General features: G+C 37.3%; 1 long non-coding RNA gene across 1 annotated transcript; it reads left to right on the top strand.

Annotated features, from left to right (window-relative positions):
• The first annotated feature begins 27,189 nt into the window (after positions 1 to 27,189).
• On the top strand, positions 27,190 to 90,067 carry LOC306645079. Its single transcript, XR_013759535.1, has 4 exons — positions 27,190 to 27,271; positions 75,161 to 75,234; positions 89,575 to 89,707; positions 89,963 to 90,067. It is a non-coding gene; the product is annotated as an uncharacterized lncRNA (long non-coding RNA).
• Positions 90,068 to 144,179: the final 54,112 nt, after the last annotated feature.

Raw genomic sequence — 144,179 nt, 5'->3', positions numbered from 1 at the left:
CTCTGTCACAGAATAATGGAATGTAAACCTGGGGCACTGGAAAAGACTTTGGGGGTTGTTGAAGATTGGATTATTGAACCCAATTCTTCACTTCTCTTTGTGGTAGTGTATTTATACTATTTACTACATAAAATTACAATGCCTTTGCATTGTGGGTAAAATGTATATCCCACTGGAATTGAGCTTGTTCATGGGACTTGGTTTGGACATGGCATGCTAGTAGGTAAAACGTGAGCAGAGGACTTGTACGTGACTGCGTTTGACTTGATCGTAATGAAAAAGTCATCTGTGAGTAGCCACTTCTCCTTCAGACTGCGCTTCAGAATGAGCAAATTCAAAGCATAACTGAAGGATCCAAATGTGTGGATCCTAGTGAACGCCTTTTGAGAAAATGGACCATAGATCAAGTGTTCCAGCCTGTTCTCAGGCACCACTCAGAATATGTATAATTATTCTTCTGCTGGAAAGTTCTTCATATGTGTGAAGACTCGTTCTTATGTCTCCTTTTTTCAGATTAGGTATCATCAATTAGTACTTGAATTTTTTTCTCACTTTTCCCCAGGATAACTCTAATCTACTAGTATAGTTTTTAGATTTTCCTTTTCCATAGATTAATTTCTCTGGAAGCTACAATTACTTGGATTCACATAAGGATTGGGAGAATGTGTAAGATTGCATCACTTGGTAGTATGGACACAGTGGTCACTGTTGGCTTCCCAGAAATGGGAATGGACTTCTTTGTAACTGCTCTGAGAAGCAGGACCAGAAGGTAATTTGCTAGGAAACTGGGTCAGTCAAGGTCTAGTCAGGAGATGAACCGTTCCAAATATTTTAACAGAGATAATTTCATATAAACAACTGCTAGAGGGTATTGAAGAACGCATAAAGAGCAAGAACTTAAGTAGCACAGAAGGGAGAAATGGTGGAAATCAGCTACCAGCTCTTTGTAGAGAAAATAGTGGTTTCCAGAGTCCCAGCCTCAAAGTCACGAAGCTAACAGAGGGTAGATTTGAAGCTCAGATTCAACATCTCATATGTGACACCATGTCCCATCCGTTCTCGTGGTTATGTGACAATGTGTACGAATGTGGGGAAGGAATTGCTTTTCTATGCCAACCTTATGAACTCTGAGCTGCCCAGCTTTACACCTCTGGCACCTGATATACTCAGGCAAGTGTTTTTCTTCATAGAAACCTGTCTTTAATTTCGCATGTTTTACCCGCTTTCAGGAACAGAAACCGTCAACCAATCATCCAGCCACCAATGAGAAACAAGGGGAGCAAACACTACTGCTGTCTTTATTTTGCATACTGCATCATGGACTTCATTCCTCTGTTGCCTTCATTCCATTCTAGGAATCTGGCTTGTGTTGCTCTCACTCTCCAAAAGGCCTCCTGTATGGCACCGAGCACCTCTTGTTGTAGCTACTGGTCACTCTCAGGTTGTGTTCTTGTGTTGATTTCTCTGGGATATTGATATCATTGGGTGTTCTTTCCTTCTTGAAGCCTTTCTGGCCTTTAGTTTTATGGTTATGCAATATTATTTCCTTCCCATGTCTTTGTCCCTGAGCTTTCTTCTTTGTCTTTTCCTCTCTATTTCTATCTTTCATTTATTTCTTCCATCTTTTATCTGTTTTCACTAACATTTATTTCGTTTCATGAAACATTCTAGGCTTTGGAAAATTTACTTTCTCTAGGATCTCTTATAACCAAAGACATTACCTCCAGGGCTGAATCCTATATCATCCATTGTCTATTATCTATTTAAAAAATCTTTAACTATCATGGATAAACACCAATTCCTAAGTTTGCATACAAATTCTAATGCTCTTTGTCCAGTCATCTACTGAATAGTTGAACTTTCCATAGTTGCCCTGTATGTGATTCAACATATTAAAATTTTCTTTCTCCTCTCATTCTAAATTTTTATCTATAGGCTATTTCCTATGGTGAACAAAATTTATGTGAGGTTATTGTTTTGGACGAGACTTCTACACTTGGTCTTGGTAGACCAGACCAAAACAGAATGCAACCACTTGTGTGAAGTGCCACATGATCAAACTGAACTTTGAAGTAGTCTAGTTTTTGAAGGAACAGGAAATTGCAATCAATGTGATTCAGTCTAAGAAGGAAGTTATCCTTGGTTTAAGCCTTTAAAGAAATTAGCTTCAAAATAAATAGTCCACTGTTTGTTCTTTGTTTCTGTTTTCTTTAACCTATTTCTGCCTATAAAGGCAAACAGCTCTGTTCTGGAACACTTATTCTGTATTCTAGAATGAGATATTTCCTGATTATAGAATCGCAACAAAAAGGTAAGTAACTTTTAGTTTTTTTGTTACTTGTTATTTTTAGATATACATGACAGTAGAGTGTATTTTAACATGTTATGTATGCATGGAATATAACTTCCCATTCTTGTGGTTGTACATGATGTAGAGTTACACTGATTGTGTATTAGTATATGAACATAGGAATAGGAAAGTTATGTCCATTCATTCTACTGTCTTTCTTATTCCCATTCCTTCCCTTCATTCCCCTTTGTCTAATCCAATGAACTTCTGTTTTCCCTCCCCAACTTATTGTGTGTTAATATCTGAATGTCAGAGAGAACATTTGGTCTTTGGTTTTTGTGGATTGGCTTATTTCACTTAGCATGATAGTTTCTAGTTCCATTTACTTACTGGCAAATGCCATAATTTCACTTTTCTTTATGGATCAGTAATATTTCATTGTGTATATATGCCACATTTTCTTTATCCATTTATCTGTTAAAGGGCACCTAGGTTGGCTCCATAGTTTAGTTTTTGTGAATTGAGCTGCTGTACTCATTGATGTGACCACATCATGGTTGTATGCTGATTCTAAATCCTTTGGGTAAATACCAAAGAGTGGGATAACTGGGTCAAATGGTCCTGGTTCCTTTCAACTTTTCTGAGGAATTTTTATACTGCTTTCCAGAGTGGTTGCACAAATTTGCAGTCCTACCAGCAATATATGAGTGTAACTTTTCCCCCCATATCTTTGCCAACATTTATTGTTACTTGTATTGAAAGTAGGTCTTTAAAATAAGTTTGTTATATTGTTTGGTGCCTACTATTATTCTTTTCTAAAATTCCAATTATATTGTGTTCTGGAGGCACGTTTATCACCTTTCTTTCCTATCACCTTTCATCTACTTGAATCTCCTGGGGTAATAAGGAAAGTATAATATGTTCATTAAATAATCTTCCTATTCACAAATTGTCTAAGAAATACTTCATAAGTGGCTTTCATGGGCCTGATTGGCTCTACAGGTGCAGAGGTTTGCACACATCCCTGTCCTTTCTATCAATTAGAAAAAAAAATTCATTTTCCTTAGAAATACCTTTCTGTTCTCTTTCTGGGGACACCGAATTTCAAAATCCAAAACCAAAGTGAGTGTATGTGTGTTTGTTTAATGTGTGTTTCAGGTGGTGCAGGTTTGTTTTCTTTATTTTATGTAGCTTATTTTGTAACTTTGCCATTGGTTTGCAAAGCCAAAGTCAAACATTTTGTCTTAAAATGATTGGAAGGCATAACTCAACAAAAGGTAAACAACCAAATTAAATACTGGGCAAAGGATTTGGATAAACATTTCTGAAAAAAAGATACACTAATGGCTAATAAGTACATGAAAAAAATGACCAGCATCATTAGTCAGCAGGGAAATACAAATTAAAACCACAATGAGATACCACTGCATACCTACTAGAAGGGCTATGATTTAAAAAAAAAAAAAATGGAAAACAAGTGTTGGTGAGGACAGTGAGAAATCATGACCCTCTGCATCAATGGTGGGAATGTAGAATGGTGCAGTAGTTATAGAAAACAGTTCAGTTGTTCCTCAAAAATTAAAAACAGAATTTACATACCACTGAAGAATTCTACTTCTAAGTGTATATCCAAGAGAGTAAAACACAGGTCCAAACAGAAACATTTACATGACTGTTCATAGCAAAATTATTCACAACATTCAAAACTAACCTAATTCAGCAACAGATGAATGGATAAAAATATAATATATCCATACAATAGAATAGTGCTCAGTCATAAAGAGGTCCTATTACATGGCTGCACCTTGGAAAGATGCTAAGTAAGTGAAAACAGCCAGACACAAAATGTTACATATTGTAAAATTCCACTTGGAAGAAATGTCCAAAAAAGGAAAATCCACAGAAGCAGGAAGTAGACCAGAGGTTCTGAGGATTGAGAGGGAGGGATAATGGTTGTTTAACTCTTTAATTGATACAGGGTTTCTTTTTGGGGGAATAAAAATGTTTTGGAATTCATGGTGATGGTTATACCACCTAGTAAATGCATTAAATTCCATGGAACAGTACGTTTTAAAGTTTTTAATATTTTATTGTGTATATTTATGTATACAACATGAAGTTACAGTATACATACAGATAATAAAATGGATACTAAGGTGAAGCAAATTAACTTATCCATCATCTCACAAAATTATTTATTTTGTGTGGCAAGAGCAGCTAAAATCTATTCATTTAGCAAAAATCCAGAATGCAATAGAGTATTTTTGGCTATAATCCTCACCTTGTACATTAGACTTGTTCATCAACATATCTGCTAATTTGTATCATTTGACCTACATTCCATCTGCCAGGCCCCAACCACCATTTTGTCTATCTCTGTATACTTGACTTTTTTTTTGAAAGGTTCCCTAAAATGTACAATTTGATGAATTTGGCATGATGTGAATTTTAACTCAACAAAACAAAGATTGGAAAGGAACTAATTGAGATGGAGATAATTAGACATAGAAGGAGGGATAATATGAAGAACAGTAGAGTAAGTTGGGAATTTGACTCGCTGATAATAAGAACAGGGAGTAAAACTAAACTTCTGTAGCCATTCTGCTTTTGCAAAATCTTTTTGAAAAACTTTTATTAAAAATGAAAGTCCACAGGGAGGAAAAAGAATTTACTATGTATTGGAAAACATCAAACAGAAAGCTATTAAAAAGCTTTTTCTGACAATAATTAAATAAGCCACTATATCCTGATCACCATGATTGGTGTCACCAATGAGTCTTTCTTGTTAAGTGTTTTTCCCTCTTAATAATTTCATAATCTTATTCACAGATTCAAAAGTGAGAATTAAAGCAACACTGATTTATTTAAATAGGCAGCTCAAAGACATAGAACATATTCTAATCTAATTTTCCTGTCTAGAGGAGACCAAGGTATAAGTAGGGAAGGACATGATTAAAGTAAGAGTAAACATTTCAATGCTCTGGGCTGCCTTTCAAATCCTATTGCTTTCTATTTCTGTTCAGTCCATAGTGAATATAGGAATGTCCAAGAATAAATGGAAACTCCTGTCCCCACTGGATGTTTCAGTGTGACTATGGATCATGGTCTAAAGGATAGAGAACGTGTGTCTTCCTGTGTGCTCTCTCTAGGACTGAAAGGCCACTAGTAGAAAGTGGCAAGAGCTAAGTGACCCTCTGAATCTTAGATAATGTTGGGATGCAAGAGTGGAAACAAAATGACCATGGCCTGGCTTCAATAGTGCCAGGAAGGGTGAGACTGGAATTGACATGTAGCTGGTTTGCGTCAGGACTGCCACAAACAGCATGTAAATACAGGTTGGTAAGTATCTGAGGACTTGGGCCTCTACACAGTCCTGCCCTGTTCCTCACCAGCCAGAAACTAAAGAGTTAATGTGTGGCTTCTCAGGGTGCCTCCAGTTCCCTGAGCTAACACCTGGACAGAGCTATTTCTGATGGCCTTCTGCCTGTGCAGCACCATTTGCTAAGGATATTGAATATCACCTCAGAATAGAGCTCCCTAGGACTGCATCCTTAAGACCCTGATATTCCTTTCTAACCTCAGTTCCCGAATTAGGAAGCACATTTTCCTGGCATCCCAGCCAAGCCACCCTCATGTTTAGAGTTTCCAATTTAGATCTTTTATCTGATTAAAGGGTTTTTGTGATGTTTAAAATGGTTTTACAATTTTTACAGCAGCAAAACAAAATACAGAAATTTTATTGTTTCATGCTGAGTCACCAAAAATTTGTTTTTCCTCCTAAGGAGGCTGAGGAAGATTAGGAACTGGAGGGACATACTTTAAAATCTTTACTTTGCCTGTCTCCAGACAAAGATTCAGATAGTGTCTCTTACAGGCTTTTTTTTTTTTTTTTTTTTTTTTTAATTCTTTCACTTCTTTTTGATTCATGAATTCACATTTTGAATACCCCTCAGATATTAAAACTTTCAGATTGGAGGTATGACCTCAACGATGTCTCTTTGCAATTGTTTTATTTTTTAAAAATTACTGGGTTTGACACCATCAGCTAAAATACTGAGTGGAAAGATAAATAAACAGTAGTTAGAGTTTGTTATCATATTTCCTTTCTAGTTTGGTTTTGTTAATCACGATAAATTGTGGTTGGTCCATTTCTTGTCAAAAACACACATAGCTTCTGGGTGGTGGACGGAGTTAAGGGAAATTAAGCCCTTTGAAAGGGGCAGATGGTGGTGGTGGCTGGTTGAAAACTGGTAGGGACAGAATAGTTTAGTCCTGGCTTCCATCCAACTGATAGATCTTCAGATTGCTGGGAACCAAAACCTGGGGATGGCCTCCTCCCTGAGCCCAAATAGTCTTTGCTCAAGATTTTTTAAAACAGTGGAATAAAGGAAAGAAATATTCCTTTTATCTTTTCTTAGCTGAGAAGTATGTGGTAATTATTTTATGTTCTTAAAAATTTCAAGAGAATTAGCTTATTCTTCTAAAGAAGACTGAACAAAAGGGAAAATACTCTTAATGCCAAATGATTTCCATCTTCCTACAATCTAGAGAAGATTGACGTTGATACTCAGACTATGGCTGGAACTCCAAATGCTATCTTGGACTTTGAGAAAAAAGGGCTGGAGGGATAGTAGAGGTGTGTTGGTGTGGTCCCTGATCGCTTTATGGAGCTGCCAGTTCCAGCATTGCTTACCCTCTGGCTTTTAATGTGAATGAGAAGTAAATTATATTTTGCTTAACCACCTGTGTTTTAGATTCTTAGTTAAAAAAGCCAAACCAATTTTTTTCTTTCTTTGAAGAGATAGCTCTTCATTATGCTTTTCTGTTTCTCTATAGCATTACATCCTTTTCAATTCACTTAAAAAATACCACTGAATATCTACTGTATATCAGGTGTGGAACGAAGCACTGTCTATTCACTGGTTAACCAAAATTTCTACCATCCTAGGCATAGAATCTAGTGAAAAAGATAGATAGTAAAGTGTGAGAAATAATCATTTGTTTCCTGTTTTTACTACCTTTTTCCCTCTCTTGACTTCATTGAATTGCGACCTGTATATGTTCTTCATTTCATGTTTAAAGTCAGAGTAAGGGACCATATAACTTTATTATTTCCTGGAATGACTTTCAAAAGTCATTGGCACATATGACTTTCCAAAATGAGGACTCTTTGACTCTGTATATCTTTCTACATAAAATTTTAGAAAATCCTGTATGAAAAGCCAATTTTAACAACTAATATATTTTCAATTTGAGGATCGTCTTTCCAAGTGTAGTGAGGGGTGTATACATGTGTGTGTGCGCGGACATGTGTACACACATGCCTGAGTTCTGGTGATTGGGTTCCTTCTGTGATTTAACAGGTGCTGGGACTTGCTTTTGTCTTCACTCTGCCTCTGCTAAAAATCCATATTTGTTCCTTAATTGCTTTTTTTTATTGCCCTGAGCCATTTTATGGCTTTCCCAATTAGGTATTCTCTAACTTGCTTGTTGTGAGAAAGATAGTCCAAAGACTACTCTCTCACTCAAGGTGTCTGGGCCAGACTCTGGGGGAAACCGTGGGCCCTGTCCTCGTCATTGACTCTGTTAGCTGTGTGGGTCCTCAGATGTGGGAGACTCACAAAAGAGAGCTCAGCCTAACAAGTTGATTTCTTCCCTTGTGGGCTCTCATTGATGCTGTAACTGGGGTGGGTTTGGGTGCCTCTCCTATAACCTAACCCAGTCCTTTGTCTCACCTCTTTACAATAGCAGGATGCTGGAGGAAACAAACAGTATTTTGGCCATGAAAACAAAATGAGAAGAGTTTGGAGTTTATTTTAAAGACAGAAAATAATTTATTGATTTCAAAAAGTTTAGCCCCTGCTGAAACAATCTGAAAAGAACCAGTGGCACTGGGTCCATTAAATTCAAGAAATCATAAATTTCAGTTATTGGCACAAACATTAAGTATCTGATATGTAGAGCTACAGTCTGATAATATTGCTAAATTTGGGTTCATCACGACAAGATATTGAGAAATCCATGAATTTAGGACATAATAGGGCAATTGTGATATGTCACTTAATTGATGAAAAATCCATCCTCTTTGAATCATGTTATTAAAACAGCTAGCAAAGAAATAAGAGTCCAAAGTTTCAGGACAGATGAGTGGAAAGCTTGGGGACAAACACTGATTAGTCCTGTAGAATCCTTTTAAAAATGTCAACCTCTTCCCCTGGGGCCATGGGGGTTGTCAGTTCTTACAAACTGGAGTTGTGGGAGCAGCTTCAGGGGTGCAGGAGACTTGGCCATCCAAAATAGAAAATCTAGGTCTGCCTGCAACAAGCAGTTTTTTTTTTTTTTTTTTACACCCACCTTAATTCTCAGTCCTTAGAAGAGTCAATAAAAAAGAAACAATGGTTATGAAAAATACATTTTTTTGAGTCAGATTTATCTAGTAATGGTGGAGCTGGTTTGTAATGCCAAATGCTTGTTCTCTTTTATATTCCATACTTCTCATCTAATGTTAGGGTTAGATATTCTGCATGGATTTATTTTGCTTTCCATCATAGATACTCTCTCTCCCATTGTTCTTTCTCTTTATTATGGATCATATATGTTCCTGCTTCTTCACATGCCTATGCAGGCATGTCAGGTATTGTAAATTTACCTTGTTAGGTGATAAATATTTTTGGATTCCTGTACGTGTTATTGAATTTTGTTACAGTACACATAGCTATGCGAAAACAGTTTGCTCCTTTTGGGTATAGTGGGATCAGAACATCTTTTAGACTGGGGCTGTTTTTCCCCCACTATGGAGACACTATCCTGATTATGCTGCTTAATGCCTATCTATGATCAGGGTGAGGCTCTTTCACTCTGACCAGTGAGAATAAGTATGGTTTCCAGTCCTGTGTGAGTGCCATAGATTGTCTCATCTGTTCTGTTCTCGTCATTCTTTTCCTGGTTGCAGTTAGTTTATTTGGTATAGATTCAGCTGAACACTCGCAGAGGTCCCCCTGCAGATCTTCAGGCCTGTGTGTGCAGCTCTGCCTTCCCTGGTGCTCTATGAACACTGGCCATCTTAGCTTCCCTAGGCAACGAGTTCTATTGCCTCAACTCAGGGTCCTGCCTGGTGCCCAGGATCCCCCTGGAAAACTTTCCAGGCAATAAGGTATAATACAGGTGTGGCTCATCTTAATTTTTCCTTATCTTAGGGATCACTTTTCTGTACCACCTGATGTCTGATGACTAAAAGTCATATTTTGCCTATTTTTGTGGTAGTTGTTTCAAAGCTGTTTTAAAGTTGTTTCAAGTTTCCAGTTTCTTTACTCCACCTCGTCTAGAGTGGAGGTCCCATTGTTTCACGTATCATAGCAGGTAAAATCGCTCTGAATAGACATGCTATCCTCAACAGGGGCCTTGCCTCGGAGTCCTGGTATCTGGGAGAGATTAAAGAGGTAACACATTCTGGTGTAAACTCAGTTCTTGTTTAAATAGTGACACTGCTTCACTAGTTTCATCTTGTCATTGAGACACGGTCCCACACTGGATCCCTAAGTAGTTTTGTTCTCCGCTTCATTCGTTCATTTGTTTTCCCACTTACTACAAGTTAATTATCTTTCATGTGATCTTTTACACTACACTCAATTATTGGAGAATTGCAGGGAATAGGCGGACATAGTGACTTCCTTCTGGGAGCCTATGTTCCAGTTAGTGAGACCAGCACATGATCCACAGGGTTGATTGTGATGGGCACCAAGAAGGAAAGGCACAGGTGCCACCAGGAGAGCACGTAAGTGGGGGCCCAACCTCAACTGGAGAATCAGTCACCTCCCTGTGAAGGTGACCATAAATTGGCACTGACTAGGGATTTTAAGACAGGGTGTTTTTTTTTTGTTTTTTTTTTTTTTTTAACTAAAGGAGCTATTCTGTTCCAAATTTTTTTTTCTTGAGTATTTATCATAAAATCCAGTGTCTGAAAATAAAACACTTCTGACATATTACCCAAGACCTCAACTGCGGAGAAAGACAGTAAAATGGAACGTTTATCAGAACTTTACTGAATCATTAGGCATAGATGAGGAATTATTAACAGTATAACATTAATAGTTATTTATTTTAGATTGCGGAATTCTGGATGATGTTTCTTAAACTTCTCATTTTTCTCCGGATTTTAAGATGTGAATCTGCATTGTTTCTATGATCAGAAACAACAACAAAAACAACAAAAAATGAATGCAAGGGAGGAAGAGTAAAAGGAAAAAAAAATAATTTAGATGCTATTTAAAAAAAGTTAAATTTATTTTAATTAGTTATACATGAGAGTAGAATGCACTTTGATATATCATATATAATGGAGTATAATTTCTCATTCTTCTGGTTGTACATGATGTAGAATCTCACCAGTGGTATAGTTATATATGTACACAGGGTAATAATGTCTGATTTATTCTACTATCTTTCCTACCCCTTTAACCCCCCCCTCCCTTCACTCCCCGCTACCTGAAGTAACTCTATTCTTCTCTAGTGTCCCTGTCCTTCTTGTGAATTAGCATCCACATATCAGATAAAACATTCAGCATTTGTGTATATATTGCATTTTTAAAATCCATTCACTGTTGAAGGACATTTAGGTTGGTTCCATGGTTTAGTTATTGTGAGTTGAGCTGCTATAAACATTGATGTGGCTGTATCACTGTAATACACTGATTTTAAGTCCTTTGGGTATAAACTGGGAAGTGAGTGGGATAGCTGGGTCAAATGGTGGTTCCATTCCAAGTTTTCTGAGAAATCTCCACACTGCTTTCCATAGTGGTTGCACCAATTTGCAGTCCCACCAGCAATGCATGAGTGTACTTTTTTCCCACATCCTCACCAACACTTATCATTACAATCTTGATAATTGCCATTCTGACTGGGGTGAGATGAAATCTTAGAGTACTTTTGATTTGCATTTCTCTAATTACTAGAGATGTTGAACCTTTTCTCATATATTTATTGATTGCTTATATATCTTCTTCTGTGAAGTGTCTGCTCAATTCCTTAGCTTGTCTGGGCTATTTGTATTTCTGATATTAAGGTTTTTAAGTCTTTTTTCTAAATTCTGGAAATTAGTGCTGTTTTACTTAGCTTTTTTGCCACTGTGACTAAATGATCTGACCAGCACAATCATAGAGGAGGAAAGGTTTATTTGAAGGCTCATGGTTTCAGAGGTCTTAGTCCATAGAAGGCCAGCTCCATTCCTTGGGGCTTCAGGTGAAGCAGAACATCATGGTGGAAGAGCGTGGCAGAGGGAAGCAGCACATATCATCAGGAAGCAGAGAGACTCCACTCTCCAGATACAAAATATATACCCAAGAGTCACGCCCAAATTCCAATCTCCTCCAGTCACATCCTACCACTTAAGTTAATCCCACAGGGATTAATTCACTGATTGGGTTAAGACTCTTACAACCGAATTATTTCTCCTCTGAACTTTCCTGCATTGTCTCACGTGTGAGCTTTTGGGGGACACCTCACATCCAAACCATAACAAGTGCTCTATCTGAGGTGCATGTGGTAAAGATTTTCTCCCATTCTGTAGGCTGTCTCTTCATGTTATTGATTGTTTCTTTTGCTGAGAAGAAGCTTTTTATTTTCAATCCATCCCATTTATTGATTCGTGATTTTACTTCTTGTGCTTTAGGAGTCTTAAGGAAGTCAGATTCTAAGCCAACATGGTGAAGATTTGGGCCTACTTTTCCTTCTAGTAGTTGCAGGGTCTCTGGTCTAGTGCCATGCTTTTGATCCACTATGAGTTGAGTTTTGTGCAGGGTGAGAGATAGGGGTTTAATTTCATTTTGTTACATGTGGATTTCCAATTTTCCCAGCACCATTTTTTAATAGGATATCTTTTCTCCAGTGAATATTTTTGGTGACTTTGTCTAGTATGAGATAACTGTATTTATGTGGGTTTGTCTCTGTGTCTTCTCTTTTGTACCATTGGGCTACATGTTTGTTTTTGTAGCCCAATATATTGAGCTACAGGTATTGGTTTTCCAATACCATGCTGTTTTTGTTACTATGGCTCTGTATTATAGTTTAAGGTCTGCTATTGTGATGCCTCCTGTATTATTCTCCTTGCTAAGAATTGTTTTGACATTCTGAGTCTCTTATTTTTCCAAATGAATTTCACAATTGCTTTTTCTAGTTCTATGAAGAATGTCAGGATTTTAATTGGAATTGCATTAAATCTGTGTAATGCTTTTGGCGTGTGGCTATTTTGACAATATTAATTCTGCCTATCCAGGAGCATGGAAGGTCTTTCCATCTTCTAAGGTCTTCTTCAATTTCTTTCTTTAGTGTTCTGTAGTTTTCATTGTAGAGGTCTTTCACCTCTTTTGTTAGATTGATTCCCAAGTATTTTATTGTTTTTGGAGCTATTGTGAATGGGACATTTTCTTACTTTCTTTTTCAGTAGATTCATCACAGTTGCTCTTCTTTAATAAGTCCATCAGTGATGGTGTGTCATGTGGCAAAACATCAATGCTGTTTCCAAAGACACATTCTCAAGAATCGAATGGATCATTTTACCAAAGATTTGGGAAACAAATTCAAAACAGAATCTTGTCTTCAACTTCTGTAGAGTATAACACTTGTCCAGTGTTTTAAGACTGGTCTTGAAGAACATGGGCAGATGTGCATGGTAAGCTGTAGTGATCCTCTTGGAGGATACTTTTCTCTTCACAAGGGTGTAGTTTCTTGGCATGTGGAAATTGTGGCAGCTCTGGTCCTGGGAGAATTCTATGCCAATGTCAGAGGGAAGGCAAATGGGGAACATCTCTGTGTATGCTGCTATTTTTAAGCAAGACCATTTTCACGGAAACATGACTTTTCTAAATTTGGAGCTTTTAAACTATACACATTTCCTTAGTGCTCTGCATGCAGATGTCTCATGGGTCTAACTAGAGGATTAGGGAAACAATGTGAAGTTTGAACTATTTATTGTTTATGAAGGAAGTGATATCTTTCTTGGATCATTTTTACTTAGTTTTTCTTCACAGTTTTATGAAGATATAATTTATATATAAAAAGTATACATATTTAAGGCATAGATTGTGAGGAGCTTTGACACAAATGTATATCTATGAAACCTTTACTGTAATCAAGATAATAAGCACATCCATCACTTACAGAATTTGCATGCCTCTGTGTATGTGCGTGTGTGTGTGTGTGTGTGTGTGTGTGGGTGTGTGTGTTGGAGGTAAGAACACTAAGTATGAGATCTATTCTTAATGATTTTTTAAAATTTGCAATACAGTGTTAACTTTAGGCCCTATTTTGTACAGCAAATCTCTAGATATTATTCATTCATATAACCAAAGCTTTGTACTCCTCAAACAACAATTCCCAAATCACACCTTTCTGCCCCCATCCCTTGGTATCTCCATTCTCTTCTGTGCCTCTCAGAGTTTGGCCATTTTAAATACTTCATTAAGTGGAATCATGAAATATTTGTCTTTTTGTGGATGGTTTCTTATGAATGTCACTGTATTTCATAGAACCCAGCATTTGTAATTCATGGATGAGACTGGGCTAGAATCACTCAGCTTGGGAAGGGTTTTATAAGTTCACACTCATGAGTATGTGAGAGGAATTATTAGTAGTACATTGGGATAATTTTAGATTTTGGTGGCTGAAATGATATTTAGAGCCACATCCTGTAGCTCACCAGGATGCTGGAATGGGTAGAAATTTGGTCATCCCCCCCTAAGTCCTTAACAATTGTCATAGATTTAGAAAAGACTTTGATTCTCAAAGACAAGTTGAGAATCAAATCTATTATTTTAAGACATCTATTATTTTAAAACACATAATCCATATGATCTAAAATTGATGTAAATTTCACATACTACCCCAATTAATAATTTCAATAGTGTGCAATCCTATTCAACTTAGTACATTTACAATGTGTAAACCATTACCTCAACTCACTTTTAAACATTTCATCACCTCTGGGAGAAACCCTAATGTCCATTAAAACATTTACTCCTCATCCTGCCCTTTTCTTCCGCAAACTTCTTCTGGCAACCACTGAATTGATTTGTGTAATACAGATTTAGCTCTTTGGTAAACTTCATATATAAGTGAATATTTGGGTTATGGCTATTTTATTTAGCTACAAACCCCCTGCCAAAAAAATAATAACCCCCAAATTGTAAAGTTATAGAAGACAGTAGGGGGAAAAGCTCTGTGAAGTTTGGCTTGGGGAATGATCTTTTGGATTGACACCCAGCACAACAGGCAATAAAGGTAAGAACAGACAAATGGACAGCAAAGGAAATAAGTTAGAGTGAAGAGAAAACTTCAGAATGGGAGGAAATATTAGTAAGCTGTTACAATCAGACAAGGGGTTAAGTATTCGAATATGTGAAGAACTGAAAGAACTCAATGGCAAGAAAACAATTGATTCTGTTTAAAAAATAGGCAAATGACCTATGTAGTCATTTCTCCTAAAGAAGACACATGATTGTCCAACAGGTATATGGAAAATGCTTGGCATCACTAATCTTCAGGAACATGCAATTACAGCACAATGAGAGATCACCTTACACAGTTAGAATGACTAGGACACAGGAAGATAGTATCTGCCAAGAAGTAGAGAAAAAGGGAGCCTTTCACACTGTCAGTGAGAACATAAATTAGTATAGCTGTTATTGAAAATAGTACAGAGGATCTTCAAAAAACTTTAAAATAGAACTGCCATATATCCACCAATCAACTACTAAATATTGGCAAGAGAAAATGAAATTAGTATACAAAAGAGATATCCACACTTCCGTGCTCATTGCAGCATTATTCACAATAGCCAAGAATGGACAACCTAAGTGTCCATCAATGAGTGCATGAATAAAGAAAATGAGTACACACACACCAGTGGAATACTATAAAGCCATAAAAAGTACTGCCAACTATAACAACACAGATAAGCCAGGAGAGTATGGTGAATGTAATAACGCCAGGTACAAAAGACAAATCTGCATATACTCACTTGTGTTAGAATCTGTAAAGTTGATCTCATAGAAGTACAAAGTAGAGGGGTGGTTACCAGGGAACTGGAGTGGTGGGGGGTGTTCGTGTTGGAGAAGATCTTGGTCATAGAATAGAAATTTCAGAAGGAATGACTTCAAGATATCTACTTGTATAGCATGGGACTATAATTAATAATGATCTAGTGTGGGTTATTAAAATATAAGAATAGATGTTACATGTTCTCATCACAAAATGATAACTTTGTGAGGTGGCACATATGTGAATTAGCTACATTTAGCTATGCCAGAAGTATGTTTGAAAACATTGTTTTTAGTCACAGGTCTTTCCATTTGAGACCAAAAGACTTGACAAGAACAATGTAGAAGAGTTGTTCGTTCACGGAGTTGCTCATGGTTTCAGCAATTTAATCAATGGCTGACCAATTCCATTTGTGAGCAGAATATCATGGCAGAAGGGTGTGGTGGAGGGAAGCAGCTCAGGACATGGCAACCAGGAAGCAGAGAGAGAGAGAGAGAGAGAGTGGAGAGAGAGAGAGAGAGAGAGAGAGAGAGAGAGAGAGAGAGAGAGTGAGAGAGAGGGAGGAGAGAGAGAGCACTTTGCTCCCCAGGGATAAAATATAAACCACAAAGGCAAGCCCCCAGTGATCCTACTTCCTCCGCATCCATACCCTGCCTGCCTATGATTACCATCCAGTTAACCCATATCAGTGGGATCAGTCTTATTAGGTTAGAGCTCTCATAATCTAACCATCTCACCTTTAACATTCTTGCATTGTCTCACACATGAGCTTAAGGGGGACTCCTCATATCTAAACCATACATCATTTGTATAGATAAATACCTACAGTTTCATCTGTTGACTTAAAAAATAAACATTTGTGTCTTGTCAAAGTTTGTAGCATGTATTGGTATTTATTCATTTTTTTGATTGTATGGATACAATTCCATTTTGTTTGCACTCATCGTTTCTACTCACTGGCAATTTTGAACACTGCTACCATGAACACTGCTTTTGTTTGAATACTGCTTTCAGTTCCTCTGGGGTAAATAGCTAGGGATGGAATTGCTGGGTCACATGGTAATTCTTCACTCACCTTTTTGATGAAGGGCCAATGCTGTTATCTCCAGGAGTGGCTCCATTTACCTTCCCTACAGCAGAACCCACAGGACTTCAGCTATTGCTTTAGCCAGATGTTAGCATCTTCACTTATTAAATAGAGTGTTTGAACTTGAATCCCAAATAATTGTCACTGAACATATGGTAAACAAGAAGGTGAAAGAAAGACACAGTGTGAGGAAACCCTTTTGAACACGTTGACTTGACTGCATAGAACAGGGACACGTCCTTAGAGAATGTTCCCTCCTTCTGTACGTAAGGAAACAGGGCTGCTAGAGCAGGAATAAGTTAATGATAAAAAATAAAGTCACTTGCCCAGTTAGCTGGTTGGCAGAGTTAAGACTCAGTCTGATCTTGCAACTCTGAGCTAGTTGTTCTTTTCTTTATATTGTGCACTTAACTTCTCTTTGATGGGGCCCAATTCTCAGATGATGTTTTCCTTCTGCTCAGAAATCTTCTTAGGAAAGTGTTTGATATTATTGTGTGATTAAGTCATTCTTTATGCTTTTTTTTTCTGTGAACACTTAAGGAATGGAAATACTTTCCAGACAGTGTGTTGTGAAGGCACAAAGTCATGGAGCTGTCTTCCCAGCTACCAGTCTGGTACTAAAGATGGTCACGTTGACCAGTAGTTACATAAATAATAATTTTAGTGGACCAAGAGCTGTAAAGGAGGGGTAGTGGTGCTCTGATACTTTATAACAACATTTCAATGGTTAGGACATCAGAAAAAGACACTTAGACTTATAAAATCTAATGTGTTTTAATTCAAGAACCTGGAAGACTCTGTTATGCCTCAAAATTCTTTATGTATCTTTATGTCAGTATTTAAGGATTTGATGTGCCAGTTTCCATTTTTTTCTAACATACATCTGAATGAAAAATACCTGTTCTAAGTTTAAAAATTCACCTTGTGGAGATCCCTTAAAAGGATCTCGTCATGCCAGCCATTGTCCACTTACCCCACTGTGAACACAGAAGCTCTGGTGTTGATGACTTTTCTGTCATTTTGAATTCATGACACAGAGCTCAGAACATAGGTGTGGCATCCATACATGAGAAATGCAGGGGAAAGGGTAGTAATGGGACTGGAGAGAAGAAAGGGAAAAGATGCAGGTGATTGAGTAGAGGTGCTGTGACTGAGTAGGAGAGACCCAAGGAAAAAGGACGGGGAAAAAGTGAAAGGGGGGATACCTTTATTCCATGGTATGTCATTTCTTCCTTGATGTCCAAAAGGAGCATATGTTTTATTTTGAAGTTTTAAAAACCAATTCATCTTCTTTATGGGATGGAGAGTTGAGTTCCTCTTTGGGCATATGCATTCTTTGTGTGTCTTACATGTCCATAAAGGTACTTCATGGAAATAGTGAGGTATATTTTTCAACACTGTGAAAATTTGTGCCTTGTCTGAAAATATAAGCAGCTATTTTATTTGAGTCCACCAATGTATCTTGGAGACTTCACTGGCATTTATAGTCTTCAAGGAGGTGGGGGAAAGAGGTAAGAAAATGATTTTTGCATGCTAATTTTAGATTTAGAATACTTTGTGCCCATTAAGCGTTTTCATATGTGTGGAAAATTCCACTTTCCGTTAGTACCCACCAGTAAAGTTATGAGAACCTGAGACCCAAAGAGAAAAATGAGAACCTGAGACTCTCTTCCATCTACTGGAGAAGGGATCAGAAGAAAGAAAGTGGACTTGGCATGACACAATTCAAATTTAGTCTCTTTGTTTGTTTGCAAGGAGTGCTGTAGAAAGAACCACAGACCAGGTGGCTTACACATTGGAAATGAATTCTCTCACGGCTCTGGAGGCTGGAACTCTGAGATCAGGGTGTTGACAGAGCTGTATCCTTCTGAGGTCCTCAAGGAGGTGTTCCAGACCTTTCTCTTGGCTTGTAGATGGCTGTCTTCTCTCAGTGTCTTAAAATTGTTGTCTCCCATAAGCATCTACATCCAAGTCTTTCCTATAAGGACATTGGCCATACTGGACTAAGGCCCACCTTAATGTCCTCATTTTAACTTAATTACCTCTTTGATATTCCTATCTCCCAAAATATTCAAATTCTGAGGTACTTAGGGTTAGACTTCAACATACAAGTTTTGGGAGGACACACTTCATCTCATAACAATGTCCTACACATTGTTTCAGAAATGATAAGCTGGATTTTTTTTTTTTTTTTGAGGTTTTCAGAGTTGATCACTTGGCAATTATTCTGTTGAGGACATAGGGTAAACCTATGGTCAGGGTTTCTCATGTAGTGAATGCCATTATTCTGGAAAAGACTGATCCAGTGACAAGAAAAGAAAATCTAGGAGTCAGGTCAAGGATTAGAGAGAGAGAGAAAATCGTGGGCTTCAGGAAAGATGGGCCTGGACTTTGGGTTGTAGAGATGCCTAGCACATGTGGCAGGGGGACAAGGTGGAGATTGTGTTTTGGAGGCATGAGTTAGGCAAGGCGACACTCTACGAAACACCACTGAGGAAGACCTGGGGTCCGTGTCTCAGTGTATCACATACAGTATCAGGAATGAACAGGTGTAATGTAATTCCCTTTTCTTACACCTAAACTTTTAGTATTTTGTGAAAAAAATTTTAAGCTGAATCTCAGTGCTATTGTAAAGAATCAAAGGAGGATCTTTTCCATGCTGCAGCTTGGGTAACAGAGAGGCCAATACTTCTCCAATCCCAATACGCACAGTCCTGGTGTGGTCCTAGGGCTGTAGAAGCTTTAGGTTAGGGGTCACAGCTTGAAGGCTGATGAAGACCCAGAGCAGGAAGAGCAGAACAGACTCAGAAGCATTGAAGGGGGCGGGGATAGTATTTTGATCTGCAGTGTGAGGAACTAAGTAGTTGTAATTTTGGCATTAATACCAATGTGAACTCATCATATTGCCATTAGAAATAAACTTTTGTGTAATGTTCTCAGGAGCAATATTTTTTAAATCAGATAGGTTGGTTAATACTCCTTTATTTGCTTTTGTAAGTTTTGTGACTAGACTTTTGCAAGAGCTCAAAACAGTTGTCTTAAGTCATTTTAATTTCAAATCAAATCTCAGAGGCACTAAATAAAGTCAAACTTCCTTAATTCTTCCATAATTCTTATTCCTTTCTGGTCCAGGAACCCACCTAAGAACATGGGGGCATTTAGCTGTCAGGACTCATAAGTCTCCTTCAAATTGGAATAGTTCAACAGTCTTTTTGGTTCTCGCACATCCTGCATGCTTTTAAAGAACATAGATCTTTACTTTTAAAGGATGACTTCTAATTCAGGTCTGTCTGTGTTTCTCCATGACCGGACTCCAGAGTAGGATGGAATTTAGAAAAAGCAGCAAGGTGTTCTGTGTGATCACTGCCATCAGGCTGACTCTGCTTCTAGGCCTTCTCAGAGAAAGGGCCAATATGTGTGTGTGTGTGTGCATACACACATCCATACCAATGCCAATTTCCATTTTTATCGGAACATATTTGTTAAAAAGTCCACGAGATCCTAAAAGGCTTAAAACTCACTGTAACATTTGAAGGTTCCTTTTAGCCTCCTCTTCTCCATGATTGTCAAATCTCTTTCCATACAAGCTGGTTCCCATTATTCTCTGTTTTTTTTTTTTAACTTATCTGATATTCAATTAACTTAGTTACCCAATCTCCGTCATCTTTTCCCTCCATCCTTTCCATGTCCCACCATTTCACTGCTGCTTCTGCAGATGCCAACATCTTTGCCCCCACATGGGAACAAAGTTAATAAGAGAAGGGAAAGGACATAAAGAGCAAAAGGCCTGGTAAACTTCTTTATTTTTCAAGGCAGTTTGAGTTGGCTTTTCTGATACTTTGCAGCCTACAGCATGCTAACAGTTACAACCTGTAACATATTATTGCATTATTTGTTGGTAAATATGTCTGATTCACTGGTTATGAATGCCTGAAAAGATGGAAAATATTTGCATCATCTATCTCCAGCGATTGGTAACATGATAGGTGCTTGATAATTGCATTCGGTGTCAGTAACACAAAGATGGTTAATACATAATTGTCCTCCAGGAGCCAGTGTAAATAACACAACCAGATAATTTTTGCAATATATACAAATGGAGAGTGGTATGGGCACACAGGAAGAAAGGAGAAGTCTAAACGGACTTGCCAACATAAACAGAAATCAGAGGTATATTCAGGTAAATATGTATGCTATAAATGCATTTATTTTGTGTATAAAGTAATTAAGAGAAGCTTTTCTAATAGTCACATGTTCTGAGTGGTGGGTTGAATTGGAATCAGAAGCCGAGGGAATAGTTGCCAAAGTCCCTGAAAACGGTGATATTGGTCAAATGATGCACCTTCCAGTGGCAAAATCTGTTTTGGTGACATTTTTTCAAAAACTGCAGAAGAATACATTATTTTCCAGCCAGAAGAAGAACCAGGACTGATTCCATCTAAAAACCAAGCACAATAGTTATACGTACATCTCCATCGTCCTTTACAATAAAAAGTGGCTATAGCACCAAGAGCATAGGGGCTGGTGTCCACTTCACTCACCAGATGTCCTCAGTATTGAATGAAAACTCCTTCCCGGTTAAACTTCCATTCAGTCCTCTGCGCTCACTGAAGGGCAGACACTACATTCAGGATCCACATATATCTTTAGTATCTCTAAATGCCTCTGACCCTATGGTCACCTTGCCTGTTCCCATTTCAAGTTTTGAAATGTCCTTTCCCTGGATTTTCAAGATGCCCATCCTTGCCCTCTGTGCCTCTTTCTTTCTGATATTCACTTGATCCCCTACTTGTGGATTCATTTCTTAATTTGCCTGTCTAGGAAAATGACTAACTTCCCTTGAGGAAGCATTCTCTAGAAATCCTAAAACCAGGTATTAGACAGAAAGCAAGGAGGAGAAAAAGGCCCGATCCAGAGCCTATGGGCTATGGACCGAACTCTAGATTAGAGGTCTCTGATTTTTCAGCTCCAGGGTCTTTTGAGGAGAAAACAACCGAAAAGAAGCATGGAAGGGCAATGGTACATTTCTATAGAATTTTGAGATTCTGGGATGAAAGTTAGTAAAATTAGCTCACATTTATGTGCCTCTAGCAACAGCCTCACTTCACCTGGTCAAACTATGCAGCCAGACAAGAGAATCAGTTCACTCAAGTCACTCTTTCTGTCTTCATAACTTAAACAATATGGTACGAGGCAGTGATCAGGGCTAACAGCAACCATGAAAAGGATCACTTGAAATAAAATAGTAACTATGCAGATCTGCTGTGTAAGTGGCTTGATGCATGGTAAATTGCATTTGCAGTTGGCCAAATGGAAAGTGATATATGTTGGGCACAAGAATAATAAATACAGGGAGAGATCAATTGAACTGAACTAAAGTGGTACGGCTTTGAAAGACGACTTAGAGTTATGTCCTCCAAACTGGCTAAAAAAGGACTCAATTAAAAAGTAAATTGGAAAACTATAAAGTAATGACACAAATACAGGTTAAAGTTTATGGAAGTTATAAATGCTAAACAGTTTCCCTCTCCGATATCCTCAATTTCTGCCCACTCTGATTCTTCTCGTGCTTTCCATTTCTTTTATGAGTATTATTACTCAACGGGAGAACAATCAGTTTATATCAGAGCCATTCATTGTAAAATTTGTGTCAATAATTTTTATTGAAATAGGACAAAAAACAGAGGAGTTTGTGTCTACAAGCATGCATAATAGGAAAGAAAAGGCAAATTCATTATGCTATCAGGGTACGGGAGAAGTCTTGAACTAAAGGGGAAAAAAGAAAGAACTCTCCCTGTGGAAAGAAAGAATGTGCTTCATTTCACTATCTATTACGATTATGAAAGAACCAGAGCATTCCATGGCTTTGAACAGTCTTGTGAACAGAGCTTTGTGTCAGGGCCACGTTATGAGTTTCAGGCCCTGAGGCTGGGAATTCAGTAACTAACAGAAGTTGTGAGGGCTTTGGGGATGGAGCGTGGGGGTGAGGAGTGAGAACCTGGCTTGGCTTCTCTGGCCAGGGTGATGTAAGAAGCCCTTTAGGGGATTTTATTTTAAATGTAGGTTCTTCTTGTATCCTTATGGAATATGAACCTCCCAGACATGATAGGGAGTCAGATGCTAAATTAACTATCGTTTTGGTTTCAAGGCTTGAAAATTACAAACATGTAACTAACACCAGATCATAGAGTGGTCTGATTGGAGGAATGTTAAAAAGGGGTAAGAATGATGTGGAAGATGAAAAGGTCTCCATCTCTCTCTCCTCTTTCTTTCTTCTCCATTGCTCAAAAAGGATACCCTGCCAGCAGCTTGTAAGTTCTTCTAGAGAGGAATTGTTTCCTTGTTTTTCAGATCTCTAGCTTCCAGTATGCTGGGGGTACACTGTCATCTGGTAAGGGTGGATCATTCTTTATTGATTTGATTACCTCCAAAACTGATAATGATTAAATTCATAGCAATTGCGAGTTTGTTAAGCTGGTTAGAACCCATTTTAAATATCTATCGAAAGGGAATTAATAGGTAATAAATCAGAGTAATATTAAATAACAAATAATAATTGTGGCCAGAGATCATCACTGTGCATATATCCTTGAACGGAGCTGGAGGCAAAAGCAAAACAGAAGTCTTGGAGGATCAGTTCACGCTGTTCTGAAGTTTCCGGGTTGCTGCAGTGTTGCCGGGGCCCTGCCATCTATCCAAACAGCTTAGATGCAGGAGTTTTAGTTTTGGTGCACAAAGCTGGGGAGAGATAGAGCAATTCCATCAGAGGAGGCCTTTTGGTGAACTGTAGAGGAGATAACTGGCTCTCTTTTGTGAGACTTTTGGTCTTTTATGTCATGTGCAAATTAGCTAGCCCTGGCATGTTGATCTCAATAGAGGTAACCATTCACATAAAAATAAATGCCAATCTTACTTGGTCAGCAAAAACATGTTTACAAGTTAATTTCTTCATCTGTGCTGTACATTACTTGTTTACTACCAGACAATTTCTGTCACCTTTGTTTACTAGTGATCTGCTTTTGCTTTTCTGCTTGAAGTCCTCTTGGCTCTTACTAACAGCCTTGTCTTAACTTTTAACTTTTTAATTCTAATATCGAAAGTTAAACTGATGCCAACATTTTTTAATGGTAATTCTTTCCAACATCACAGGGATAAATGTATAACAGCAGCCATAGATTTATAGATCACTGGTTTGAAACTACTGACTACAGTGAAGCCCCACAATCTGCTTGTTCCTAGGTGTGCAAAGAATGGGTTTGCCCCAGATAAGAGCCAATAGCTGAGATCTGTTGATCTGTGTAGTAGCAGTATTATATTATTATTATTATTATTAGTAGTAGTAGTAGTAGTAGTAGTAGTAGTAGTGGTGTATGTGTATTTGGGCATTAGTTGATAACTTTAATAGAGAGCAATTTCACTACAATCTATATATTTGGTTTGCTCTGTATCTAACTTCTCTAGACTAACAAAAATAAATGATTACTAGGGAACTGGAAGATGGAGAAAAAGGAGAGATATTGGTGAAATGGTAAGAACTTTCTGGAGAGTCAGGTCTAGCCTGAACAATTATAGTTATAATAAAGCAATGTATACCTGAAATTTGTTAAGGAAACAGATCTCAAATGTTCTTACCACATACACATCAATGGTAATCTTGTGGATTGATGCATATGTTAAATTAGCTTGATTTTGGTAATAATTTTACAATGTGTGCATAGAGAAATCACTATGTATACCTAAGTACAGTTGGCCCCGCATATCTTCTGGGTTCTGTCGCATTCTTGATTCAATCAACTGTGGATAAAAATAACTGGAAAGAAATTGTATCTGTATGGAAATATAGCTAACAGTCTTGTCATTATTCCCCAAACAATGCAGCATAACACTCTTTTCAATTGTATTCAGCAAGATAAGTAATCTAGAGATGATTTAGAGAGGATGTGTGTATGTTAGATGCAAATACCTGCCATTTTTTCTATAAGGGATTGATCATCCAGATTTGGGTATCTGCTGGGAGTAGGGTGTTCCTGGAAACAATCTCCCACAGGTACTAAGAGCTTGACTAAATACAAACTTTTATTTGTCAATCATACACTACCTCATTTTTTTTTTTTTTTTTTTTTAGGAAAAGTATGATTCATGGAATTGAATTGCAGCAGCCTCATTTACAACACGTGGTATGTGCTGTCACATTCTCATGATTGGCCTACTTCTTTCATTTACTTTCCCACTGGCTCCTGTAGTCTTTTAAATTTGCTACCCCCTAATTCAAAATAGCATTCTGGTCTCTTGCCTGGATTTGAAGGACCCCCTCTGTGAGCTCTTTCCTGCAGCCCCCAGCCCTTTAGTAATGAGCATAACTTTTGATAGCGATGGGCCCTTGAAGGCAGTGCAGATTCAGATTCAGCAGCAATTACCACATGTGGTTCTATGAATCAGTCACTGCAGTTTCTCAAGAAGAACTAAATCTTACCTCATGTTCTTAAGACCCGATGTTTATTTTGAACTTCTGTGACTACTGCCAACATATGTTCAAGCCCCCAAAGTTCCCTTAAAGCTTGTTCTTATAGTGAAAATTTATGGCTAGAACTGGAAAAGAGCAGATCTTCAAAATCGTGAATCTAACTACTGAGGATGAATAAAGCTGATGAAGAGACTTTTCCATGGACACCACAGACGTCCTTCTCCAGGACTCCTGTTAGTAGGAATAGGCGAGAGCCACTTCTGCTGATGAAGAGAAGTAGGTACTGAGGCAGTCTGGGGCCAGGGAGCTACTCTGTGACATGAAAGATGGTTGCACAGAGATGGTCTTTAGGATAGGGAAGTGGCATACAGAATTCGAGGTGATAAAATGTGCTACATTGTACATCTGCTTTTGAGCATCCCCATGCTTCCTTTCTTCCCTGAAGGAATGAGATCTTACATTTTACAATTAAACAGCTCCCTCACCCCCACCAAATCCAAATGGCCTGTTAAGTATTAGGGCAAGAACTTTTTGTCCAAGGAAAATGTGACAGGAGGTGGGTGGAATGTTGCATGGGGAGGTTAGGAGGGCAGGGAGAAGGAAGCAATGATTGAGAACACAGCGTACACATAGATGGGAGATTGGGAGAGGAAATACTGAAGACAGAGAGATTTTCTAAAGATGCAAAATTAATAATGTCACTTCCTGGCTTGAAGATCTCATGTCTGTCCTGTCCAACAAAAATATTATCGTCAAATGCAAGTCACATATGTAATTTTGAATTTTGGGGTAGCCACATTAGAAAAGAAAAGTGAAATTAATTTAAGAATATGTTATATTTTTTCAAGTTTAGAGAAAATATTATTTCAATATAATCAATGTAAAATTGTTAATGTACAAGTTTGCATATTTTTTCACATGGAAATTTTAAATGAAATATTTTATATTTGGAGCCTTTCTCAATTTGTATTAACTACATTTAAAGTGCATGATGAGCGCATGGGGTTAGTGGCTACTCTATTGACTGAACAGACCCTTCAGAGTTGTCCTGAGGGGACGGGATCTTTAGAGCTCCTGGACAGTCTTTAGATGTGGCTGCCTACTGAGAATCAGTGGGACCCTGGGTGAGTTGGCTTTCTCCATCTGACAGCAGTTTTCTGGGCAGGGTAACTGAACTGTTCAATCCTGAAAGGGGCTCCTGGGAGTGCATTATAATACCTACTATACCCCCAATCATCTAGTGTATCTCCTTTTTCTCTGGTTGCTCAGTTTTTGCAGACTTTTTTCAGGTTTGTCTTCCTTCTCCAAAATTCCTAACATTCAAGTATGCCTGTTCAATCCTAGGGACTCTTATATTCTCCATGTTTCTACTTCTTTGGTCTGTATTTCCTGAAAGATGACATATATTCCCCTGGTGAAATTGAGGTTGACTTTAGATGGTACATAGGCAAACTTTTTTTTTCTTTCAATAGTTATATATTTATTTCATAGTATGTTAAGCTATAATATAAGAACATATTAAATAGGAAATTCACAGAAATGTAGTGCTTTGGAAGAGATTAAAGTTGGTAGGTAAGCTAAAATTTTAATTGATTTCTAGAAAAAAGTACTAAATTGTAGGTAGGTGTGCTTCAACAGATATGAACAAATACTGTGACTCAATTTGGAACCACGATCTTGGGTGACTGCATTCTTTCCCTGGCTTAAACCACTGACATACTGACAGCTCCATTTATATCTTCAGCTTAAACCTCTCCTTGGAGTTCAACTCTTATACCTGACTGACTCTTGACAGTTCCTCTTAGATTCCTCATGACCTTCCTAAATTTACTGTGCTCACAACTGAACTCAAGTTCCTTCCACCTAAGTCCTTCCTCGTGCATTCTTAGCTACTACCTGTGTTGCTCAAGCCAGAAACTGGGAAACCTTCCCTGACTTTCCCACTTCTTTAACCTTGTACATATCCTGCCTAAGAATTCCTTTTCATTCTATTTGCTGATATTTAATTGAGCCTTTCCTCTTCTATCTCCGTTGCTAGCACACCAGTTCAGGGCCATGAGACTTTCTCTCCTGTGCTATGTCAATACTGCCCCTAAATATCTCCCATCTTCTCTCTCCAGCCCATCATTTACCTGGCAACTGCTAGGGTTTGGTTATGGTTTCAATGTATCCCCCAGAGGTGATGATATCTTTAAAAGGTGGAATCTCATGAGAGGTGCTTCAGGAGGGAGCGCATAAGAGCAAATTGTTGTAAGAGTGATTCTGAGCCCTAAATCACCCTCTGGCTTCCTGTTTGTCAATATGATCTCTTGTTCCAGCACCTAGATCTGCTATGATGTCATCTACCAGAGGCCAAATTGATGCAGATGCCCAATCTTGGACTTTCATCCTCCAAACTGTGAGTTAAATAAATTTCTTTCTTTATAAAGTTAGCCTTCCTCAGGTATTTTGTTAGAGAAACAAAAACAGCCTAATACAATAGCCAAAGCATTTTTAAAAACTTCAAATCTGACAATATAGTTATTTTATTATTCATCAAGTGAACTTCCCATTCACCTCAACTAAAATCCAAGTTGTTTAATAGGATCTTCAAGTCCACATTCACTTACTCCAGTTTCATCTTTCTTTTTTTATCCTTTTTGACCACTGATCTCCAATGAAATTGTTCTCTTTTCTGTTTGAAACTATTCTAGCTCTTTTTGAACTCACCTCTGCACCTGTTATTTCTTTCTTTCAATACTGCTTTCCTGGCTCTTTGGATGACTGGCTCCTTCTCATACTTTAAGCATTGCTATAAATGTTACTCTTACTGTCTTTGAACAGCCTATTCTAGTTCTGGTACTTATAGATTTATTTATTTGCTTATTGTTTATAAATTGATCAATCAATCTATAATTATAACAATATTTTGGTGAATAAATGAGTAAATGGAATGATTATATTTATTTCAATATTCTTTAATGCTTCTCAGAAAACTTTCAGTTCTCTTTAATGGAGGTCTTGGAATTTATTTGTGAGGGGGGACAGGGTTTTGTATTCTGTGTGACCTTGGAGGCTATCTCCTTTCCCTTCCTGATGGCTGTGTTATGAGCTATCAGGAGGCCTGTGCTGCCTCAACAGAAGGACAGCAAAATCCCTGTCTGATACAGATGTTGATTTTCAAGATCTCCTGACTGAACGTTAGGTTAAATAGCTTTTTAGGTCATTTGCTTGGAATTTTTAGCTAAAAATACAAATCACATCATATACAAATAATAACTTTTTCTCAGCTTTGTAGTGATAATGCATCTTATTTTTATTGGTACTTTAAAATTTTTAGTATTTATAGTTAACAGTAACAATAAGCATTATCTCTTATTTGAATGGAAAAGCTTTTGTTTTATTGTTAAATGGGACATTGATTGATAGAGGTAGTCTTTGCTTCACCAGGAATGACTTCTTCTTTTCCTACTCTATTAAAAAAAATTTTCAGTAGGTTATCTTTCAGTGATAGAAAGCAGCCTTATTTTATTTTTTAAAATGCTTATTTTAGCTCATAAATCCAATGCATTTTTATACGTAAGTGATGAATCTTCAGAAAGAGAAATTAGGAAAACTACCCCATTCACAATAGCATAGAAAAAAAATAAAATACTCGGGAATCAACTCACAAAAGAGTGAAAGACCTCTACAATGAGAACTGCAGAACAACTAAAGAAAGAAATTAAAAGAAAACCTTGGAAAAATGGAAGAGATCTCCCATGTTCATGGATAGGAAGAATTAATATTGTCAAAATGGCCATACTACCAAAAGTGCTATACAGATTCAATGCCATTCCAATTAATATCCCAATGATGTACCTTACAGAAATAGAGCAAGCAATTATGAAATTCATCTGGAAGAATAAGAAACCCAGAATAGCTAAAGCAATCCTCAGTATAAAGAGCAAAAATGCTTATTTTAAAAAAATTTACAAATAAAATGATAAAAATTTATTGTGTGCATCATGATATTCTAAAGCATATATACATTGCCAAATGACTAAATCTATATAATTAAAATCTTTATTGCCCTCGCATAGATATCATGTTTTGTGCTGAGAAAATGTAAGATCTATGATTAGCATTTTTTCAAGAATATATTTCAATTAACTATAACTACCATGTTATACCTGCCATGTCTTCAGCTTAGTCCTCTTATCAAACCAGAATTTTCTTCCCTTTGACCAATATGTCCTCCAAACTCCCACCTACACACTAGCCATTATTAACCACCATTCTATTCTGATGAGATCAATGTTTTTGTATTCCTAACCTATAAATAAGGTACAGTATTTGTCTTTCCATGTCCTGATTATTTCACTAAACATAATGTCCTCCAGGCCCATCCATGTTGTTACTAACAAGGGAATTTCTTTCTTCTTTTTATCCCTAATAGTATTTTGTTGTGTACGTGCATTGCATTTTCTTTATCCATGCCTCTACTGGTAGACCCTTATGTGGATTTTATGTCTTGGTTATTGTGGATAACACTGCAAAGAACAGCATGTAGTTATCTCTTTGATATACTGATTTCATTGCTTTTGGATATTGTTAGGGTTTGAATCTGGCTCTTGAAGGCTCTATTCTCCTCAGTGGATTAATCCATTGATAGATTCATAATTTGATGGCATTATTGGGAGGTGGTGGAAACTGTAGGAGGTGGGACCTGGTTGAAAGAAGTGGGGTCACTAGGAGCATGCTCTGGAAGGGTATATTTTGCCTCTGGTCTCTTCCTTGCACACTCCCTGCTTCCTGGCTGCCCTAAGGCAAATAATTTTCCTCCATCAAACTCTTCTGCCAAGATGTACTGCCTTCCCCAAGGGCGAGAAACAATGGAGTCAGCTGATCATGGACTTAAACCTCTGAAACTGTGAGTCAAAATTAATCTTTTCTCCTTTAAGTTATTTTTTTCAGATATTTTGTCACAGTGATGGAAAGTTAAGATAGATATATACCATACCAATAATGTTCAAGTGTTCCCTTTTCTCCATATCCTTGCCGACACTTGTATCTTTCATCTTTTTGATAATATCCATTCTAACAGGTGGGAGGTTATACCTCATTGTGGTTTTAATTTGCATTTCCATAAAGATTGTTGATGTTGAACATTTTTGTATACCTGTTGTCCTTTTGTATATCTTTTTGATAAATATCTACTCAGTTTCTTTGCCCATTTTTCAGATAGGATCATTTGTTTTCTTGCTATTGATTTGTTTGAGTTACTTGTATATTTTGGATATTAATCTTTATCAAATTAATATTTTTCAATATTGTCTCCAATTCTGCAGGTTACCTTTTCACTCCATTTATTGTTTCCCTTGCTGTGTAGAAGTGTTTTGGTTTGATGCAATCCTGTTTGTCTGTTTCTGCTTTTGTTGCCTGTGCTTAGGGAGTCTTATCCAAAATATCATCCCGCAGACCAATGTAGAAATTCTCTGCTATGTTTTCTTCTAGTAGATTTATAGTTTGGGATCATTTTTAGTTCTTTAATAAATGTAAGTTGATTTTTGTATATGGTGTGAGATAAGGGTCTAATTTCATTCTTCGGCATATGGCTATTCAGTTTTCCCAACACCATTTATTGAAAAGATTGTTCTTCCCCATTATGTATTTTTGGTATCTTTATAAAAAATTGGTTGTCTGTAAAGACATGGATTTATTTCTGGGCTTTCTAGTCTATTCCATTGGCCTTGTTTCTATGCCAGCACCTTGATGTTTTGCTTTGTAGTGTATTTTGAAGTCAGATAGTTTAATTCCTCTAACTTTGTCCTTTTTTCTCAAGATTGCTTTGACTATTTTAGGTCTTAAGTGGTTTCTTACAAATTTTGGGATATTCTTCTCTGTTTCTGTGAGAAATGTCATTAGAATTTTGATAGGAAAGCCTGTCTCTTGTCCTTGCAACTTCTTTCTTTTGTTCCCATTTTATAGGTGAGTACATTTCTTGCCCTTGCTTCTATTATCTATATCCTGCTATGCTTACCTCTTTTCATGATTCCTCAAACCATCCCACATGCACTTAATTTTTATCTTCTTCATCATATGACCTCCTCAAGTTGCCAGTGCTTCTTTTATAGTGTGGCTGATCAATCTGCAGGCCCATTTATTTTCCTTCCTGCAAATAGTATATAGAGTTATCTTTAGGTCCCTAAACCCTTAACTCAAAGAATTAAAAGTCCCTGTACTCGCAAAAGTAAAGTGAGTAGTCCCAATGAGTAGTCCCTTAGGTCAGCTCCAGCACCATATTAATCTTTGTTTTGGGGGTGTCAAAGCCTGGGGCAGGACTGGGACTACCCATGTTTCTCAAGTCCTTTGGAAGCTTGGAAGGCTCTGACTCTAATAAATCCTGTAGCTTTAGAATCATAAAAATTAATGTTATTCTTGACACAATATAAGCACTGGGATATACAGTATGTTTTAAAGAGGTGATATGAGGGGTTTCAATGTTCATAAGCCTTGAAATCCATGAAGCAAAATGAAGAAATGTCTCCAAAACTGACAGAGGAAAAATATACCCTGCCCATAGGCATCAGTAGCCGAGCTATTGAGCAACTCTGGGAGAAGGTTCTTACCTGTAAACCTTGTGAATTACTCTGTTTTTGACAAGCATACTATAATTTCTGTTGGGTTTTATTATCGTGTCAAAAATTTCTCCATGAATTGAATGAATAGGCTACTTTCAGAGCCACAAAGTCTTATTTTAGGACAACTGGTAGCAGTAGAAAAGAAATGTAAACTTCCTTACTCTATCTTGTCACCTCTCCCCTAAACTCTAGAGGCATCTCCAACTGCCTCCTGGGTAATTCTCACAGAATTTTCCCATACCTACTTTATTCTCAGCATTTATTTTTCACTGAACTAACCTTGCTTCCCTTGCCCTATTGCTTGTTTGGTTGTGGCAGAAAGTGTTATTTATTTCCCACAATGCACTGTCTCCTTCTAAAATATTAATGGAATCTCTATGAACCGGGAAAATAGTCTCTCAAAACAATTTCCAGGTTTCCAACCTCCGCGTTTATTCTGTCCAGTAAGATGTAAGTGACAGTGTTATGTGACAAATGCTGGAAACCCTCTTTAAATGGCAGTCGTTGGGAGCACTCTTTCTTCTTCATCTGTTTCTTTCTTCCTGACCACTGGAATGAGGAGATGGCAGATAGAGCTACAGCTGGTGCAGCAGCTTGGACCCTGTGGTGACCTTCCATCTGGAAGATCAACAAGACAAAAGGAGCTTTGGTCCCAGACCCCTGGAACATTGCATCATCCCTGGATTACCTAGTTTTGCACTTCTCCTCAGAGAAAGAGATGTCTGTGTTGCAATCTGTTACTTTGTTTTCTGTTGTTTCTATTAATGTTTCTCAGCCATTCTTCTTTGTTGTTGTCTTATTTTGTTTGAGATTGGCTCTTGTTATGTTACCCAGGCTGGTCTTGAACTCTTGAGCTGAAGACATCCTCCTGGCTCAGCTTCCAGAGTAGCTGGGACTACTAGTGTGTGTCACTGTGCACAGCTTAGCACTATCCTTCTTGCCAACGTAGACAGGAAACTCACAGTCATCCTGTTAACTAATTGCTCACTGGAGACTAGGAGTTCTAAAGCAGAGATATGACCATAATCCTCTTTCATTTTTAATGTAACCATTATCTCTTATCAAGACCATAGCAACACAATAGAACTTTCTCTTGAGAGTTCACTTTACTTCCACGCTCTTTTCATCTTATTTCCCCTTCAATATTTCCTAATAAATGAGCATTATCATGTTGCTCCTTTGTATTCATATCTCTGTTATTCTCAAGTAGAAAGGAAGGTTCTCAGAAAGTCATTCAAGACATTTTGTCAAATCGCCCCAAAGATTGCTCCATAATTTCCCGCTGGCCACCCTCCATCCACTATAACTACTGAAAATACCTTATCTAACCCCAGTTACACTTCCTTCTTTCTTCTATCTCCCTGATTGTGCTTATGCATTTCCCATGGGCAGGAATAATTTTCCTCTTTTCTCTCTGAAACACACCTCTGCATTATTGAAAATCCAGCTAATGTATTGTAGTAATAATAGGCAACATCTTAAAGTGCGTGCCAGGGCCCAGGTACTGTACTACCAAGCTGATCCAGTAGGTCTACAGTGAGGCTGGATATTCGGCAGTTCTAACAAGCTCACAGATGCTGCTGCTGCTGCTGTGTGACCCACACTTTGAGTACCACAAAGCTAGTGCACCTTTTCTCTCTCTGTCTTGTAAATTCTTCTAGACTCACATATTGATACAGGCACCACCTCATCCAATAATCACTAGACTTCTTTCTGCCGAGTGAGAAAAAAGAGTGATGCTCAGGTCTGTATTCTCAGGTTGTAGTTCCTTACCTGGAACTGAGTGAGCATTCAATGAATTCTTGCCATCTGATTACTGACTGTTCATTATGCAATGGCAGCTTAGGCTGAAGAAATGTGCAAGGAATAGTGAGATGCACTTCAACTCATAAGCTGACATCTTTGGAACCTCTTCTGTGTTCTGAAGAAATTATAGAAAGATATAGTCCCTGCCCACAGGGACCTACAGAGAAGCTAGGAAGACAGACTGACATCTAGATTACTAAACCACAGAGTGAGGTATGATGCATGGCAAAAAATGATCATCAGCAGTAAGCAGTCTAAAGGGGGGACCATTTTGTTCTTCATGAGTATTTGGGGAATGTGTTGATGGCCATGTGAAATGAACTGGAGGAAACAGTAGACATTCAGTAGGAGATCATAAGGAGATCTGTTTCAGATAAAGAGAACAGAACAATCACATATCTTTTTAGGGCCAACATTCAACTCACTGCAGTTCACATTTTGCAGTAGAGGAAACTAAATCTATGAAGAGTTCCTTCATTGGTCTGAGACCACATAGGTCATAAGAAGATAGCCCATGACTATGAACTATATCTCTCTGCTTCAGAGCCTATATTCTTTTCAGCAAATTTATCACAGTGTTGCTTAAATATAAACATATCATCAAGTTCCAGTTGGCAGAGGATACCCTATTTAGGTCAGAGAACTAAAATTCACTGCAACAACACATGCCTTACAGAAGGGTTATAGGAGTCCTGAGAAAGTAGAGGTTAGACTCCCAAATATCACCTTATGTGAAAAGTTATATGTTATATATCCTGTCATATGATACTCTCAAACAGAAATATATGGATGTGAATCAGTAAGCCTTGGGAAATGGAAAAATAAAATGGAAAACATAGGCAGATAATTTCTATAGATTTTCTTAGTGTTTTATGTGTATCATATGGAACTATTCATAGTTGAAGCTGCATTCAATATATAATAAACAATTATGGTATGTCTTGGTGATAGTCACTTTAGCCATGACAGGAGAAAGAAAATAAGGTAGATAATGCAATGGAGTAGTTTTTTTTTTTTTAACCTGGGATTGAACTCAGGGGCACTCAACCACTGAGCCACATCCCTAGCCCTATTTTGTATTTTATTTAGAGACACTAAATAAAGCTTGGGGCTCACTAAGTTGCTGAGGCTGGCTTTGAATTCACAATCCTCCTGCCTCAGTCTCTCAAGCTGCTGGGGTTATAGGCACACGCCACTATGCCCTGCTAGATTCTTAATACTTATAAGGATATTCTGAGACACTGGGGAGCCATTTTTCTAAAATTATTACCTAATAAAATTGCTTTGATCAAACTTATTTACAGCAAAAAATGTACAGAGTAACAGGTAAATTGCAAATGGAGCTGGCGTGTGGGATAGATGGTGGTGGGACAGGCTCATTCACCCATGGATTGATGAATTTTTGTATTTAACCAGCACAAGATCCTAAAATGTGCCACAACACAATGCCAGGTATGACACGCTATGGACTTTCAGGTTTACTGCCAAATAATCAGGATGTAATTTGCAAAAACTTGTTCCCTACTGTAGCTTTGAGGTTCCTGAACTGTGTAGACTTTGAACAAGAATGACTAACATTGAGCTCCATCTTGATGACTCAGTCTTTACGAGGAAGGGAAACCATAAGAAATTTACAACAGGTTGACATTTGCACCATCCTCTATTTCAACTGTTGTAGTAAACCACAATTATATGGCATAAAACTCAAGGTAAGGGGAGCAAATTTTCTATAAGCTAGGAATCCTACACAAAGAGACAGATGCAATGAGGTTTTAATATTTTTCACATTTTATTTCAACTAATTTTATGAACACAACCTAAGCAATTTTATTTTATTTTCTAAGTGTTTTGTTCACATTTTCATCCTGGAGAATGATAGGAAAGAGAGACCCTAAGGATCAAAGCTTGGCACAGGACAGAAATTGCTGTGGATGAAAGGGCTGGTGGGCATGAGGCCGGACTGAGTTTATCAGATTTCTTAGAACAAGAGCAAGCTCCCTCCAGAGATTATCCCAGTATAAAAGGATCTATTCCATGCTAAACAGATACTTAGAAAATGGCTAGCATAGGGATTTGGCTCAGCCAAAGTGAATAAATATGCTTGTTCTCCAAGGCTGTCTCTGGGTGGGCTCAGATCCTGCATTCATTTTCTTCCTCCCAAACACGCTGCACAGGAGTGAGTGCTGAATGTAGCTTTACTTTCCACTCTCTCATGCACATCTTTTGGTTTGCTTATCTTGTCTGTTAGACTGTACAGAGATCCCCAGAATATTGAAAATGTGCTTGGCATTTACAAGTTGGTTGAATTGAACAATTAATTGTTTATTCTCAATACCCAGCATGGGTCTCATGCAAAGAAGGTACACAGTAAGTGTTTGCTTAAAGTAATCACCAGATCAACCAGAAAGATATAGTTAAGGGAGAATCATAATACCTAGAGGAAGTCATTTAGAAAAAAAATTGATAATGGATGATGATAGGAGAAGCTGTGAGCACTGTGATGACCGGGGAACATATGGAATCTAGGTTGTCCACTTATTCAGCACCGTAAAGTAACATTTTCTAGGGGAGGGACATCAAATGAAGGAGAAGACGACTCAGGTGGCAAGGAGTGAAAGTCTCTATTTTATTGGAAATATATAGGAACAACCTTGCCTAGGGAGTAGGTTGATCTCTCCCTGAAAGTCTCAGCAAAAGTAATCTGAAAAGACTTGTACATGATGGAAATATATGAAAAAGGGCATGTATTCTGAACTTTGAGTCTGTTAAAAAGAATGAGAATAATGTTTACTCATTTCCTTTCTTTTCTTCCCAGCCCCAATCCCAGGCAGCTCAGGACACAGAGGTGGGGCTTGCTAATGAAAACTGTAGCATAGCCTGGTTCTGGATTGTGGATACCAATTCCATGATGCTATGGGGGTGGGGCTGCTGGACCAGTGAGTGGATGAGCTCTGGACCTCCTGTGGTGTCTTTACCTCCTGTCCCTGTGATTCAGGCTGTCAGCTGAACAGCTGCTTCTTTCGTTGTCAAGGTGATTTTCTTGGGGGACAATATCGAATGAATAGTGATGAATGAACTGGAGAAGATGCTTAAACTGAGCTTCCTGTGTAAGTCTTCCCACTGCCCGCCATCTCTGTCAGTTTGCTAATATTTTCAGAATGTGAGCAAATAATACTGAGGCTGTGTTTGCAATTGTTATAAGAAGCCTTAGCTCCAAATGAGTATCTTCCTTATGCCAAGGAACTCTTGGAAATCTGTATAATTATACGTCTTCCATTACTTAAATACATTTGCAAAAAGTTCTACTTTAGGTTGGACTTCAGAGTGTCTGAAAATCATATTCATATTTGGACCTCAAGACTGATTTAGTGGACTTAAATTGATCACCGTTGGTTTACTATCATCTGGCAATGGCAATCTACTTTTCATTTGGGGAACCGGCTCTTCCCCACTTCAAGTCATTCCTCTAAAGGCTCCTCCTTCATCTCCAGACTGGCCAACAGAGAATTTCCTTCCACAGGCAGCAGTGATTCAGGTATGGTATTCAAGTATGCTGCATCCACAGCAAAGATCATACAAAATACCCAATCTGTGATGTAGTCCTGGTCTATTAATCAGAAAGGAGAATTGGACTCTGGATGAGAAAAGCAGGAAGAATCAATTCAGAAATTGTTTGAGGATATTTGAGAAGAACTTATCAATGTAAGACCTAGAACACTCTCTGACCTGCTCTGCCTATGGAAGGATTTGATCCAAGCTAAATAGAGCAAATCCCTAGAATACTGGCAGACACCTTTCACAATCTTACTCTTAATCCCTTAAATCAATGACTGATAAGGACATTCTGATAAAATGGAATACTCTTGCTCACCCCTTAGGAAAAAGTCAATTGCCTCTTAGGTTACCAAGGAGGCTATGGCAATAGGATCCAGTTTATAAACAGGATTGGAAAGAAATGCACAGTTTGATTTTTTTATTTGCTATCGTTGCTACTATGTTAAGAGTTGCTTCTTGGCAGAGAGAAAGGAGGATAAAGAAAGCCTAAGGTTTGTTTCTCTAGAAATCATAGAGGAAACAAAGGAAAGCTGTTTTCATAGACTACAGTGGGTTTGCCAGCAATTATGGTTTGTAAAAAATAAATAATGCATTCTGTTTCCAAAAGTCCCTGACAAACTATGATAGGAAAAAAAAAAATCAAGTCTTTTCCTTTGGTTTTAGGGTGGTGAGTTTCATGACGGAAATAAAGTGAGTCTGTGTTCTCTAAGTAATTTATTAGTGCATCTTGGCACGGCAGCACTAATGGGCTTGCTGCCAGGTATTCCGAGCTGCAGTTTGTCATGTCTGACTCTTTAGTTCTTTCAAGCAATTGAAGAAATGGCCTTCTGCAGGCTGTCAGTGACAGATTCTAGCTCACTCACATAGATAAAGCTCAATTAGCTCCTGGAAAAAGCATCTTTTAAAAATGCAATGAGCTGCACCATGAAAGATAGGTAGACAACAGCACCTGAAACAAAATAAAATGTTACTGTTGAGGAAAGGACGTGTCCACAATGAGCAAGTGCACAGTTGTCTTTTGGGACAGTTCCCTCCACTGAAAACAAAGGGTTGATCACTTTTAATTAGGTCACATGTTAGGAGAGAAGTATGAAAAGATCAGCCATCTTGAAGAGTTCGCATATCATTCATTCATTCATTCATTCACTGATGACTAAGGCCCATACACTATGACTTGCAAGGAATCCTACCTTAGAATGGAGGTATCAAAGTCACTTCTCACTGGTTAAATGTAGCCTCCAAGCAGGGTGTTTAATTCACATAACATTTAAATGTTGAGGTACATTTTAATAATCAGGGCATTTTACACACATATACACAAATCAGGATTTGGCATCTCTTAAAATATTGAAATACCTGGAAAACTGGATGTATATTAATCATAAAACCTGACTTTTGCTAAATTTGACAGTACCCTGAAGGTAAGGAGTAGCTCTCCCCATTCACTAGGAAACCCAGAGGCTTGTTTCTCTCATTTCTTTACCAGCTTCGTCTTTATCTGGGCAGGAGCCTAGTTTGGGTTTGCAAAACTGTGATGGCCAGCATGATTCGAAGTCCCCCTGCATCAAAAGCACTTAAGATTCTTAATAAAAATGGAGAATCCTAGGTCGCTGCTCTAAACCGAAGAATAAAAATGGATGGCTAAAAAAGCCCAATGATTCTTAACCCAAATTAAAGTTGTTGGAACTACTGGGCTCAAAGACCATAGAATTATAGCCTTTAAAAACAGATATAAATCTTAATGTCATAAATAGACTCTTGTTAGGATACTCCACAGAAATATATTTTTCTCCTAATTACTTTACCTTCCTCTTAATGGCTACTTTCCCCCTTGAAAACGTCAGCTAACCAAAATTGCTCTACTGAGAAAAACTTAAATGACTTACTGTCTGTCACTGACTTAGGCCAAAATTTCAATTTGGAGATAAAATCCACTACATTTTATGAACTAATTTGTTCTCGGTGCAAGTGGTTGAACTTGATAGCTATATTTGTTTCTGGCAAGGCTAAATCATAATTACAGGAAATAGTCTAGAGTTAGAATTCAATTGGCACAAAGCCTAAATGAATTAATAAAAACTCTCTATTCCTCCCTTGCCTCCCCCCAGGCACTCTTCCCTACTTCTGACAGACAGTCCTCAGCTAGGAAGAGTCTGTGCAATCTCTTATGATAACGACATAGAATCCTTACATTTGGACAGTGTTTCGAGTTTACAAAGGACTTGCAGTTACGTCATCCCCTATGATTCTCTCTGCTACCCTGAGAAATGGGGACAGATGAGGAAATGAAGCCTGAGTTCCTACTGCAGATGGTGGGAGAATGAAAAGCAGATCACTAGACTTTGCAAACTTACATCTGCTTTTGTTCCATTACATTAATCCCCAAATTTATGATACAAGATTTGTCACCTATTAAAAATACCCTTGTAGGTTTATCCCAAGTAGGTGCCACATCTTGTAGAAATAAAGCGCTAAGGATCATTAACAGAATATTTTCAAGAATTATCCAAAGAGCCCGAACAATAGCTCAGCCCAGACAATAGCTCTTGTTGACTGACAGATGATGACAAACCACCACTGTGTTCTCAGGGGTGTGGCACAGTTCACTTTATTGGTTTTAATGTAACCCCTTTCTGTGCAGTTTTATAAAAACTAATCCCATTTCCTTATTTTCTCTGTGTAGGCAAATAAAGAAAATCTTACAAATTCTCTGAGAACTCTTCGTTCAACTTCCTCCACTGTTCTCCCCTCAGCACTCCAGAGACACATCACTGTGCCATGCCTGAGATGTTTTGAATCCCCTGAAGTTCTCAGTGGTCTGACTCTTATCTTTGTTTTTGGGAATGTCCTCATTTTTAAAAAATATGTGTATTTTGAGAACCTAGTGCTTGAATTAATGGTTGAGATCAGGAAAGAAGTAACCAAATTAAAAATTTGAATGATATTATGCTGAAACCTTAACTCGAAAACTGCCTAAATTGCTGACCACATGGGCTGTAAACATGGGCCAGATCATCCCATCAATGCTGTTTCCCAAACAACCCTTTCCCCTGTCCACCTGTCTGAGTTTTGACTGAGGTCTCAACATTTAAAAGCAAATGCTCTTTATAGTTTGGAGTCAGGAAGTCCTGAACAATGTCTGAACTGCCAGTCAGACATCTGTGACTTTTAGTAAATTAAGAAAACTTAATTTTCATCATTTTGTGAAGTGATTTTATGCGAACTGATAGCACACATGGTAAGCATCAGAAACATACCTGGCTCATTTTCAATACAAGAGCTATTGTTCTTATTATCCTATGAGTGTTAACATTAGGTTATTCATGTCTGTTAACACCCTAACAAAATTAAATTTATTATTTCCTTAAGAAAGGAAGAAGGGTGACTAGAACATTGATGGGAAAGCTAAATGGGTTGTAAGGGAGGTAGGTGAAGTCCAGATCCCTGTGAGAGGGTTAGCCATGACACTGCTGAATGAGTGGGCTCCAGCATAGGCAGGGACCTCAAAGGTAGGAGAGGGAGCAGTAGAGGGAAGGGGTGGCCCTTCACCCATGCAGTGTGATGACATGGTAGAAGTGACCTGGATTGTGTAGTGAGACTAATCTGGTCCTAAAACCTAATGTCAGCATGGCTCCCTGAAGATACTGTTACCCTGGTTGTGATGTTTAGATTTTGAATTTCAGAGTTGTTGAGAGAATTAGATGTAATAAATGCAAAGCACCTATTACCCAGTGATTAACTGATTTGTGGTAACTTTAAAAACAGTTCTGATTTTTCTGCAGCTTTTGTTCCGAGAGCTGAAAAGATATACTTAGGATTACCAGTGTCCTCTGAATTTCTGCCTCTAATTCCAAGGGTCACTGTGGATGCCATTGCTTTAAATGGAGGCTTACCTGCCACTGACCCAGTAAAACAGAGGGCAGGTAAAGAGTTTGACCCAGGCTTTGGGAAACATGAAGATATGTTAATGTATACCAGGATAACTAGCATATGTTATGTGTTAACTAGTGCCAAGAAATAATCTGATGAATTTATATACCTTTTTTTGTTTGCCCTTCATAACAATCCTAATCCTAATCCTAAAGGAGAAAACTGAGACACAGAGAGGTTTCATAAATTGTTCAAGGTCACACAGGTTCTAAGTGGCAGATGTCATATTCAAAGCCAGATTGCCTGACTCCGGATTCTGCTCTCTAAACTCTTTTTTGGTAAGAAACGCATTTTAACCAAAGAAAACTATACTTTGCTTTGTTAGGACTCTAGCTGAATTGCTGGAGTCAGCAAACTTTTTGCCAGGGAAAGCTGTTCTGCGGATGTCAAGAGGAAAATGAGGTTATAGATCTCTTCCTGTCTGGGATGTATATTTATTGTACAGTAGGATGTAATTTAAATTATTCACATTTTATATTTTATGGAAATTTTAGCTTCTGTAAATCTGAGTTAGATTTCAGTTAGAGTTATGTGTAATAAAATTCTTATAAAATCCATTTAAAAGATTAATGATAGATGTATTGTAGAAAATTAATTCCGGGTATTTTATTTTCTCAAGTTTCCTGGATCTTCCAGTTTCATTTGCAGAGCCTCTCTGGATGACAGAATCTTCTCTCTATGTTCCTAGTTAAAGGCAAGAGTAAGATAGCTTCCTTGCTGTCCTGTGGATGCAGAACCTTCTCTTAGAAAAAAGCTAGTTCTTCTAAAGAATTGCATAAGAAGTTCTCAGATTTGCATCAGACATCTTGGAATGAATCTAGTCTCCACCACTTATTAACTGGGTAAATCAATGGAAATCACAATCTACCTCTGAGATTGTTTTGACTGCTAGGAAATGAGGACAATACATTACTATCTCACAAGTGGTCATTGTAATTAAGTAAATATCAGTTAAATGGGAGTGAAAAGGGTGGGTCTTGATTTGGGGCTTGAAATACAAGCAGGTTCATGAAAGAAATGAACAAAACTAGTTAGGAGTATTGTGGAATCATATTATTATTTGAAGCAGCTAACACAGAGAGTTTGCTAACTAGGACAATTTCCACCATTTTATTCCACCGGAATGTTCCTCTAAAAGGGAATATTCAACTTTTCACTTATTTCATCTCCATTAGCATTGGTTGGATTCTTCCTCTGCACAAGGTGCCATGCGAGGTGCTAAAGTGCCACAGATGACCAAGACTCAGACTACCCTGAAGGTTCCCCATGAAAACTGGGCATAAGAGCAGCCTTTTCAGTTGAGGAACTAGCTGTCTCTGGTTGTGATAAATGGAATCCTGTTGATTTAAATACACAAATACATCTTTCCTTAGCGCACAACTCTTACTGTGACATAGGTCTCCCAGCAGTGTGTAATTACTCTTAAAAAGCTATTTCGGTTGCTGATCATGTGTAGGTGAGTTGTAAAAGTTTCAGGGGAAGCACGGCAGGGTGAGCAGGGTTGAGAGGGATAGGTGAAGAGGTAGTCTGGTGCTGAGGCTGGCACTTGGGCTTTGGACTCAGGCCTGGGTTCAAATCCTGACTCTGCCCTTCAGTAAGGATATGTCATTGTGCAAGTTATTTTCCTTCATTGAGGTAATTTTTAATTTGTATAATGGTGACACAATGTCTAGCTTGCAGGATTGTGAAAATTAAAAGAGGCAACATGTTTGGAAATTAGTTTTCTCTCATTTTATAAAATAAGCAATCCATATGTTATTAAACAGAATTTCCTATGTCAATCAACTCCCCAGTATAGCCTTTGAAAACCTGGTCATCAAAATCTTAGGGAAAATTTCATATCTGCTTAGTTTTCTCTGTCCAGTTAGGTCAAAAGTGATCCCTTCTGGATCTCAGGGTATCTCTTTTCCATCCATACTCACCTCTCTGTCCATCCTTTGGCATAATGATGGCACATGGTATGTAATAGACAATGTGCAATGGATGCAGCAGAACTATGCATAAAGGAAATATAGACTATTACATTCAAGCTGCTACCTTCTCTCCCCTAATTCATTTGCACTTTTTATTTTATTCTGGGGAGCAAGGGGTCTGTTCCTTCAGCTAAAGCTGTGCCTCTTTCCTTGTGCTCACTCGCCCTTCTCAAGGACTATCTCCATTTATTAGCTCTCTATTTATTCCCCCTCCACCATCTTCCCTTTATCTTTAACCTCTTAATGCACGTTACAGTGCGAAGGACAATCTCACGCACAGGAGGTGCTCAGTAAATGCTTGCCCAATCAGGGAAAACAATTCTTTGGTTTAGAGGAGGATTTGTCAAACAATTCTTTTAAATGGCTTGTTCCTTTGGTAGGATGTTTTTCACATTTCCAGCTGCAAAATCCTTTGCTCAAACACAGTCTTAAGCGTAGACTCTGCAATGTGAAAGATCAGTGGCTCTATCCAGGTAGGTATAGCCAGGAGGAGTGAGAACCAGGAGCTTTGCATGCTCACTACCTGCGTTTCCCCTTTATAGATGGAATTTTTTTTTGCAGTACATTTGGCACACCATGGGCACATTAGAAGTGTGATTTTTTACATTTCATACTACTTATAAAAAGTATCAAACACAACTTCTGAGGCTCACATCACTTGTCATTTAGATAGCTTGAATATCACAGTCATATTCTCATTTCCCAAGTCGTTCACACTGTGGACATTCACTGACACGAGTGGATAGGTTTTCTATTTTGGTCAGCCTTCATAAGAAGTGCAACAATCAAACACGAAGTGCTGTCTGAACCTTCTCCTACTTGAGGAGGGTTGGCAGGGCAACAAGATGGAACTGTGCTCATCAGATCTCAGGTTATAAGCAAAGAGTGATAAACACATTGTCATAGAGGAGAGAGAAGAGTCGCTTCCATTAATCCCATGTCTGCATTTGATGAAGGAACACGAAGTACTCTGCACACATTGTTTCCTCAACACTGAAAGACGTTTTATTAAGCCACAAGCCTCATCAAACCTAGTTTTCTTTGCTTCCCTATTAAAACACCAGAGGCTGCGTGGAATGAATTTGGATGAATGTCATTTGCTGGTTGCTAGGTTTCCCCACCTCTTGCTACAGTCTCTCATTTGTTCACTTGCTTTTTGTTTCTGCTGCATTACCTTCTTGGGATGCTTGATGAATATTTGTAAATTTGTGTCAAATTTACAAGAGCCTGGGTTACCTCTATGGCTTTCTAACAATAGAAACCAACAGAAATCTAAATCCTCTTCCAGAAAGCTAAGAGAACATGTCGGCAGGACACTAGTAGTCTTTCTTCCACTCCTCCTATTGAAGGTAGAATGGCTGTAGTATATCAAAAGAAAATTTATTAAAAGCAAATCAACCTCTTCTGATGCCCATAATAGCTCTTCCAAAATTTACCAGTTTCTTCCAGCCTCCAGCCCTCACTTAATCTTGTTTCAGCCAAAAAACTTGTTCCTTCTTCAAAAATGACAGAAGAAAAGCAGCAAGAACAAATGTCTGAAAGTTCTAGGCCCACTCACTCCATGTTTGTTTGTATTTATTTTTCTACTTTTTCTTGCAAGAGAAAGTTTTCACTCTTCTATCATCCAGATTCTCTCTCTGTCTGCATCCTGGATCTGGATCTTCATTCATCAATATTTCTTGACAAATTCATTTTTCAGTCTCTCTCTCTCTCTCTCTCTCTCTCTCTCTCTCTCTCTCTCCCCACCCCTCTCTCTCTCTCTCTCACACACACACACACACACACTCACACTAACTGTGCAGCTCCAAAGCACCAGCCCATCTTTGATCTTTGTTCACTGTCAGATTTACTGAAATAACTTCTACCTGTAGTGCCTCCACTTTCTCTCTCCTCTAGACTTGGCTGCCAATGCCCCGCCTCAAGATTTAAAAACCTTCTCTGCCTATCAAGGTCCTTTCTTTCTTTAGCCCCAAACTAACACAATCTCCATAGTATTTGGCACTTTTAATCACTCTCCTTCCTCTTGCCTGAAATATTTTTTTCCACTAAATATTTCCCAGTCACACTGGCCAGGAACTGAAAAGGAAACTGTTGGCATGCCCCAGCAGGGAAGCTAAGGAGAGTTAGTGAAGGACTATTGTAAAGGTGCCAGCAGGGTTAAGAGAAGGTTGCACGGGGGTGGGGGGGTGGGGGGGGTGGGGGGGTGGGGGGGGTGGGGGGGTGGAGCTCTTTGGGGCCGCCATGTCCCAGAATGATTGCCCACCCTCCACCACATGAAGACCTGAAGAGGAGGAAGTAGACTCTAGTACAAGTTAAGCTCTGACCCAGGTGACGCTCTTTGATGGAGGAACTCAGCTAACCAGGCCTACCTGGCCAGAAGAGATCGGGGAGTACATACTCCAACCTCACTCCCAGCTGCCTCAGACCTTCATCCTGACTGCTGCCGTGGCTGAACTTAGAAGCCATAAGGAAGGCAGCCATTTGTTTGATGGAGTCCCTGAAGACAAATCTCCTTAGGGTACGAGCAGACCAGAGCAAGGGAGGATAACTGAGTGGGAGTATTGAAAATATCCACTAACATGAATGCATATCTACAAAGTGAGAATATAAAGAATAATAATATAAAGAATATCTTCCTGCGTTTATCTTATCCCATAGTAAAAGTTGTCTCCTTATCTGGGTTCCCTATCTCACTTTACCTCTGGCCCCCTAGACTTTCTTGAGTTTTTGCTGGTTCATTGGTCCATGTAATTTATGTTTTACTTGGCATTCTGTGTTCTTAATGGAAGAGTCCATTGAGGGATCCAGTCTGAGAACCTGCTGGAAATAGAAACTCCTCATATCAGAATACTTTACAGAATCCTTTTTTCTTGGTTTCTTAGGGTGGCAGAAGGGAACTTTTAACCTGCTCTTTACTACCTCTTTATTCTCTCAGACAGGGGATGTCATTGGTCTTTATAAGACAAAGAGAGAAATTTTGTTAACCTCAGATTTTAAAATGATGCATATGCTTTGTGAGGTTCTCACCATGAGCAAGAGAAATGTCCCTTTGTTCTCAGACTCGATCTACTGTCTTGGGCTCCAGTTCTGCAATTTTCCTTTCTCATGGGCATCTTTGTGTGGTTAGCCTTCAACCTCAAAGTGTTCTAAGTAAAGCCCTCCTGTCTATTCAGTTTTGCTTCTCCACCTCCCCCGTATTCTCTACTTTGTTGAGGGGTATTGCTGTCCAGCCAGTCACTAAGCAAGACATCTTGTTAGTATTGGGACTCCTCCTTTCCCAGGGTGCATCTCAAGAGTAGGTTGCCATGTGAAAGGAACAGCACAGCCCTTGTTCTTTTTTCTGCTTGGGTTGGTACAGTCTTATTGCCTGTAGCCTTCATGGAGACTGCTGGGCTTCTCAGAAGCCAAGTTAGGCCCTGTGAACTCTAAGGATCCACCTGCCCCCCACCCCCTTTTATGCTTGTGATAGATACTGGCATGGCCTATATATTTGACCCACACTCTATTTCCTGACATGTGCAAAGGAGCATAGTTATCTAAGAGAAAAATCTGGGTATGAACATCAACAGGATTGTTAAGTTCCTGTGTTCATTCTGTTGTTATGTTTTCTTTATGAATTGCAGATAACTAATTTTTAGTTTTCTTTCAGTTTTGTTTCTGACAATTTAGGTATCTCATGCTGTGAAATGTACCATACTTCACCTGTGCAACCTGATTTGTCTATTTGCCCTAATTGATAACCCTGCTATTTTAGCATTTTAAGTTTAGAGCTTCCTTTAATTAATTCTTTTCTCTTAACCCCATCTGTTTTAGTCAACTTTTTTTTTTTTTTTTTCTGTTGTAACCAAAAAACTTGACAAAAACAAATTGGAGGAGGAGAAGTTTATTTTGAAGTTCATGGTTTCAGAGGTTTTAGTCCATACATGGCCAACTCCATTCTTTGGGACCTGAGGTGAGACAGAACATCATAGCAGAAGGGTGTGGTAGAAAAAAGTGTCTCAGGACAGGGCACAGAGGTGGGGGAGACCCACATGTTACCTGCCTCTACAGTCACCACCCAGATAATCCCTGTTAGGGGATTAATGCACTGATTAGATCAATGCTCTCATAACTCAATCATTTTACCGCTAAACCTTCTTGCATTGTCTCACATCTAAACCTTTGGGGGCCACCTCATATCTAAACCATAACATCATCTCTCATCCAGTCATCAGTTCCTGTCAATTTTTCCCCCTAAATAGCTCTCAAATTATGCATCCTTTTCACTTCTGTTTTATTTCTCATGTATCTGGATTTCTATAAGACTCCTAACTGAATTCCCTAAAGATCTCCACCAAACCTCAAATGGTATATAGCACATCCAAAGTGATCTTTCCAACATGTAAATCTAATCATATCAGAGGTCTGTTTAAACTGCTGGGGCAGATGCTTTTCATGAGGTGGTGTCTCTTTCTCCTTAACTGTCTTCTAATGTTGCACCTGCCCATTCTCCTGGCTAAAGTTATGGAATATCTTGGTCCATTCATGTGGCCTCCACACTCACTGGAATTCCTGGGTTGCCTGTAGTTTTTCCATAGGCTGGTGTTTTCAGGCTTTATTTACTCTTCAAATCTTACCTTGACATTGACCCATTGTGTCCCATCCTCCTATATATAAGACATCTTTAATGACCCATAAAATTATATAGTATCCTCATCCTCTAGGACAATGGGACATAATGGGTTCAGCTGCAAAAATTAAAGCCAATTTGATTAAAGCTACACTTCTTTTGTGTAGGAGCCATACACAGCAAAGAGAGTCAACAACATTTTCCTCCTTTATGGAGGGAGCCTCTCCTTGAAGCAGGATGTATTTCTCTCTTCAACTACGGAAGAGTTACTAGGTTTATCATTAGCAACTCATTTCTCTTCAAAGCAAGTGAATCTGTATTATCTTTTATTTAGCTTTCCCACAAAGGCAGAATGAGTCAGGGGAAACTCCTAAAAGGTTTAAGAGAACACTTTCCCTCAACCAGCTCTTAGCCCAGCTGCTTCCATTCTCTGTCTAGAAGAAGCTGAGGACAATCTTTCAAAGTCTGTAAATACTGTGAATAATTTCCTTTTTCTTCTGAATCTCCTTCAATTGCTACTTCGCAGCCACACTTCCTTGTTTCACCTTTCTGACTCAATTTCATCCTCGGTTCAAATACCTCCTGTCAAAATACTCTAGCTTACATCTCTTTCTCTTTGATTTTAGCTAATCGATGTCTTGTTTCACTCCCAGAGAACAACTTCAGGTGGTAGGCAGGTGACAGGAATACTGGGGTTGGCTTTGTAGAAGAAGGCACAAAACCCAGAGTACTGTGTGTGCACGTGTGAGGAAACAGACATTGAAGTGAATTTACAATATTTTGGCTGACAGGGAGCAGAAAAGCTAACCATACAATGATAACAACAAGAAACAAAGAAAGAACAGAAAAGAGAAAAGAGGTGGGGAAGAACGGCAGCAATCTTGTTATGGTTTAGTTGTGAAGTGCCCCCCAAAATTTCACGTGTGAGACAATGAAAGAAGACTTAGAGGTAAAACATTGGTTATAAGAATCTTAACCTAATCAGCATGTTAATTCCTTAATAGGGAATTAACACTGTAGGCAGGTAGGACATGGCCGAAGGAGGTGGGCATTGGGGGTATACACTTGGTGTTTATAGTTTGTCCCTGGTGAGCAGAGCTCTGCTTCCTGATTGTTATGTCCTGAGCTGCTTTCCTTCTTCATGCCTGTCTGCCATGATGTTGTGCCTTACTATGGGTCCAGAGCACTGGAGTCAGCCATCTATGGACTGAGCCCTCTGAAACTGTGAGCTCCAAATAAACGTTTCCTCTTCTGAAAATTGTTCTTGTCAGGTCTTTTGGTCACAGTAGGGAAAAACTGACTAAAACAAACCTTGAGTAAAGTTAATAGATAGAAAAATTTGAAATGCTTTAGTATGTGCTTCTAAAACAACTAAGCAAGTCTGTGAATTTGGATAAAGGTGCCTGAGTCTCCTCCTAGCCATGTTAGTTTTGTATGTGTTAGGCCGCTTGCTTCTATTTGTAGACCCAAATTGTGAATCTGACCACTTCTTAAAATATCATATTACTTGAGGTTTAAAAAAAAACTCACAAAAATTTTACTTTTGAATTCTAAGCCGGGGTGAAATTTAATCACAGAGTTATAAACCTTGCAAGCAAGGGTTTATCTGGAATTGCCAACATAACCCCAAGTTCAGCAATGCAAATGACACTGCTATAATATAAGAAATAAGAAAGCTTTCAGTATGTTGTCTAAGAACTTGAGCACATTGAAAGTGATTTATGAGCAAGCAGACTAAGCATTTAAATGCCTTTCCTAGCAATGGTATATTTTTCAGTACAACAAGCGCTCTCATATACGATTCTACATTCCACGACAGCACCGCTTCTGACAATATAAGCCCTTTCTGATAGGGTAGCATTTCCAATTCAAGATTAAAATCTTGGAAACTTGTCAACAGAAAAGGATGATAATATGAGTGAAACTGCAGCTATCAGAGAAAAATGCCTTGCAAGTAATTTCTGTAATGGTCAACGTCTAGTAATTTTCTCTTCCCCTTCACTCTTAAGTAAAGGGGTTGGCCTGAAGGTCATTTTAATATTTTGGATAAGTACAGTTACAAACCAGAAATTCATGAACACAAGAAAAAGAGAGTTATTTAATACCACAAAATCAACTTTTTACATTGCCTTTCTTATTTCCATTTCTAATGCAGACTATAGGGAATGTTTTTCTTTTGATGAATGGTGGTTTAAGCAGTGAGTTGACAATAAATCCTTGAACTTCGTGAGGCACTAAAAATTAGAGGATCAGAGAGTCTTAAGTTTTCTTGGGTTTATTTCCATAATTTTTTCTGTGCTACTTTATTTAATCTTCCACTACTCCAGAGACTAGGACTGAATGACCTATGAGGTCTTTTTCACTTTTTTTCTTATAATTCTCCTTTTCTGTTTAGGATGTGGATGATCTCTAATTTCTGGTGTGACCTTGGCTATATTGTAGGTGAACTGGGGTGATTCTTAGTTTTACCAGCTACATGGGATGGAGTATTAAATGGCATTTGTGGGCCAAAGAGTATATCTGACAAAGTTGAAACCATTAGCACATTTTTATTACTGTGATCTTTCTAAAATAGTCTATTCCCATCATATACTATAGTCACCAATGTGAAGTTTTAAATTCCAATTTCTTATTTTTTCTTTGATTAATCCTATCTTTGTCTCTTTAATGTTCTTTCCCCCTGAGTGCACAGCATTTTCTGTTATCACTGATCTGAATATTTCAAATCACATATATGTATGTGTGCATACACATTTGCATTTATTGAATGGTCAGTCCAGTATTGTTCAATGCAGAGTTTTTAACCATCTCCTTCTCCCTGCCAGCCAGGCTCTCTGCCCATACTCTGGGGTACGCCATTGCAAAAAGCCATGTGCTTGTTTCAAGGAACTCCCAGTCTCATGGAAGAGCTAGACATCATGTCAGTCTGCCATCGCACTTCAGAGTGATAATCCTAGGAGAGGGATAAACAGAGTAGAAGGGAGGCTCATAAAAGGACCATTGAACTCAGTCTCTGGGGTAAGAAAGTCTTCCTAGGGCAACACTTTACAAAGCATGTTCCCTGCACGGCAGCATGCTCGCCACATGGGAACTTATTAAAAATGCAAATTCTGAGGACCCGTCCCAGACCTACTAAATCAAAAACTCTAGGGATGAGTCTTCCATCTGTTTCGTAACAAGCCCTCTGGGTGATTCTGATACATGCTCAAGTTTGAAAACCATTGTCCCAGAAAAAGTAACAACTTTGTAAGAAAAAGATGCTCTATTTGCCATCAGACTCATTTACATAATTGATACCTCTTGATAATTAAGTCATCTGTTAAGATCTCCCATTGTTTTATTTGTCTCTAAACTGTAAAAAAAAAAAAAAAAGGAAAAACAAAAAAGAAAAATAAAAAAAAGAGTTTCCACTTTTAACAATTGTTACTTATGCTTTGACTATCCAGAACAAATTTAAATGGCTTAAAGGTAAAATTCAGGCAAATAACTAATTACTCTAGAGTCATACAATACAAAATAACATCATTAGGAATAAGAACAAGAACAACAACTGTTTCTTTAGAAAACTAAATAGACTGAATTGACCAAATTGCTCAATCCTGCTTAATGTTCCTATAGATCTTGTTTGGTGTGCAAACATAAGGACATCTGTGTCCTAGCACCCAATAATTTGGAGTATTCTCCTGAGACATTTCTGGGAGATGATGGGCTGATCATTTCCATATTTAGCGCTTTCCTCTTACCAGTCCTTCTTCTCCATGGGAATAAAGGCAAACAGAAGAAAAGGAAACACAGTAAACAATTTGAACAGGACTGATTAGATGAACTTCTTAATTATACATAATGAACATCTGAAAGGTTTTACTTTTTGAAAAGAATATATGCATGTTTCTATGTATAAGACCCAACTATGTAAAATTATTGGTGAATTATTTTATAAAGAATTAAAAAAATTTTTTTAGTTGTAGGTGGGCACAATACCTTTTTTAAATTTTTATGTGGTGCTGAGGATTGAACCCAGTGCCTCACATGTGCTAGGCTCTACCACTGAGTCACAACACCAGCCCCTATAAATAATGCTTTGAAAATTAAATATGTATCTTCAAATGAAACTCCAGAGATATTCATTACATAGAGGTACTATGAGAATTAAAAAAAATTGTAAACATCCTGCTTTGTTATTTCATGTCTTATTTAATAATGTTGTTAATCTAATCTACTATTATAACAATTCAGATATGTCATGCTACAGATTATTCCTTGAGATATAATGAAGTAGCTTAGAGGATCACTAAATCTTATACCTTAGACTTTTCAAATATATCTTGTCATTATTAAAAACATACTCTCAGACACGTGATAGTATTAAGGATATTCTTCATCTGTCCTCCTCACCCTTGTTTGTTTTAAGCTCCAGTGATCTTTTGGGATTTTGTAATACTTATCAACTTGACTCTCAGTTTTTTTGTTTTAGCCTCCCATTCTATTCCAACCGTGTTATTATTAGATTCATTCATTTCTATAACATGCATGTCACAATTAAAATGCTGAAGTGGTCTTTTCTGGGAGAAAGCCTTTAGTAATCAGGTCTTTGTTGACTTTTCATTTTCATTTTCTTACATTCCCAATTTATCTCTTTTTTTAAAAATAGTTTTTTAGTTGTAGATAGGCACCTTTATTTATTTATTTTTATGTGGTGTTGAGGATCCAATCCGGTGCCTCACACATGCTAGGCAAGTGCTGTACCACAATCCCAGCTCTCCCAATTTACCTCTTAAAGCTGGATAAAATTATTTGCAGTTTTTTTTCCCTACTATTTTCTTGGTTTTGTGAGTCTGAGGCTACTGTTTCCTTTACTTGAAATGTCTTCTTCACCCTGGAATACCTGGACAACTTGTCATCCAACACTCCACACCAGTAAATTTCTTCAGTAAACTGAACCTTATATTTGTCTCATTACGATGGTACAAATAATTTGTGGATATACACACAAGGCATATAAATAAAACACATGGACAGGGTATACATTCATATACTATCTTCAAGATGCTGCTGTTGCTGTGTACACAAGATTTAACTGTATTGTGATTATTTATGTCTTAAAAAGTAATTTGAAGCCCATATGGCAAAACATTCAGATTATATAACTCAGGTGGAGGGTATAAGCATCCTGGTTCTCTTTTCTTTGTATTAAAAAAAATTTTTTTTTAATTTCTTGACTTAAAATACACTGAAAAATATGGTAGCTTACAGTTAGATCATGGAATAGATATCCGAGTGAGGTTGTAGAACTTTTTTTTTTTTTTTTTTTTTTGGGAGATTACAAAATCCAACTAGCACAGAAAAGTTTAAGGTTGTAAGTTAAGGGTTCCACCACTGTCTCTTTGTGTCCACTACTGGAGCAGCTCAATGATAAGGAAATCCATTATCTTTCATGGTAGTCCATCTGAAATTCAGGCTCTGTATCACTTCTACGTTTTGGAAGGCACTGAAATAGCTCCGGGCTCTTCTGTCCTCTGAATATGATTCTACTGATGTGTCTTCATGCCCCTGAATGCTCTTTTTGGAACAAACTCTGTTTTCTCTCTTAGTGTATAGTGCCCCCAAATGAACACAGTCTGTAGAGAGAAGAGCAGAAATGTCACTCACTCAGATTCAATACTGTATTTGGTTTGACGTAGTCTCATGTTACATTGACACTTCTGAAAGTGAAATCACAGAAATGGATCATGAGAAAGTTGCTACTGCCAGCTCTGGTTTCCTCCATTCTGCCCTATACAGTTGAATCACTAGCCCTTGTCATAGTAATGGCTTTCAGAAGAGGTTGGGAAAAGATGCTAATTCAATTAAAACATTTGGTTGAATTTACTGTGACTCATTCATTAATTTCTTTTGGATCTGAATTTTCCATTGCCCCAAGTATGCACAATTTTAGTATCTTTCAGATTGGCCCCCTCCCCATCTTGTTTCCAAGGGTGTCATGAGAGAACTTGCCAAAAGCTTTCCTGAAATCTAGATTCCCTATTTCTACTCTATTTCTCTGATCTCCCAGTGTAGTAACTTTGTCAGTAGGAAATGAGGTTAGTCTGACAGGACTATTCTTAGTGGGCTCACGCTGAGTTTACCACTTCCTTTTCTAAGTACTCACAAGTCATTGTTTAGAAAAATTGTTCTAGAATCTTGCCCCAGATCGATGTCAAGCTCAGTGCTCTGTAGTTCACGAATATACGTTCTTTCTCTTTTTATAAATCCAAACGACACTTGCCTGTATCCAATTTTCCAGGGAGTCTTTTCCACTGCGGGGTTCCTTAAGTTCAATGACAGCAATTCAGCCATATCCACAGGTTCTGAGTGCGCTGAATTGCACTTCTCAGCCAGGAGAATGGGATTCATTTGGAGCAGCACCTTTTAATCTCCTCTCCTATTTAAGAATTCATCTATCAACTATTTGAATTGATCCTCCCAAACTGTAGTTGAGGTCCTGTTTGGTTTGATGATCAGTATCAAAGTGAATCAAACCAAGCAAACAAACTATTATTGAAAGTTTGGAAGCATGTGTGGTGCTATGCTAGGTGCTTAAATAATACAATAAAATAAATCTGATAGTGAACTTGGAAGAAATGAAACTTGTAATACCCTAACCCACATAGTTCAATTTGGGAGCAAAGCTGAACTTCAAAGAATCCAATCCTTACCAGCAATAGGAATATAAAAATAACTCAAGTTTTCTACGTATATTTCTTGAATAAGATCAAGTGCACCCAGAGATTCTAGAAATACTCCTTAAAATTCCTTTCATTCCACTCTACTCCCCTTATTTTATAAATGATCCCACTCCAATCTCTTCAACATCCCTGAAAAATCTCCTTTAGCCCTCCAGAAGTGTCTCTCTATACTTCTCTTTCATGATTTCTCGTTTCTCCTCGTGAAAGCCTGTGAACTGGTCTGCCAGCAATTCTCCTCTGGGAGGGAGAGGGCAAGGAAGAGATCCAAGGGGGCCAAGCCTGAGTTCCCACTAGCAGCGTAAAGGGAATGTTGGGTATACTCACAGGTTCATAAATTATTCTGCCATATGTATACATAAAAATATCAAAAATAAGGCACTGGATAATAGAAAAGTTGATTCTATGGCAGTAATTTGTAGATAACTGAAAAATCAGCCCAGAGTTAAGAAGTCAAGGCTTTTTTTTTTTTTTTTTTTTTTTTGGCATGGAGGTAAAATTTAATCAGGATTTTGAACTGTCAGAGAAGTGGCAGGTTCTATTTTAAAATCTTCTAAGTGTTGCAATATAGCTAGGTTATCTACTGACTGTTTCAATGACTAAAGATCATTGGCAAATTCCAAGATTAGGCTTAGGTTAAGATAACCTTGCATTTGTCATAAAATCAATATTTGATTTCAAATATTGGTGTGCCAAGAGATAAAGGAAGGGGTAATGAAGTAGTGCTAAGTCAGCCATTTAGGTTGCCAGGACCGTTGGGAGAGTAACAGGTAAGAGCAGAAAGCAGGACAGCAGGATTAGATGCTGATACAGAAAAACAACGTGTAGGTTCTTGAGGTCTTTCCTACGTACATTCTCCAGGTTAGGGGGTTCCAATTATTGAACACCTACTTTGTGCTTTAAATGCTGCAAAGCACTTCGGACACCTTACTGCAATAAAATCTCCACAATCCTGAAGTGAAGAGTAGATAGGTAGTATAACTGTCATTTCACTGTGAGCATAACCAAGCTCATGGAACTGATGTCATTTGCTCTAGTCACACCACTGCTGCATGGCAGAATGAGGATCTAAACTCAGATGACTCTGATTTCAAAACTCTTACCTTTCTATTGCAGGATACTGTCTAGATTAAAATAAATCAGGACTCAAAAACACTTCTCTTTTTGTCTTTATGAAATGTCTTCTAACCAAAGACAAGGCAAAAGTCTATGCCCTCTTTCAAATAGATTGCCACATTCTGCTCATTTTATTAAACCTACTTTTCCTCTCTCTGTTAAAGAAAAGTGAGATATAATTGTTTCAGTAAACTAATGTCACTTTATTACTGTGCACAGATGAAATGCATTTTCAGATAGACATTCTATTTGGGAGTTAATAATATCAGGAAAGTGAAATCTGCAAAGATAACTTTTTGCTGTCTGATTACTTACTGCATCAGAACAATGCTCTGTGGATGCCTGGCCCTTAGCTGATCTGAGTTTTCTAGTTATTAATGCAACAGGTGTTACAAAATGAGATCTGTGAACCAAGGGCCAATATGAATACAGAGAATAAAATGGGAAGCGATGAATAGCTCATGACAAGACATGGTATATGGGGCTACACTGTCCCTGAAGTGACAGGCCCATATTGCTGAGCAAAGGCTCTTCTAAAATGCCCTGGCCATTAATCCAATCAGAGACCTGAACTCTAAATTAAAAGCAGGGAAAGGATAGCAGAGAGACAAAACCTATAGCACAAAAGTCCTGAGAGAGAAAACTGCAGGAGAAACAAGCTGCTTTTTATGTTTGTTTCTATTTGCTTCCATTTCTTTACAGGGTTTGGGATGCCTGGTTGGACTGACTGAAGTTAAAAATGCAAATGTGTAAGTGGGATCAGACTTTGGGAGGGCAACTGACTGCAGATAACTGGCAATAGATGCCAAGGTATTTGTGTAGAAATAAAAGCTGTTTGAGGATGTGTGTGCAATGGTTTCTTGTAATTTGTTTTTCTCCTGTTCAGGTATCTAAAAAAAGTACAGCAACACCTTGACTCAAAGCCAAGCAGGACTATACATAAATGATTTCTTCACTTTTACCTTTGCACCCTTTCTCCATCTTTTTCTTTGGTCAGTGAGATATCCCACAGTTCCTCTTCATGTACTGTCTTGTTGCTGTGGCAAACTAAATAAGCACTGTCCCTGTTGATTTGTATCATATGGGCTTTAACAGCATAGTCTCAACATTCAGTTCCCGGGTAAATGGACACAGAAGTCAGGAAACATGGAGTTTGGATCTACCTCTGTGTTAACTGGGAAACCTTGAGCATAGAGCAGATGTCTAGTAGCACTGGTTCTGAGTCAAGGCAGTCTTAGATGGATGCTTTCTAGCTGTGCGATGTTACACAAATCCTCTGAGATCTCTGAGTTCTGTTTTCTCCTTTGTAAATTTGGGCAATAACAATACCAATTTCATAAGAAGTTGATTGGACCAAATAAGATATGGGGAATATGATGTTAATATTCTTTGTCAATTTGACTATGGTATCCAGTGATTTGGCAAAACACAAGTCTAGATGTCCCTTTTAGACATGTAGACTTTGAGTAAAGTAGATTATTCTCCACAATGTGGGTGGGCTTCTTCGAATCAGGTGAAGACCTCAACAATGAAGACTGAGGCTTCCCTAAGAAAAAATAATTCTGTCTCAAGATTACAACACAGAAACCCTGCTTTAATTTCCATCCTGAAGATTTTAGACTCACGACAACAAAGTTAAATTTTAACTGAATTTTTAGTCTGCCAACTGGCTCTGTGGATTTTGGATTTACTAATTCCTTATAATCCCATTCCTTAAAAATCTCTTTTCTCGGCATCTGTCTCTGGATCTCTCACTGCTGATGTGCTCTACATATACGTATCCTACCAATTCTATTTTTCTGGAGAATTTTGACTAACACAGGAAATAAAGCACTTGGCTGGTGTTCTTCTTCCTGTTTTATGGACCTTCATTACTTGAGCCACTGTTATTAAACTTTCTGGGTCCCAGATTCCTCATTTATACCATGAGGGGGTTGAGTCAGTAAGCTCTAGGGCAATACCTAACTCTAACACCCTCATACTCAGAAATCTTAATGTAGAGTCCTGCATCATAAAAACTATCCTTATGGGGAAGAAAAAAGAATTAAAGTGCCTAAATCATTCTCTATTAATTTTTTTCTGACTTAATTGCAACCTATTCATGCTTTACGGCTGGTTTTAAGTTGTAAGGTGTGATTAAAAGTACTTACAATGTGTTCTTGATAAATTGAATATTAAGAGAAATTTTGTAATATCCCCAAAGATTTTCACACTCAAAGAGAACTGTGCTCTTCTGCTTGTTACATATCATAGGCTGGGGACTGTTGGCCCAGTGGGACAATTCAGACAAGGAAGAGGTTGGGGAGGAAGTCTCTTTCTCTGGGAACCTCAGTGCACTCATAGATTTCACAGGGGAAAAGAGTAATGGGAGATTGGAATTATGAAGGTAAAAGCAGAGTCTTACTTTCTGACTTTGTTTTATTTATTTATTTTAAAACAAAGCAGCACTTTTGTTTTTTGGAAATGATGCAAATCTTCATTAGGAGACATCTTATCTTTATCAGCACACTCCCCTCCCCTGTTGAGGATCTAATGTCTTAGTGTCTTCCTTTTTTGCTTTATTTTTGTTAATAGAATTTGTTACTTTTTTCTTTTTTAAATTTGTTCTAATTGGTTATACATGACAGTAGAATGCATTTTGACACATTGTACACAAATGGAGCACAATTTCTTCTTCCTCTGGCTAAACATGGTGCAGTCACACCTGTAGTACACTCATACATGTATACAGGATAATAATGTCTGTCTCATTCCACTGTCCTTCCCATCTCCATACCCTCTCCACTTCTCTCACTCCCCTCTGCACAATCCAAAGTCCCTTCATTTGCCCCCCCTCCATTATGGATCAGCATCTGCTTATCAGAGAAAACATTCAGCATTTGGTGTTTGGGGTTTGGTTTATTCCACTTAGCATGATATTCTCCAGCTCCATCCATTTATCTGCAAATGCCATAATTTCATTCTTCTTTAAGGCTGAATAATATTCCATTGTGTATATGTACCACATTTTCTTTATCCTTTCATCTGTTCACAATAGGTTAGCTATTGTGAGTTGAGCTACTATAAACATTCATGTGGCTGTGTCACTGTGGTATGCTGATTTTAAGTCATTTGAGGAGTGGAATAATGGGTCAAGTGGTGGTTCCATTCCAAGTTTTCTGAGAAATCTTCATATCACTTTCCATAGTGGTTGTACCAACTTGCAGTCCCACCAGCAATGTATGACTGTACCTTTTTCCCCACATCCTCACTGACACTTGTTGTTGCTTGCATTCTTGGTAATTGCCATTCTGACTGAAGTAAGATGAAATCTTAGAGTAGTTTTGATTTGCATTTCTCTAATCACTTTTCATGTTTGTTGATTGATTATATTTCTTTTATGAAGTATCTGTTCAGTTCCTTAGCCCATTTATTGATTGAGTTATTTGTATTTTTGGTGTTAAGTTTTTTAAGTTCTTTATATATCCTGGAGATTAATGATCTATCTGAGGTTCATGTGGTAAAGATTTTCTCCCACTCTGTAGGCTCTCTCTTCACAGTGTTGTTTCCTTTGCCAAGAAGAAGCCTTTTAGTTTGAGTCCATCCTTGTTACTTTCTGATATTTATTTTTCACTTGTTATTTCGATGAGAATAGAAGGCCTGTAAGAGCAGAAATTTTGTCTGCTGTCTTCAGTATTGTACTGAGAATGTGTAATTGTATTGAGTATATGTAGGTACTCAATAAATATTTGTTGAATATATAAAGAGCTGGGAACAAATTTCTTGTGTTCCACCACTCTGATAATACCCATTGTTTTGCACTGAGGGTAACCTCCATGAGGGTGCATTTTTTTTTTCTTTATAAGGCAGAATCCTGGTGTAAGATATGGCATATCTTGTTCATCCTCCATTGGTAGGGATTTAAGAAATTCCCAATTGGAAGTCTCTAGGAGATGGTGAATGGCTTTATTTCCAGAACCATGCTATGGCTGTGATAAAGTTGCCCCTGTGGTATCTTCTTGTGGTACAGTACAACAAACTTAATAATCATACCTGAGATGACTGGACAGTCATGGGATTTGTAATTAGATGACTCAGGCTTTGATCACACGGTAGGCAGATCTTCTTTCGGGTAACCTATTGCTTCAAAACTTAACAGCATGAAACAGTAATTTATTAACTCTTACAGTTTCTGAGACTCAAGAGTCTTGGATGTCCTTGGTTGTGTGGTTTGGACTCCAGGCTTCTCCTGGGGTTGAGTCAAGCTGTGGCCTGTGATGGGAGTCATCTGTGGGTGCTGGAGGATCCACAGGTGTATTCATGTGGCTGTTGCAGGAGGCTTCAGTTTTTCACCTGGAGCCGTTTCGTTTCCACTGGCGGGAGTGACAAGAGATGTCCCTTGCTGTGGTACATTGCATACAGCATGTGAATGAAGGAAATGAGGTGTTAGGAGGTGCTGTAGTTTGCATGTTCAGTGTCCTTGAAAGACCTATGCATTAAAGGCATGGTCCTCAAGGTGGCGCTGTTGGGAGGTGGTGGAACCTTGTGGGCTGGGACTTGTAGGCAGTCCTTAGGTCATTGTGGGCATGCCCTCCAACGGGTTCAGCGATCCCAGCACCTTCCTCTTCCTCTTCCTTTAGGGCCATGAGGCCATTGCCATTTGGCACCCCTATTAGAGGTCTGAAAGCAATGATCCCTGCTCCCATCATGAACTTCAGCTATAAAACCATCCAAAATAACTTCTTTTCTCTTTCTAAATTAATTATCAGGAATTTTGTTAGAAGGACAGAAAGCTAATAAAGGGCCATCTTTGAGGCTGCCTGGCATAGAAACAGAACCCATCCATTGATTTTTTTTTTAGGAAATATTGACATTTTCTATGTCTGGTGTCTCATCCCCCAATCTGGGTACTTGTGCTCTCCTCATATTTTAAAACTTTTACTTTTAAAATATACCAAATAGATTATTTCAAATTCTGTGTCTGATAATGCCAGTAATTGAAGATTTTGCTTACCTGAATTTGTGGTTGTTATTGTGTCTTCTGACTGTCATGCAGTTGTCTTGATCCCATGTTTTGTTTTACTTTATTTTTCTTAGAACTTTGTGTATAGAAATTCTTCAAGGACAGATTTGGGGTATATTCTTGCATAGAGGATTTGCATTTGCTTCTGTCAGATGCTTTTAGCCCAAAAGCACTTTGAACAGAATTCTTGGCTTATAATTTTTTCATATCACTCAGGCAATGCAAATTTAGGCTGAACAATTATAAGAAGATTACCTTGTGTTTATAAATCATATGAGGAATTTTCCTATCTCAATCAGTATCAGATTTGAAATCAACAATTGCCCTTGTACTCTCTTGAATTGGGTTTATTTCCAGTTTACCCTTACACTAAGGTCAGTGCATTTAGGGTTGCTGCTTCATGCAGAGGGGTCTCCTATTACACTGCCTGCCTCATCGGGGCTGGGCTTCTGCCTTCCCCCATGCTCTCTGCTGCTGAGAACTGAAGTACATCCCTACCTGCAGCCTCTGTGCTCAGTGTGCTGCTTTCCTGCCTCATTCCTCTTTTTGCCTACTGTTTGGCCTTTCAGAGTAACTTGCTAGTTCATGAGTACATTAAAAGTAAATCCATATACTTAAAAAAATATTTTATAGCCTTTGTAATTATTTTCATTTGGAAAGACAGGTCAAGGAATCTCCTCCTCCATATAGTTAGATGAGCTTCCTCCTCCTCCTCACTTTCCAAGTTCTGTTAGAGTTTACATATATATATTGGAGTTTATATATATCCCTATATCCCAGAATCAGAATATAATCACAATCTGCATGTTGCCCTTTGACTTCTGGAAGGTTTTGTTTCCAAACTACATGCAAAGAGCATTCTCTTACTTTCTGGCTTTCTCAGTAATACGAGAAAAAGGACATATAATTTTTGAGGGACTTAGTGAAATTCCTGCAGCAGAATCTGCTGGCCTTGGAGAAATTTGGCTCCTTTCTTTAAGTGCATGTTCTGAAGTTTTGAAATTTTCAGAATAGATGATAATCTGCTGGGAATATAAACTGTTGTTCTTTACAAACACAGAAGGACGGGTTCATGATGATAGAAGATCTTTTGAACCTATGATTTCTTGTTCTCTCTTGATATTGTACTTTCTCTTTTGTGGTTCCATCTTTCACATTACATATCCAATTTTAAATTCTGTTGTCTAATTGATTTAATGATTAAGAAAATGTTCCTGATATTCAGCCTAAATTTTTCTTCCTAATTTATTCCCATTACTCCTGGTTAAATCTTGAATAACTAAGATTGATGAGACACTGAGAACTAATTAATTGATCGCTAAAGCATCATGGTATTAACCAACCCTGTAGTGAATTCCCTTAGTTTTAGAAACACTTTTAACAGTAAACTGCATTGTAAGGCCATTTGTTGTTATTTCTAGGTGTTTTCTACCAATGAGTATAAGTTTAGTATTTTCCCCAAAGATGTCACCTGTGTGCATAAACTCATAAAAGGCTCAATTTTTTACGTAGACGTTTTCACTTGCTCATCTGTAATAGAGTTTATTGCTTTTGCAGAAAAGACTTTCAAACCTAAGTGACCCTCAGGGAACCGCTTCTGGATGATTCTTTACAGAAACCCTTTGAACATCAAATGGCTCTCACCGAAAATGCTGCCCACTCCAGGGTCCAAAGCTTTTCCCCTCATATCTTTCTCTGAACTCTTCTTATACCTGCAGAGCACCACCAAGTACAGCCCTGTATGGTTTCCCTTGGTGCATTTTGTAGCCTCACTGTTGTGAAAGTTCCTTGAATGTGAGAGAATCTGCCAACATCCTCCATTTTGTGAGGATCGTGCTGGAAAATGCAATAATATATGCTTGGTGAAGGACAGTGTGACCTTGATATCCAGAATAGGTATTGCAACTTGAGTTCTGAAATCAGGGAAGGTTCTTCAGAGGAAGCAGAGTTTGATCTGAATCAAAGTGGTTGAGGAGGGTTTAGGCAAGTGGAGAAATGAAGACAGGCTTTTTAAACAGAGGATGGACAAAAAGTCACGGAGGCAGGAGCTGTTTAGGAAATGGGTGGTGGGATACGGGGTGTGTAGGTGAGGCAGGTGGGGGTCAAGTCACAGAGTGGCTGGTGTGTCAGCATAAGAACTTAGACTTGAACTTGACTGAGACTGGGAGTTCACAGTTGGGGAGGGGCTCATAAAAATTGGTTGTTAATGATGTTTATGAGATTTTTATAATGAAATTTTAAACTCTTGTTTAGAAACTGAATGGAAGAAAAACAAATGGCTCTTTTGTTTACCATACCTCTCTCCCACCCTGTGAGAGTTGCTGCAAGATTCCACATTACAAAGCAGAAAAAAAAAAGTCACTGTCCCCTAGACCTTGTCCCACCCCTTTTCAGACATACTTTAAAGTTTCTATTTATGAGAGATGCTCTCATGGGAACTTTTATTTTTCCCTGGTTAAAAATGCAACATGGTCTGGGAAAAACAAAACCTTGTCTATTTGACAGTTCTGGTGCGTTCAATTCTTAGATACTTAGCTGACCTGGAGGGGTTGTTAGGCACTGCTTTTCGCATTTGTATGATAGGCTGGTGATGCACATCGCCTGCTATAAGGAAATGGACAGGATGAAAAGGGTAGGATTTGATTTTGGAATCTGAATATTAATTTTTAGAGGTAGGATGGAAGTGAGATATATTTTTATTAATTTATCAATTTCTTCTATCCTTTTTCGTATTAACCTTTAGAAGAATACCTTTGGAAAAAAATTGTACGGTACTGAATGTCTTTTTAGTAACCTTCTAGAATTTTAAGCACTCTATCTTCATTCTGATGAGATCTGGGAAATGTTGCCTTGTAAGTGCCTTATCTTGGTATTGTATTAAAACATGACTGTGGCATTTATAAAATTACCTCAGAGCAGTGCCCAAAGGATTCTTTATATTTTTTTGCCTTTCCCTGCTAATGAGCAGCCTGTGGGAAGTGAGTAGGGTCAAGGTTATTCAGTAATGTTTTGTGCATAGTTTTTGTTGGCCAATGTGGGATTTACCTTGATATGCTCAGAATTTATTGGTTGGTAACTATATTAATGAAAGAAAATAATTTTTTTCCCTTCTGGGACCTCTGTTAGAATCACTGTGCATTCCTCTATGTGCTGTTAATTTCCTTTCAGATTAGAAGATCACAACTCTGCACCTCCTTTCCTTTCATCTCTACCTGTCTGCTTACTCTGGCATGCTGGAGAGGAAAGAAAAAAAGGTTTTGAAGGAAAGAAAGGCAGAAGATGAGAGATCAGGGAGGCTGAAGAGAGGAGACCAGAAGGCAGCCATAGGAGGAAGGAGGGAGAAGAAGAAATTAATGTGAAATTTAAAAAATGAGAGGAGAAGGGAAAGGGGAAAATGCAAAAAGAGGCTCACTTTCCTATCTTTTTACATTTCAATCTACTAGACACATACTCATAGGGTAATGCCTTGGGAGGGTAGAGGAATGAAAGTCGACTTATCGGTTACTAAGCAAGAAAATTTAAACTAACTCATGGCCTCCGAAAGAGCTTGAGACAGCAGCTGTAAAGAAAAGTAATAGGACTAAAGTACATTGGACATGTGGTTGTAACTTTCATTTGTATGAAGGTAAAACATACTCATGATTTATGTCCTTTTTGATTAATATCCTGAGATGTACATGTGTACACACATAGGCATATTTTATTTACAACTTTGTTTTGGCAGTCATCTGGCATCTAAACCACCTTGTGAAATATTGCATAAGGTCAAAGAAACAATTCTAAAGTTGGTAATAATAGAAATTAAAAGGTAAAGGAAATGGAGGAAGGCAGTTTACCACAGAGATATCAAATTTTATTTTAATTTTTCTGCCTGAAGTTTTATACAATAGATAAATCTTTCCCGACAGCATAGGCTAAGAAATATATCATATCAACTTGCAAGTTATTAACTGAGTTTTTTTCGAGACAGATATCACCTCAGTAACTGCTCCAAATGCATTTACTTTATTTTAAAGGTTGTTCTTTCCATTATTAATGTCATACTGAATCACAGAGCCATTTACGATGAAATGTGCTACTCTAAAAATCCTGTAAATGCATCTGCAATGGTTGCTGATATGTTTCAACTCATCCTAAAATATACTGTAAATTTTTGGAAGATGTTTTCATCTTACTGTATATACTCCACAGACTGTTAGAATCCAATTTATTAACTCTCTGAAACTCAAAAGGTATGCTAAATAAAGTGATACCAATATTTGTCAGGATTGGCTCAAATTATGTGTTTTATGAGATAACACTACAATTCCAGACTCTGAATGTCTTACATAAATAATGATTTCTGGTATGGGTAGTGTAGACTCGTTTAATGAGCTTGAGAAGGAATTTTTTTTTTTTTTTTGCTCATTAAAACCAGAAACTATCTCTCCAACAGTATTTGTAGTATTCCCAGTGAAATTGGGAAATTTTACATAAAGAAAGAAAAAAGAAGGCTTCAAGCAACTTCATTAAATAGCTTTAAAGTTATCCTGCTGTAAAGATGTATAGAGAATTGATGGAGGAAATCTCAAGTAGGATTCCAGAGACCTGAGTCTGTGCTCATTTTTGTTGTTATTGTTTTTCTCTTATTGTCTGGATGCCTTAAGAGTACTCAATTAATTCTCAATCAACTGAGATTCAGTTGTTTCAAGTATAAAACAAGGAAGCTGAATTTGCTGTAGGGTTTTCAGTCTAGATTAGTCATCTTTCTAGATCAAAGAGGGTTTTCCTAGGCTCTCAGAGGGTGGGTAGATGGTCATTTTGTGAGTCAAGTGTGTCTCTCTGATGTAAAGGTCATTAAGCAAAACAAAGTAGATGGGGTTTATCCTGACTCTTGGCGTAGATTCGAGAGCCATGAAATGCAAGATGACTGATTTTGGTGTTCTTCTAGATTTCCTGGTTAACAAGTGAATTCATGCTTCTCATTTGGCACATAAGCCAGCTGAGTCCTAAAAGATTGAGTAGCCTGGAAGTCTCAGCATCAAGTAAATGCTGATAGGTCTTGAAACCCAGCCTCGATTTCCCTCTCCTGTTCCCATTTCAAAGCTTGCTCTCAGGAAAGGACATCATACATTCAGTTTAGGCGCAGATATAAATGACTGATGAGGTTTCGAGTATTTTTTTTCCTATGGGACATAATAATAAAATTTGACTAGTAGCAGCAACAAACCAAGAAAAGTCTGGTCTTCAGAGGGTGCCTGGCACTTCTTTTTCTTTTTCATTCTTTCAAGATGGTCCCATGTAGTTTCACTATTCTCACCATTTCCCCCTCCCCTTACTGTTTAAATAAAAACAGATCGGACTCAAGCATTACCCAAAAACTTTGCATGCCTTGGTCTTCACTTCTTTCAGGAGAAGAGGATAAAACTTCATTTATTTAACACAATTTTATTGATGATTTATTACCTCTGAATACTGTGTGGACTTTGAAGCTTGTGCAATAAGCCAGACTCAGGTTCCTGAACTGTTAAGTTTGTATTCCAGTGATAGGTATCACCTCTCCTCTCCCCTTCCCTTCCCTTCCCTTCCCTTCCCTTCCCTTCCCTTCCCTTCCCTTCTCTCTCTCTCTCTCTCTCTCTCTCTCTCTCTCTCTCTCTCTCTCTCTCTCTCTCTCTCTCTCTCTCTCTCTCTCTCTCTCTCTTTCTCCCTCTTGGACTAGTAGAGAAGGAATTAGCCTTGAGATAAAGGACAAGAGCTCCTGGGTGGGACTTAGCCATCTTGTTTTTCCCACATGCTTTTCTCAGAGATAGAAATTCCTTTAGGAGGGGTTCAGTGTTGTCTGTAAAACTCAAATAATAATAGAACTCTGATTTTCATTTTTCTTGGTATGCATGGGCATCAAAAATTTGATTTAATCAACTGATTCTTCCTGATTTTTTTAGCAATTTACATTGGACCCAAACAGGAGCACAAAAGTGGGTCTCTTAGGAATTTCAAGGTTCCAAAGGGATATATAAATATTCTCTGTGCAAAGGAAGACACAAAGCAGACTGTATCTAGGATATTTTCAAAACCTGCTATGCACAATCTTTTACTGCAATATTTTGGTTCTGCTTCAAACAATTTCTTCTACCTTGTGTAATTATGGCACTGAATAAATGTTCGACATTAAAACAGTTAGTGCTTTTCAGCTTCAGGATGGCTGTGTTTCAGAAATGAAGGAAGCATGTGCCTCCTGGATGAAAGGTATAGTATAAATGCAACTTATTACCATTTTAGGCAGAATTCCCAGGCCAGCATTTAGCAATTAAAAAAGCAAAGCTAAACAAGCCCAGGAAATCAACATTCCCTTTTTTTTCAGCCTAAGATGCTCAGTTATCACGGGCAAATCACTAGAAGGCCTCCCTGTCCTTTGTTGGCCCTTCATATCCTCTACAGCAGCACAGGCAGGAAGCAAGAGAATTATTTTTTCATTTCTGATCATCAGTGGAGAGTCTAAATGAAGAGGTACAAATGGCTCTTTTAAGAATTTGTCAAAGCAAAATTCACATTAAAAAAGATTTACTGACTTTCCCCTATCAATAGAAGAATCTCTCTTGATATTTTTAGGCCTTTATCTTCTCTTCAAAAGCACTCTGTCCTGGGCTTAGGTTTGTAAGGTGCATGGTTGAGGGGGAGATTATCTTCATAGGAAAATGGAGATTTAGAAGGATGTACTTCTGGGAGAGCATGGTTTAACAAAATAGATATTTCCCTAACTCAGAGAAAAGGAACTCAACATTTAAAAACCTTATACACTAGTGATTCCTGAATGAGTGATAGATAAAAAATACTTTTCTCCTGTTTGGATTCAGGACTTTTCATGAGACTAAATCTTTCTCCCAAATGTCATTACCTTTAAATATTCAGTATTGATTTCTGACTATTTTTTCTCCCAAGTTCAAGGTTATGTACTTTTCGACTGGCTTGTAAGGCATCCATACTTACAAGGAAATGTGAGATCTCCTTTCCAGGGACTGCTATAATCTTCTTTCTGATATTGTCTGTATAATGAGTCTGAGAACTCTAACCTTAAGACCAAATCACTTACCATTAGTGGCTTGTATTTGGGTAAATCACAACAGAGATAACAAGAATTTTTATAATCAAACCAAGGGCATTAGTTACAAGTATATGAATCTAAATTTGGCTTCACATATTTTATATATACATTTTCTCATGAATAGGCAACAACAGAATGGAAATATGTTAAAATGAATCTAAAATTAACTTTCATATGGTGATTTTTATTATCTTGACATTTTTGTTCTTTTTCCTTTTTAAATGTGAACTGGGTTTCAGTTCTTGTTCTAGTCTCAATCTCAGGTGCTTCATTTGGTGCTTTTTCTAGAGAGCAGCAACTCATTAGTCCACATGCTGAAGGATATGTTGGAGTATTACATTCCCAGAGAAAGGTACACACAAATAAATATTCAGTTACAGCTATTATTTCAATGTTAATACTTGTGTTTTTCTCAAAGTCTTAATGATAAGCAGATTGAGCAAGCAGGCAATGGAGGACACATCATTCACCAAAGCAATGGCTTGGGGTAGGAGGACAAAATTATGTCCTAGTCCTGATTTTTAAAACCATTTTGTGTGACACTATAGTGAGGGATAGATGATGTGATGTAGTTGACAAAAAAAGTGCATTGAACTTTATAGCACAAAGAGGGGGTCTTTTTTTTTGGTATTGGGAATTGAACTCAAGGGTGCTTAACCACTGAGTCACATCCCCAGCCCATTTTTCCATTTTGATATTTTGTTTACAGACAGGGTTTTACTAACTTGCTCAGGGCCTTACTAAGTTACTGAGGCTGGCTTTGAACTCACAATCTACTACCTCAGCCTCCTGAGCTGCTGAGATTAGAGTCATGCACTACGGTGCCCAGAAAGAGGGTCTTAATGCACATAAATTTTAAAAAAATAATGTGGGAGGTCAGAAGATCCCAGGATGGAATGCAGAATATGACAAAAGAATCTAACTGCAACAAAATGTACAAAACAACATCTCTAAAGAGGTGAGGAACGAGTTGACTTAGGTAACTTTGGAAATGATTAGAATCTGTAAGAATAAAACAAATATAAGTATGTGGATCACTACTGAGTGCTCTAACAGATATATATATATATATATATATATATTTTTTTTTTTTTTTACCACAGAGGTACAGTAATAAATTTGGAAATTTTATACAAACACAATTGGAAATGAATAATTGAGTAAATGATTACAAATGTTGAGAGCCAGGTTTCTCAGATTTGAAGCCAGAGTTTGAGGTAAACAAGACAGGAGGCTAGAGTGATCTATGTGCTAATGGTTTAACGTTGTAAACATCAGTATGAACTTGTGTTTAGCTTAATATAAATGCAAGTGGTTACACACAGAAGTAGTTATACACATACAGGTGAGTTACTATGTAAAGGTACATATTTCCTTGTTTTATTCTATAGACTGAATGTTTGTCTTCCCTCTTTCAAATTTGTACTTTAAAACCCTAATCTCCAATGTGATGATATCTGGGAGGTAATTAGGTCATGAGAGCTAAACCCTTCAAATGGGGTTAGTGTCTTTTAAAGATGAGACACAAGAGTGTGGGTTCTCTTTTGTCCCCTGCCATTTGAGGATATGAAAAGGCAGCTGTCTACAAGCCAGGACGTGGACCCTCACCAGAAGCTACCTGTGTTGGCATCCTCATCTCTGATTTCCATCTACCACAATTGTGAGAAATATATGTTGTTTAAGCTACCCAGTGTATGGTAGTTTGTTAGAGCAATCTGAGAAGCCTAAGACTTTCTGTCAGTTAAGAGGTCTTAAAAGCAATGCTGCCCCCATAGCCATGAACATACCTAGAGCCCAGTTCTAGATGATTTCTAATACTGTTGTTCAGTAAAACTAACCAGAGGTCCTTAGATAAATGACTGCTTCTATGACTGCATCAGGAATACAAGATGAGTCTCCAGCAATTTGTGGTGGCAGAAACCATGAAAATACTCAAAACAAAAACAAAAACAAAAACTCATGAGGATGTGGATATATTAAAAGAATACAGGAGCCAACTGAAAAACTCCCAAAAGCCAAAACTGAAACAATTGGAGTGACAAAACAAAGTAGCATTGGATTAGGCAAAGAATAAAGTGTCTATTTATGAGCCCACACTTACATAAAAAGATCTGGAAACTATCATGCTAAGTGAAATAAGCCAATCCCAAAAAACCAAAGATCAAATGTTCTCTCTGTTATGTGGATGCTAACACACAATGAGATGGCGGGGGATTGGGGAGCAGAAACAGAAGTTCATTGGAATAGACAAAGGGGAATGAAAGAAAGGGAGTGCGGATGGGAATAGGAAAGACAGTAAAATGAATCAGACATAACTTTCCTATGTTCATATATGAATACACAACCAGTGGAACTCCACACCATGTAGAACCACAAGAATGGAATCCTAAATAGAATAAGTTATACTCCATGTATGTGTAATGTGTCAAAATATACTGTCATATGTATCTAAAAGAACAAATAAAGACAAAAATATGATTGAATGAATAAGTACATGGGTCAGAATAGAAAAATATGCCATATAAAATGATAGACTATGAATAATTTAATTATGTAGACTCTGCCCCAAAGAGTAAGAGCATCTCTGCCACTCTTTGAATATAAGCAGCACATAGTGACTTCCTTCCAAAGATAGGGTGGTGGAAGGTAATTTATAGTGAAGAAAGCTCACAAACACTATTCCAGCCAAGTGATCAAGCTTAGCATCAGAGTTGAGAACTTATTGATAGTACGTGTACTTTATGTGGTATGATAAAAATTTCACTTTACCTCTCTACTTTTCCTCCAAACCCATAAGTTCCATATATCATGCTAATGAGAAAAAAATATTATTGGAACTCCAATTAGGGGGACTTCTACAAAAACCCTTCTCAACCCCTCAAGTCATTGAAACAAGGAAAGTCTCAGAAACTGCCATAGCCCAGAGGAGACTTAGGGAGACATGACCACCAATTGAGATGTGGTGTCTTAGATGGGATTTTGGAACCAGAAAATGGAATTAGGTAAAAATAAGGAAACCTAAATATAATATGAACTTTAGTTAATATTTCAATATTGGTTTATTAATTTTGGATTAACAAACATATCATGCTAATGTAAAATGTTAGTAAGAGAAAAAACTGGGTGTGGTACTCTCAGGAACTTTCCATACTTTCTACAATTTTTTTCTATAAATATAACACTGTTTAAAATTGAAAGTTCATTTTAAAAATGTCTAGCTGGCATTATCCCTATCAGTGAAATGAAACTCAAAACCACAATAATATATCATATCACCCCAATTAGAATGTATATTATCAAAACAACCAAAAAAAAATGTTGGTAAGGATGCAGAGAAAGGGAAAACTTTCATACACTGTTGGTGGGAGAGTAACTAGTATGTAAATGACATAGGGATTCCACAGAAAACAAAAAATAGAGCTGCCATGTGGTCTAGCAATCTGGGTATATGTCCAAAGGAATTGGAATCAGTATGTCCAATGGTCATCTGTACTCATGCTATTCATAATAGCCAAGATATGGAATCAACCTACGTGTCCATTGGCTGTTGAATGGATAAAGGAAAAAATATACACACAATAGATTATGATTTAACTATAAAAAGAATGAAGTTCTATCATTTGCAGCAACATGGGTGGAACTGGAGGATATTATACTAAGTGAAATAAGCCAGGCACAAAAAGATGAATTCTGCATGTTCTCATTTACTAGTGGAAGCTAAAGTTGATTTCAAAGAAGTAGAGAGTATAACAGTGGTTATGAGAGATTGGGAAAGGGGTAGGGAAGAGGAGGGTGGAGATAGGATGGTTAACATGACAGGAGGAAAAGTTTCTAAGGTTCTATAGCACAGAGGTATAACTATGGCTGACAATAATTTATTGAATATTTCAAAATAGTGAAGAGAAGTTTGAATGTTCCCAATGCAAAGAAATGATGTTTGAGATGATATGTATGCTAGTTACCCTGATCTGATCATCACACATTGTATACATGTAACAAAACGCCATACTGTATCCTATATATGTGTACAATTATGTGTTCATCAAAATATATTAAAAATTAATAAAAAATAGAAGTATAGGGCATGACATAACCTAGAGGAATATAGTTACTGTAACATCACCATTCTTTTTTTTTCCTTATTTTTTCTGTTAAGTAGAAACTCACAAAACAGTTTTAGAAGCTCTCCATAATTTGGTTATAAATTTGTTGCACTCACTTTTTCTATATTATTTTTCTCTCCCTAAACTGTAATACATTATTAAGATTCTAGTCAAATTGTTTCTTTACTTCATATTTGATTCATTGCTTGGAATGCTTACACTCTTCTCTGTTTTCAAAATCCCATCTACTCTGTATATGATATTCTGGTAATCCAACTTCCACAGAAAATCGATCAATCAATCAAACAAACAAAAACTAATCCCTGAATTGTTGCGTTTTCCCATGTCTGTGATATAAATGCACTGACCATGGCTAATTTTGCATTACCAATGGTTTAACAACTAGCTAGAAAAATTCCTGTATGTTTAAGAAGCTGCTCTCACAGAAGTAAATATGTCATATCCTTTCAGACAGCTTCAGCTCCTTCTATCTCCTAGGCACTTTTGAAGAAAGTTCACTGGAAAGTATTTATTGACAGGAAGTAGTCATACGAATCTAGAAGAGTGAGTCTGAACATTGACTTTGCTGCTCTTAGCCATGTGCCTTTGAGAAAATTTTTTATGACACTCAATTTTATCATCTATAAAATAGGAGTTAGACCAGCCCTATTTATCTTCTATAGCTGATTGTGAGGATGAAATGACATGACTTGAAAATATTTTGAGGGCAATGCTATATAAATATAGGGTTTTATCATTATTATCTGCTATAAACAAATTACATGTGTTCCAAGTTTAACAAAAGGACATCTTTCACTTGTTCAACAAGTATGTGATATTTTCCTTCCACCTGTTGGATTCTGTTGTAGGCATTGTTGTCTCCTCTGAGATAAATTGACTTTATGGAACAACATTAACCTAAGGTTAGGGTAAAGGTGAATGGTTCTTGGGGGCAGTTGTCCAATGATCCTAAAGTTAGAATTCCAGAGAAAATCACAAGACACCACAGTGTATTTGAGCAGAAGGTAGAGGTAGAATGCCTATCATTTGGAGAATTGGAGTCATAAAAGCCCAAGAGAGCTAGCTGTTCCTGCACCAGGCTGGATCTTTATGATTACTGTGATGAACCATGGGGACACAGGGACTGATCTGATGGATTTCACACCATGTGTCTTTTGTTAGTTGTTGGGTCTTGGTCTAGCTACTTTATGTTTTCGACCTCCATTTTATGATCTCTTCAAAATAATAATGATCTGTTATAATGTTTTTATAAATGACAAAATATAAAAGTGTTTGGAGTTGTCTGATGCAAAACAAGTCCTTAATATAATTCCTGAAAGTTTTGTATGAATTGCATGTTGTTTGAGTTTCAATTCCCAAAGTCAGAATCATTTTGAATGTCCCTGATTACTTTTAATCCTTAGAAAAGCCAGTAGGTTAAAAGGATATTCCTTTCTCTGGGTATTTGTTTAAAGTAAGATTATCCTTCTCTGGACCCTGGTGCTTTATATATACTGAACCTGTTTCCTAACTGATTCCCTGACTTCAGGCAAATCACTTCAGCTCTCAGTGTAATAGCTACTCTGCACTTAAAGGTGGTATAGTGCTAATTAGCTAGTGGAATTGCAAAGTCACGATTCACTCTAATGTAAAAATTGCAATACCCAGGAAAGTGCTTCACCCGAGATAGTTCTACATACACCACATATGCACAGTGCTTCTGAGCAAGGACTTCTATCAAAAATAAAGTAGGAACTTTATTTATTGATGTTTTATAAACACGAAGCTGTCTTCATTTTCAGAGACTCTGAATCCATAGTGTTGGGTAGCCCGTTTATTAAAGAGGTCAATGAATGTTAATTTAACAAGAACCTAATATTAATCATATGGAGACTTAATATTCACATGAAATGGGGATGAATTATGCAGAAAGATTTTGTACCTGTTCCCTTTCCCTTTCATCTGTGTTTTAACCAGAAATCTTTGTGAATTACACATTCCCTACGGCTGAATTGACTTGTAATTGCCCTTTTTCTTCTCCAAGTTAAAATTTTTATGGTGGAAAATACCTTTCTCATCTGTATTTCTCCTTCTGTTAAGATTTCTGCTTTAAATTGCAATGGAGCAGAAAAAGAATATATGTTTTCCATTTTTGTTGTAAAAAGTATGTAAAAGAAGATTTTTGATATATAGATACTGGCTCTTATAAATAATAGATAAGAAGTTAGAATATTATGATGCACTAGAAATTTGGAATGATTAGAAATGCAAATTTGTTTGGTTCCATTGATTTTGCAATGGTAGAAAGTAGAAAAGATCAGATCTCTGACAATATAAACTTCACAAACTTCTCCATCCTAGTTTCAATGTTAATGATTTTTAGGTTATTTTGGTGATGCAGTAAGGGAAGAAATTGGGATATGACAGTCAAAGATATTGTAATATTGGGAAGATTCTCCTAAAATTATATCAACTCTTTTTTCCCTGATCCTGATACTCTTGAGACGAGGCTGAGTAGTTTTAATTGGGGTCACGGGTAATACATTATGAGGTCAATTAAACCTCCAGACATTGTGCATCCAGCCGACCTGTGATCTTCCCTGGGTTATGTAAGATTACTTAGGGGCTAGAGCTAAAGGAGAAATGGCTAGCATTAGTCTCAAATTCACTCTGAAGTGTGACAGGAGTTACTGAAGTAGATATCAATTTGAAATTCCTTTGGGAAACTTTCACTCATGACATTTTGCACATTCAATGTGCAACTGCATTCCTATGATGGTATCATCTCCACAAAATCACTGTAGGCTTGTGCTCTAGGAAATGAACATATTATTCATAAATGCTCATATAAACACATGTATTATTAGAATTGCAAGTCACATTTTGACCTGTATACGTATGATAGTGACTTTAGAGATCCTCTATTGGGAATCCCCTTAAACAATGAGGAAGTTGAGCTCCCAAGAGGGAACACAATGGACATCAAAATTCCAAGAGAATATTTGAAGGCATGGCTGGTGCCCCAGCACAGTTCTCTTTCTGCTGTGACACAGTGTGTATGTAAACAAGTGGTGAGAGGTATAGCAAAGTCTTGTAACACAAAACTACTTGGAAACTAGAAATTTCCAATCCATCTACTATGAAACAAAACCCAGTAATTTCAGTTTGAACTTGAGCCTTACTGTTTTGTTTTTAGTACATTTCCATGCTGAACACATGTATTCCATAAACATTGGATAACAAACACCTAAAATACCAAATGATCTTGATTATTTCCTTTCATAACTGATTAAAAAAATGGGCTTAATAAATGCCCTCATTGCATTTACTTTGTGAAAGACTTTCTAACTTTTATAGCTCTCCCACTAAGTTTTGCCTGTATATAGTGTAGAATAAACCTAGGTTAATAAATTGAAGCAAAGAAATGCAGGCATTTATTGAAAACATGAATTTTTTTTTTTCATTTCATCACAGAAGTTTGTGGAGCTGCTCTGGGTATGACTGCATTTCCATATATTTAAAGGAAAAAGGAAAGAAGATACATTCTAACAAATATCTATTAAGTGCCAGTCATTATATAGCCATTATTTAATCCTCAGTCTACCCTTATACCCTAAGAATATAGTCTCTATTTTCAGGTGAGAAAATTGAGGCTTAGATTAAATGACAAAAGGGTGTATAGTTAGGGTTGGAACTAAATTTTAATTGCAAAGCTGATGCTTTCTCTGCAATATAGTCAATTCATAATATAGTAAAAAAAAAAGCTTCATAATATGCTTTTCCTATAGCTATTTTCAACTGTCTGAGTGCCTGAGTGAAGCATGAGAAGAAGAAAAAGAAAGCAGGATAAAATCCCCTGCAGGTAAGTTTTTCAATATAAATGGTGCTTGCTGTTCTTTGTTTGCTTGGCTTCACAGTGTATCCCAATGTTGAGCAACTCTTTTCCTCTCAAGACATATGGAAAGAGTTTTATGTTTTAAACAATTAGACTTGACAGAGCTATTGTTTCTTTCTTATTTAATATTCCCCAATTCTGAAGCCCAGCCAAAATGTGTAATCTGTCTCCAAATTTAATTCATATTTCTTCTACATATCACTTAGTTGTCAGAAGACAGCAACTTAATGCCATTTGTTGCTGCAGCTTAGGAGCATCTGGATTATGTCACTTGCCAGCTGACCTGCTTTGCTTAGAGGAATAAGGTTCTCTAATGATCTTTTGAAGGCTTGTACCATTGATGATTTTGTTTTACTAATCCTAGGTTGTTCTGCAAATGTCATGAGAAGACAAATTTCTAGATATTAATTTGCTTCTGCTCAAAGGAGGAAGGCAATTATACATATGAAAGGAGTTAGGATGAAGGATGTTATAGAAGAGAAATTTCCAAAGTCACAGTTGTTGGTGTGTAACTTGCTGCTTTTCAAACTTCAAGGAAAATTAAAACAAGGGCTATGGAGTAAGAAAAGAAATACATGTCAAGTTTCAATTCAGTAATTCATTCTAATTAGATTCAAAACTTATTTGTGTGTCTTTGGTAAAAAGTAGACACTGTCCCAGGTGCTGAAACAATCTAGCTTTCTTTAAGGATTTTTGTAGTCAAGCAGAACAGGGCTAATAGCGTAGGTAATTTTGAGAAAGTCACTTTACCTTCCTGATCCTTGGTTTTCTCATCTGTTGGAGGAGATCTTTTTCAACCATTTACATTTGGTAAAACTCCTTATGGGAAGGCAGTGTGTTGTAAGTGAAAGAACACTTGCTTTAAGATTGGTGATGCATGTTACCATTCTGGCTTTGCTACTGTTTCAATTCTGGCTCTGATGTTTGATCTGGGTATGTCACTCAGCTTTTCTGAGTCTCATCTGAGAGGTCAAGCAACTGATTTTGAAACTTCCTTGTTAGGGTATATTTCATGAGATTGAATATAATCTCCCTTGTGCATGTTCATACTTTGTGTAGTATAACAATCAAATCACATTTTTGTTTTTCTTGTTGTTGAATCTGATTGTTGCTCTTTACTCAAAAGTGAGTACACTGGTATGGTTTGAAAACAGTTACCACATACAACTGCTGTCTATGGAACAAAGCATGGTTCTATGACCACAAGAAGAGTGTTTATACAAGTCAACATTTTCAAAAATGAAAAACTCTTCAAGGAACAGAAAAGTCTCTGGAAATATTTCAACTGAAGTGTGATTTATTTGTCAACTTTCAGGAAAAAAGCATTTCATTTAACTGACTCTTTTTTGAGGTCTGTAAATTCGCTATTCACTAAATATTTTTGTTTTCCTCTTTGTGATTTCCTTTCAATATGAAAATTCCCCACTTCACGGATATTAGGCTTTGCCATGTATCTTGCCTTAGCCAATAAAATATGAGGAGAAATAAGATGTGCAATTTCTGAATGGAGGCTTTAAGAGAACAAAAGGAACAACTATGTTGTTCCTTTTCTCTGTCAAAGGACCAGCAATGTTCCAGAGAACAGAGGGTCAGGTGGGGTAGGTAATAGTCTGGTGTGAAATATTGTGGAGCTATCTTGGGATAACATATCGTGTGAGCAAGAAATAGTTCTCTGTTTTTAAAATCTGCTAAGAATTGATTTTGTAGTTGCATCATAATCTAGTCTACTCTGATTATACTGTGCTTACTAGTGAGAAAATACAATGGTGAACAAATCATATCTAGTTTCAGGTCCTTTAGGGACATCTCAGTAAAGCAAGATGTTATAGTGATAGATGATGCATGTTGTAGTAGAGAGAGTATGCAATTCATGCATATGCTAAAGGAAGAGAACCCAACCTTGGGATCAGAGAAAACCTTTTCAATAATCTGCATTTATGCTGACAGTTCATAAATTAATAGGAGTGAGCCTGGTCAGGGATCAAGAAGAGGAGTAAAGTATTGCAAGTAAAATAAAATCATATACCGAGGCACAGAGGTGAGAAAGGTCTGGGAGAGCTGGGGAACACATCATTGAGTACAGATACAAGACAGAGTAAAGGGGGAATGGGTGGGATAACACTAGTAATAGTAATATTGAGCATTCATTAGCTCTGTGCTAAGTGCTTTCCATACTTTTCCTCAAGATCATTATCACTACTTTATAGATGAGGAAATGGAGCCATAGAGAGGTTTAATAACTTGCCTGTAGCCAAACATCAAGAATGTGATTTTTATCTGAAGGGTAATAGGAAGTCACTGAATAGTGTTACATAGAGGAGCCTGAGGATCAGATTCACATTTTGGAGAAATTAGTTTGGCTCTCATTCCCAACTCATATTCCAGCCCTGATCTGAGTGAGTGTGGGCCTCAAAGTCTGCTGCTCAGTCATCCAACCATTGATTAAAGTGATTGCAGGCAGGAAGACGACAGGTAGAGGACCACTGGAGGGGTAATATTCTGAAGGCGATGGGGACATATGAGGAAAAGTATAATGTGAGTCTCAAGACTATTAAGATTTGGATAACAGTTTTAATAATAACATAAGCATAATAAAATGATCCCCAAATGAACTGTTGTACCTAATTCAAATAATGGATATGATATTACATCAATATTTTGAACATTTCAATTTACTTTTGACTATAATATAGATAACAAAGCAAGTAAATTAAAGGCAAAGCCAAAAATCTTTGAGGCAAATTTAATGGTCCATGTATTCTTCCTTCCTTGTTTACTGAGGCTGAATAATAGTGATTATAATTTGTTTTTCTTTGTCAGAAATAGATATATGGACCAAGAGGGGAAAGAGTTTCACTTAAATGACAGTGACATCTCTGACAATTGTTTTCTGTGAGTTGTTTGGTGTCCATCTGAAGCCTTTGGAGACCTGGACCTGACTGAAAAGGTCCCTAAGTCAAGATGCCAGGGACTGTGATTAATATGAATGCTACTCAGGTTGTTGTAGGACCTTTTGCTTCAACAGAATTCAAAAAAGAATTGCAGGTAATTTTGACATTTATAGTTGACTTCCTATGTAACCTCCTGCAAACATTGTCCCCAGAACCCCAATTCTTTCTCTCCCCAACCCTCCTTTTTCCATTTCTCTCTTCCCTGTATTTTCTCTCTTCTTCTCCTTCCTTTCTTGTTCCCTTGACTAGTCTATTTTTCCTCTTTTAAAACAGCCAGTGTCTGCAGAAAATAACATGCTAGAAATGAGCCGACTGCCAATATGCATAAGAAGATTTATTGCGACAGAGAAAGGATGTTATGAGACATTGCACATATTAATCTTTCCGTTTTGGTCTATAAAGACCCGGGTTTGGCTACTTTTATTTATATGCTTTTAAAGAAAAGCAGTTAGGTCAGAACAGGAGATTTGGGGGATGATAGACAGAGATTTACAGCTCAAGTGTCCAGGAATACAGGCTGGCTGAGCAATTGTGGCTTCTCCTTAACAGTCACCGGCAGACTGCATCCTTTGAGGTACTGCTCTGAGAGGCTGGCTTGGCAGAGGTTTTCCGTGCCACTCTTCCCAAATTGCCCGGCCAGTGAAGTTGTCAGAAAAGATCAGTGTAGGTTTAGGAATGGTTTTTTGAAGTTTTCCTGAAATAACCAATAATGAGTTGCCGGCTTAGATAGCTCTTTTTATAGATCGTGCAGCAGCTGGATCAAAATCTAATGAAGATGTTTGCATCTGACAATGGCAGGCCTGCACATTTCCCTCCTATTTCTTGAGTGCGCAAATGCATTTCATTTGGGAACATGAAAGGCATATTTAGTGACAACTGATGGTTCTTTGTTTTTTAATTCCCAATAATGTCTTCAGTAAGTGCTTTTGTTAACATTTCTGCATTATACAATAGGTGACACAGGAAGATAATCGGTGTGCTGAAAGCAATTAAAGAGTTTATATCCAACTTGTTCTGCCTATTAAATGGATCCATTCGGCATGGAAGCACATTAGCATCTTTACAGTGGAATGATTGTGGAAATAGGTTATTCACGGGGCTTATGCATCTTGCTCCTGCTGCAATAAGACATATCTCCAAGATTGGAGAAAAGGAATGAGCCATTTTTCTCCCCTTGGAACTGTAAACAGAAGTAAAACTATTAATAGATGCTGTAGCTAATCCCAGGAAGCTGCAACTGCGAGATTAAATAATGTCGCGAAGAGAAAGTTGGAATGAAGGGAGGGGAGGGAGGAAGGAGGGAAAAGGGAGGGAGGCGAGTTCCCTGATCACTGAACTGCATCAGACAAGGACAAACTGAAGGACTTTGGCTGATCATAGGATTGACAATTGGTATAAATGAGAGATTCCTGTTTTCAGCAAAGTAAATATCACTCTATTTCCTGAGTACTGTTCTAATGGGAAGATTTGTGTTTTATTTTTAAAGTAGTAATGAAGCTGATTTTAAATGGGATTTGGATGCTATGGAGATGCAGCTGAGCCTGAAGGAGACACATAATCATTGTGAACCAAAAATTATGTTTTCTGATAAAAGAAACAGAACTGGGAGGCCTTTGGTTGAGTGCACAATATGAGACTGGAACCCTATTTTTATTGCTGCATAGAATGAGTTATAACAAGAGGGATTGGGATGTAATTAAATCTTGTACATGGCATATTAGAAATGATTAGATGTCCCCAAGTTTTATTCCTACTAATACTCTTGGACTTTGGCTGATCCTCTATTCAATGCTGACTGTGAAGCATTGTGAGTCAGCTGCTCTGCTAAGGATCATCACATCTTTACAGAAACTGTGAGGTTGTATCATTGATACCACTGAGTGCTGTTCAAAATGTGGTCCATGAACACCATCATTATTACTTGGAAACTTAGAAATACAAATTCTCTTGCTTCACAGCAAAATGAATAAATCAGAATCTCCCAGGGTGGGTCCCAGGAAGGTATTCTAATGTGTCCTAGGACTACAGATAATTTTTATGGCCACTAAGGTCTGAGAAACAATATTGTTATAGATAAGTCTCAAGCGCAGTGTTTGAGTATTACGTTGAGATCACACAAATTCAGAGAAATAGAGTGGAATTTGATTTAGGATTTCCTACTATGTCTCAAGCTGAACTCTTTCTTAGGTGTTTTATATCTGGTTACCCCCTTGTAGAATCAGGAGCTTAGTCTCTGAAAATGGTCTTTGGTTAGGGATTGTGGTCTAGGATGCTTAGAATCTGTGACTATGGGAGCTGTCACTCCTATGCTGGAATATAAATTCTATCGTGTCAGCCAGTGTGATGGAGGCTAGATTGGGCCCCTTTCTGGTGTTCAAAGAGACAAGGAAAACATTGATAGGACAGAAAATGAAGGGATGTGGCATCTGTTTATCTCTCAACATTCTTATCACTATTAAGTGGGAAAGTAAAGATCCTGCTATTTTATAGAAGTAAATCTCATTTATTTATGATTACAGATCACTAAAATCAGAGGTGTCTTACTTAGGTCAAAGAATTCTTTGGATGCATAAGAATATAGACTGGCACCTAGGGGAACAGGATTATTGATGCCTGGCCCGATTGACTGCCATTCTCTGTGCTTGAATAAAGATTAGCTCCGGCCTGTGCAACTCAGAAGGAGCTGGATGCTCTTAGGGTATAACTGCTCTTCCTGGCACCATTTTGCCTGCACTTCACCCTTTTCCCTCTCTTACTTGACAGCATTTGGGAGTCATGACCCATAACTTGAAATATGCTATTTATTCAATAAAGGCAAGCTTTCAAAACAAAACTGATACTGTCATTTGATAGTTGATATCTTGAATAAAGGGTTTCGAAGACAGATTATGTTAGATGAAAAATCCTTGGAATTTTAGAGACAGAGTTTTCAACTTTGGGTCTGCCATTTGCTAGTTAGTATGTTCTTGGCCCTCTCTGAATCACAGCTTCTTTCTGGGAATAGGGAGGGTGTTTCACGTCTCCTAGACGGAATGGGTGCATTGAACATAAGGTGACCATACATTTGGTTTGTGAGGGACCATCCAGATTTATATCTATGTCTTGATGCAATTATGTATAGAATTTCTTTTCATTCTGAAAGTGTTATGTTTTGGATGATAAATTATATAGTCACACTAATTGAGTAAGATAATATATGTAATATTCATGTTCTCCATGCCCTATTATTGTAAATATTACACCTGGCAGCCAGTTATACATCCTTACCAAGCCAGATTTAGTTTTTTCCATGGAAAATGAATGCCCAGACACTCAGGGCTGTGGCTATATCTGCTAGAGTGTTAAATAAACTGTCTTCCTTGTGCTATCCTTTGGCCTGGGCCACCTCTTCTTATAACAGTAATAGTAAAACCCACTGGTCACTTCTGCAGAATTGGTGTTACTGTCATCTGGGGAGTATTGTATTCCATCTATTGTATTACACTTATTGTACTCTCTTTTGTATTCTGCTATAGGTCTCTGAAGGGGCCATTGGAACAGTGTTTGGGACTTCTAGAAGAAAATTTATAATACATTAAGGAATGATTACATTCATTGAGTGTACACATTTTGTGCCAGGTACTCATCCTCTCTGAATTCAAGGGGTCCTTCTTAGCCCTATCTTACAAATGAGGAGCCCCAGACTTAGAGAAGTTAAGAAACATTTTAAGATTAGAGAAGTCAAGAGTCAAAATTGTAGTTTTCTTCCTCCGAGGTATATGCTGTTTCCACAACAATGCTCAAATGCCATTAATGATGAACAATTCAATACCATATTCAATAACATATGAATAAAGCCAATCAATTTAATGCCATTCTTGGCTTCCTATCTTTGACAAGTGGAGTAGAATTTTTTTGTCTTGAGGAAGGAAGATATTTCTAAAACCAACCTGACACTTCTTTGAACTTCATGTTTCTTTGCCACATGCCCATCATAGACTCAGCTTTTTATAATTCATTGAACATCCCGGATATTAATTGCTTCCATCCTGTAGCCTCTGTCAAACATCTCAAAATTAGAATTATTAAAAAGCAGAATGTCTGATTTGGGTCTGGTGTGGGTGGAGTAGGAAGAGGAGAAAGAGGAAGAAAGGCAGGAATGACTGTCAGATCAGATCCCTTTCTGCTTAAAGGGAAGGAGATTATTTAGGAGAAACCTGTTTCTTCCCTCTTCTCCAACAATTTTTGGTTAATTCTGACCTGCATTAGGTAGATAAAGATAAATGTGAATTTTAAATTATATTTAATCTTCATTAAAGTAATTATCTCTCTTAATGAAGAATTTGCTGGGTTGTGGTTGTGCAATGGAGTATAAAATCCTAAGTGAATAAAATCAATTTCATTTTCAGGCTAGCTTTTCTGTCCATTAATAAACAAGACATAGAAAATATATTTGCTCAGAGTCATGCAGGCTGCTCATAGCTCACAAAAAGCCAATACCACTTACAAAAGCAGGACAGTTGGTTCTCCATTTCTCACCCTTCATTTTTCAATCTAAAGGGGAGCTTTCACCCTAAGGAAGTTCTGTGAGTTTCCATACTGGGGCTGTCTTACTAAGCCCAGCAGTGAGACCACTGTGGATGATTCTCACACCCAAATGGCTGTTCTCATGAAATGGTGTTTGTGTTGTGCAGTGTATTTCATCTAAGTGCTCTGGTTTATTAATCATATAAGTATGAATTAGACACTGGCATGCTTATGTTTCCTAATGTATGAAAATTGCTTATTTATTTCCGTGCTGTTACAATGGAAAGAAACAGACTGGTTCTAAATAGCAGTGTACTGTAGTGTGAAGCAATTAAGTGAGTTATGCATGCCCTTCAGGAGGAGGATAATGGGAAATTGGTGCCAGCTAGTCCTCACTGCTGCTGATGAAAATAGAAAAGAACATGTTATGGAGGAACATGGACTTGTTCATATTTCAATGCAAAATTGGAAGTCTGTTATTGTACCTAAACCTTAAGATTTGGTCCTGTGAACTTGCTGATTTGCTTCCTTATACTTTTTGCAAAAAACACAAAAGAGCTAAAAAGAAGGCCATACATGGGCAGGTAAGAATTGGTGAGCTTGATGACAAACTTTCCTTCTTTTTCTTTTATACCTCTGGAACTTAAAAATAACAGAGGCAAACCACCCTCAAACCTGAATGTGCACATGCCACCACCCCTGCTGGTTGAGGCAGCTGTAGTTCTGTGTAAAGAGCAGCTACACATTTTCTTCCACGGTGCATGGACTTCTATGCATTGAGTTAGTGACTTGCACTTTAGTTGTTATTAAATTACATCATGCTTTTGATGTACTGGGTTTTGTTCCAAATACTTTTTTTGATTATTTTTTATTTTTATAGACTGCATTTTGATTCATTGTACACAGTGGGGTACAAATTTTCATTTCTATGGTTATGCACAATATAGATTCATACCATTCATGTAATCATGCATGCACATAGGGTAATGGTGTCTGTCTCATTTTTTTAAAAAACTAACAATGTACGAGGTAGTTTCCTTACTTTTCTGATTTGTGTATAAAGAAACTAAGGCACAGAGAGAGTAACTTGTCCAAATTTACACAGCTGGTGAGTGTCAGAGCTGGTCCTTAACCTGGGCAGGCTGGCTCTGGAGCTCATGCACCTGACTGTCATGCCTCTTTGATTCTTTCAGTGTGACCAGGGTCACATCAAGGGACCCCTCAATACTCTTATTCTTTGTCTGTAAAGTGAGGGAGGTAATATTCCTGAGATCCAGTTTACCATGTTAGATATGATCTCATTCACCTCTTATAAATATCTGTAAGGTTGGAAAGTTCTATTTTGCATAAGAGGAAATTGGCTCAGTTATTTTGAAGCTCTAAGGTTAACAAGAAGTATAAGAGATGAAGCAAGGTTTCAGATGTAGTTTGCCTACACTAAACCCTACACCTCTTCTATTTTATCATGGCTATAAGAGCCCTGAGGGGGATGTGCAAAACAGTAGATGTGAAGTGCCTAACATTTCCTGCACATTATACACTCAATACAAGTAAACTTGGTCAGGCCTGGCAAATTTCATGGAAATGCTTGTTGTTATTGTTAGTGCTCCCGTCTGAAGATAGCAGAGGTAAGAGTTCTTAATGGCAGAACATGTCCTCCAGGATGCTGATCTAGCAATAGTCAATAGTGATGTTTACTACACTTCTCTCTAAGGAGCTTTAGTTCAGAGAGTTACAAAATAGAAAAGACTAGCATAAATATCTTAATTATAAATGAAAGGTAACATTCCCCTAATTTCTCTCCTAAAGATGTGGTTTCTGTTGTCACCAAGGAGCTCAGTAGGCAAATTGACTTTTTAAAATCTAGATTGAGAAAATAACATAGAATTATTTAAAGGATAGTGTAAAAAATGCCATATACTTTCCAAGATGAGTACATTTTGAGAAATATTTATTTCAGATTATTCTTCTTTAATTATTTTTGTTTTGTTTTATTTTGTAGTACTGGGGATTAAACCTAGGGTTTGTACAAGCTAGGCAAGCACTGTACCATTACACTGTATCCCCAGCCCTTCTTATATTTTCATTTTGACATAGCGTCTCTGTTTCCAGGCTGGGTCTCAAACTTTAGCATTTTCCTACTGCAGCTTCCCGAGTCACTGAGATTACAGGTGTTTTCCGCCATGCCCAACCATGTTTCAGATTACTTTTTTAAAGAAACAAATCATTACAAACATATCAGAATCTCCCATATAAATCAAGTTACCTTCCCTCCATCTAATCACCATCAGAAATGTTGTGAATATCAAATTTATGTATTTTACTTTTTACTGAATACATATATATTCACACACAATAAAGGGTATTCTAATTTTTAAGTATTTACATAAATAGTAAGGTACTTCAACATATTTTTCATAATCAATCTCTTGTTAGTGATATTTAACCATGTCAATACACACATCTCTAGTTCTTTTCTATATTGTATTTTATCCTCTGGATATGCACAAATTTATTAAAAACCCTGTTTTTGAACATTGAAGTATTTTATAGTTTTTGTTATACTAAATACAATATTAATTTTCAGCTTCCATTGTTAGGATTATGTAACTTGACCTGTGGGGATCCATTTCTCTTTCTCTTGGTGATATCTTTCCTTAACTCCCAGCCTGTTTCTTTGCTCTGGGCCTACTGCTTTTCTGCTCTCTTGGATTTCTCTACGCTGTTATCTTTCCTTCCTTTCTGGTTGGCCTGGTTAAAGAAACATAAGAAGAGTTAAACAAAAAGTCTTCATTACACTTGTTAAAAAGGTAAGACCATTCAAGGGGGGTTTACTACCATGGCAGTTTTGTAGTAGGAGATCAGGCTCAGCTCTGAATACAATGAGAAAAAGTGGGAATTTATAGCCAAAGATCAGGGTTGAGGTCAGTGGATAGAAAATTAGTAAGAGGAAACATGAGGGGTAAGGGGGGTTATGGCTAAACAGACTTCATAGGGTTTTTGCTGAAGGTCGGCCAGAGTGATCACCCATAATCTGGGGGATGGTGCAGAATGAGGAACCTGATCTGATATCAAGAGTGTTCAAAGCAAGGATGGGGGATCCTGGCTAAACTGACTTGGCAGAATTCTTGCTAGAATGGAACGATGTAGAGGCAAATGGGTAAGTTAAAAGTCAGGGCCTGGTTGAGAAGGCATTCAGAGGAGCTCGACGAGAGCGACGAGAGCTTGATCAAGGAGAGAATCCTAGTCAGTCCCAGATGTCCTCCTTGTATGAACGTTGGTTGAGCATAGCATCACTCCCAACCTTTCAATCTCCTTGGCATGACATGGTAGCAGCTTGGCACACCATTTTCCAGAATTCTGTGTCTCATATAATTTTGGGTTACAGTCAACCAAAGAGAGGTAAGTAACTCATGGCATTTACATGCAGATGCCAGGGAGGGCAACCCTGAGCATTGTCCTAGGGGTGCTGCAGGTCACTGAGAGGGACTTTGTCTGTAGTTCACTTCCTGGGGTTTTGCATTGCTGTGTGGTCTTCTCATTCCCCTCATTAAGGCCTGTTGTATTTGATATATCCATGGTGGTCTCAGTTCTACCTTGTTTTGCTTGATTACATCCTCCGGTAGTTAACTTCATACACACACGATTGGAAACACTTTTGCTTCGGAACCTATAAGTAACCATGTGCTGTCTTTAAGGTTTCATTTTATGTGTGCTCCTGTGTTTATTGCTATTTTAAAGCAGTCTGATTCTTTGATCTTGATTTTTTAACATGAGATCTGGCCCTGTCTCATAACAGAAGCTTACTAAAATTTGCCTTGAATCCTTGGTTTCTTAACATCAAGGTGTTTCTTATGAGCCCCTCCCCTCAAGCACGATGCTGGCCAATCAGTGGGCCTATTCATTTTGGAAACTTTTTCCTTTCATTTCTGGCAAATTTTCTATTTTCCTTTAGTTTTGATAACATCTTCCTTTCCCTTTGTTCTCTTTTTCTATCATCTCTGTTAGGTAGATATTAAAGGTTGTTTAGATTTGTTCATTTTTCAATTTAAATTTTTTGTTTTTTATTTTGAGAGTTATATTTTATTTTTGAAAAGAATTAGTTTCATTTTAATTCCATTTTTAATTTTCAAAATGAATTTTTTGAAAACGAGAATTTTTATTCTCATTTTCTATAGTCTTTGCTCCTTCCTTCCTGCCCCCTTTTCCATTCTTCATTCGTATTCTGTTTGTGAATTTCCCAGGTTACTGTCTTTAAATTTTAATTTAATTAATTGACAAAACTTATATACGTTTATAACATAAGACATTATGTTTTGAAATATGCGTGCATTGTAGAATAGCTACATCGAGCCAATTAACATACTGTTCAAAACCTTATCATTTATTTGTGGTGAGAATACTTATATATATATAATATATATATAATAGTAGAATTATATATATAATATATAATAGTAGAATATATAATATAATAGTATATATAATATATATAATAGTATATATTATTATATACATATATAATATATATAATAGTAGAATTTTATATATTTTTATATATATAATATATTTTATATATATAAAATATATATATATAAATTATATATATATATATAAAATAGTAGAATTCCTGGATTGTATGGCAGCTCTACTTTTAATTTTTTGAGAAGCTTCCAACTGTTCCCTTTTAGAGAAAAGGAACTTTTCACTTGTTACTTTTCACCTTTTGATAACAGCCATTCTGGTAGGTCTCAGGTATAACCTCATAGTGGTTTTAGTTTGCATTTCCTTGGGAATTAGTGATGTTGAGCATTTTTTCATATACATGTTGACCATTTGGGTCTTCTTTTGAGGAACGTCTATTCAGATCCTTTGCCTGTTTTTAAATGGGTTTATTTATTTATTTATTTTTGCTATTGAGTTTCTTGCATGTTTTGGAGATTAACATACTGTATTTTGAATGACTTCATACACACAACATATAATTATTTTGACATTTTTATTGGGGGCATATAGATTGGCCTTGCATTTTTATCCAATTTGATGATCTTTGTCTGAAATAGGGAGTTAAGGTTATTTACATTTGATGTAAATATAAAAATGGCTGAATTTAATCTACTGTTGGATATTTACTTTCTCTGTCAGCTACTTCCATTTCCATTTTTCTTTTTTTGCCTTTTTGGTTTAATTGAATACAATTTATTATTTTATTTTATCTTTTGGGCTTGTTAGCTATAATTCTTTTTCTTCTACTATAGAAGTTTTTGGTGTTTATAGTATACATCTTAAACTTTTCACAGCCTACCTTGAAGTGCTCTACCACTTCATCTGTAGTATAAGCACCTGAAACTTATTTACTTTATTATGTTATTAAAATATCCAAATAAAAATTGAAAAATAACATTTAAAATTAAATTAAAGATATACCTAGGTCCCCAAGTAAGATGGATAGTACACTGCACTAGAAATGGAATAGAAACTCACAGTGATGAGCAGGTTGAAACCAGGGACCTGCTGGGTTCCAGTCCATAAGCGGTCAGAAATAACTATATTCTGATCCCTGCAAAGTAACAGGCAACAACAAAACACTTTTCATGACAGGGAATAAAGATAGAATCACTGACTAAATTCCGTGCTACAACAGACCTCCCCGCTAAAGAAGAGGCTTAATAAAAGTTCCAAGTGCTTTCAGGACAGAATGTGATTGAAAACCACTGTGCTAAAAATAAAATCAAACAAAACCACACAAAACCACACACACACACACACACACACACACACACACACTCACACACACAAAGTAAATGCATACACTGACAGAGTTCTGACCCAGTAGCCGCACTTTCTTTAAGACCAAAATAAAAAAGGTATAGGAGCTGTCACTGACACTGGATACCTGGAAAACCAGGTGGATGCAAATGCCCACTTGTTAGATAAGTGACGGGTACAGAGTTAATAGTAGAAAAAAGTAGAAAAATCCACTTGGAGCTTATAGAAATACAGCCACAACCTGAGAAGAAGGAAGATAAATTCAGCCCCAGTCAAATCAAATGGAAATAATGGTGAAATCTCAGAATAACTTTAACATAAACTATGTTTAGGGTCTTCAAATAAAGGAAAGAATTCAATATGTAAAAATTACAAAATTTATGACTGAAAAAGGCAAATATAAATCAAGAATAGATAGAATGAAAGTTAAATCATTACATATTCCAATAATAGTTGGACATTTTTATTTGGGAGCACTACAAGAAGCTCAAAGCATAAGCAGTTAATATGTAGTTTCCTCTCCTTTTCTCCCCAAGACATTGATAAATAGTTTTCTTCATATTACATAGCATAAAAAGACCAAAAAAGTCATCAAAAATGGGTAGAACCCTCCTTACTTTGTTCCTGAAGCTCCCATTTGTGTCATAGATATGTTTAGTCCTTTCCTTAACTCCATATAAATATGCCTTTTGGTAAAAATATTTGAGAAGGAGAAAGTTAGTTATTGGTTTGGGAATGACCTGATATGTAAAATGATTGGTAGTGTTTCTGTTTTTAATACTTGTATTTTAATTCAAAAGTGAACTGGAAAAATAATTATATGACAGAGACCTGCCATTCTATCTGTGTAGGCTAGGCTGTTATGTAGAATGAGAAAAAGAATTCAAGTCCTCTTGGGGTGTTCTAGTCCTCTCTATAGAATGATCACCTTACATATTAGGATCCCTGGTACACTCTTTGCTTTTGTCTACTAATATGGCCTCTAGCAACTATGGAAAATTTTCTTTTTAACTCAGATGAAACAATTTTTGTCTTCTTCCATAATGTGTAGCACTGTAATATGTCTATTTTTCCCCCTCAGATAATCTGGAGATGGTGGAAAAGAAACACCTCATTTATTATTCTTTTTCCCAGCAAACTCTTACGTCCTCATTAAAGCCCACAAACATGACAACACCTGCATCTTACCACCTGCTTCTGCTTGTGTGAAACAAGTAAATTCCTCTCAGAGGTGACATTGCCATTACTACAAGGTACAGAAAGTTATAAGGGATTCTTGATCTGGTTTATTCTGGAACGGCGTTTGTTTGCATTGGAAAAATTTAGCCCACGTTCCTTGAATTTCTAATAATTTAAAGAAAAAGCTTAAATAAAAGAGGACAGTACAATCTTCATTAAAGCACAGAGTCTGGTGATTAATTAGTGATTTTTCTGAGATGATCTCATTACTTAGCTGTTTTCTGTTTCAGAAATTTCCAAGAGCCTAGATTCTGGAGCCTGTCTACTTGAGCTCGAATGGCTATTTCAACTTATTAGTCTCGTGGCCTTGAGCAATTTATTGAACTCATCTGCACCTTGCTTTTATAACATCTGTAAAATGGGGTTGAATATTGTAGTTACTTCCTATGGATGTGGTGTATATTGAATAAATGAATATACGCAAAATACTTAGCAGTACCTAGAGCATAGTTAACACAGTAAAATATTTTTGAAAAAATCTTTTAAAATTGCCTACTATGTTCCAGGTTTTATTCTAGGCATTAAGATCCATTGGTGATCATGATAGAAAGTCCTTTTTTTTAAAATTAGTAACAGTTGTATTTTTTTTTTATAACTTATTTATCTATTTTTAATTTTTCAGACTGCATTTTGATTCATTATACACAAATGGGGTACAATTTTCCTTTCTATGGTTGTGCACGATGTAGATTCATACCATTTGCATAATTATACATATACATAGGGTAATGATGTTTGTTTCATTCCACCATCTTTCATACCCCTACCCCTCCTCCCTCTCATTTCCCTCTACGCAATCTAAATTTCCTCCATTCTTCTCTTATCCCCCACCCCCATCCCCCATTATATATCATCATCCACTTATCAGGGAAAACATTCAGACTTTGGCTTTTTGGGTTTGCCTTATTTCACTTAGCATGATATTCTCCAATTCCATCCATTTATCAGCAAATGCCATAATATTCTTCTTCTTTATGGTTGAATAATATTCCATTGTGTATATATACCACAGATCTTTTTTTTCCCTTTCTTTTTTTTCCTATGCTACTTCAGTTTTTAAGGTGCCCTAGATCCAAAGTGAATCTGATGTTCAAATCAAAGGTCTGTTTCTAGAAAGCAGTTCACAGTAAATTCAGGAAGACACAAGAGCTTCTATTTTATTTATACCTGTCCCCTCCTTTAACCAGACCATAAAATTTTAAAGTGGATTTATTGTATAATGTACAAAGTGCCTTTTTAGGTGAAAAATCCCTGTGTGACAAACACCAAGTAAATCAGTAAGCTTACTTTCTATTTGACCTTAAGTTAGGTCCTTCTCTCATTTCTGAGCTTTCAGTGACAGTTCTTGAGGAGGCATCCTAACCAGTTTGCACTGTCTTTCAGGTGAAGTGCTGGATATTTACCAGAAAATTGGACTCACCAAAGGCTCCTTGGAAAAATGAAGCCAGCCTGGACTAAGCTCTGCCTGGGGGCACTGTATTTGCTCCTGTGGAGCTTCATGGAAGGAAACATCCTGGACATGGTTCTTGGAGAGGATGGGGAGGATGAAAGTGAAGAAGGCACTCCATCATTGCACAGGGGACGGATCGAAGAAACAGTCAAAAAAATAAAAAAAAAAGAAAAAGAAAAAAATGAAATACCTGAGTTAATTTGAACTTAGGGGCTTCTGCTTTCATTTTGCCCAACATATAACAGTGCTCCCTGTCCTACAGCCCACACCCGTGTTGGCATCAACTCCACCTTCAGTTAGAAGCAGTCTTCTTGGCAGGTTCTGCTACTTAGGCAAGACTTTTTGCAAAAAAGCACAGCTGAAAGCCTGAGTTTGGGAGCCACACTACTGGTTTCTTTATCCATTTATCTATTGAGGGGCATCCAGGTTTTTTCCACAATCTAGCTATTGTGAATTGAGCTGCTATAAACATTGACGTGGCTGTGTTACTGTAGTATGCTGATTTCAAGTCCTTTGGATAACTGGGTCAAAAGGTGGGTCCATTCAAGTTTTCTGAGGATTCTCTACACTGCTTTCCAGAGTTGCTGCACCAATTTGCAACTCCACCAGCAATGTATTGTGTGCCTTTTTCCCCCACATCCACGCCAACACCTATTATTGTTCGTGTTCTTGATCATAGCCATTCTAATTAGAGTAAGATAAAATCTTAGAGTTCTTCTAATTTGCATTTCTCTAATTACTAGAGATGTTGAACACTTTTTCATATATTTATTAATCGCTTATCTGTCTTTTTCTGTAAAGTGTCTGTCCAGTTCCTTGGCCCATTTATTGATTGGGTTCTTTGTATTTTTTGTGTAAAGTTTTGTAAGTTCTTTATACATTTTGGAGATTAGTGCTGTATCTGAAGTGTGTGGAAAAGATTTTTCTCCCACTCTGTTGGCTCTCTTTTCACATTCTTGATTGTATCCTTTGCTGAGAAAAAGCTTTTTAGTTTGAGTCCATCCCATTTATTGATTCTTGCTTTGATTTCTTGTGCTTTGGGAGTCTTGTTAAGGAAGTCTGATCCTAAGCCAATATGATGAAGATTCGGGCCTACTTTTTCTTCTATTTGGTGCAGGGTCTCTGGTCCAATTCCTAGGTCCTTGATCCATTTTGAGTTGAGTTTTATGCAGGGTGAGAGATAGGGGTTTAATTTCATTTTACTTCATATGGATTTCCAGTTTTCCCAGCACCATTTGTTGAACAGGGTATCTTTTCTTCATTGTATGCTTTTGGCTCCTTCGTCTAGTATGAGGTAACTGAATGTATGTGGGTTTGTCTCTGTGTCTTCTATTCTGTATCATTGGTCTGCCAGTCTATTGGTATTGGTGCCAACACCATGCCATTTTTGTTACTATTGCTCTATAGTATAGTGTAAGACATGGTATTGTGATACCTCCTGGTTTACTCTTTCTGCTCAAGATTGCTTTGGCTATTTGAGATCTCTTATTCTTCCATATGAATTCCATAATTGCTTTATTTCTATGAGGAATGTCATTGAGATTTTAATTGGAATTGCATTGAATCTGTATAGTGCCTTTTGTAGAATGATCATTTTGACAATATTAATTCTGCCTAACCAAGAACATGGGAGATCTTGATAGAAAATTCTTTGCTATCAAAGAGCTTCCATTTGGTGGGGAAATCATGGTAAATAAGTAAAACAAATAATTAAGATAATTTCAACTAGTAATAAGTGCCATGAAGAAAATAAAATAATATTCGTAATTCCTAATACTGGAATTGAAATTGCTATCTGAACATTTATTTTATTGTTGAGCAAAATTTATGAGACTTTCTTCTTAAATTGTATCATAAATTTTCAGAACTGCACATAGTTTGACCTTGGGTCACATAAGAATTTGGATAATGTCTTTAGAACTTAATCCTAATTCTGTGTGTGTGTGTGTGGGGGTGGTCTTTATCTTTTTTTACAATCTTCTACTATTTCAATGGACCACAGTCCCTGCAAAGATTCTCCTTTGTTGACTCTGATCATTCTTAGTTTACCAATTTACATATAAGGGTTACTTTCTTCCAGATTCACCATTGCGATGGATTTAGTCTAAATGAGGGGTGAATCAATATTATTTTGTTTATCTTATGCATTGTTTTGTATTCTACATATATTTTATTTTGTATTATACATATATGTCAAAAATGATTAGTCTCTATGTAAAAAGAATGGAAATGAAATTACTTAAGAAATCTATTAAGTATATAAAATCTGTAAGTAAAAAATAATGGGATAATTTATCTTGCCTCTTGTGCATTAGGCTGATCTCATTAGGTTTCATTATGTATACTTATAAGATCCCAAATGACAATATTTCTGAATCCACATTAATTGACTGAAAAGGACACAAAATGATGACAACATATTGTATCAGAACTGCAGTAAACAGTAAGGATATTCATTTAAACTAAAGGCCCCCTCACAGGAAAGGATCTGGAGAGGCCAGTTAATAAGATCCTGTTGTCTTCTCTTGAAAGACCATATGGGATACTCTGTTCCTTTCAGATTCAGAACAACTAACATGAGCATGGAATGCCTCATGAGCAGAGAACTTCAAATGGAGTCTTAAATAGGGTTCTTAGACTATGCTGGGCATGTAAGTACTTCATTTCTGTAGTTAGACCCAGTGTCAGCGTTCTCTGGGGGTTTCACTGAAACTAGGTGCAAACCATCCGTCATGCTGATAGGCTAGTTCAAACAGTCCCCAAACAACACCATTGAAAAATACATTTCTTGTCTTGGCCAAATGTCAGTACCATGCAGGTAAATTTCTGATTTCAGAAAAATAGCTCAAGCCAATTCCAGGTCTGCTGGAATTAACCCTCTTAGGACATTTATTTTAATGATGAGTTAAATCTCTAATCCCTTCAACGTTTCCACAGTTGCCTCTATATTCAGTATAGAAACAATTACTATAGATTTCTGAGTAAGGTATGATATAGAATATTGATGAAGTTCTGTTCTGAGAAATGTGGATAGTAGAAATGCAGAGTGTTGAGTCTTAACCAATCTGTAATACCCTTAAAGAGAATATTAAGAGATTTGGAAAGACTTAAGAGGAAAATTACTGATCTCTAGGTACCATTGAAGGTTCATTACAACAAGTTATCAGAGAAGTTGATTTTATTTTCTGCTGTTTAAATAACAAAAAATTTTCTGTACTTTTAGTTACAAGGTGATTTGCAAAACATCTCATTGTATCTTTGTGGACAAGATGAAGGAATATGATAAGACAAATGGAATTTATACCTAGTGGAAAAATTATACCCATATTGTTCTTCCAACAAGGGACAAATCTAGAAGAGATAGCTAATATAAGCTGAAGATGTAAAGAGGTGGTAATAAGCTATAAAGTTGACCCAAAATGATAAAAATTAAATATAAGGATGTCTATCTTTCATTGAATAATAGCTAATATTTAACAAATACTTATTAGGTGCTAGACACTCTGTTAGACCTTTCCAAGTGTTTTAATCAACTTTTTCATTGTTGTGACCAAAACACCTGACAAGAATAGTTTTGGAGGGGCAAAAGTTTATTTGCCAATCACCATTTGAGAGGTCTCAGGTCATAGATGGCTGATTCCATTTCTCAGGGCCTGAGGTAAGGCTGGCCATCATGCTGGAAGAGGCTGGTGAAGGAAAGCATCTCAAAACATCACACCAGGAATCAGAAAGAGAGAGAACTATTGTCAACAAAGACAAAATATAAACCAAGAGCATGCCCCCAACTACCCACCTCCAGCCATACCCTAGCTGACTACAGTTACCACCCAGTTAATCCCTATCAGCAGATTAATATATACTGATTAGATTAAGGCACTCTTAACCCAGTAATTTCACCTCTAAACTTCCTTGCGTTGTCTCACACATGATCTTTTGGGGGTACACCTCATATCTACTCCATAGCACCAAGTATTATCTTATTGTGTCCCCACAACCAAAGAGGTTGGTGGTTTTATTGACTCCAGAGTTTCCATGTGCTCATGAAGTCTCAGGGAGTTTAAATAACTTGCTTGAGCTTACACAACTTTTATTTGTGAAGACAGGTTTCGGTCTCAGGCAATTTGATTACAAATCTCAGGTGTCTTAACAATTTCAAGGAAGGTTTGGGAAAACTTGACTTCATTATCTTAGCAAAATATTTTAAATATACAACATGCTTAATGTAAGCCCTATGAGAACTTCTGCAGCCACAGGAAAGCAGGTTGCGTTAACTTTCCTCTCTCTTTCCCCCACTTCTTTCATCATTGTTTTAAGTGTAGGTAATAAAGTCTGCCTCTGATAATGTTATTCCTTTTGCTGAAAATCTTTGACAACTCCCTCTGGCCTACTACATTCTTCTTCTCATCTTACCTTTCTAGCCTCACCTCTCATGACCCTCCCACACTATGCACGAGTCACTTTAGGCCATTTCTGCTTGTACACACATCCTGGATGTCTCGCTTTCTCTGCAAATAAAACTATTGAAATATTGTCCTTCTTTAAAGGCCCAGATAAAATGCTGCCTCCTTCAGGGATAGCTGAGAGGCTGGGAGAATTATATAATAAGAGTGAAAATTATGTTCATGATTATTGTGCATTAATTATTCATGTGCCACAAGACACCATATGCTGATTTTTTAGTTCAACCACCCACTGAGCACCAGTCCTGCTTCCTTTTCAGAGAAATTGAACTCACTTATTCTGGTCTTTTGTATAAAACTGGATGAAACACCAGCAGAGTCTGCTAAGGTTATTGCAAGAAAGTGGGCTATTACAAGAAAGTGACCCATGAACAGTCACTGTGGTTGGAATGTGTCTAGACACAGCTGCTGTGATAAAGCTTCCCTGGAGTACCAAGCCAATGGGATGGGCCAGGCTGTATGATCCTGTGTGATTTCTTAAGGGATTCAGAAGTGGGTTAGAATGAGCTTAAAACCTGGTCATAGTTTTTAACAGTCTATTCCTAAAAACTCTCCATAACTTTTTCCCCCAAGAAATGTCTTATTATCTTAAAACAATATTATAATTATTGAAATAAAGTGATATTAATATTTCAATGCTATAAACAAAGAGACTCAGAAAAGATTAAAAATTTTAATCTACACCATGAAGGTAAGCAGTGGCTTAGCTGACATTGAAATCTGACATGTGTGACAGAATCCAATGGCCTTGTTCTTTCTATCACCACCCACAATTAAGAAAGGGGCTCCTAATTACTTTTCCCTGTGCTCATTAAAAAGCCATGATCAAATATGCTTCATGTTGTGAAGGTCAGAATATATTTGCAAAAAGATATTTTTAGCTTTTTGAATTAAACCATACTTTTTTGAGTAAGTTTGTAGAGAGAAAATTGTGTGCAAATGCATAAATTGTGACACTTGATGGATTATAAAGTAAAAATGTATATGGAAGTTACTTTGAAAATGCAATCCATGTTATTGAATAATATGTGGCAACCATATGCAATAAGTAGAGATGAGATGAGAACATCATTCTGTTACACTTACATTAACTCTAATCACATTTTGTAGCTGATGCTCTTATGAGGCCTGCCAACTAACATTTTAGGTAAATGAAGAGTTAGGATATATAGCCTTCGGAAAGCAGGCACCTCGCCTGTCAAATAGGTAATTACGGAGGCTATGACTCCATTAGGAAAATGGTAGCCAATCAATGCAAACCCTAAGAGCTCAGATTCTTTGTAATTGATTGAGAGATTCAGTGACTTCAGTGCAATTGAGTTTCAAATGTAAGGAGCCAATATTTGGCCAGATGGCTGCCATGAATTCCAGAGGGAGTTTATGAATTTAATGAGAGCAATGGCTATACAATTTAAGTCACATGTTCTGATATTGAATGAAATATGCAGATCAATATTGAAACTGCAAACTGGGATATCCAAATGTTCATTTGCTATATCCTAATACTGATATTTATTTTAGCAGGTATGCAATTGCTTATTATATGAGATCTGGAGAAACTTTTTAATGCAAATCAAAATTGTTGTTTAGAACCTTAATCTACTTTTTATTTCTTCTGAGACGATCCATTACATCGTTTAGGATAATTTAGAGATTCTATTTCAGAAGTGACCAGTTTTTGCAATAAGAGACATTTAGTTTTATTCATTTACCTAATTGTTTCTGCAAGACTAATGTGACTAAGATACAGAATTGAGGATAATTCATGAGTAAATTAGACTTGGTTTTGAATTGTGTCATAGAAGGGTTTTAAAGTCCAAAAAGTAGGAGAGAAATATTTTTTCAATGATTATAATACAAGGTTGAAAGAGATAGGTATCAAGAGAGACACGGAGAAAGCAGTAATTCTGGTTATTATTTGGGTTTTGTATTGTGGGTAATTGAACAGATACTAATAAGAGTTGAGACTCACTTTTGGTAAAAGGTAATTTGAACCAAAATTCTGAATAACAATAACAAAAACAGTTGGACAACATTAAAGAAAGCATATACAGCATATACTATTTAACGATGGGATAAATTTTGAGAAATGCACTGTTTGGAAATTTTGTCACGGCAGGAACATCATAAAATGTATGTATGCAAATCTAGATATTACCAACTACACACCTGGGTTACATGGCATATGCCACTGTATGTGTGGTCTGTTGACTGAAACATTATCACATGGCACATGATTATGTATTTGAACGTACAGAAGAAACTGAAAAGATTCCGAAGGATTATGGACCCATGATCCGGCAAAGATATCTGGAGCGGTGAACCCAGTAGTCAGGTTGTTTGCGTTTTCCAATTATTGGTCAAAATGTTGAGTATTAATTTTGACAGTCTTATGGAACAAAGAAAACAAAACAAAACAAAAAGTTAACAATTGAGGGTCTGTCAGAGTAGGGTTGATGGTATTTACTGTTCTTTGGGTTTGGAACCTGAGCGGTTAATCTTCAAGATGGAAACCAGTGAGCCCTGTTTTGGGCCATTTGGGAGACCCAGAAAAGCTTAGTCCTATGAACAGAGGGAGGTGATTGCTGGTGTCTCAAACAACTTGACTCAAACAATTAAAAAACAAACAGAGAAACAACATGTATCCCATTTGTTTACAATAAAAAAAAAAAAAAACAATTAAAAAAAAACAATTAAAAAAAAGTTTCTGGAAGAAGATAATACATTTGACGATTTAAAATTATTTCTAACTTTCTTTTTCTTTCTTTTCTTCTTCCTCTTCTCCTCCTCCTCCCCCTCCTTCTCCTCCCCCTCTTCTTCCTCCTTCTTTTCCCCTGTGCTTCTGGGAATTGAACTAGGGCCTCGTACATGCTAGGCAAACACTGTACCACTGAGCCATTTCTCCAACTTCTGAAAGTATTTCTAAATATTCCACCCCCATACACTTCATAAAAATTGACCTGGCATACAGAGAGAAAAGCTGATGTAAATGAGAGTGTGCAGGATTATCAAAAGCTTTAAAATAACTAAGCAGGCTTAGTATATAGAAGACAATCAAAGGCAAGCTTGAAAATTTCGAGAACTGAAAGTGATTTCAAAAAGGACAGCAATTGTGTAAAGCAAAGAAAACTTCTAAAATTAAAAAAATTTAAAAAAAATTTGAATCATGATATTTACTTTAAAATTATTTAGCAGTGTATTTCCATTTCATGTACTTAAATATGTGCTATATTTCACCATAAAAATAAAAGATACATAAAAGCTAACACTTTTAAAATCAGAACACAAAGAATATGTTAAATCCTTTAGCTTATTGGACTCAACTTTTGTAGCAATCTTATGAGCCAGATGATATTATTTCCCCAAATGAATTGGAAAACAAGATAGCTTAAAAAGAGTTTAAGGTGACAAGTGGGAAAGAGTATGACAAGGTTACAAACCTAGATCTGTATGACCTCACCTTGAGCCCTTATCTATGCTGGTGAAGGTTTGTGGAGTCCCTGCAAGGAGGAATCATGTCTGAAGGTCATGATCGGACATTGTGGTGGCTGAAAGTGACACTGTGGTGGCTGAAGTTTGTTTCAGTCATGGATGCTCACAGTTCTTGAAGAGACTGTGGTCCTACATGTCATTATTACACCCAAACAAGAGGCTTCCAGGGACACATTGGCACCTCCAAAATGACAATTTATTAGGCTTACCCACAGACCTCTCTCTTCAGATCCCATACCTGGAGGTATAGGAGACATTTCGGTCACTGGGTTCCCACAAATGAAAAGTCTATTCCTCTTTTCTTTTTTGACTTTAAGGAGAAACTGTCCATACTTAATTCACCCATGGTTATTTTATTTCAGGAGCTTGGTTGCTTTTCTTCTACCATTTTCTAGCTTTGTAGTCTGGGTCTTTTGTAGTGTGGTCTTTTCTTTCCCCCAAAGCTACTCTCTCCCATCTGCTTATGCAAATTTCTCATTTCCCATCCTCCATCAGAACTTGGAACTCTAAGGAATGTTGGGAGAAATTCACTTGGCTAAGCTGTAGAAATAAACCCTTTCATACTTTTCTTCAGGGGGATTGATACCTATTTACCTTACAATTTTTTAAAGCTAATGACATCCAAATGATTTTTCCAGAAAACAAAGATTTTTTCAGAGGTCATTTGCTGGTTCCATTTCTCAATACATAAGTGGTTGGCATTTTAAGTTTTCACCTTTTCTGGTTTAAAAAAAAAAAAAAGCTTCCCTCATTAGGCACACTGCCACACATCATAAACAATGGGACTGTCTTCTAACCCAAATAAGTTTCATGGACAGCTGTTTGTGTCTTCCAATGAGTTAGTATTCAGTCAAACAAAATAAAACCACACCGTCCAGGCCATGGCAATCAGCTACCTACTGTGGTAGGCACACATATCTGATCCTCTCCAGCCGTGCACATCACATTACACAAATGACATTAAAAATGAAGTGAGAATATTTAGGGGGATGGAGGCTGGAATCCACATTAGGAGGAATAATTCAAGGAATTGGTTATATTTACAGTGGAGGACTGAGGATGAAAAGAGCAGGATGGCTCTCTGGACCATGATAGGAGCTGCCAGGTGGTAGGTGGAGGCAGACTGTGGCTCAGTGTGATGAGGTTTTACCTAATGTACAAAAGGAGCTGTTTCAGGAGAGGAACAGACTGCTGTAGAAGTTATAAGTTTGGTTAGTAAACGTATTAAAACACTGGGTCATAGCCACCTCTGGAAGGTTAGAGATGGAGTTCTTGCAATATGGATAGAACCATTTTTGTTCTTGACATTTTTGTGTACTGGTCTCAGATGTCAGCAGCTATTGTTTCCAAACTTTAGTCCATTAAGGCACACGTTTTAGACCATGCCCCCACTTTTGTACATGTAGGAACTGCTACTTCAACTTTTTTGTTTCTTACCATTAGAAAAAATGGGAATGATAATAAAATTTTGGACAAACCATATATAATGCTACATCACTGATCTAGGAAGGAAATCTAAGACTGAACTGATATGCTACGTTTATAGGAAGCATAAAACTCCAGGTTCAGGAAAGAACGTGGAGATTTTTGTATTTGTGTTTTTCCTTGTCTTTGTTAGACACGTGTCTCCATTTTTTTGTTCATTCTCTTATTAAATTGAAGAGTCTCCTTGATATGCCATGTGAAATTTATAAGAAGTCGCTTGGCAGTTGAATCAATAATTGAAGTAGCACAGATTAATCCAGATTTGATCAAGAATTTGTTCTCTGTGTGTGTTGTGTTGGGAAAGAAAGAAAAGATGCTTGGAGGCATTGTTTTCTGAAAACTTGTATTGAAGAAAAAGGCTTTCACTTACTGGAGTAAGTCTTTTAATAACATAAAAGCAGAAAGAGCTCCAAGCCCTCTGATTTCTGCTTTTCTGACCTATTTGGTGTTGAAAGTTAGAAAGGCTTGGCTTTTCTAATCAGTTTTATCTCAATAATCTCTGACTTCAGAGACAGTAGTAACAGAACTAACTGGGCAGAAAAAAATTCCCCTGAGAGCCATTTCAATTTGTAAACCTTTGGTAAGCAGTTTAACATGAGGATCTTCAACCCTAGAGGAATCATATCAGGGCTTAATAAACCTCAGCCAAAAAGAGAGACTTTTAGATCTGAAGATTTTATTTGAAGGCAAAAGTAAAGACAGTGGGGAAAAGTAGACCTTTGGTTTCAATTATAGAACAAAAGCCATTGATGGCTTTATTTTTAAACTTCACCAGAGCTTATAAGAATAATAATTCATCTTAGGTTTTAGGATTTTATTTTTTAACGTTTCCCTGTGCCCGAAGACCTGAGCTCCCGGCCATCATACACCCAAGTGGTTGGATTTACAAAACAGAAGAGTAATTTCTTTTTTTAGGATATCAAAAAAAAAAAAAAAAAAAAAAAGTCAGTTATGAAAATGTGAATTTATATTATTCCAAACTTATGCTTCTCCTGATGGAAAGATCCATATTTTACATGTACGAAACACAAAGTTTTCAAATAAATGTTTTGATGCTTTAAATATTTCTTGAGTCTGCTTACTAAGCTTTCGTTTTTACCCTCTGAAATTCCTACCATTTATAATCCAGCTCCAAATATTACAAGCTCTGGATTGACTGCTTTGCTCTCAGGCTCGGATAGTATGTTCTTTTTATTTTTTTAACTTGTATGTGCATTAATACAAGCAATTTAGAATCTTGGCAAAGATTCTTTCTTAAAATTTTTCCCCAGAAGCAAGGTATGAGAGGAGAGGATGATGGGAAGGAGAGTTAGGCTCAATCCAAGGGAAAGAGAGAGCTTTAAAAAAAACCCCAAATTGCTACTTTGTTGCATTTTTTAGATTAATCGGGATTGTTCAAGTTTTTGTTGTTCAGAGTCATTTTATCCAGGTCTGTGACTGTATCGTTGTCCTAATTTTCAGCCAGTCTTCTGTTGTGATCCTCTATTTTATAAACGATTTATTGTTTTGCAGGCTACAGGAGTGATTAGATTGAGGGGTGTGTTTTTTAAGGCTCATTTGTACAGATGAGGTGAGTCAAAGTGACAGGAATATATGGAGAACAATATGACAAATGGTTCTGTGTTTTAAGCAATGGATGGTTCTTTACAAAAGAAGTTTACTATGCTAGTGAATTTATAGCCGGCATCAAAAAGACTAGTCAGGCCCATCTAATCACTTTAATGATTTCAGAATGTCTTGTATTTTGGAATCATTGCTAGTATAGGTGGAATAGTTCTGAGACTGCTACTGAGTTCCCATGACATGCCAACCAACATGCTAAGCATTTTACCTGAGTTGTATCATTTTTAATCCTTGGCAATCACACATGGTGGGTTCTATTATTATTTTTATTTTATAGACAGGGTCACTAAGGCTTGTAGAGGCCAAGTTGTTTACTATCACAGGATAAGTGCTCATTCAACTGGTAGGCTGAGTGTCCAGGACTGAATGCTGGGCAGTGAACTTCAGACCTTGTGCATTTCCTACCTCTGCTCTGCTGCCTATTGGTCAATTATTTTGTTGACTCATGAATGGACAAAGGGAAGGTTATATCTATCTATCTATCTATCTATCTATCTATCTATCTATCTATCTATCTATCTATCTATCTATCTCTTTATAAAGAAGTACATATGTGTTTATGTATGTATACAGTATTTATATACATGCATAGATAATGGTGTAAGTTTTTTTCATGATATTTCCTGTCAAATCTCATGAATTCTTTTGGAGCATGTTTTTTATTCCTCCAATTTTCTGGTTGCACTTTTTAGTGAAACTAGACAAATAAATGTTGTCTATATCTCCCTTTTGGCAAGTGCATTTTATAAGCTGAGTTTAGAGCCAAAAAAGGGAATGCACTTTATCATCCCTATTTACCCTTTTAATTCCCCTATCAGCTACTTCTGGCAGAGACCAAGATGAAGTCTGCATGAGAGGCAAACAAACAATCAAAAACCTAACTGTCAATTTTGAGTTCACTCATCAACATGACCTGGGATTAGGTTGTGTGTTGGCTCCTGGTTTGGGGTCCATGTGTGTGTGCATATTTGTCACAACGCAAACATTTTGAGTATTTTCTTGGTTCTAGGCACATTCAAGGAGCATATAATATGCTGTATTCTTTTATTCAAACAGTTCACTTATAGGTATACAATTGGTTCATTTTTTGGAATTGTGTTGCATAACATAAACTCAAAAAATGACCATTTCTCTTATATCCAAATACTTACCCTTAACCTTCAATTGAAATAATTCCTTTCTAAAGGATTTTGTCTAAGATGATCCCACCTTTCCCACTTCTGACTTCTTAAAATTTTGATTGTTTTTGGCTTGAATTTCTGTCTTTCTTTATATTTATTTAACTCCTCTTCTGTCCCTTTCCCCATACCTTTTTACTGCCCTTTCTTCCTCTTTTTTCTTTTTATGGGTAACTGATTTATTCTTGAAGAATCAGCTTGGCAGTTGCTTTGCTGGAGGGCCTTCTATCATCTAGCTCCTACCAGAGAGGGCTGGTGGATGCCACTGTCTAGACCTCATGGTATCTGGGCAAATATTCTGGGCACATCTCTGTCATAGCTGTTCCTGTGCCATTTGAGCAATCTGTCCAAATGTCTAGATTCCCCTCTGGATTCTGAGCTTGATCCGTGTACCACTCTTTTTTTCTAACCCTTCAGGCATCATTACACAGCAGAGTGTCAGACACATGGTAGGTGTTGTTAAGTGATTATAGAATTACTAATTAATTGAAGACTCAACTCTCTGCCCTCATCATCCCTTCTCTTCAGAAATTCTTCCTTTGCTGACCTCCTATGGCAGGTACAAATTGTACCACTTATTTAGGTATTAATCATTTATTGCTCTGAGAGTCCCCTTATATTATTGCTATTTAAATCTTATCTTGCTGTTTAATACCTTCTCTATGTTCTCAGCTAGATTTTGAACTCCTTGGAGGTAAGAGAAAGATTTTACAATTTTGGGTGTCCTCAGGGTACTTCAAATACTGCTTTGTATTTATTACCTCCTTATAATATTGGCTTAAGAATTGCTGAACACTTTAAAGAGTAGTGAACAAGAGCTCCCCCAAAGAACAGACTCCACCACTATTGCTTTTTTCACTCTCCATTTCCTCAAACATTAGGGACATTGTGTAATAGAAGGGACTTCAGAGAAGCCCTTTTATTTCTTAAAGGAATCACAAGAAACTCTCAGGGAATGAGGATTGGAGTTTTTTGTTTTCTGATAGAAAGATAAAATACAGTATCTGTAAACATCTTCATTTTGGTCTCAGTCTTCTTATCTGTACTCTTGGTATGTTAGTCGTCTTTCTGTCACTGTGACAAAATACCTGAGATAATCAGCTTATAAGGTAGAAAGATTTGTTTTGGCTTACAGTTTCAGAGGTTTCAGGTCGTGGTTACTAGGCCCCTTCACTTTGGAACTGTGGTGAGGCAGAAAGAATATCATTGTGGGGAGTGTGTGGCAGAGCAGAACTGCTTACCTCATGGTTACTGGAAGGGTGAGAAACAGGGAGACAGAGAGAGAGAAAGAGAGAGAGAGAGAGAGAGAGAGAGAGAGAGAGAGAGAGAGAGAGAGAGAGAGAGAGAGAGAGAGAGATATGGAGGAGGGGAGGAGGGGAGGCAGGGGGAGAGATGTGTAGCAAGATAAAGGAGCTGGGGTCTCAATATCCCCTTCAAGGACATGCCTCCAGTGACCACTTTATTCCTCTCTCTCCCACTAGTGCTATGAGCTGATGATCAAGGCTTCAACATGTGGGTCTTTGTAGGATAGTTCATTTCAAAAGTATAGAGGGGGGCAATAGATAAATAGGATTTTGGTGAATGATCAATGAGATCATGCATGGAAGGCCTAGAACATGTTGAGTCATCAGCAAAGGTTAGCTGTTATTCTTGTGAGCTTCACTATGCACAATCATTTGAAGGAGTTTTGGAAGAAAAAAGTCCCTTGGAGCTAATTCACTGGTTTATCCGTTCTATTTAGGAATAATAAAATGCTCACATAATGTTATTCCTATGCTCAGGTACTCTTCTGGGTGCTTAAATATCAATCCATTTGAACTTTAAACAACCCAGTTAGATGCAGTCCATGGTCATCATCATTTCAGAGATGATGCCAGTTAGGCACACGCATTGTCCAGCCATATATCTAATAAGTGGCAAAGCAGAGTCTAAACCCATGCTCCTTGGTTACAGAATCTTTGCACTTAAACATTAAAAAATAAAGGGCTTCTTCTAGAAACCTCTATTCCACATCTAATCTGTTCTGGGTACTGAGGTTAGAGAGACAAATTAGTATAGTCTCTGCCTTAATGCTTTCATAGTTTTGGGTGGGAGACAGACAAGTTAGCAAGCAATTATTGATTAATGTCATAGGGGCTGCAATTAGGGTAATCTTTACATCCCAGTTTATCTGAGATAATCTTAGGTGATGGCTGTCAACCAGCATAGTTATTATTAGTGTTTTGACATTTCACAGGTGTTGGTTTGGATGATAAATTATGGTCTCCATTAGTTCTATTAAGGGGATGTAGGTGTTCTTCAAGTTCAAAACAGGGACACCTGACTTCCTTGGATAGGGCTTTACCTGACTGTCTTATAGGATCAGCAGTAGTTGCCAGATTGAAGGGTATTTGCAACAGAAGGCAAGGGTATAGGAGTGTGAGAGTTCTGGAGATGTTCAGAATAGAACAAGTAGAATGGGGAGACTAGGGTGAACCATTGATTCTGAAGCCCGACTGTGCATTAGAGTCCCCTGAGGAGCTTTCAAACATCCCCACACCCAGGATGCACCATGTAAATCAGACGCTGGAGCTGATCTCTAAAACTCACCAGATGATTTCAATATGGTCTGAGACTCTCAGAGTAGTGAGTCTCTGAGAGGTGAAAGAGGTGATAGGAGGGTAGGAGAGGGGAACTTGGCAAGGATCAGCTCATGGAGGAAGATGGTCACAACCGAAGGTGCTGCCAAGCATCACTGCATGAAGTTTCAGGTTTTCTGCAGAGCCACAGTCTGGTTGGGGTAGGTTTGTGAAGCCCTTTCACTAATAGTTCTTTCCTGTTTGGGCAGCAACAAGAGTCAATGGCAAACTGTGGGTTTTAACTTATACCTTCTATTCACAACTCTCTAAAAATGAGTTTTATGGCCTTAATTCAGCTTGTAGAAGCTCTGTCTGTGACCCAGAAAACCTTTGAGTTGTGCTGAGGTTACCAAGAATTATTAGACGTGTGAGGCAGGCCATGCTCTTTTATAATAAGGAAGGGCATGAAAATATCTCAGAACAGTTCTTTCTATGAAAAAAAAATCCTCACAGTAAATTATATCAAACAACAAAACAACAAAAACTCTCCATAGATTTCTGTGAAGGAAATTGAAGTTTATTTAGCTTTTTCTATCTGTTGATTGATTTTTAATCTAGCCAGTGGTTTAGAAGGTAGAACCTGCTAATTATCAAGACTGATTTAATATTTCAAGTGAATTTCAAAGGGTGAATAAAATGACCACACTTTACATTGCAGAAGGACTACCTACCCTGAAGTCACTTTATAGACAGTATGCAGCTTCCCTGCAGTGAGATGTTGACGCCATGCTCTTTGGGATGGCGCTGGAGACAATGAGGAAATGAATGGGTTTAACTGAGTAAGCAGGATTCACTGAGCCAGAGAAAGAGGAACCACACTTTGGCTTTGTACTTGAGAGGCTCAGGTCAAGGTCTCTGGCTATGCCCTTCTTCATGGTGCAGTGTGTCCTCTTTCAGAAGAGTCCTCATGGTCTTTTAGAGTCCCACCCCCACCCCAAATTCTAGACAATGATTTGGATATTTGTGACCCTGAAATTCCCAGCCCGAACATCTAGCCAGCTTCCAGGGTTCACATAGGCCTCTTCCCTAGGGTCTTCCTGTTGGGGAGAAGAATAATGATGTCTGTGGGCACATCAGTGGGCCTGATAGTCTTGGTGTAGCTGTTTGTGGGAATGAGAGTGGGGGAAAGCATTTGAATATAAGTGATCCACATGCATTGATTAATAATCTAATTGGAGCATACTACATGTGCCAGGTCTTTCATAGGGTAGGACAGAGTGGGGATGGGAAGAAATGAAAAAACTGACTATTTTCATGAGAACTTGTACAGGCCCAGAACTCCAAGGCATCTCCAGATTATAAATTTGAATTTGATCTAGTATTTTAGGTCCCTATAAAGATACTTTTGTCTAGGTTAGAGGATAGAATCCATCTTTAAAAATTGAGTTAGTTCTTTTATAATTTTTAAGTTTGTAGGGATATGAGTTTCGATTTGGAGTGTTGATCTGGGCCTTTCAAAAGTTAGGAGTAAACCTTGATCTAGGCCACACAAATAGTAGTATATGGAGAAACTCAAGTCACCTGGGAGAAGGGTGAGACCACATGCCTGTTTGTTTCCGATTACCTTGTCCAATATTCTATATGACACTGCATTAGACAAGTTATCAACTATTGTCCCAGCACTGGATGCAGGTGTATAAAGTGCTGTGTCAACATTTGTGAGTAGGTGAGACCAGCAAGGGCAGAACCAGCAGGAGGGGTCCACATTTGTATCTTTTTGTATTGGCTGAGGGGTGTGACCAAAATGGAGTACTTCCCTGTACATCAGGCATGTAGTAGCCACTTTGCTTCGGTTTTCTTTTTATTCTTTGCAAGGTAGTTATTCCAGTGTTAAATATGTAGAAATTTCTGTTCAGGAAGTTCAACAACTTTCCCAGGGTTCCGTAACAGAAGGATTTACTTACTGGTCCCTATTTAGGATTCAGCTTCCAAAAGTCATGCTATTCTCTCCCATAAGAGTAGTAGATATCCTTCAAGGCAAAATTAAAAGCAAAGACATCAACAAGTTGAGTTTGGCTTTTTGAGATGACTTCTATATTTTCTCCCACCTCAATCCCCACCCAGCTGTCTCTCTGCCTCTTTCCTCCCCCACCCCATCTAATAATCACTCTAATTATTAACTTTGTAAATGAACCTCTAAATAAGCTATTTAAGTTTATTCCTATTAGATGGGACAACAGATTAGAAATCCAGTGCCACCTGGGGTGGGAACGTGTTAGATTTCCATGCTAATGCCTCATGCATGTTTTATGCCTTAGATTAGCAGCTAATGTGGTCATTGATCATCTCATGTCATATGAGCTACAAACCCGCTGCTTGAGTTAATTCTTTAAAAAGCTTGTTTCCAAATCAGTATTCAAAGTCCAGATCAAGGTTTCTGGTTTGGAAAAGAGGTCATATTTGCTTTTTTGTGGGGGGTCAAAAACATATTTCTAACTATTTGTCTTCTTTGTAGATAATAAACAGGATGTAATATATCATTGGAGTTAGTTAGGTTTGAGAAATTGCCAAAGCAAAAGTACTTCTGAAAATGTAGTCCTAGAAGCACTTTTATATCCTACATAGTTTCTTTCTATGCTACTTACAAGAAAAAAGTTAAAAGTTATCATTTGAAAGACTATTCAATTTATATTTGAATTACCTAAGCATTTTATCCTATTAAATAGGAAATCGAGGATGTTTTTACTTCAGGTTGTACAGCTTTCCCATTAGTGAGGTCTAGTTCAAATTCTGGTTTGTTCATTCAGTAACAGTGACCTTCAACAAAATTCTTATCTCTGAGTCTTTTTTTTTTTTTTTTTTTTAGTTGGAAGCATGAGGCTCATGATAGTGCTTACTTACCTCATAGAGTGGTTATGAGGGTCAACTTAGTCAATGAATATAAAACATTTACTAGTGTCTGAAACTTAATATTCACATAAACAGTTATAATTATTTGATTCCTCTTCTAGGTAGACAGTTCTCTTGGCAAAAATATGACAAATGAAACTTACTGGTGAGATGAGATGGTTGTAGCTCACCTTTATCTTTCTGATTATGGGTAGAAACTATCCATAGTTCAGCAGGAAAGTGGCAGTGTGTTGGTAAAAAATTATGTGTACTCCTCAAGAAGGAAGGACCCTCTTGGTCTTTAGCATTTGATCTGTGACCTCCAGCTAAGTCAGGGATGGAGGAAAAAGTAGAGGACACCAAATAGCACCAACTCCTAGTGGAACCATATCAACAGTGGACAGGGACATTACTCCTGCAGCCCAGGAAGAAGGTGAGTTCAAGTTGTGAGTCACATCGTTGGTCTTGGAGAGGTGTAGTTTGTCTCTCTGCAACCACTTTTAAGGGAAATAGCTGGAAGTTTGCGGATGCCAGCTCTTCTTTACTTCCTTGATGTCCATCCTGACATCCATTCTCCTTTGTTTATACATATATCTCAGAAAATATTAACGTTAATGCATTCCTAAGGGAAATAGGTAGGGTTAGCACTTTTCTAGATTTCTGGAGAAATTTTCTAGGAGCAATCATGGGGAGCCAGGGCTGCTCTGCTGCTGGCAGAATGCAAGCATGCTGAGCTCTGGTCTTGGCTTGCAACTCTCTTCCCCTTGAGCTCTATCACAAGAGCCTGGGGAGCATTACGCAGCCATGTGAGTCTCTGAATGATTCTCTGGCTGCCAATAACCTCCTGAGTTTCAAACTGAAGAACAGAAGTTTTGGTGATCAGGGAATATTTGTTTCAGCAAGAAAGTCCCTGAAGTACAGTGGAACCAGCCATGACTAGTGAGAGAGTTGAGCCGTCTGGGTTAGGCAGTTAGGGCTGAAAGTGTTGCTGGGCAGTTTCTTGTATAACCTTGTTTTTTGTTTGTTTGATGGTTGAGGGGATTGGTTGAAACTGTTGTCACCAAATCTACAAACCTATGGCTCTTTCCCTTTGTTAACTAACACCTGTGGTTAACCAGGTCCATTTTATTTCTATATCCAAGTAACTTTAAACATATAAATGTCTATATGTTTGTGAGTTAGGCTCCCCTTTGGTCAGGAGAGATCAGATATATGATTTCATAATTAATAAAGAACAATTTTGTTTAGATATTTTGTCCCCCCTGTTGAATGTACAATTAAGATCTTTGTTAACAAATCAAAACACTTTTCATATTTAGAAATGCCACCCACGCTCTTAGTGCAATGCTGAGAATGTGGTAAGTGATTAGCACTTTGAGAAACACACAGGTTGGACTTCAATTGATTGAGAAAATCACAGAGTATTAAGCTTAAGAAAGAAGAAACATTTTGAGACTCAAGATGGGAATGGGTTACCAGGTCACAGAGTTTAAGAAAATGCTCTAGATATGTTGGACTGTGGATGGAACTGGAGATTGTTAAATTAGGTGAAATAAGCCGGCAAAGTACAGAAAGACAAGTACTGCATTATCTTCACTCGTCTGTGGTGCTTACAAGAGGCTAGGGAGAGTCGGAGGAAGGGAGAGATGAGGAAAGGTTGATCAATGGATACTAAGTTATAGTTAGGTAGGAGACTAAAGTTCTGGGGTGCTATTACATGGTGGAATTACTATTGAGGACAATAATATACTGTTTAATCTAGAAAAGCTGGAAGAATTTTGAATGTTTTCCCCTTAAATGATTAATATTTGAGGAGGTAGAGATATTTAACATCATTTAAACATTACACAGTGTATAGATGTATTGAAACAGTACATGGTACCCCATTAATATCCATAATTTTTATGTTTTTAATGTATTAATTTAAATTTAAATTAAAATTATAGAAAAAATGTGGCTACAATTATTAATTAAAAATATAGGGACTTGCTTTGTATATTCAAGGATGGAATATAGTCTGCAAGAATTTATAGAGTATAGGCTGTTGAGACTGCAGGATATGAATTCTGAGATTGCTCTTACTAGCTATGGGATCCTGAACAAGTAGCTTAATTTACTCTTTGTAAAACGGACATAATAATAATAATGATATCTGCTTCAGAGAGGTGTTGATGGATAGAAAAAAGTAGCTCACATGAAGGACCTGGCTCAGAGGAAGCACTTAATGAGGTGGAATATAATTATTATCAGTTGGGAGCCTGATACACATTTCACTAAAATATCTCAACTTGTATATTCTTCTTAGGCTACTGATTTAAAAAAAAAATCTTGTGCCAAATATGGAGAATATGTTGTCTGGGGTGATGGTGTCTGAGTGGCCTAATAATGGATGCTCACTCTCCAGGCAGTCTCCAGATCTGGTGTTGATGCTCTCTCATTTCCCTTACTATGATGTTCCATGTCCTGGTAAGTTTGCTGAGCCTAGACACTGCTTTAGTGACATTGCTAAGGATGTGAGATTGGTTATACTTTCCCCTCTCTTATGAAGTCTTGCAAATGAGCACAGTAGCAGCCTTATCAAATCTGTGGATAATACAGCTCTCAGAGGGAGCAGCTAGGACATTAGCCTGGATGATCAAGCAAGGATTCAGGGCTCACGAAGAAATGAAAAGATACAATTTGCTGAAGACAAATATGTGATCCATAATTTATATTAAAATTTAAAAAAAATTCAAGCACTGTCTTGGAAAGAATTGACTTAGTAATCTAGAAAATTTTCTCGACTTCAGTTCAGGATGAGGCAGTAATATGGCCTGGTGGTGACTGTATTCTCACTTGTCTGTTGCCATGCATGCAGGATTGGGCTTGAACTTCTGTGGCCCCTGATCTAAAATGACATTCACTGACATGGAAAGACTAAGCAACTAGCAAGGCTCACTCATTAGGGAAGTGGCTTACCAGTAAACACTGTCTTGAAGGTCCAGCCTGGAAACTGAACTTCACATTTTATCTTCATTATGTCATTTAATGAAAGCAGGCTATAATGAACACATCCATATCCTCATTACAGTATGCATTTCATGGACTTGTTGATTGCTTACAAAGCCAAAAAAGTAATGTTTCCATCAGAAATGCGAAGGTTCTCTGGTTCAACAGAGACAAGGACAGGGTAGGGTAGATTCCCAGTACCATGTTTAATGGTCAGCTCATATCTGAAATATTGTTCCCTAGTTTTGGTGTCACAAGTTCAAATGGCTGTTGACAAACACATGGAGTTAAGAGAGAGCAATCAGATTGTGATCAGGTTGAGGACTATGTCATAGGGAAAAAAGTCAAAAGAACTGGAAAGTGTTTAGTTTGAAAAGGGAGATTTGGAGGAAATGTGGTTGCTCTTTTCATATACTTGGATGTATGTCATGGATAGAGGCATCTGATTTATTCTGAGCTACTCCAAGGGATTGATCCAAGGCCAAGAGGCATAAATATCAGTTATACAGATTCAACATGAGGAAATACTTCCTGAACTGGAAATGTTCAAAAATATCATGGGTGGCCTGGACAGAAAATGAAAGTTCCCTCTTCTGAACTGCTTGCACAGAGGCTGCCTCACCACAGGTCCTGCAAGGCTGTCAAGTGTCATGGCCATGCACACAGAGTCTGCTGCTACAGTGTCTGGATGCTCTTCTGGGCTCTGTGCCTGCCACTCACTAGCTGGGAGCTCATGGAGAACTTACAGCACTGTGCCTCAGCACCTATCTCATAAATCCTCATGGATGCTCCTGGTTGTAAAGTAATGAATAGTGAGAACTCAGCCAGTGTCAGTATTTCTTATGATTGTTACCTAGGAATGCTGTAGAGACCATTTCTGTACTGAGTACAAGGTTTTGCTAGAGCTCCTTTCATTCTGAGACTATTGCTTCAATTACTTATAATGATACTATCAAACTCTTAATTTTATGAGTGGACCATTGAGCTTATGAATCGTTATATATCTCCAAACAGTGTCAAAATGACATATTTTACTTCACTGCTATAAATACAACCCAAGTACGAATGGAGACATACAGGTAAGAGAAAAGACTTGGGCTTATATTTAATGGGGCTGATACAGTGATAGCTGTTCTGAAAACACTGGCTTAAGTGTTGATTTTGGCAAATTCTATTGCCCATTCCATCTATGAGTTATAGTATACATAAACACATAAGGTGTTTTATGTTAATTCTTGAGAGTGGGTTTTTAAATTTCATGTGAGTAAACCAGGCATATTGTTAACAATATAATTTGAGCTAAATTGAGCTCCTTGTAAATTGTGAATGGTTTATTATTATTCACTGAAATACATTTACCCTGCTAGTGCAATATTGCAGCTTTTTTATTATGTTAATAGTTTAACAGCCAAAGTTAAATGCTATTAATAAAATGGTACGAATAGTGGATCTCATTTGTAGCATTCTACAGTTTTCTTCAATGTTTTATTAGTAAAGTTGAAAAATGTGATGTGACACAAAATAATACAAAAAAAAGCAATACAAAGTACTCAAAAGAAAGTTGGAAAACCTAAATTGCTCTCAACTAAGGCCAAATAAGGGAGTGATACAGTGCCCATTCTATGCCAGCTGGTTGAAAAGCAACATTGTATTGACAGCTTCATTCCTTTAGATGATATTTCTTTATCATACTGTGTCTATACAGGAAAAACTAAGCAGAGAGTTTATATCTGTCAATTAAGACCAAGAAGAAAAAGGAATACAAATAACATTTACCTTCCCTCATTTTCTCCTAAAGAGAATGATTTCTAGCAAATAGATAATGACTACTAGTTTTCTACATTATTTTCCTTATATAGACAGAGATGATATATGCTAGAAACGTGGGAATTTTCAGTTTCCAAATTTGACTTGGCTGCTCTTGAACACTGAGCACATTCCCATTAAAAACTAATTAACATTAGTCTAGTTCTGTTCTTCGGTCTAAAGACATAATGTTTATAACATACAGATATTTACAGAGTAGAGGAAGTTTAACCTCATGACAGTTAAATGCAAGCTATTAGGAAATTTCCTCCTCAGCATACTTCAGTCAGTGGTATGCTTAAATCTCTGAGAACACAAACATTCTCCCGCTGCCCTGGTGCACAAAGGAGGACCACGCATCTTGCTCTATTCAGCCCTAGTCAGAGAGTATTGGGTCACATTATGGCAAAACCATTTTATGAAAGATGTAGACAACCAGAGAGGGTTACCCAGAATGGGAAGGAAATGCACAACTATGTTAATGAGTAATGATGGAGAACCTGACAATGGAGATGCGATCAGGGGAAAATAGCTCTCCTTAGACATGTCCAAGGCTCTCATGAAGGAGATGGGATGGGTTCATTTTGTATGACTTTCCCATCATTGTTAGCAAGAATGTGTGTAGATACCACTAAATATACTATTATGAGGAAAACACAAGAGTTCTATAATATAATATGCCACCCTTCCAGTGACAAACTCCCTTTTTAGGGTTCTTTTATCAAAATCTGACTCTCCATTAGTTTTATGGATTGTTATATGAGAGAATGTTTTAAAGTCTGCTAATATATTTGGGTTTGTTTATTTGCTAAAGGTTTTGGCAAGTTTAAGCATGTATTTTGAAATGCTGTGTATACTGTTTTAGACTGTGACTTTTCTTGTGATTGACTCATTTGTCCTTTTAAAAAAAATCTCTAGTAATGCTTCTTGCCTTCACATATACTTTGTCTAATATTGGTGTACCTGTATTACCTTTATTTTAGTTAGTATTTTCATGACCCGTTTTCCCATACTTTTACTTTCAACCTTTCTCTGTTCTCTTATTTTTGCTGGATCTCTTTTAATCATAATGTTTAAAAAAATACCATATGATAATCTTGGTTTTATTTTTAGTATGTAATTTATTTTTGTTTAATGTAATTACCAATATAGTTGGCTTTAAAGTGGTTACCCTAGAGATTACTGAAAGAATTCTTGATTTATTATAGCATAATATCTTATTACTTTTTCAATTCTCTGATAATTCTGGAACCCTAAAATCCTCTAATTCCATTGATCTTTCTACCTTTTTAATGCATTTTAATCTTACTTATATTTTAAATTAAACAAATTAATACTACCATTATTTTATGTTGAATATTAATTTATATTGATGTGCATATTTAAATTTTCCATTCTGTTAATTGCTTTTCACTTCCATGTTTCTAGTTGAGATCATTTTTTTCTACCTGAGAAACTGCTTTTAGTGTTTTTTGTGTTTCAGGTATACTAGTGATGAATTCTCTCTGTTTTTGTTTCTTTGATAATGTATTTGTGTTAACATCAATTTTGAAAAATGATTTTGCTGGGCACGGTGCTTCAGGTTGGTAGTAATTTTCTTTCAGTATTATAAAGATGTTGATTTCCCTTTTGGCTTACATCATTTCTTTTGAGAAGTTAGTTTGCAGACTTATTGTTGCTGCTTTGAAGAGCACAAAGGTTTCTGTTTTGTTTTTTCCTTTTCTCTGTCTGTAAAATCTGATTCTGTGTTTTAACAATTTAACTATGATGTGATTAGATGCATTTTTTAAAAAAATCAGCTTAGTCTCTTAAATTTCTTGAATCTGTGGGTTAGGTCTTTGATCAGTTTTAGGACATTTGGTCATGATCTGTTCATATATTACTTTATTCCTGCGTTCTAACTCTCCTCTTCTTCTTGGACTCCCATGATGCCATTTATGATTTTTTTCATTCTTTTGTCTCTCAGTTTCAGTAACATATTTTCTATTAACCTTTCAGTCCATACTTCTTGTCTTCTATTTGATCCAGGATGCTGTTACAGTCTTTGAATTTTTAATTTCATGGATCATATTTTCAGTTCAAGAATGTCCATTTGAATACTTAAAAATGTGTAATTCTCTTTTGAAATTATTTGTCCTTTTTATTAAGTCCACTCATTATTCTAACTATTTCTAGAGCAAATTAATCATAGTTATTTTAAAGTCCTTTCCTGATGCCTTCTTTATCTTGGTTGTCTGTGGGTCTGTTTGTTCCTTGTTTGTTTTTATTTCTCTGCTCTATTATTTTTCACACGACCCTCTTTTCATATGCCCAATACTTTTTGATTGCATTTTGGACACTGCAAAAAAAATCTGCAGAAGCTTCAGATGGCCTTACTTTCTTCTACCAGGGATGATTTAGGCTGTCTCTTGCTAGGCAGGGGAGGATATTTGGAGGCACAGATCACCTTAGTGCAATCAGCAACTGAGCTATGTTGAAACTGGGTTGTGGTTTTGCAAGATTCATTCCATCTCTGGTCGTGTTCAGTTTCATATTGATTTAAAACTTGATGGGTCTTTGTCTCTTCAAAAACAACTACACACCACACAAATTCCTCTTCTGCTTTTCAAAGACCTCCAACTTAACCCTTTAGGCTCAAGTCACGTATAGCTTCATAATTTGACAAATGTATTAAGAGGGAAACTGGAAGAATATTTGAGGTGTTTACATCTCCAATTTTGCCATTCTAGACCATTCAACCACCTCCGCTGGTTTCTCTGTCTCCCTGCAATGGCTGCTGGCTAGGGAAAGATCTGGAGTCTGAACCTATAGGCCATGCTCAGAATTAGTAAATGCTACCAAGGAAGAGGCAGTTTCAGACCTTCAGCTCATTTCTGAAGGATTTCTGATCCTAGACATTTTATTTCCCCCATTTGCTGTTGCTTTTATGTTTTGTGGTTTAATGTCATGTTGTAATTTATCTGGTTTTCCTACTTGTCCTCCTTGGAGCATTTGCCTGTAGTAAATTACTTCATACCAAAAAACAGAACTATATATCACTATTTTGTAAAAGCAAAACAAGGACACATTTTCCTCTGCATCAAATACGTAAGATTATAAACTGAGTTTAGAGTTTTTGCTTAATTCAGATTAACCTTAGACGGAACTATAACCTTGGCTATAACACTGAGTATAATTATTTTCTTCTTTTTTATTTCATGATTTTTCTTGGTATCCCATAACATTCCAAACGTAGAATCTATTTTGTTGTTGTTGTTGTTGTTCTTCTAGAGATCCCCATTGTTTGTCTGAATAGTGGTACTAGGACTCTTCTATCTTGCATCCGGTCACCTATAAACTTACCTGACTTTTGTTTATTCTTTTAAGATCCTCCTAGGGAATGGGCTAATAACTTACAAATTATAACCAAAGAGTTGGTGACATCACTTGGTTATGTCAAAATCACATTTCTATTTTAATAGGATTTACCCACAGCTTTTGCCATAAAGTAATTGTAATGTGTTAGGGTTTTCTCACCTTAGAATAGGAAGGATGGGTGAGAAATATGCAAAGACATCTTCCTTTTCACCAGTCATGTAATGCAAACACTAGAAAACTGATGTCATTTTATTTATTAAGTAATTCAATTAACAAGCATTTATTAGGCCCCTAATGTTTGTAAACCATTTTTAAATTTACCAGAGGACATACAGATATGAGTAAGACAGATTCCTTCTATTAAAAACATTACAATTCAGTTAAAGAGATAAAACAGGCACATGACTAACAGTGGTACAAGCCTTCATGGGATAAGGACCAAACAGCAAGAAGAAAAAATTAAGTAGTATAGGCTTGTAGAGAAAGGGATCTTCTGTCAATCAAACAGATTACAGATTCCTTCACAGAGAAAGTAGCTTTTCAGTTGGGTTTTATTTCTGGTGAGGATGCATAAAAAGGGATAGAAGGGCTTTCCATATAGAGAGAACATCATGAACAGATGGGAGAAAGGTGAGAGGTACAGGGAAACTCTGGCATGGTGTGTGTTTGCATTAGGAGATTGGAAGAGCAGTGATCTTTAAGCGACTTCTCCTGGAGTACTGAGAATGAACCCTTGATTACCTGCAGAGCAGTTTGACCTTGACTACTGTTGAAGGTCAACTAGGCGCTGTGCCAGGAACTGAGGATGCACTAGTACTTCATATTTTCATGTTCATTCTGTAGTAAGATTCTACTATTTTATATATTCTAAGGTGAAAAGAGGAAAGTGTCAATGGAATGTGAACAAAGTGTTATTCCACCAAACAGGTCCTCTTCCCATGGGGTTTTCCTATTTCCAGATCACAGAAATCATAATTTTTTTCAGCATTATGCAAGTATTTATAGCATCTGTCAGATTTCATCTGTGCTCCCAGCCAAAATGAATAATTAAGATGAAAATATTCACTTAGTATATCTCAGCTTTCATTGATTTGTCCATTATTTATTAATGTTCTCTCTTCCTCCCACCATCTCTTCATGCTTCCCTTTCTCTTCTTTCCTTCTCTCCACTACTATTCACTGAGTGATGCCATGTGCCAGATCCTGTGATGAAGTCTGAGGTTTCAGTAGTGTATTAGGCTTCTTTCCAAGTGCCAACACTTGATAGTCCCTCTTGTCTGAACTCCTTTTTTTTCTTGTCTCCTTACAACATAAAACCCAGAATTCTTCATAGAAACATTCGTTAGAACCCCAAACTGAAAGCAACCCAAAGATCCCTTCCAGGTAAATAGAAAAACAAATTGTGGTGTATTCATACAATGGAATACTACTCTGCAATAAAAAGAACACATTAGTGATATACATAGCATGGTTGAGTCTTAACATAATCGTGCTGAGTTGAAGAAGCCATAAAAATAATTTTATGTGTATAAAACTTTTAGAAATGCAATCTAACATATAACAGAGAACAGCCTGGAGAGGAGGCATGCAGGGAGGATGGGTAGGAGGAGACTTGCAGATAGGCAGGAAAAAAACCTTTAAGGGTGATTAATATGTTCACTATCTTGAGTGTGGTGGTGTTTTAATTGGAAAAAAAAAATATATATACACACACACACACACACACACATATATATCAACACTAATAAGATTGCAAAATACATGTAAATATAAAAAAACTGCTAAAAATAAAAAATAAAGTCTCCTATGCAATTGTTTAATTGTTTCCTCTAATAGACTCTAAGTGACTTTGTGAGAAAGAACAGAATTTTCTCATTCTCTGTTTAGTAGCTGGAATATTTAACATTATTCAGTAAATAACTCATTAAGTGAGCAAAGCAGGAGCTAAGATATAGTGCCATTGGATTATGTCATATTTTGACCTTCTTTGAAACTATTAAAATGCTGATCAGATCCTCATGCTTTTCATTAATCATATTTTTCCCCTGTTGTAAAGGCAGCTGTAGTATGAATGTCCTTGAAGAATTTTTTTTTTTTTTTAAGAAAGACATCTCCATTCCTAACCTAAAATCAGCCCAAACTGAACTACTAATTCTAATAGGAATTTATGTTAGAAATGAAAGCCACGAAAGGTTAGTAAACATGGAGAGACAGCTAAACATCTTGCTTGTAATATTTAGAGATAAGTTTGCCTCTAAAGGAATCCCACAGTGTGTAATCCCATCTGGATATGTGAATTAATGTTATAGTGAAGTTATTAACTTCTGTTTTGCCAAATGTTTGTGAACGCGAGTGATGGCCATCACATCGGTGAGGAGACTGACTTCGTTCTCCTAGGTTTATGAGAATAGCCTCTGAACAGTAATGGGAGGCGAAACTGGGAACAGAATCTCTGGACTTCCCTTCAGTTGCATCTGTAGTGTCATCATTTTAAAATTCTGTTTTATTTATTTGTTTTTGGCTTAGGGGTCATTAGTCATTCAGAAGTCTCCTCTACAAAAACTGCAACTCTGAGCCATTTGCAAAATTATGAGGGAGTTAAACCTGGAGTCTGTCTTGGAAACTAGTCTATCATTTTCTTCCTCGTATCTGCAATAGCAACACCACCGTGCATTAAAATGGTAAAAACATATATTACGACAATCTCATAAACAGCCTTCTATATAAATGTAAACACAGAAGCCGAATTGCCTCAAATGTCGCAGCTCTTACTCTTTAACAGTGCTTTATATTCTCCATCCTTATTCATTTCACTGACTCCCTACTGCAAGACTCTGCCTGCCAGCTTCCTTTGCCTTAAAATAGTTGTTGGAGCAGCTGCGAATGTTCTCGATGACAATTGCTTTTGTGATTTACTCAAAATCCTGACAATTTTTAGGTCTGGAAGAATAAAAAGCCTAAGATCTCTGGGGATATCACTGTGCAAGATCATATTTAATCTTCTTGTACTATCTTCCCTTAGTACTTTTCTGTTTCAGTACACTGCACAGGAGTTGTGAAAGACACCCTCTGCCATCTCTCCCCTTCTGACAGGTATTATCTTGTAGCTCTGTTTTTATTTCATTTGGTGTCCAATAACATCTCAAAATTTTCTTTGACTGTGTTCACTAGGATAATAGATATTCCCTCAGCTTGCAGAGTATAATTTAGTCTCTTGTATTCATGTTCTAAGCTATCTGTTGAATATATGAGGATTTAAAAAAAAAAAAGTGGTCATTAATACTGGCCCATTTTTGGCTGATAGTAGGAAACTGAGTAAATTAAGAGGGAATAGTTGTTCTTGGATCTTGAGAGCTAAATTCTTTATATATTTAGAGGGTCTTTTCTAAATCACAGAGTTCATCATTGTGGTCTTGTAATATCTTAAAAAGAAAAAATACTATTGCCTAAGTTTTAGAAGTCAACTCTTTTCCACAGGATAATCAGCAAAGAAAAAAGGCTGTTATAACTTGGTGGAAAGCCCACAAATACATACAGATATAAGCTATTTTACATTCATGTAAAAATGAAATGGGTCTAAGTAAGTCATGTTACTTCCTGTTTACGTGGTAATAAATATTTCTTATATTTTTAAAATGGTTTATGTAGATTCCTTATGAGTTATTAGACTTGCAAAACTTTTGGAATATTTCTCAATTAACTCTTATAGAAACATAATTAACACTAAGTATAGTTGCCCTAAAAAAGCTGGAAGAAATAATATCTACAATTTGTTCTGAATGAGTTAGGAATTTCATTATGTTTTCACCTTTATCCCCTTATCAAATTTGTACTATGGGTGAAACTCATTTTACAGACAAGAAAGCTTAAGAGAGTTATGAAACTTTTCCAAGTACTCATGCCTAGTGATTAGAAATCACTAGGCTGAACCTGAGTCTGTAAGCACCAAAGCTTTTATTCATTCTAGCCATATCACGCCCAAGATGTGCTGAAACATCCTTCTGGATGCTGTGGAAGGAGGAAGTGGTGGGTTCAGATCTCCATGTTGGATGTCTGCAAGGAAGCAAATCATGAAATATTAGAACTGGTTTAGTAGTGAGTGTAATTATGGAATTGGGGTGGAGGAGGCATTATCAAATTATTGTTGTGTTTTTCAAGTTTAATGGTAAGCAAAAATAACATGGACATTGTCTTACTTCATTAGGCTGCCATAACAAAGGATCATAAACAGGTGGCTTATAAATAACAAATTTATGTCTGATGGTTCTAGAGGCTGGTAAGTCTAAAATTAAGGCACAGGCAGATTCAGTGTCTGGTGAGGACTCCTGCTTTCTGGATCACCAGTGGTGCTGTGGTGCTGATTTTTTGTTTGTTTGTTTTGCATAACCTCAACATGGAAGAGGGGTAAAGAGTTCTGGGGTCTCTTTATAAGGCATTAATCTCATTCATGGGAACCTTCCCTAAAGTTCCCATCTCCTAATACCATCATTTGTGGGCTATGGATTACAACATAATTTATTTTGGTGGTGGGACACAAATATTCAGTCTGTAAGGGGTATCTTTGTAAAAAAGTTTATTCAATATCATGGTTTGGTTTTTGCTCCTTTGTTTCTGTCCTGCTGAATGGAACATGGATGTTGGCCACAGTTGTAGCTTGGATCATGAGATGGAGGGAGACTCACAAGCATGGTGGCGTGAAAGACTGTAAGGGGTCTGAGTCCCTGAGAAGTTTGTGAAACAGCTACCCTGAATTCCTGGATTGCCTTCCTTGTAAGTTTTACAGAGCATTCTGAAAATAGATTATGGGAAGATGGGGATCTGATCTAGTCTGAGAGTCAGGACAGGCTTTTCCAGAAGTGACATTTAGCATATATTTGAAGTTTAGGTGGGTGATGTGTTGAGGATGAGGTAGAACAGGGAGATGAAGGGGAAATGGAGGATTTCAATCTAGAAGGAAGATTACTGTGAAGAAATGATGCGTGTGAAAATGATTTGCAAAGTAATGTTGCTCTAACTGCAAGGCATTCTTATTATGAAGTCTGCTTCTCAGCACATGCTTCAAGGCCTGCTAGCAATTAATTATCTACCCAAGCATCACCACTTTCATCTCCCATTATTCCCCGCCACAGATTTCAGACTAGGCTCATCAATTTGTAGTTGCCTTCATGCATTCTTCTCTGCCAACTCATGCAATTTTCCAAAAGATCCTTTAAGCTCTACTTCCTTCACAGAGAATTTTCTGATAATAGTCCTTCTCCATTCACTTCCATTTGTGTTTCCCATGCATTCTTAGGCTGCATGACTTTCCCTGAATTATTATTCTGCTTTCTCTACTTCTCATGTGGGTTCTAAGAGTAAAGACCATTAGTTGCAGTTTCTTTTCTATCCTGGAATGCCTAACTTACACGTCTACCTCAATACATTTTGTTGACTGAATGGCTTGAGCCAGGTTGAAAGTCTATCCAGTTCTATCTTCCCCATAGATGTTGCCTGTTTGGTGACGAGATTCTTTGAGGACCAAATATAATCATTTCTCATCTTGAAAACTCTAATATTAAGGGTGGCCCTGACAAATTCATCAGGGGAATAAAGTTTTGCTCATCACTTCAGCTGCTTTGAAGGTCTTTGGGTAAATGATGGTAGATGGATTGGGGCTATGATGGCCAAATGCAATATTAAATCTACTTTCTGTCTCTCTCTGGTCTGCCTGGTGAACTTTGATGTATTGAATTTTATATTTCAGAACCAATTTTCTTTTGATAAATTCATGCTCCAGGATGTACAGGATGGACCATTGCATTAAGGACATTCAGATAAATGATCAGGTATGTAGGCAGAATGTGTCACCAATGATGTGGGTGGCTTCTCCTGAGATCTTTGATCCTTTGACTCTTCTTAATGTTGGCATTGCTGACTATGAAAATAGATGCAGAAAGTTTGCCATTTTTAGGGACTTTTGCCTCATCTTCATTGAACCACTGCACTGAGTATTTCCCTAAAACTGCAATCCTAACTCTTATAAGTAAAATCTCAGCAATTCAGAGCCAGGACAAGATAGGAGAGTTCCATGGTAATCAAGAGCAATGATTTAGAATATTATTCATATATATAATGTACATATATAAAACGTTTGTATATTTTTATATATTATGTGCATATTTAAACCTTTTTAAAGACAATTCCTCTTGATTTTTTTCCTTTTACTTCCTTGCCTTTTTACTTAGAAAATATGCAATATATTTCCATTTTTATTTGTTCAATTAATGTCTTTTGAATATCTATTAGGTACTAAGTACTAAGAATAAAAGTAGAGAAAGTAAATTGTCTCTGACCTCAAGGAACTTACTGTCCAGAAAGGGATTGGCAAGCTATTTCTGTAAAGAGACAGAATAGTAAATATTTCAATGTTTTGGGTCATGAATTCTCTGTCATAACTACTCTGCCATTGAGAGCAAAAGCAGCTATGAATCCTAGACTCTGTTGTATCTGTCTGTCAAATACCTACTCATCAATAAGACTCCCAAACACTATATGCAACCTTTCTAAGCATGACAAATAGAAAAAGCCACTCCCTCTACTGTTCCCAGCTGTGTTCTTTGTAGCACTTTCTCAGGGCACCCTTTACATTTGCCTACAGGTTTGTTTTCCATTTGTGAAAGGTGGTCCAAGCTGTCCTTTGCAATGGTGTCTGTGAAGGCATGCCTCATGGACTGTTCTGGATGTTAAACCGTCCACTGGATCAGACCAGAGGAGTGGTATGAAGGCCGGAGGTGCAAGTACAATCAAGACAAATGCTGGGCAGGCATGTGATTCCACAGGTAGAGTTGGTCAGGCCATTTGGACTTGATTCTCTACAGACTGAAGTCTACCTACCCAAGGGCTTTCCAAAGGGGAATGCAGTGGTCAGGTGCATGTTAATGGGCAGGTTAACATTCAGAAAGATCACTCCAGCAGCCTGGTGAAGTGGGTTAAAGCTGGAGGCAGGGAGTGCAGAAGGGTGGATGCCAGCCTGTCAGGAGGATGGTCAAGGAAGTCAGAGTGGTGATTTTGGTGCAGAGGTCTTGTCTGTCACCAACGTGGACGGTCAAACTGCAAAACAGAACACTGGCTGCCCTGGGCCCTGAATAAATCAGAAGTTGTTCTAGTCTCCTGTAGTAGTTCTTGAATTTGTGTCTCTAAAAGAGCCATTTACCCTATTTTGAGTTTATATCCTCAGTTGCAATATAAGAAAGGAAACTTCAGGGGTTCAAGACTATTTCATAGCTCTGAACAGCTACAAAATAATTTCTTGAGTCCCAATTACTATTTTTCATATGACAGTCTGTCTCCATCCCACTACCCTTATTTTGTATGATTTGGTCAATCTTAATCCAATCCTAACAGTTTTTAGAGAGCACAATTTAGGACTTAATTTTATGAAAGTTATGTTGAAAAACTTTGAGGATACCTTGTAATTTGTGTTTGTTCTCCCACATCTGCATACCATATTGATTCTTCCTGTGAAATATTTCATGAATTTACCTTCTCCTCCTACAATTCCACATCCACCTTCTGAAATTATTAGTTATTAATCTGGATTTTATGGCCCTTTATTATGGTCACAACCCATCTTTCCAAACTTATCCTCCTTTCTTGCATTTGTATCATTTTTGTTTACATTTTATGTAGGAGTCTCTTTTCCTTTATAAGGTAGCAATATCTTCAGTTCTATATGTTACTTTGTTTTTCTTGAAGCATTTATTGAAATGCTTATAATTATTAGGTGTGCAATTAAGACTTTCATGGGTAGGCATCATGTATGACGACAGGACCAAGGTCCTAATTAGAATAAATTATACTCCATGTATATATAATATGTCAAAATACACTCTACTGTCACATATATTTAAAAATAACAAATAAAAAATTCATGGGTGGAATAAGGAATCAAGTTTCCTGCTACACAGATGCTATAAGCAGTGTATTATCTTTTTTGTGCCAAACAACCATGATTTTCATAGAAATGAACATCATCAGCTCTTCTCTTCCACTGTGGTCTGATTCTGATAACCCAGAAACAACTGAAAAAAGACTTCTAAAAGAAAGAAAGAAAGAAGAGTCCACAATCTCTGCATTCTAAATATTGAAAGGGATTTACCTGTGGGGTCCACAGGTAAAAATTTGCATCTTGGTTTATGTGAAGGATGGAAAGCCCAAGCATCTGAGTGGGGCTGCTGACACAGCGGGGATTCAAGAAGCAGTGCAGGGAGCCAGAGCTGGGGCTCAGGGCCAGGATGAAGAAATTAATAATCCACTTATTATTCAGAACAGCAAATGGCTTCAGGCTATTGGCAAGAGGTTTAGCAATTATCTGATTAACTGCTAATGTTACACCAAGAAAGCTCTTCAAGACTGTACTTTTTTTTTTTTTTTTTTTTTTTTTTGTTAAGTGACACAGAATGGTAAGAAGCTGCTATTTTGTGTAAAAAGCTGAGAGCTGCAGGTAGGTGGGCCATACTGAGACCCTGGTGGGCAGTCACTCTTTCAAAGTTGGAAGCAAATGGCCCTTTTTTGCTGCTGTTATAACTCTTCCTGGAAATATCAGCTTCTCTATAGCACCATAACTCAAATTTAATATGAGAGCTGAAGTTGTTTTGCTTTTCATGTTGAGCTCTTGCTTGGAACTGGAGGGCCAGGTATCTGTCTTTTCAATGGGAACTTAGAAAACAACCGTGCATCTCTCTTTTAGTGATGCACAAGTCAAGCAGGACCAGAAATTTGTACTTTAGATACAAAGTTCACCATCCTCTGCTGTCTTAGTCTAGTTACTCTTAAGAAATTTCCCTCATTTTAAAACCAAATACCACCATTGTACCTACAAGTATTTTAAAAAAATTTTCTACCTCCATTCCTGCCTTTCTTGAGTACAGTGATCTCTTTGATCAAAAGATTTGCAAAGCCTATGCTGTCCTAAGAGAAGAACTTGATTAAGATTCAACAAGACTAGACTGTGCGGGCGGATATACCTTTTTCAACATTTAAAAATGAACTCAGCTTTCAATTATATAAAAATGAATGTAAAAGTACTTATGTCTAACTGGCAGCGATAACTTGAATCATAATCACAATTGAGCCCCCTCCCCCTTAGTTTATGTTCCTGATGATTCAGGAATCTGCAGGATGTCTCTGTAATAATGCTGAAAAGCAATTTCCTATTTCTATCGATAATATCCTAGAGTATTCTCAGCAAACTCTACCTTTCATGTCCCAGCTATAAATTCCTCCCACTCTTCCTTCCAATCTGTGGAGGAAAATTGACTTCTCAAATGCAAACATTTGATGTAATTTTTCAGTGGGATAATCATTGAAGCCAGTATCAGGCAAAGGTTAACCAAGAGGATGTTCACATAAAAAACCTTTCACTTTGTCACAGTTCATGAAACAGAGGTATTCTGAAAGCAAAGACATTTTGGAGCTGAAAAGGCACTTAAATGAGAAATCGAGTCCTGTATAGAAGTATTACAATGGCTTTATTTCCAAAATTGGTTAATGGAAAGTCTTTTATGAGGATATCAATTATACCATGGCTAAAAAGTCAATTATGTAGTAATTGGAGAATAAAATAATGGATTTACTTTAGGTAAATTCAAAGTCATGTTTGAAATGTAGCTCTTCATTATTGCATCCTTGATGTATGAAATTAATTTAACCTATATAATGGTATTCATTAAATGTAAAGGTTTAGTGATAAATTTCTTAGACAAATTTTATAGTATGAAAACAGGGGGTTGAATTTTTAAACTTTTAAAAACATAGGTAACCCCACCTTGTAACCCACTTCTCCTTATCATTTGCTTAAAATGAATGTGATTGTTAACTTTTGAATTTATATTTTCTTAAATGCACGAAGGGTGAAAACTGGATCCTACCTTTGTTGTTATTCAAAGCTTGCTTCAGTCTTAGTGGGTCTTCACGGAGAACAATGACAAGTGAGGGTTAGCTAGGAACTTGGACTGTTCCATGCACATAATTCCTGTATGTTCTAATACCCATAATGCCTCTTGTTCTGACACCCCTTTCCCTTTTCTGTATAAACATGTGTTTGTTACAGAGGCAGCAGCTCAGGAAGGGCTTTGTCTGGCAACCCTTCAGAGGGAAGACAGCTCCGCTGGTCTCTGAGGAGGTGTCTCCAGGTAACCTGGAAGTGGTAGGACGTGGTAGGAAGGACTCTCTCAAGGGCTTCTGTGATAATCTAGTAACAGTGGAGCTCATCCTCCTCTGAGAAATAGTTACCTTGTGTCTCACTCCCAGCACTTCTTTTGTGTCAATTATGAAATCTAGAACCTAGAACTCATTAAAGCTATCTATTCATTGATTATCCTTAAAGTTAAAATAAGCTTCCAGATTTGGAGTTATGATCCCAAATGTTCTATCACTTTCAATTATCAATTCATAAAACAAATAATTATTGAATGTCTGCCTAATATTTTTTAAACACTGGTATCCAGGAAAATTTAAAAATTAACTCCTTTATGTAAAAATGGAAATGTCAACCTTTTGAAATCTTCTCTATTATAGGTATCTTATATTATGTACTGACATTAAAAAGAAATGGAATAGAAAAAAAAAATCATACCAAATATTTTGCATGTTAACTGGGTTAACAGTATCCCACATCGAAGCCACAACTCCAGTTACATATTGCAGCCAGTGTCATATTTAGCCCTTCTAGGTTGTATGTACCCTCATGCCAGAGACTTCATTGATTGTTATCACTGCGAGCTTTACAATCCTGGGAAAGCATTTTGCACATGGTAGGAAGCATATAATGCTTATTGAATTGGATGAGAAGATTTTTACAAATCTTCTATTGGATTTTAGTTCCCTTCAGTATGTCAATTTGTGAGCCTACGTGTCAATCTCCTGTCCAGTGTAACTGTTAAAGAAACAGAGGCAATGGGAAATCTCCATGCTCTGAGAATGTGAGCTGGGGCCAGTGGGACAGGATTCATGGTGTGGAATAACTGAAGATGCATACATGTCAGCTTGTGAGTAAATAGAGAAGACAGTGAAACCCCAAATGGAAATTTCCTGCTTTCTGAGAAATGATCTTTGATTACTTTTACATCTGATAATTGCATCCATGTTGAATTATTATCTTGGTTATAAAGATGAAAGTTTAGGCTATGAAGTAGATCAGTGGTAGAGTATTTGCCTAGCATACATGGAACCCTGGGTTTGAGCCCCCACATTACTGAAAAGTTGTCATAGAGAATCTGGATTGTTGATAAAATTCCATTGTTGATAGAAAAGCTGTTGTTGATTTTGTGAGCCAATATTTGATGATTTATTAATTTTATAATTGATGATTTATTAATAGAATAGTTTTATTCAATAAAAATTCAATATATACTTAAAATTTTAGTGTCTAAGTACTATTTATCAAACTGAGATATGAGTTCAAGATAAAATACTCAAAAATAATTGCTATAATAATCATAAATATACTTGAATAATAAGAGTGTCCAGTTACTAGAGAAAATGTATTGCACATTGACTTGATTGGTTTGAAAGTGGGGTGTCTTAAAATATCTTTATATTCATTTAATATTTAAGCTAATAATAACTGAAAATCGACTTTGTGCCAGGCACTGTTTTAAATGCTGAAGACAAACCAGTGGGAAAAAAAAAAAGTTCAAATTGTCTTGACCCTATGTCATGAGTTGGAGATTTCTTACTCCTATACTCTCTAGTCATTGGTTGAGACTGTCTCAAGGGCATGTGTGTTTCCAAGCTCTGAGCTTTCTATGCTTGCAGGCCAAGTGGGTTCCAATGGCTTGAGGGCTGTCCTCCAAAGAAATAGTAGGTATTGATTGTTGGAAGCAGAAATTTAGCAAACAGGAAGGACAGGTGCACAGAAAATGTATAGAAAGAATCCAAGGCAATCTGAGTAGAGCACCCTGTGATACCATTTCCTTTCCTTCCTTTATAGCATCCAGTTTATCAGAAAATTCTGTTTTTCCCAACCCTTAATATGTATCTACATATATTCCTTTCTCTCTCTCTCTTTCTATCTATATTCTCTCCACCTTTGTCTATTTTCTTTAATGCCATTTTCTTTGGTTCATTATGTTTTTCCTGAAGTTTCCTAACTGATTTTCCTTCTGCCATGCTTGATCACATCAATTCATTCTAGAGTTAAAGAAGGATGTTCTCAAACTATGTATCATGTTATGTTAATCCTTGGCTTACTACAATTCAAATTTCTCATGAAGCTTTTCAGGATCTATGTCTGTCTGTCCATCTGTCTCTCTCCCATTTTTTCCCCCTGTCTCTTTTACCTATACCATCTTACCCACTCACTGTTTTCTCTACAAAGTTTTAGTTGAAGTTCTTGGAATATCCCAAGCTGCTTTTTCTCCGACTCTCTGTCTGAAGGCTTCTTCTCATCCCTGCCATCACAGATATACCCTATCTGCCACTCTTCCAATGATGCCACTATAGCTTCCATCACTCTCATTAATCTCAATTTATGGCATGTTTTCTTTTCAGCATTTTCACAACTTGTAATTATTTTTATTTATTAGTATGTTCCCTCTGTAAACTTCACCAGGGCAGCGACTGTGGGGAAAAGCATGCTTATTTTAGGACCTGGCATACAGTAGGCATTTGATGAATAATTCTTGGATGAGTGTGCTAATGTTGAGGTGGATTGGATTCTGGCTCTTGTTCCCTTGTGCTCAGCCTAGTTAAATAGGAAGATCCACTTCCTATTAGACATTCCTGCTGTGCATTCCTCTTTTCTGAAATAGACTGAGCCTGAGGTATAAATCCTGATGCCTTTTGGAGGTGCAAAACACTAAATCTACCAGCTACCATGACCTTTGCATAACTGACCATGAAATGAAATGGCTGTGAATGTTTGAGGATTTTGATTCATTTCACTTTTGTGCTGAGCATATAATTATTACTCAATAGACAGTGTTTGGAATTGTTATAATAAAAAAAAACCAATGATGTGTTTTTATATGTGCTTCTGAATATTAATAATTTTATTATGTTTGTTGCTATGCAAATGATTTAAGTCCTGGGAATTTTAAAGTACAAATCACTACCCTTGTAATCTAAGCTCATACATGGATACTTAGTTCTTTGGAGACCAAATCACCCTTCCCTCAAATTCATCTTGATACATTTCTATAAATAGTTGCCTAACAATGGAAATCATCAAAATATTTTAAACTATGATGAACTAAAATAATTAGAAATGTTCCATTTATTCTTTAAAAAGCAACACACTTTAAACTTTGCGAAACTTTCAAGTCTCATCTCTAGTGATGAATGAATTGTATCTATTCTCTTACATGAAATATATATTTACCAGTGGCTGAAATATAGATCATTTTTAAAGTATGATTTTATTTTAAATATCTAGAGGAAACATTGATCCCACATTTTTCATTTTCTGCTCATGGAGCTGATTGATTTCTAAATTACTTTGCGACGATGATCCAATTTAAGGTTTAAAATCCCACAATGACAAGATTTTCAGGTTATGAGGAAATTTTAATGCTCAGTGCCCAAGTCACTTTTTATTATTAAACTAGACACTTGGGGAGGCCATCAGCTCTTTTCACTGCCAGAAAACCATTGGTGCATTGCAGCTGCACTCAATCTAACTGTGATCTGACCTCACATGAAATTTCAAGAATCCTGGCTTTTGATATGGAAGCAATATGTTTGTTTATGACTCTGTGAGCAAGGCACAGGCCCAGAGGCCCTGTTCACTCTTATTTTGAACTGATCGAGGCTTGAGCAGCATTAACACCTATAAGAAGCTGACATCTAAGAAAAATACCCCAAATTCCACTGAGCAAGCAGGTTTTTTTTGGTTAAAAACCTTTACTGAGGTATAATTTACATATCATAAAATTTATTCATTTTAAGCGTAAAATTCAATGATTTTTTTTTTTGAAATCTATTATGTTGTGCTAAAATCCAGTTTTAGAACATTCCCTCACATCTCTAGGGTCCATCACACCAGTTTAACTTTAATTCCCACCTCCAGGCCAGGCAACTGCTAATTTACTGTCTATAAATGTAGTATTTCTGGATACTTAATATAAATGGAATCACACAATATGATCTTTTGTGACTAGCATCTTTCTCACTAATAATTTTGAGACTTATTCATACTATAGCATGTATTGGTGCTTTGTTTAATTTTTATTGCTGGATAGCTTTCCATTGCATAGATATTCTATCCTTTGTGTATCCATTCACATGTTAATGAATAATTGGGTTGTTGCCAATTTTTGGCTACTGTGAATAATGCTGCTATGAACATTCATGTGTTCTGTGCAGGCAAAAGTTTTCATTTTCTTGGGTGGAGTCCTAGCAGTGGGATTATTAGGTTGCATGTAAGTCCTGTGGAAACAGAACTTTTTAGAAACTAAAAAACAAACAAAAAAAAAGTCATGAGTGTATGAGTTCATGGCTTGGTGAGCTGAGGCTTTACAAAAATAAATATAAGAAAACAACTCTTCTTTTTTGCAGTACTAGGGATTGAACCCAGGGACTCTCTACCACTGAGTTACATTCCTCAGTCCTTTTTATTTTTTGAGACAGGGTCTTACTAAGTTGCTGAGGCTGGCCTTGAATTTTTGATCCTCCTGCCCTAGCCTCCTAAATCACTGGGATTATAGGCATGTAACACCATGTCTGGCTGGGGAAACAACTCTTAAAGAAGTTTACCATCCATAAAAAAGTAAAATAGCTTAAATCATTACACTTCTAGAAATCATTAGACTATGAAAGAAAGTAAGAATATAGGGAAGATATGAAAGAATTTTAAAGAAGAGCTTTCTTCAACTTGTGGGTGTGGGGAGTATATTCTGAGATGTGTCTAGAAATGGTTTTAAGGAATGGTTTTAAGGTTTTCAGACATCAAAAATATAAGAAAGAGAAAGGAAAATACAGAAAACACTGGGCCACGCAGGAGCAGCCTAGTGTACAAAATATTCAAATGGCACTTTTTGGTCTCCTTTCCGGTTGAGATGCCAAAGACCTGGAGCATTATAGTAGGGGACAAGTCACCAGTATTCTACATTGAGTTGTCATGGTCTTATGCAGAATGCACAAAGAAACTGTGAAAGCAGTTCTGCCAGGGACCAGCTATAAAGAGAAGAATCTGAACTTGAAAGAGAAACAAAATAGTTGAATGAGGAATTTTCTCCATTGTAATTGTCTTTGAGCTTTCCATTTATCACCTCCATTTGTCAGGAGAAAAAGGAATAATCTTTTCATCTTACGTAAGCTAGACAGTTCTGACTTTCACTTTTAACTCTAAGGGGGCCATATGGTTTCCTTGATGTGTTTCCTGGAGTTTCAGTATGAAGAAGCAGAGCAGAAATAAAGCAGGTTGCCTTCTGGACTGGTGCTGTCTCTGCGTGAATAATCTATTGAAGTTTCTTGGGCTTTGTGGGCGAGTGATTGACCAAGGGTTATTTTACTAAGGATCCTACCCTAGAAGTTGCCTGGAGGAGCCAAAAACCATGGTAGACTGGCTGGCTGGGATGAACTGCCTGAATGGCAGAGGCTGAGGGCTGGTTGTAAGTAGGAGGTGGAGCAAGAGCAAGAGTATTGCTCATGTCTGGCCACAGGCACTCAGTGGAACCTTCTTTCTCAAGCCAGCAAGAGAAAGAACAAACCCACCTTCCTCTGTTGCTTTCAAAGTGAGCAATCACAGCCCTGAGTTCTTTTCCTTGAATCCCTCACCTTCTCAGTCAGCCTCGGTGGAGTCAGAGCCCATGGATAGTTTTCCATGGGAGAATGTGGAGCTAAAAGAGAGAGCAGAAGATGTCCACATAGTTCTTGGTTCACTGCAGTCAGCTGAGGGCTCAGCTGGAAGCTCAATTGACATGGAGGGAGGAGAGAGACTTTTAGTTGAAAAAAGGGGCTGGATGGAAGATGATCAGCATCAATGGGAGACTTTTCATTATTAAAATAAAACTGTTGTTGAGACTGAAGGAAACTAGAGGATCATTTATCACCCATGAATAACTAAGTTAGCTATGGGACTCACTTGAGATTTCACATAAGAGTAGAGAAAACCATTGGGAGCATATTTAATGGTGGAGTGGTACAAAGAAAGAATATGTTCTCTGCTTGCACCCCATGTCCTGCCACTTCCAGGTCACTCCATATAATGGTTTAGGTTTTTATGGGTGTTACTGTGAGTTGTACTAACAAAGGTAAGTTAGACTCAAACCTTGAAATAACTTATCAGCCATATGACTCCATGGACAGAGAGGAGACACATAATAATAGTTACACATTAAGAAGAATAACCAGCAGGTTGTCTGTAGGGTTCTTTTTTTTTTTTTTTTTTTTTTTTTTTTGAGAAGAGAGAATTCAAAATCCTAAAATTCTCAATGCTATGTACCAGTCCCAAACACAAGATGAAATTGTGGTGGTGGCAATCAAAAGTGAAACTGATTTCTTTTAAAAGAGGTACTTATAAGAAAACTATGCCTTTCAAAGTAAGCAGAAAGTTGCATGACCATTTTTTTTTTTTTTTTTCCCTAATTGTATTTAGTGACTTAGGTTCCCTGGAGAATCCCTAGTGGCTTGAAAGGATTAATGTTCCATCCTGAACACCTCAACACCAGGGAACTTTAAAATGGGTGGTGAGGAGGAGAGAATTTATTCACTGAGTTCCCATAGGACTGTGAGTAGACTAAGTAAGTAGAAAATCCAAGAAGGGGAGAGAGATGGGAACATATCACCTCACTGCCAAAAATTTTAACAAAACAGCATGTTCCTGAACATTACTCCCCTGAAAACCGAGAGAAAATGAGAATTGTAAATGTCAGTGAAGTGTTACGTTGCAGAGTTAGTAGAAAAATATATTTGCAACCCTAAATGTAGTTCAATAGAGCTTCAGGGAGAAGCTGGAATTTTCTAAGAGGTTTTGATTTGCAATCAGTGTGCTGGGGCTATTATTAGGACAGGTTGATGTAGTACACGGTACACGAGAGGGAGAGGGGTAGCCCAGTTTCCCAATTAGACACCATTTATACTTTCACTTTTTAAGGAGTTTCAAGGCCTAGCCAGAACTCATTCTACTTTCTGGGAGGGACACTTAGATGCTCTGCATGACTAGGCATACATAATCTGTATGTCTCTTGTCTTCCAGGATTTAATTTCACAAGTCTGCACATCTGGAACATAGCTCTTTCTCCTTGGGGTTCCAGCATGATGCCAATAGTAGCAGTTACTTTTCATTGAGCACATGACCAAATGTGATATATATCATCTCATTTAGTTCCAGTAGAATCCAGTAAGAAGGATGTTTTATGGGTGAAAAGTCAGATTTTGAGAGATATTGTGGGACTTGCTTAAGGGCCATGAATTAGTGATGGATTAGGATTAAAAATAGATCTGTATTACTCCAAAACCTGCTCTGTCCACACTGAGTCACAGAAGCAAAACCACGAGGACTTCAGGGAACCAAGAGTGATTCCCATTGCTGGGGTTAGTCATTACCTCCCTGTGCTCATCCCCAAAGGCTTTATGTGGTGGAGAGTGAGCCCTCCTATTTGTATAAGCTTTTTATAGGCATTTTCATGGAATGGTCTACATGTGACCTATTCGCATCTTATCTCCAAGGGTTTCCAGAACACATATTAATATGTCAATTCTCTTCCCTTCTTTTTCTAAAATGCTTATCTTTAATTCCCAGAGAATTGTGTTGTTCATTCAAGAGCTGAAGTTGCTTTGCTGTTGTGTTTTCATTTCAGGGATGTTTAATCCCCATATAGGGAGGTTCAGTTTACCCTCTTTTGAGTCCCTCACTTACAAATAGATTTCTACCTCTTTTACCTGAAATCCTTTGTTTCTGTTTCTTGTGCTTTTTCTTGACTACCTCCTATGCTGAATTTGTCAAAGTCCTTCCCTTTGCTCTTCCTTTACTTCAATTTCATAAAATATTTTCTCATATCTTCATTTTTTTCTTTCTGGAATCCGATACTCCCTCTTCTGCTGACAGGAGCTATCTTATTTCTTTTCTTTTTCTTTTCTGCTTCTTTGGCTTTAATAATCCTTCAGGTCTGGAATTAAATTGTTACTACTAAAATTAAATTCCTACTAAGTATGGGGCATTGAACAAGATACCTAACATCTATAACCAAAGTTGCTACATGAATAAAATAAAAATATATACTCCATAATGTCACTGAGAATAATAAAACACACATTGTATATAATATTTCCTGTTTATAGTATATTTTCCTCTTTTATTCTTCCTTATGACTTCTTTTTCTCATTTTTACCTTACAGTTTTGATCTACTGTTTAAATGTCTTCTTCCATATTTCTTTTCTCCAGAAATAGTTGACCCTTATTATGATTGAAGAAATGGCAGCACGTTTTGCATTGCTGCTTTTGACCTGGACTTTTTATTATGTTCTGTTGTTTTTTCATAATTTAAAAGTTGATTCATCTAGTATTTATTAATTTTAAAATGTGTCAGGGCCTGGGATATAACATTGAGCAAACAGGAAAAAATCCCCCACCCTCTTGAAGATTTTGTTCTATTGGATAGACGGAAGAAAGAGGGACAATACAAAAAAAGTTTAAGATATGTAGAATGGATCTTTTGGGTTTGTGAGCACAGTGGGTGCTATTAGAGTGGCATGCTCTGAGAGGACAGGAAGTTTTGTCACCTCCAGCCCCCATACCTTTCTGGGCTGTACCTCTTTCACTCGGTTGTTCCTGAGTTAAACCCATCTGCAAAAAAGTGAATCTAGACAAAGGCTTTATACTCTTCAAAAAAATTAAAACAAATCACAGTTACAAATGCAAAGTTATAAAACTCCTAGAAGATAACAGAAAATTTAGATGACTTTGGGTTTGGCAATGACCTATCTTGATACATCATTATCACCCAAGGTCATTAGGGTTCACTTTTGGTGTTGTACTATGGACTTTGACTGATGATGATGTATCAAACTAGGCTCATTGATTACAGCAAATCCCTACTCTGGTGTGAGGCATTAACAGTGGGGGAAGCTGTGAGTATAAGGGGGCAGAAAGTAAGTAGTAACTCTGTCCTTTCACTCAGTTTTACTATGAATCCAATAGTGCTGTAAAAAATAAAGTCTGTTCAAAAATGTATGATGAGTATTTTCTGCATTTCTTCTAAACTCAACTATGTTCTGACCTGTTGGCATGAGTGGCTACAGAGTGTCACACTGTATCCTTTTTGTTGTCAGTAACAATGATGGTCAAATTCTTTTCTTCTTGGCAAGAGTTATTCTCAACTTAGTGATATTGTAAAATGTATTTAGGTTTTCACCATGACTCTATGAGGAATATCTGGAGTCATGTGGAATATCTGGTGGGATTTTTTGTGTGTGTTAGGGAAAGGGAAAACCTGGTTTCAAACAAGTTGAGTAACTGGATGCAGGTTACATAGATTGTGAGGTTTGAATTAGATATTTGATTTTCTTGTCTTCATCTTAGGCTTTTTCTCTAAGACTATACAGTAAGAAAGCATTTTGAAAATTAATCCTTTAAATTCTATAGAATATGTTATAATTTATAAATAGTGTTTTTGTTGCAGCACACATTTGAAATGTTGAAAAACTGCCTTCACAGGAGCTAGTTAATAGTAGTACCAGAGGGCAATATGAGCCCTCTTATTTCTATGCAGAAGTATGTGTCTTTTTAGGTCACATCTAATATGTATATTGTTCTTTAAAAGTCATCAACATTTCTTGTTTTCTGGGAACTGAAATTCTAAGAGTACTGAAAATAGAGAAAGCACAGCAAGGAAATGTAGGTAAAGAGTGTATTTCCAAATAACTCTCCATAAAAGCACAGATTAAAAATTTAAAAACAAAACGTTGAGCAATTGCTGACAATGAAGAGTATTTTATGCAACAAGCAAATGTAGTGACAATTTAAAAAGTTTCCCAACTCTTAAAGCAATAGCATAATATAATATCAATTAGATCAAACCAGAAACAATTTCCTTAGCAATACCTGCAAAGGATTTTCGTGTGTGTGTGTGTAGGGCAGAATTGACAGTTATAGCAGAATATCTTTCTTCTGTAAAAGAACTTTAGTGGGCAATTGGACCCCTGATTGACGTTTGAATTTCCCAGCCTTCTTTGTAGGTATATGTGACCATGTGAGTAAAGTCTGGTAGCAAGGTGCTATTGGGAGTGAAATGTGGGTGTAAATTACCTGTTGTTCTAGAAAAAGAAAGAAATGGACTCTCTTTCCAGACTAAAATGAATGTGTGATAATGGGAGCTGGAGCAGCCAGTTTGGACCACAAAATGGAGCCAAGTATTGAGGCTGACTGAGCAAAAGAACAGGATTCCACTAACCTACTTTTTATGTGTCGGAGAAATAAACTGTCTTCCTTCAGCTTACTCTCTTTTTTGGTCTCTCTGTTATAGCAGCTGACGAATAACAGAAATTAATGTCAAAATTACATTATACACAACCTATATTTATCTATTATTACTCTGAAACTAACTATGATAGCCATGTGTAATGTTCTTTCAAGTCTATTTTCTCATTTTTTGATGTCTTAATAAACGCTATAGTCAGTAGGGCCTTATGTAGATCATCATTTGGATTGAGAATGCTCTAATCAAAAGACAGTGAGTGAGATACAGAGGTGGGGTGGGACACAAGAACCTCAGATAACAATAGAGGAAAAAATTCGGTTCCTCAGGTGAGCATATCACCTGCCAGTGCTGCACAGAGCATGGAAAAGACCTGTTTTATCTCAGTGATCCAAGTGGAACACCTCCATGAATTTTCTCATTTAATTAATTCCTTGCTCTATTATGCACACAGCTTCAATTTAAATAACATTTCTAAGATTTGATTTCCTTATCTTTAAAATGGAGATAAATACTTTTTTAAAGTTCCCTCAAGCATTTCTTGGGCTATATTTTATGCTCCACTAATATTAGTGTCTTGTCATGAGCATATAAAAATCCAGTCCCCAATGATAATACCAAAAAAAAAAAAAAAAAAAAAAAAAAAAAGGAAAAAGGGAGCAATATTATTTTTTCTATTAAAGAACAGAATCAGTTTATAGGGGAAAATGCCAGAAAGAGAAATGCTTGCTGCTAATGCACAAGCACAGTCGCTTACATTTTGGAGCTAGAACCTTGAGCCAGGCATACTGACTAAGATAGCCTTAATTTAGGCTGCCAGCCCAATGAAAGGGAAGGAGGCACACTGTGGAAAAGCTTTTCCATTTAACCTGCATCTATTTTGGTTGTGTTAGTTAAAACCGAAAGAAGTTAAGTATTTAAGCTGAGAGCCTATTGATTTAAACAGTACCATTCTCATATGTTCTTTTTCTTCCTACTGCTTTCTCATTATTCTTCCCTTTTTATTTGCTCTTCAGACCTCTGTTACTTAATGAGTTCACATATTCATCGAATTCTCCACCAGGATGCTTATTTCCTGATCCAGGAAGTTCATTAACATGTGCAAATAATAAAGACTTGGGGTAGAAATAACTAAAGCAATAGATTGGCCCCTCATCACAGTTTCTGTCTTTGTTGTTTCCTGACCTATGCATTATTTTTGGTTTTAGAGAAAGTTAAAAAAGTTGTTTGGAAAGAGGAAAGTAGGAAAACTTGAATATACTACAATTTTTTTTTTTTTTTTTAATAAGCATACTTCCCATACTTTGAGATTTCATGCATCAGAACAATTTGAGAAGGAATTTAGGGACTGGCAAATACTTATCAATCCTTTCCTTTCCCTGAATGACTATAAGAACTATGATGAGACTGCAGAATAAACCTGCATTATCTTAAAATAGAGTCATTTGGGGTTGACTAAAAGTAGAGAACCAGGCACAGTGGTGCACACCTGTAATTCCAACAGCTCCAGAGGCTGAGGAAGGAGGATCGTGAATTCAAAGCCAGCCTTAGCAATGATGAGGTGCTAAGCAACTCAGTGAGACCCTTTCTCTAAATACAATACAAAATAGGGCTGGGGATATGGGTCAGTGGTCACATGCCTCTGAGTTCAATCCCTGGTCCCCCACCTCCATCCGCCCCCCCCCCAAAAAAAAAGCAGAGAAAAGAGACTATGAGAGCATTACTTACCCTAACTGACCAAAAAGTGAGAAAGGATACAATTGCATCAACCAAAAAGGATAATTCTTTAAGTTGAATGAATTTATCTGTATGAAAAACTCCGCATGGGTCTTATTATCATTATTTGGTTAATTTTAGTCAGGGACTGTAAAATATCCCCATCACCTATGACCAGATTATAAACGAACATTATTGTTTGCCAGAGTACATCAGGCCTTTCCTTGAGAACTTCTGGTGCCTGCTCTTTTATTGAACTCTTCCACCTAGTGGCTCAGAATTGAGTAGAATTGTGCTTTTTTCCGAGGCCACATGCTTCTTGATCTTCAATTGTTGGCACATTCTGCTCTCTCACTTTCCAGGCTCCTTGCCTGTCCTTGGGATGTTAATAATGACATTGAACACCATCATGCTTCCATTCAAGTGATCCATCAGTTTAACCTTCCATCTCCTAGGAACCTTTCTTGAGATACAGCCCCTCTGAGTCAGGGTTTAAAGTCAGTTTTTACAAATCACTGTGATGGGTTACTTGCTAAGGTGGGGGAACCTTGACAGCTGTGACAGAATGCTTCTGTGGATAAAATGCAGTGGGGGAAGTGGCTGCAACCATTCTTTTAAATAGAATCAATGTTTGTCGGCTACCGCACCACCTTGTATCAACATTACTTTGGTGGCTAGAACTAAGTTAGCCTATGATAAATACCCCTCCTAGGACTTCTCCCCTTCCACAAGTATCTTGAAAGTAACATAAGAATGGTGATCCCAATGAACTATTTTAACCAACAGCAGACAGTTCCAGACTTGTTTTCTGTTTATGCTTAGGGATGACTTAGCTGAAATGTCTTGTTGGGGAGTTATAATAAACAAAATGTAGGAAAATAGCTTAAAATTCTGTTGCTCAACAAGATAAGATTACAAGCTTGTAGCTATCAAGTGAGTTCTATATTTACTTTATATTATGTCTTTTTTTTTTTTAAAACCACAAATGGCATTGCACCATATTTCCCCAGCTCCTTTTTTTGTCATTGTTGTTTTTTTGGTATCAGGGATTAAACCCAGGGCCATTTAACCAGTGAGCCACATCCCCAGCCCTTTTTTTGTATTTTATTTAGAGACAGGGTCTCACCAAGTTGCTTAGTGCCTTGCTATTGCTGAGGCTGGCTTTGAACTCCAGTTTCTCCTGCCTCAACCTCCCAAGCTGCTGGGATTACAGGTGTGGGCCACCACACCTGGCTATATTCCCTTTATATTCACTGTTCCTCTTGTGATATTAACCATGTGTAGTCTGTGAAGACAGAACATTGGGGGCTTGGCTAACTTCCATTACAACAATTCTGTTTCAGTCAGCTATTTTGCTGTTGTGACTACATGATCTGACCAGCACAATTATAGAGAAGGAAATGTTTATTTGAGGGCTCACTGTTTCAGAGGTTTTAATCCATAGAAGGCCAGCTCCATTCCTCCGGGCTCAAGATGTTGCAGAACATCACGGCAGTAGAGCATGGCAGAGGGAAGCATCTTGCAAAATCAGGAAGGAGGGAGAGAGGGGAGAGGGGAGAGAGGGAGAAAGTCTACTCTCCAGATACAAAATATATACCCCATAGCCACACCTCAATTCCCACCTCCACCAGCCACACCCTATCTGCCTCCAGTTACCATTCAGTTAATCCCATCAGGGATTAATTCACTGATTAGGTTAAGATTCTAAAAACCTAATAATTTCTCCTTTGAACTTTCTTACATCGTCTCACACATGATCTTTTGGAGGACACCTCACATTCCAAACCATAACAAGTTCTAATAATCAACACAGAAGATCATGGCAGAGAAACACAGCAAGACAAATCTCAGGATATGTTCAGAAACACTAGGGAAGAGTTTTATTGTCACACCTGGAAAAATCAGAGGAAAATTAATTCAGAAATTAGTTCTCCAAAAGGTTCCCTTAGAAAAGGTGGTAAAAATCATGACCTGGGAAATTTAAAAAAAATTTCCCTCATGTGCCCAACTTTCTCCAGCGCTTGCTTGCTGTCTCATACCTAATGGTATGAAAGTAATTAACAGTTCTGATTTCAAAGAAAGTTCTTCAGACATTGTTCATACCTAGGTATTGGCCTAAAAGATTAAAGAAATATTACTTAAGGAGGAGATAAAAGCCAAAAGCTTTTATATAAATTTAGTTAATAATTATGTATTGAGAGACACGTGTACTGGTTATTTTCATGACTCACGGAGAAACAAACATGCAGAAAACATGCTACCTCTCCTCTCAATGGAACATCAATTCTTTAGAGTTATAACATTTTGCTTTATCACTCAATTGACACAATTTATTACATAAAGTACCTATATTCTCCTAGAATTTATGTGAGTGACTTAGCTTGGGTTTCCTTGAAAGGAGAGCTTAGAACAGAAGATTTTTTTTCTGCAGGTATTCATTTGGAAAGCAATCGTAAAGAGCAAGAGTGCCTGGAATAGGGGACAAGGAGCAATACAGTCTACAGATGGCCACGGTTACAGTCCCCAAGCATGGGATCCAGTAGAAGGAGGGTAGAGGTAAGCAGTGCTGCATTTATAGCCTAATATTTAATAACCCAATTAACTGAAGGAAAAAGTCATTACTCTAAAGCTACAGTAAAGAATATTGACAATACATGGTAGAGGACAAAATTGATATAGACCAGGAGTTTTCAATCAGAGTGGATTTGCACACTCTGCAGGTGATGCCTCAAGACATCTGGAGACTTTTTTTTTTTTTTTTTTCTTTTTGTCACAGTGGCAGGAGTGGGTTGGGTGGGGAGATATGCTATGGCATACTGGCATCTGGTGGGTTGAGGCTAAGGATGCTGTGAACATCTTATAGTGCACACAACTGGCCCCAGGAGAATGACATATCTGACACAAGATGTCAACTATGCTGTAGTGCACAAACCTTTCACAAACTGGGAATATAGTTAAAATTCAGATTCTCATCAGTAGGGCTGGGGTAGAGCATGGCATTCTGCTTTTATTCTAACAAGTTCCTAGCTGATGCTGCTGCTGCTAAGTCCCTGTGCCACCCTTTGAGTAATGCTATAGTTTTATTCTTGAATGTTTCTCAAAGGTCCTTTTGTTGAAGGTTTGGTCCTAGATTGTGGTGCTATTGGGAGGTGGTAGAACCTTTAGGAGGTGAGGACTTCTGGAAGGAAGTTAGGCCATTGAAAGGGAGGAAATATTGGAACCCACACTGATCTTGCCTCTTTCTCTTTTGCTTTCTGGCCCCTGGGAAAAAGACATAATTGGGCAAAGAAACCATGAACTAAGACCTCCAAAACTGTGAGCCCAAACAAACCTATCCTCTTTTTAAATTTGATTATCTCAGGTATTTTGCTATAGTTACAGAAAGCTGACCATAAAAGAAACATTGCTATAGAGAGTAAATATTGTAAAAGATTGAAAAAGTGAGAGATTAATGACAAGGAGAGGAACTTTTCTTAAAGGAAAGTCCAAAAAAAAGGAAAAGTTCATGGTGACTGAGATTCATCAACGGGCAGGAAAGAGTGGCATGAGTGACAATTTGTCAGCCCAATACCAACCTTTAGGGAGAAGAAAAGGGTATGTGGTGTAAAACTTGGATTGCAATCCTTAACATGGCTCTGTGCCTCAGTTATAAAAAGAATACCTCAGAGCAAGATGATAAGGAGGTTAAAGTGAAATGAAATCATGTGTATAAATTATATCCTTTTGTGATGGTTTAGATGTGAGGTGTCCCCCAAAAGCTCATGTGTGAGACAATGCAGGAAGGTTTAGAGGAGAAATGATTAGGTCATATCCTTAGCCTAATCAGTGCTTTAATCCCCTGATAGGGATTAACTGAGTGGTAACTGAAGTGGTAGGCTGTGATTAGGGAGGTGTGACTTTGGGGTATATATTTTGTATCTGGAAAGTGCAGACTCTCTTTCTACTTCCTGATCACCATGTGAGTTGCTTCCCTCTGCCACACTCTTCCGCCATGATGGCTAACCTCACCTCAAGCCCTGAGGAATGAAGCCAGCCTTCTATGGACCAAGACCTCTGAAACCATGAGCCCTCAAATAAACCTTTGCTTATTTACAATTGTGCTGGGCAGGTCCTTTAGTCACAGTAGCAAAAAAGCTGACTAAAACACCTTTCATGTGTAATTTATAGCCAGACTAGCCCAGGTTTGAACCTCAGTAGTGCTTCTTGCTGTGTGATGTAAATCAGTGCTTTACTAGTTTTTTTTTTTTTCTTTTTAAATCAGTGAGGAATTTAGTAAATATTGTTTCCCATATGGAACATGGGATGGTGTTTTACAAAACTGCAGCTTATAGTATTTATTTATTTATTACTACTTGTCACTGTTTAAATGCTTTTCGTGTTTTCTGGCCATTTTGAATTTTCCCCAAACTACTAGACTTAGGTCATTTTTGACCCCTCCTGTCCTTTACAGATGAATTATCGAGGTTAAATAACTTGCCCTAGGTCATGCATTACTTAATGGCACAGCTGAGGTTCAAATGCAGGCTCTGGCCACAGAGCCTCTGCATTTAGCAACGATACTGCTAGTTTTTATTTTATTATTATTTTTATCTCTCCTTATTTCTGGCTTTTGCAAGACACTGCAAGACTTTTGCTGTGTCACCTGGTTTGCTCAAGAAACTTTGGGGTTTTCATACTTTTGGGTTACCATATAGTACTCAGAAAAGGAGCTTTATAACTGGTTTGGCATTTTTAGTTTCTCTATGTGTGGGTAAAGGGCATCTCTCTGGACTCATCTAGATCAATTGCTTTTTACTTTTTCAGGATCCCCTCTTAGGAACATTTTTGATTCATTGGAGAAAACCACCTAAGATGAAAACCTCTTTTACCTTAGACCATTTCAAACTGCATATGCCTCTAACCTCTACTTCCCTCAAAAGGGGAGCCCATGGGCCAATTATGCATGGGCAGAATGTGACATTGCTGATTCCCCATTTTTAATATTCTCTTAGGAGGATGTGGGTAGGACAATAACATGCCAGCAATTAAAAAAAAAAAAAAAAAACTGT

This window comes from Sciurus vulgaris (assembly GCF_902686455.1).
Source record: "Sciurus vulgaris genome assembly, chromosome: 15".
Classification (NCBI taxonomy): Eukaryota; Metazoa; Chordata; class Mammalia; order Rodentia; family Sciuridae; genus Sciurus; species Sciurus vulgaris.
The sequence above is the reverse complement of the archived record's forward strand: the minus strand, read 5'-3'. Positions and strand labels throughout refer to the sequence as shown.